This window comes from Amblyomma americanum, chromosome 4 (assembly GCF_052857255.1).
Source record: "Amblyomma americanum isolate KBUSLIRL-KWMA chromosome 4, ASM5285725v1, whole genome shotgun sequence".
Classification (NCBI taxonomy): domain Eukaryota; kingdom Metazoa; phylum Arthropoda; class Arachnida; order Ixodida; family Ixodidae; genus Amblyomma; species Amblyomma americanum.
In genome coordinates, this window is record NC_135500.1 from 193,261,403 (window position 1) to 193,404,876 (window position 143,474).

At 46.6% G+C, this 143,474-nt stretch overlaps 4 protein-coding genes and 1 pseudogene across 7 annotated transcripts in view; 3 read left to right on the forward strand and 2 right to left on the reverse strand.

Moving 5' to 3' along the window:
* The first annotated feature begins 7,796 nt into the window (after positions 1-7,796).
* Positions 7,797-34,837, forward strand: LOC144128924 (lysosome membrane protein 2-like; annotated as a pseudogene). Its single transcript, XR_013313842.1, has 16 exons — positions 7,797-7,901; positions 17,663-17,815; positions 21,791-21,888; positions 22,682-22,839; positions 23,778-23,919; positions 24,509-24,814; positions 26,520-26,537; positions 26,672-26,763; positions 26,868-26,917; positions 28,749-28,815; positions 28,910-29,082; positions 30,721-30,840; positions 30,919-30,993; positions 31,455-31,506; positions 31,575-31,711; positions 33,309-34,837. The product of XR_013313842.1 is annotated as a lysosome membrane protein 2-like (transcript).
* Positions 34,838-44,598: 9,761 nt separating this feature from the next.
* Positions 44,599-81,863, forward strand: LOC144128925 (scavenger receptor class B member 1-like). Of its 2 annotated transcripts, none has more exons than XM_077662728.1 (15): positions 44,599-44,776; positions 59,344-59,425; positions 63,207-63,298; positions 63,874-64,034; positions 66,798-66,939; positions 69,079-69,288; positions 71,235-71,326; positions 71,625-71,671; positions 74,063-74,132; positions 76,067-76,239; positions 78,576-78,694; positions 79,483-79,556; positions 79,678-79,729; positions 80,580-80,750; positions 81,049-81,863. In XM_077662728.1, the coding sequence occupies exons 2-15, from the start codon at positions 59,404-59,406 to the stop codon at positions 81,142-81,144; spliced, it is 1,521 nt and encodes a 506-aa protein (XP_077518854.1). In that variant the 5' UTR covers positions 44,599-44,776; positions 59,344-59,403; the 3' UTR covers positions 81,145-81,863. The 2 variants fall into 2 exon arrangements, with proteins under 2 accessions (XP_077518854.1, XP_077518855.1); XM_077662729.1 differs by lacking the exon at positions 44,599-44,776 and adding an exon at positions 44,899-44,927.
* A 132-nt stretch (positions 81,864-81,995) lies between these two features.
* Tango14 (transport and golgi organization 14) lies at positions 81,996-117,631 on the reverse strand. 2 transcript variants are annotated; one of them, XM_077662730.1, is made up of 6 exons: positions 117,483-117,631; positions 104,823-105,192; positions 98,151-98,258; positions 88,955-89,143; positions 86,096-86,198; positions 81,996-85,253 (listed from the first exon to the last, which is right to left on the reverse strand). In XM_077662730.1, the coding sequence occupies exons 2-6, from the start codon at positions 105,178-105,180 to the stop codon at positions 85,163-85,165; spliced, it is 849 nt and encodes a 282-aa protein (XP_077518856.1). In that variant the 5' UTR covers positions 105,181-105,192; positions 117,483-117,631; the 3' UTR covers positions 81,996-85,162. The 2 variants fall into 2 exon arrangements, with proteins under 2 accessions (XP_077518856.1, XP_077518857.1); XM_077662731.1 differs by having other exon boundaries at positions 104,823-105,236.
* A 5,178-nt stretch (positions 117,632-122,809) lies between these two features.
* LOC144127484 (uncharacterized) lies at positions 122,810-135,835 on the reverse strand. The gene is made up of 7 exons (XM_077660477.1): positions 135,765-135,835; positions 134,255-134,351; positions 132,600-132,702; positions 131,305-131,390; positions 130,058-130,165; positions 128,009-128,062; positions 122,810-122,930 (listed from the first exon to the last, which is right to left on the reverse strand). Exons 1-7 carry the CDS (start codon positions 135,815-135,817, stop codon positions 122,853-122,855), a joined length of 579 nt encoding a protein of 192 aa, XP_077516603.1. The 5' UTR covers positions 135,818-135,835; the 3' UTR covers positions 122,810-122,852.
* A 1,107-nt stretch (positions 135,836-136,942) lies between these two features.
* Positions 136,943-143,474, forward strand: part of LOC144129942 (uncharacterized) — an 11,102-nt gene continuing 4,570 nt past the window's right edge. The window contains exons 1-5 of the mRNA XM_077663998.1: positions 136,943-137,033; positions 138,300-138,402; positions 140,405-140,490; positions 141,760-141,867; positions 142,814-142,867. Of these exons, the coding sequence (XP_077520124.1) occupies positions 136,962-137,033; positions 138,300-138,402; positions 140,405-140,490; positions 141,760-141,867; positions 142,814-142,867 (423 nt within the window). The 5' untranslated portion in view covers positions 136,943-136,961. The remainder of the gene's footprint in view (positions 137,034-138,299; positions 138,403-140,404; positions 140,491-141,759; positions 141,868-142,813; positions 142,868-143,474) is intronic.

Sequence of the window (143,474 nt, forward strand, 5' to 3'; positions counted from 1 at the left end):
AAAAGGTCTGTGTTGAATTTTATGTCGCTTTGCTTTTTTAAAACAAGTAACGCTTCTAAACAAACTCTGACTCCTTAAAGTGAAATGTATAACCTTGTGTTTTTACCCGCCGCGGTGGCTCAGTGGTTAGGGCGCTCGGCTACTGATCCGGAGTTCCCGGGTTCGAACCCGACCGCGGCGGCAGCATTTAGATGGAGGCGAAACGCATAGGCGCCCGTGTGCTGTGCGATGTCAGTGCCCGTTAAAGATCTCCCGCTGGTCTGAATTATTTTGGAGCCCTCCACTAAGGCACCTCTTTCTTCCTTTACTCTTTTACTCCCTTCTTTATCCCTTCCCTTACGGTGCGGTTCAGGTGCCCGCCGATATGTGAGACAGATATTGTGCCATATCCTTTCCCCAAAAACCAATTTTCAATTTTCATAACCCTGTGTTTGGCGTATATGATGACCTCAGTTGGTCATGCGTCATAAAACACAACACAACATAGTATAACTTGAGGTTTCTGTCCACTTAGGGGCGTTTTAAAAGTGGTATGTATTCCCCCTGAGCCAAATAATCCTCCACAGGACATGTGGATACCACTTTAGAGCTTCTTCTTACGATTGTTTTTTGCAAGAGTTTTTGCTTGGGAGGGACTGTCTCCGGGGTCGATGACCTATTAGCACGAAGCCACCGGAAACTACCACTTTCGCCCATTGTCCAAGGACATTGTTGTTTACGTGAACCCGAGCCAGGGACATCGGGGGCGGATATAAACAAGAGTAAACAGTAGATACCTCTTCATTGGTTTTTCATATTCAGTGTTTCCCTTGAGGCATGCATATGCCTTCTTACTTTTTTCTTCTTTATTTCCGCCGCAGTGCTCACTATAGCTGGTTCGTGTGAGCGTCACACTTCGATGGCTCCGTGGAGCTGGCAGGCAAAGAGCTGCCCGTCGCGAGCCGAGAGCGACCGCCGACGCGGGCGAAAAGAATAGGTCTGAATCTCATTACGCGCACGAGTCGCAGTCTCCGAAGTGACGAGTCATCCCACCTTGAGTCAGGCGACGCCGACCCCTGAGCCGTGACCGTGTTTGTACCGCGCGAGATGCATATTAATAGCGACGTCTTGAGCCGAGAGGATGGCGTCGTCTCTGCGGCGACATTTCTACTCTCGGTGATTTACAAGCGCCAGATGGCTAGCCTGAAGGTGTACCTCCTTCAAGGGCAACTGCATGTGTTTGTCTTTTTTTCAACATTTAGTGCTGACAATCGCATTATAATAATTGTAATAAAAAATGTCATGATTATACCGCCGAAGTTTACTCATATACTGCAGGCATCCTGCAATATTATTTGCAACAAAGCATTTTTTTTTTCTAGGAAGGAAGGTACCAGAAGGAAAGTTAGTTACTAACTGAAATAAAAACAAAATAAAATGTCATTCTTCTGCAGAAAAAGCCTTTAACGTGCCGTCGGGAACATCTGCGATTCGGTTACTTTTTTTATATACCGGGTGTCGCACAAAGGACTTTACGCAATTTTTAAAAATAGGCTTTTTGAGTTAAAAGAGTGTTTTTCGGCATAGCATCATCAGCGGTGTAGTACGTCAGAATACGGCAAAGACGTGATAACTAGCAGGCTGGTTAACTAATATTGAATAGTTAATTCTTTAACTGTTACTGTTAGTCCCCTTAATGACGAGGATTGCAGCCCACGGTTAATAATATATCAGTATTTAGAATTTCGAAAATGCGGTTACCCTCGGCGCTGTGACCCAACAAATTTTGGCTACAGCGCACCAAAATACATGCGCTTTCGAGAAGCTTGCAGGCAAAGCAACCCCCCCCCCCCTTTCCCTCAGTGCACGTAACTCGTCGAAATTGCCAAAATTTGTTGGGCCACAGCGCCAAGGGCAACCGCGTTTTAGAAATTCTAAAGAAATTGATACGGGTATACTTACGGTGGACTACACGCATCTCAGTAGTTAAGGAGCCTAGCAGTAACAGTTAAAGAATTAACTATTCAATATTAGTTAAACAGCCTGCTAGTTAGCACGTCTGAGCAGTATTCTGATGTAATACGCCTGTGAAAATGCTATGCCGAAAAAAGCACTCTTCTAAGTCTAAGAACCTATTTTTAAAAATTAAGTAAAGTCTTAGGTGAAACACCCTGCATATCTCAGTGGAGAACAGTGCATGACATGTATACGACATGACTGAAAAGCTGGATGATCGAGTCGCCGCGGCGGCTGCATATCTAGAGAGTCGCAAAAACTAACGGGCACCAATTGGTCGAAGTATAGCATAGCATAGCATAGCATAGCATAGCGTAGCATAGCATAGCATAGCGTGGTGTGTTATGGATGATATGGTGTGGTGCACAAGAATACCTTAATCAAGTATACATGATGCGATTCCTAGGACATATTTATTTATCGCTGCACTCTGGGCAACGGGAAAACTTGTTGCCATTAAATTATACCTGGGTACACGAAAACGAATTCGACCGATAATCTTCGGGTCTTCGAAAAACACCAGGTCACGATATATGTGTCCTCTACTTGGGAGGCTGGATGGAGTAGCGACTTCATTTCCGCTCCACAAATGATTCCTTTTGACCGCACGTTAGTTGGCAGGTCCGCCAATTTTTTTCTCGAATGGTGCCCTCCCTCCAATCGCGTTCGCGCCCCCTTTTTCCTCGAGGAAAGAATATGAAGGCACATTGCGCGAAGAAAGCCGGCTTCTCTTTGACTCCGAGCGGACGATTGTGCCCTGACATTTCCACAATTTCCGAGGCGGAAGTCGCCCTGAGGAAACGATCGTGGTTGTCTGGAATATGGGCTCGCGTGCCCCCGTTATAAGCCTTCCCCTTCCCTCCTCCTTTCCAAAGGAGAGAGGGAAAGAAAAGAATAACAGGTTGTTTCTGGTCTAACCAACCTCCGTGTTTCCTTAGTAACGACTTTTGCCTCGGGTGTTCCTGGAGTGCCCTCTACTCGGCGCCCAGAACTCTAAACAATACGTATAGGGCCTCTTCATGTCTCCAGCACCGCTTGAACGCCAAAACAGTAGATGGTAGTTCGGCGCATGCTGCCTGTCTAGAATGGCATATCTTTACAATCAGAATAACTGTACTGGGCTTTGTTCTTCAGGAGCATGTAATCTTCAAGTGAGACTTATTCGGTTCTCGTTTGGTGCGTATAGCAACATTTAATTTAATAGGTTTTTTCCCCGAAAGGAAATGGCGCAGTATCTGTCTCATATATCGTTGGACACCTGAACCGCACCGTAAGGGAAGGGTTAAGGAGGAAGTGAAAGAAGAAAGGAAGAAAAAGGTGCCGTAGTGAACGGCTCCGGAAAAATTTGAACCACCTGAGGATTTTAACGTGCACTGACATCGCGCAGCACACGGGCGCCTTAGCGTTTTTCCTCCATCGAAACGCAGCCGCCGCGGTCGGGTTCGAACCCGGGAACTCCCGCAAAATGAAAACAAGTTTTTGCTTTGCAGCTATGGCCGGTATTGATTAATTTTAGCGGCTCGTTTCTTCTCATCGTCATCGTCATCATGCAAGCCGAGTTGCGTCCAGTGCGGGACAAAGTTCTGTTCTCTTGTCCCATTGGATTCGCTGAACGAATCAAATTGAGTGGTGCTTTGTGTGTTCCTCGTTGCCTGTGTCCTCGGCTTTTGCGTAGTTTTAACCTTTCCGGAACTATGAACCAACTATCCCGCTAGAATGTCCTACAAAATTATTCGAAAGTTATCCAAGATGTTTTCAAGTTTTCGACTAACCCTCGACCGATTGGCACGTAGAAGTGCTCTAATTTAGTTTTATGCGAGGACTGTTTCGGAAACGGAGCCTACTCAGACGGCGCTCACACTGCTCCTGCGTTCGGTCTTCGGGGGAAAGGTGGTCCAACGCGGCGACGCAATTCATTCATGTAGCAGCATTCGTACTGCTCATATGCATGACCTCCAAGATTGGGCCCGCCGCGGTGGCTGAGTGGTTATGGCGCTCGGCTGCTGGCCCGAAAGACGCGGGTTGGATCCCGTCCGCGGCGGCAGAATTTCGATGGAGGCGAAATTCTAGAGGCCCTGTACTGCGCGATGTCAGTGCACGTTAAAGAACCCCAGGTGGTCGAAATTTCCTGAGCCCTTCACTACGGCGTCCCTCATAGCCTGAGTCGCTCTGGGACGTCAAACCCCACTAAACCACTAAACCAATTGGGCGACGCTGCAGAGTTCAGCCAGGTCAAAATCTGCCGTGATGTAGAGGTGGATTTGTTTGTTTGTTTGTTTGTTTCATTGTATCTGTAGAGGCTCCGTGTATGGGGCATTGCATGAGGAACGGGCGTGACAAGAAAATGGCTTCGATCATTTCCTTGAATCGCACGAAGTTGATAATAAGGCTTACGGTTTCAAATGGTGCATAGTTCCATTCCCGAGATGATTTCACACAAAAAAACTATCGGATATGAGCAGGAGTTCTTGCAGGGGTACACGGTAAACAGAATTGTGATAATATCGGCTGCAGAGACGATGTGCTGGTGATATGATGGACGCTCCCAAAAGTGAATGATAAAACGTATGTAAGATGTTGAATCGAAAAATTTTTCGTCGCGTTTATTTATTTACGGGAGGTGGGGGGGAGCAGTACAAGGGGGAAAATTTCGCGGGAAGATGAGGAAAGGTCGACGACATACATGGTGCAAATGGAACCTCTCTCCTTTAGCTGGCCCCTCCAAAAGTGCACCCACAAAGCCGCCCCTGCCGCAATACCCGATTCCGAAGGTCATGGCTCATAGCTCGCGACCCTGCCATCTACTTAGGTCTGGCATTATTTTGTTCGCTGCCGTCACCAGTAGGAAAAATTAATTTTCCTATGCGTATGGCTTGACGGTCATGAACCATTGTTTTCTTTTGACACCTATAACTTTATGAGTTACAGCGCACTACCATAGCGCCGCCGCTATGTTTGCTTTTTTAGCTTGCAAGCTAGAAGCCGTCAATATTCGTAGGCATATTCGGTTTGTGTTTGGTGCTATTTTTAGCTACACTAATCACATTCAAATTGGCTTTGAAAAATTATTATCCATTTTGTTGCCTTGTATAATGATAACGGCTGCCAATTCAGCACATTCCGTATCCTGTCCATGCAAACCCTTTTCCTGTCCCTCGTTTCATAACAAGGTGATGGTTCGGACTAGTGGGTATGCGTTATGATCCATAGCGCAGCAACAAAACAGGGGACAAACACAAGCGCTAAACTTCCACTAAGGCTTTATTTGGTGCACACAGAATTTACACATGAAGAAAAGAACGATACCTGTCAGATTAGACAAGATAATTTGTGAACAAAAGCTTAAAAAGCACATGCAACACATTTCACCGGTTGGCATACTGCTCATTTCAGTTAAAACGTACCCAACTTGGCTTTGCTGTCTATTCCACTCTACATTCCTTTCTCTCAATGTTGCACCCATCCTTTTTCTTTCCATCGGGTCCCCTAAATATTCTTGCTTCTAACATGCGTACTCAAATACAGTTAAAGCCACTGTTGAAGCGAGGCTGAAGTATGCACACCAATGTGTTTCTGCTCAAGAAAAACCCGGAGGAAATCTCTTATTTGCTCGGAGGTATATAACACACGGAACCGGTTTCTGCGCGTTCAGGCATACGTAGCGTCCAACGTACGATGCGCGTTATTTTTACGCTCACCTTTCCTTGTATAATGACATGCGGCCCTTCACAGCCGTCGCAACTGCCAGCACTTACTCCATCGGAGCTGCGCAGCCCGCGTAACCTTGTGCCAATGAGGCCCGAATGGCTAACTTTCCTTTGGGTCGCGTAGTGTGCATCGCCCTTTTCTGCGAGCCGCGTGTCTGCAGAATAGCGTCGAGGGAAGGTGCGGGCCAAGGTCGCGAGTGCCGCTGCCTGGCTGTCGGCCTTTTGTGTCGCGTCCCGCACGCGACAGGTTGTCTGTCACGCCCAAGCGAAAAACGCAAAGGGAAGCGTAACTTTCTGGAGAATGAGGGCAATGCTTGACGGCTCGGCGCTTTCACTGTATAGACACGAATATGTGGGCATGTCGACGCCGATTTTTTTTTTTGAAGACTAAAAACGGAAAGGAACAGAAGCCACCGTGTCGGAAAACCCTTGTTGGCTGCGTTATGCCTATTAAAACATTGTTTCACGTGCGCAGATGATCAATGAAGTTTTGAGGTCCGCTGACCTCCTCACCTCCGATTATCATCCGAGTGTGTCCTTTTGTCACACACACAGAAAAGATGCATGGTTGAAAGTTTTAACAACGAGTGATCCGCTTCTGCTGGGGGTTATGTGCGCATGCGCAGATGATCCCGAGGTGTGGGCTCGAGGGCACACCTGCCGCTGCGTAGGAGCAGTTGGTTCCCCACTTAAGAGTATCACGGTAGGGGAACGCGGTCCTGCTGTGTTAAAACGAATACAGAGGGATTTGTGACTCACCCCTCCAAATGAATAGGCTGACAGCGTTGTTCTCTATACTCAAGAACGGAGCGGCTTTTGCTGGACAAAGTATCCCCTTCCAGCTAGTGGCGTCGGCCGATTCTCATGAACCCGCTGGTGTGATAATACAAGGAGCGGAGTGGCAATTCAGGGAGGGTACTATCCCCAGTCCATAGAAGAAGGGGTCCATCCATCGGCCACTCTCTGCATTGTCGCGCTAACAGGCTCATGAGAATCGGCCGACGCCATTGACTGGAGGGGGGTCCATCGACGGGGAAAAGCCGCTTCTTTCTTGTTTTGTATCTGACTATAGTAAGTTAGCCGATTAGTAACGTGTAAACGGAGCACAATTTTTTGGGGGTCATCCTAAATACATTGTCTATAGTGGACAATCATTTGAGTGCCCTTTTACAAAAAAAGAAATATTGAAAAAGCAGGAGAAAGAAATTTCCTTCCCCTCGGCCAATTCGGCGCTCCTAGCCATCTTTCTATAACTCCTCTTCCAGCCCATCCATGACGTGCTGGATGACGTGATCCACATAGTGTCTGGAGGTTACTCAGGGCAAATTATTTCTCTCTTCATGTCACGATCACGACCCAGGAGTGGACAGTCTGCTTGAAAACCTCTCGCATGCAGACATGGATGTTAAAGATGGCTGCTATGCTTCTGCTGCTACGGCTCGTCCCATTTTCGCGCGTTCTTCTCCGACCTCGTCTATTTCACGCCGGCCGCTTTAAATAAGCTACAAGCTGGCCGCAACTACCTCACAACCACAAGAAACCAAAATAACAATATCAGGATTGTTGCTGCTCTAAAGAAACCAGGGGCCCGTCTTCTTTGGCGAAGGGAAAGCCGGTGCGCGGGGCGTTTTGTTACCACCAGTGGTGTAGACAGCAAGCACGATGCCCTGGACGCCTGGTCACCAAGGTGGAGGTGAAGAACCCTGCCGCGAGGCACCTTTCACGTTTCCAGAATAGATTGCAGCCCCCTCTCCTCTTGCGCCCTCGTGCCTCTGCCTCGCGTCGTGGCTCCTGGCCTGAGTGGGACTCCCTCCTGCTGCTCCTGCAGCGCTGTCTTCAGTAACCCCTCCCCCTCTGCTCACAGTACGCATCGCGCTGCTCGTGGAGGCAGTCGCATTCACTTCCTCCTCTTGGCATCTGCAAATAACCCCCCCTCCTGTGGCTCGACCCCCCTTGGTCACCGCTCTGCCTTCCGAGAAGGCTTTTCGGGCTGATCCACTCAGCTTCCTCCTCCCCTCCTTGTCGGTGACGTCGGCCCTCCGCCAAGACGGTCTTCCCAGGAGAGGAGGGCAGTGCGTACGCACCGCGCCCTCACCCCCCTTCTGCGCCGCCGGCCCGACCGCTGCCGGCTCCCCGGTTCCTTCGGCAGCGTGGCGGCGGGCGACCCATTTTCCAAACTGCCGCCGCCGCTGCCAAGTGGTACGTTCAGCATCGTGGCCCGCTGAACGAGACAACCCAGTTCCCGAACGCGCCTTCCACCCTCTCCCTCCCACCTCTGCCTTCGCCCTCGTTCCCCTCCTTCGTGGCTGCCGAAAAAGTTAGACCCCCCCCCCCCCCCCCCCCCCGCCGCTTCTCCCACCTCATTCGGTCCCCGGCCGCACCATGGCCGGTGCTGTGCGCTGTTCTTCGCGGTGCCCTGGCGATTCGCGGCCTCCTTGTCCGGCGGCCCCCTAATGGTGGCCCGGGGCTTGCACCGCTTGCGTCGTCTCTGCACCGTTCCGCACATCTCTGCCACCTCTGGATAACCTCCGCCTGCCGTGCCATCGCGGCGTTGGAAGCTGTGCGTGCTTGGTTTCGGCCGAGTGATACAGTGTAGCCTTCGGACGTCGAAAAGTGTCTTCTCCTTGGATTTCCTGTGGCCGGTGCTGACCCGAACGGTGAGGAGGTTTAGCTCGCGTTGCCAGGAATGTCCCTGATGCCACCCAGCACGAATAAGCGTGCCGTTTTTAGTGCGGTGGAATAAACATGCAAGCATCGCTCAAGGTTAACCTCGCTATTTTTTTTTATGCTTTTTATTACAACTCCTGTCTTCTGAGGCTCATTAGGCGGGAGAGATTGACAGCAATTAAGAAACTCCCTTATTAACGTATTTGTTGATTTAAATTTTCGTGCTTAAACCCAGCTCTGTCGCGCCTCTGGCATGATATGTACGCCAAACAGTGGCGCCTTTCGCACCCTCCCAGCACGCTTATCAGAACAGCGAGTAAAGCGTGCTTATCTGTGCTTCCATGTGGACACTGCGTCCAAGCCAGCGCAAACAGAACACAATCGGCACCCGCCGTCTGATAGATAATGACTAGGCCACTGATTGCCGTGAATCGGTGTGCTCTGGCTCTATGAACTGTTTTCCACTACGTGCCTTGACGGTCCCTTTCTATTACCTATTACACGTTCTTCAGCAGTTGCCTAACCTAACCTAACAAACCGAGGGGCGTCGGCGGAGTTAATTGCGTGCTTCCGGCGTTGCATCAACTGGCACTTGCAGTTCGTTGCCGCCTTCGTGTGCTGCGAGTGACACGGCGACCAGCCACAGCAATTCGCTCGTACTTTCCCGTCATTGTGCCCGAAACCCTCGTAGCGTCTCGCGCGAAGAATGTGGCCGCGAGTGCGGAACGCCGCTTCTTTTTCCCACTACCTACGTGCATCGTAGCCGGGACAGTGGAGCGATCGCTATCTGCGGGACGTAGAGCCTCCACCCCCTCCCCCAGTATGTACGCACGGTCGGCGTGGCCTTCTACTGAGATTTACGTAACCACGCGACGCCGGTGTTGACACATTCTCCCTCAGTGTGCCATAGTTCAGAGCCCCTCGTACCGCTATCTGCTAATTGGCTGTGCGTGCCAGGACGGCAGAGTCTTCTGCACTGTATGAAACTGCACGCGTGGTATTTTAATGCAGTCATTAGTGATACGTTGCGTTTTCCTCCTAAGGAGGCCCAATGTGTGGAACACTGGCTGGCAGTCTACGACTGTACGTACATTATATTCTTGTCTTTTTTTGTCTAAGGTATGGCGTATTTTCTGTTGGCTACTTTGTCACCTTTAATAACTCAGACCGCCGGTTCTCCAGAGAAGGCTTTGCTTTTATGTGACCTTTCTTCCATACTTTCAGAGATAAGTTGTATATTGAAGCACTATGGTTGTGCTGATCACTTGCCGTCTTTGTCACGTCCTTGTTGGGCATCTTTTCGTGTTTATCGCTATCAGAACAGAGATTACATGCTTTCTGAACAAATCCAAGGTCGCACAAGACAGTGCAGTTCTAACCACATCGACTACAAAAGCAGATATCGCCCAGGTTCGATACTTTGACGTTTATCGGCACTCACACCGCTACGATGCTGATAACAGGACACAAGGGCTGCCGTTCCGTTTTCTGGTCACATCTCGAAGAGGCGCGTTACTTCGAGTTCGGTAGGCAGGGGCCCCCACTGCCGTTCTGTTCATGCATTCGGATTGCCGGGTCAGCTGCGAATATCGGTCATCGCGTGCCATCTCTTGTCCTCGTTGGCCCCCGTGCGATGCGGCCTTTGTTGCCTCGTGGGCGGGCGTGAATATTTTCGTTTTTCTCGTTTAATTATGCTGCTGTTCTGGTTGATTACATGGCACAATTTCTCATACACTTTATAGAAGCCAGAACGTTATGAAAAAAAACGCAAGCGGAATGATAACAGGAAGTATACGTTACTCCGAAAAATCCGTCATTTGTAAAAAGAAACATGACGGCGTGAATGAACAACCTGTTCGGAATACCTTCAGCTCCAGTGTTGCCGAATCGTGGGAAATTTGCCATATCGTGGGGAAATTTGCCATATCGTGGGAAAATCGAGCCACTGAGGGAAAAAGGAAATTTTAGTTTCGCTAAAGACCGGTGTTCTAAATGTGCTTTCTCAGGAAAATGTGCAGAGATGAAGGCAAAATGCTGCTATCATGGCGGCCTGACTAGTGTCGCGAGAGGAAATTTGGCTTGATGTTTCCCTTTAATTTGCTGTCTAGCCTTGGATATTGAGCCCTGGCCCATTCAGGCTTCGAGTGCTGCGTCCTAGGATTTCTTCCACCTATAGTGGCGGTGACAACAGGGAAAAACCAACTGGCCAGTGCGGCAACACTGTTCAGCCCACCGCCGATTATAGTTATGAGTTTGGTTTGCGCCGATATGTTGAGAATATAGAAATATACTCAAGCGCAAGTTACATTGATGATAATGGCGATTATACATAGGAATGTAAATTTTCAGGCCCACATGCTAGTTTCTCATCGCAAAACCAGAACACGCCTCTGTTAGCAAGACGTGTACCGTGCGTAGCCATTCACCTTTCGTGAGTTCGATCTGACACGACTGCACAAATATTTCTACAGCTTTATCGTGTTCGCAGTCCAATCTCGTCCGGATAAAACTATTACATTCACAGAAAATAACAATAATGAAGTGCTAATATTATCAGAAGTTTTTTTTCATTAGCTATAGCATTAGGTCATCGCAGTGCAAAAAACAAACAGGCAAGTGATAAAAAGGGAAACAGCATTGAGGTATTCAGTACACCTAGTGCCCTTTGAATGCCATGTTTACCATGTCGCGTTCCCTTATAACAAGGTCAGATTAGGAAAGCTTGTGCAGTGATTGCAAATAACAATGCATATGTCTATCTGTAGTTGGAGAAACAAAGCCTCCCGCGCCGACTGGAAAAATAGCACTAGAGGAGGTTTGCAGCCATCATACGCTGTCAGACATCACAAAAGGCTACGCCTTACAAACTAGGCTGGTCATAACGCCTGCTGGTTCGTTAACCTCGCACCACAGGCGCCAGATTAAGCGGATGATTAGAAGGACGGTAAGCTGGGCGAGTTGATTCCTGTTATCCACTGTAAAAACAGCGCGAAAAACACGGATACGGAGCAAAAGAGCTCGTGTTACCTTGCTCTTTCCGTATTCGTGCTTTGCCGCGCTGTTTTCACGACGGATAAGCGGAAGGGTTCACCACATATCAAGCCTGCGCTAGTGTATGGCTCTGTGCACTTCGCTCATTTCCCGCCTGTTATTTCACGAAACCTTCATCTATTCACACGACTCGCTGTCTGTTCAGCAGAGCAATCTCTTGTAGCAACTTAGCATAGTGGGCGAGTTTGGTAGCTTGTACGTGTGTTTCCTAGCCTTGGTCCTTAGTTTTAATTGCGCCGTTTCGTTCTGTCAAGAGTAGTATGGTACCAGCACTCGTGTGGTCTCTGATCTCACGAACACAGCAACCCGACGAGGTCAGCGTGTGTGGGCGAGCCGAATAGAGGTTTTTAGATTCACAAAATTTCTCAAAACCCTCACCTTAAGTTCTTGGCACAGTGCTATTGATAAACCGGATAATCGTCGGCATGATCTGCTTTCCTGGCAAGAAGATCAGGCCCCTTCATTTTGGAAAAGACGTCTTTCAAGGGCGAAGCTCTTGTAAAGAAATTTTTAGACAGTCTATACACTGTCCATAGACTTCTGTCAAAAAGTCTATAGACTCTCTATAGACAAGTCCTTGAGAACAGTCTATAGGCAATACAAATGATATAGATTGTCTATAGAAAATCTATAGATTTATGACCATGCATTATAGTAGAATTTTTGCTATTAGCAGTCTTTAGACTACGAATAGACAAAGAAATCTACAGGAAGGCAACAGAGTCTATAAGAGGTCTATACACTGTCTGCAGACCATTTTGGTAAGGGAGGTCTGTACGCGCCGAGGGAAACCGGGTGGAGGGAACGGACGACGAGCAGATCTTGGCTGCGTCCGGGGTTGCTGTGCGCGAGCAGGGGGCGACCCTGAAGACGGGCAGAGGCTGACGGCACCGGGCAGAAAATGGAAAGGGTGCCTCACGACGCTAGGGGGGGGGGGGGGGGGGGGAGGGGGGGGGGCGTTATTTCGGGGACGCGACTACGACGGACACGCACCACGTGGCACCCCTCGCTCTGCTTATTAGTCACACTGTAGCCACGACGGGGAAACACTTCCGGCAGGGTTATTTAGAGACTTCGGTGCGTTTTATATTCTTTCTCCTCATTCTTTCCTATTATCTCTTAGTTCTTTTTTGTCCAAGCTGTGGCACACTGACCCTGAACGACCGTGTTTTGTTCTTGCGCTTCGCCTTTTCTTTTCCCCCAAAGTATATAGTGCACTAACCCTGAAATGCTGCGGCATATTGTAAAGGTTTCGGGGTTATGTTTGTTATTGTTGTAAGCTTTGTCGCGTTTAAGCACTGAGCCTGCACCTATGTGCCGCATTTGTGGAATGCACGGCCGAAGCCTATCTTGCAAGCATTGCGGCAACGAGTGAAGCTGTTCTGTGTTTGCTTCTCAAGAGCTGTGTTCATCGACAGGCCGCTTTCGCCCGAGCACTGAAGGAGAGATGTGTCTTATCACCCATGACCCGAGACTTATCACTCAGCTTCAGATCAGCTGTTTGGATAAGGCTGTCAAAAGGCGTGTGAAAGCCTTGTCGACGCACGCGCTGTCGTGACCTTGAACGTGAAACCGCTCCCCTGCGACTCCGGCGGATAAAAACGCGAACTAGCGCCGCGTTCTGGAGCCGAAAGCGTTGCCGCGGCATTTTCCTCCTGTTCTAGGTCACCTTCGGGGATGGCCGTAATGTGAGCTTGATAGGGCTTCTTCCCTCTGCATATTTTCGCGATGTACAGCCGTTGGCGGATCCTGTTGCCTGCCACACTTCCGCGTACTGCGGGTTTATTAATGGGATGAAGGTCACAGAACGCACGGGAGCGCTTCTGTACTCGAATGCCTCGGTATTTAAAGTTGCTTCATGTGTCAGTGACATGAGCGAAACGTCTGAGCCACCGTTTATCTCATGAAGGCGCTGTTCAACCACTGCGCTGACTCGGTTGCTCGTTGGTGGTGCCGTGGCATGTGAAGAACATTCAGTAGGGTGTTCTGGTTATCGGTTGCATTTTTTTTAGATAAGCGGATTGATGTAGTCGATGTTTTTTCATCATGTAGGCGGTTCACAAATGCGGCGCACGTTTCACTAATATGACGTCACTGCAGGTGATCAGTAGACAAGAAGCGCGACGACACTATTCACGATGGATGGTCCGAGAAAGCGCGCTGAGTAGCCACCACTGCCAGAAGCGCTTAATTGTTCTTGCAGGATGCGAGAATGAGCACGAATTCATAACATTTGTTCTGCATCATTTCTTCGCTTTACTTAACAATTGTTCTTTACATTCTTTTTCTTCTTTCACTTTGCCTTCTTGGTGGTCATTTCCGCCCTAAGATTTATTCCCTAGCTCAGTGACGCTCCGTAATCATCCGCACCTGATGAAAGGAATCACGCTCTTGTGCCTTCCAGCGCTGGATTTATATTCATGCACAAGTGTGGGTAAACTACGGAAGGAGCACTTCTCAACATTTTAGTCTGAATGCACCCTTTTTCACCTTATCTTACTCCTAAGAGAGAATGCGCTGGTAGATGTTTCATGTGTTTTTACATTTGTGAAAGAAGCAATACAAGTTATAACATTTCAAACATACGTTCGCTCTTGCCCACAACGCGGACAAAATCAACCTTGTGTTTGGTGCTCGGTGGCCTCAGTTTCCTACGCGCCATAAAACCGATCACAACGCAACGCTGGAGGAAAGTGCACACGCGCCTTCCTTCCAGCCACACTGGTCTCCGCCAAGAGGTCGGTACACCATGGTCCGGGCAGAGGTGAACGTGCGGCTGATCCTAAAGCGGCTTCGGGTCCACGTTCTCCGGTCCGCCGCTGTTTCCCTGCCTGGTCGGGCGTCACAGTGGCTGCCCGGATAACCACCGGGCAATGGAGGAAGACAGGGCGATCCCCTTCCGCGTAGCGCATGCATGAGCGCGGCTTCCAGCGTCCCCCGCTTCTTCCGCCCTGCCAGCGTGTCTCACGCATCTCAAGAAAACGTGCCGGCGACTCGCTCGACTTGCGGGCCTCTTCACTTGACGCGTGCGCGCCGTCGGCTATCCGAAAAGAGAGCGCGACCTCGCGTGGTTCGTGCAGGTCAGTCGAGAAACGCCGCAAACGTAGGCGCTGTGTGTGGTGCCGAAATCGCGCCCTACACTCTAAATATGAAAGGAATAAACAAGGAAGTAAACTGTCTTCAAGCGAACTTCCTTTACGACGGCGGGGTGTGCTGTCTAAGCCCTGGGATAGATTTCCACCACTGAAAATACGGAATACTGGCAACGGATATAAATTTCCTCTTCAGAATATGCGAAGTTCTAGCAGTTAGGACGTTCTTTAACCGAGGTTTCAACCTCCTCTGTTTTCTGACCTCAAAAACCTTCGGTGCCGCGTTTAATAGTCTCCTCTCATTGCTACTGCATCAAGCTACTATGCTATGCAGTGCGAATACACCTCTGTTGCCAAGGGTAAGCATTTCGTATGGTTAGTGATCGAAATCTACTCCGGAATCCGATTAGCATACCCTGCCCCTTAATGTGAGTGCGCTAGATGACGGCATACTCTTTTCACTCCCACATAGCTATAATCATGGTTAGAGCGTTAATGTCGGAACCTGGGTTAAGTGTCAAGGAAGCCTTCAAAAGAAGGAACGTTCTCTTGCTTTTAGTCTGAGGTTCGTTACAAGAGAGAAAAGCACAAGCCAAGCGCTCAGTAGATCTGGCGCCTGGTTGACCGGAGCGAGCTGGTCTTCCATCGGCTTTGAGGATAGCGAGGCACTTCGGATGTGGAGTACTTGCGTTGCACGCTTGACTCCTGAAAAAAGGACTCTGCACAGCTTCCGTGTTTCTGTTCTTTCTTGCTTCCAGCCCGTCACCTCGCCATGCAGTGACAGGAACGCCAAGTTTGGCCTTCAGAATGTGGCGCGGATAATTTTCTTGGTTGTCGTTGCAACTCAGTTTAGGCTACTCTTGTGCCAGCATGTTTTGTGAGTTTTTGTTTTGTTTTTTCTGGCATTGCGGGTGCATCTCCACGTGAGGGCGGTCATGAGAAAGGGAGAAGGAGAGGGGGTCATACCCCTGCGGCTTCCAAAACCGGGCTAATGAGCGCAAATTTAGGAAGCACCCGGGCGCTTCGTATACGCGGAAACTGCCCGTTCCTCGCGAAGACAGCCTCTTGCGCGTCCACCGCCTTCTATGTAGTTGCTCTGTCCTTGTTCTGCTCACGCGAACTCGCACTCGGCGCGTAATTGGCTTGCGCCGCGGGATGGGCCCACTGCAATGCGAGGACCTTTCGGCGCTGTGGTTAAACTGCAAGGCATCTCCTTTAAATAATGTAATGGGTGCGTTTTACTTAAACAGAGCAGGCTGATTTGTCGGTAACGAAAAATCCAAACAAACTATCGAGTGCCTATAGTAGCGTTGTCAAGGAAAGAGTCCAATATTAGCGTGCGAAAATCTCTGTACGCGGTTTCCTCGTTGGACCGCATTCACTGGAGTTCTTGAGGAAGGGGCATAGTGAAAAATAAAAAAGCATTGCCCGAGAAAAGAGGAGAAAGGTGACTTACATTGTTATTCCTCTATTTCCACGATAACCTCCAGTTTTGTAGCGAGAGCTACACTACGCCAGCTTTTCGAGCCTTCAGCGTGGCCACCCCTCGAGCTCCGTGGTTGGTCACGTGGTGCGGAGCAGCTGCTGCTGCCGGCGGCGCGGCGCCCCGGCGTAACCGAGCTGCAACCGCTGTGCGCATGCGCCGTGTCAAGTGGGGGGGGGGGGGGGGGGGTTAGAGAGGGGGAGAGAGTGAATCCACGTCTAGGGACGAAGATGAAGAAGGAAGGCCCAGCGAAACGGAGCGGCGAAAGACTAACTTTGCAATTCGACTGAGCGAGTCACGAGTGAGTTGCTATAGTTTTTGAGGCAACAATAACAACAACAACTGAGCGAGTTCCACTTGGCCAGATGTAGCTCTCGCGTCACTCCAGGTTTAGCCAGAGCTAAACCACAGCCAATTTTTCATTTGTGCAAAACACCGAGTACATGTTTTGTTCATATTGTTCATACTGTATCTCGCTTTCTTTGACTGTGACCTGCTTCGTACTAACAGGTACATAATTTCTAATGCACAGTACAGAAAGAAAGAAATGCATAACCAGGGTTCTTTGAATAACGGGGGTCATGGGAATAACTGAAAAACTACTCGGGGTGCATTTTGAACTAAGACGAACAAGGCGGGATTATAGCCTGTCGATAAGCAATCAATATAGCTACACACCTCTGCGGCGAGGACACTGTTATGAGGCTGGAGGAGCCATTGTGCCAGCTACTGAAGAGCTGCAAGGACTGGATTGGACACATCGAGCACCATGCAGCAATGCATTTTGTGCAGCTGGCATGTGCAGGCTAGAAAGCAGTACACGCATGGCTTTCATAAATGTCTTCAGCATTGCAATTACTTGCTAGTATTCGACGTGGACCGGTTCCTGGTCTAGTGTCCGACCAGCAGTAGCCTCAGCACAATGGCGGCGTGGTGCGTGCTCAGTCAACGAAGGTATACGTTGCTTCGGGAGCGATGGTCAAGTCGCTTTCCGGTCTCGCAGTTGGGCCTTGCGCTTGATTATCAATAGGCTCGGGACTTTGGGTGCGCAATACCTGCTCGGTCGCTGTTGGTGTGTGTGAGGGGAACGCGTACCTTTTGGATTCAGTGCTTCTTTTTCCTCTTTATTTAGTCATGCCTGTTTCATTTCAATTTTGACGTAATTACGGCTGGCATGGTATGCAAACGCTTCATGCGCAGGTTTCTTCTAGAAGAGTTCGAACCGTGCGGTCGCTTCCAGTGGGCTATAGTCGGACACTACTCAGGAACGAAGCGACAGATGTCCCTCATTCTAGGCCTTCTAGCAAACAGAGTCAGCCTCTTTCCACCTACAACGCCACGCGGCGTCATGCTTAGAGGCCCTCCTTTGAGGGACATCAGCTGCTTTGTTCCCGAGTTTTTTTTTTTTTCTGGGGTTGGGGGCATGTGGGCCGGAGGTGCGGTGCTAAAATTTGTCCGGTCCTTGACGGAGATGCTATCGTGAGGAGGGCGAGCGGGTATTCAACTCCCAGACTGAACTGGGGCTGGATCCGGCTTAATCCTCAGTCGTTACGCCCTTGGTAGGTCTCGCAGCATCGTTTACCATTGAGCTGCTGGGACGAACCCCGCATCGTTATCGTACCACCACTGTCCATCAGTACGCTCATGTCTTCCCGCGTGCTGTGCAGGTGCCCGAGACGGAGCAACCGTGGCCCCTCGCTGCGAGCAGTTCGAGGTAGAGGCGCCCTCGGAGGAGAGACGTCGCCAGAGAACATGCTCCAGGAGCCCTTCGGCAAACAACAGCAGCGGCAGAAGCGGCATCATGTGTGGCCAGCGCGTGTGTAAGTGCCTGGCTTGCTAATGCTAGTGCTCCAAGGCAGCTCTTTCAGCTCACAGCTCCCAAATCGCACGGTACATCAATGCCTTCCTGCGTCGGCATCTCACAGACCGAGACGAAGCGATCGACGTACGGGACCTGTGTAGTCTTTCCTTCGCTCTGCCTCGGTTTCTGGGATGCTCTTGCAGATGGACCGTTGCCAGCTGAGCCACTTCATCATTACAAATAGCTTGACATTTTAAAGCCTTCGAAGTAACAATTGACAGTCAACTATTGCTTGAGCTGCTGGACTTCAATCCTCCCAGGTAGGCGCGTCTTATACACCTCGTGAATAGCGCTCCCTGACATCAGTCAATTCGGCGCTGATGAGACGTGATAACTTAAGATCGTATGGTCAGGGAAATTCGAGCTAAACAAAGATAAAAGGGCTTATTGACGTTGCACTGGCCGGCAAATTCACCTCAAGCATCTTTTTCAGTAAAACAATTGTTTTTTGGAGACGAGCCAGCGTAAATTCTCAGTACTGCGTAAAGCTCTGTTTCTAACCGCCTTATGCAACAGGCGGAAGCTGAAAAGAAAATAATTATTGTTGGAAACAACCGAACCGGCATGTATGCGGCATTGTCGTCAAAAAACTATAGTTCTGTCCGCTGTGTTCGTATTAAGACACAAAAGCAAGCGCCTGAAATGCGTTCATTTTACCTGCCTGAAATAGCTTGGCGTGCCTTATAGGAGTCGGCATTCGGATTGGCTACGCTCGGCTAAACCGACTGTACGACGACTTGAACGATAACAGGAAGGGACAGACAAAGGCGGAAGCTAGCGTGGGTGGTGTTGTTGCTTGTCTTGGCGGTACAGCAGCTTTTCACTATGCTTATCACATCGCCGGCTTCAGCTTCGCCTGTCTACCCGTGCCGTCTGCCAATGACCTTGTCAAACTCTCGCTGCAGGGTGTTAATTGCTCGCGGCTCCACCATATTGTTGGCACGTGCCTTCGGTATTGACAGGAGATGGCAACCGGCCACTCTCGGGTAGCAGTTGGTCGAGGGATGCCATATACTCTACTAAGAAACGGCATCCATTTTCATTAGCCTCAAGCCTTTCTCTTCCTGAGGTGCAAGTAGCAGGCGAGATGATCCTTCAGGGCGACCTCTCTGCTCTTCTCTGAAATAAATATCTCTCTGTCTCTCAAGTCATTTGCTAGTTTGGCTGCCAGTTATGACATACTGATGTCCCTCTTAAGCACTTAGCATGCTCGACAAAATCAAATATTCTTAGAAAATATTCTTAGAGATTATAGCTAGTCAACCGCAATGCAGCCTATACCCAAAAACCATCAACCACAACCGCACTTAACGTTCGGTACTACTGCAGCCGGATAAAAGTAAAGAAAAAAGAGGCTCTTCCCCTTCAAAGGACCCCCTTCCAGACAATGTAGCCGCCCGATTCTTATAAACCTGCTAACGTGACACTTCAAGCAGTGGCAGATGAAAGGAGGTAGTCCTCTCCCTTCATTTTTCAGGATCGTCCGCTCCCTACATTGTTACGCTAGCATGTTCACGAGAATCAGCCGAAGCCATTGGCTGGAAGCGGCTCCTTTGAAGAGGAAAAGCCGCTTTTAACTTGAGTCGTATCCGACCATAGTGCGAGTTTTCTAAACGTGAGTATTAGTTTCTGTCATTTCGTCTGTTTTCGACTATGTACTTGCCGTACAAAGCATACTCGCCTGCAGAATCTAATCCTTTCACATTGCCTTTAGAAAAAAAGTGGCGAGGTTCCTAAACTAACCCAATTGCTTCATCAAGAAGGAACAGCATGTGACACTTTATCATCCTTGAACCATGTAGATGTTGGTAAAGGGGGCAATAAAATACGGCACGGCGATAGCAATGAAATTGGCGCTCTGCGCCAGATTAGAGCTTTTGAATAGCGTTATTGCTGCTTTTTGTTAAAGTTAACGGCGAAACGTGTGCGCGTGAAAAACTTCATGCTTCATGCGCTAATGCTGATCGTATATTTGCCTTCTTTTTGTGAGCTTTGTCCAGCGTAAAACTTAGCAGCTGTCTAAGATGGGCCACGAGTAGACACCCAAGGACTTAACTCTAGGACGGTTGGTCAAAATGGGGCTTTAATGAGTGCACCCTAGCCAGTCATGAGGTCCAGAAAGTCCGACCGCGCGTGTCCGGGCCCTTCACTACCAGCGGTCTTATTTACTGCAGAGGCTGTGCAGACGGCGTCATAGATTCCAGACTGCAACACTTTGGACGGGGCTAGTTGGTAGTTTTTTGCGCATGCTAAACGCTTTTTCGACGTTGGGACAAGAATCATTACTATGGCAAGAATCATTACTATGGCTAGAACTTCTCACAGAGCTCCCAGCCCCGCACAGCCAATCCTCCACAAGTAACCTTTGAAACGAAGTACCGTCTTCCTTACATATTTTGGAGTATTGCTCAGAATAAAAAAAATTAATTGCCATAAGCAGGATAAGGAAATCTCTCCCTCATTCAAGCATTACAACTAAACCAAGACTAAAGGCAAGAATAAGAACCCGGGCATGAGGTCTCCCATAACTCCACCTACAACAGTTTTCAACGGAAACAGTAAAAAAATACAAAGGACGTGAAGGGAAAGGCACACAGCGAAAATATGTACGAATCGACCCAGATTTGAACTATTCCACACAGTTTTTACAGCGATAGCTGTTAGTCGCCCATCCCTGGCTTTCTCGTGCCGTCGTCGGCGTAACCGGTGGGTGCGCCGGCCAACCTGGGTCGCATAAGCCTACGGGCGGCTCTGTTTGGAACAGCCGCCTACCAGTGCAGGGGTGCATCACGTGACCACTACACCAGTGCGATATGAGCCCCCACCCCCCTTCCGAAAAAAAACTAAACGCCTGAAAGCTATCGCTGAACTTCGCGTGACACAGTCGTCACCGTCCTGTGTTTTTTTTTCTTCTTCTTGGAGTCGCAGAACAACACACAGCCAAAAACAGGAATGCGACATAAGCGCTCAACACACATAGGCAGGCAAAGTGCAATAGTTTTTGCAATAAAGAATTTTTTTTTTTGTGAGTGACCATAAGGGCATTCCAGACCAATCTCTCAGTGGTTTAACTGCGCCAAATTTCACGCAGGAAAGCAAGAGCCAAAGGGCAATACGTGTCTCTCTCTCTCTCTCGAATGTTTTATTCAACTGAATGCTGCAACTTAGTGTCACAACATCTGAATGTGTTCCAGCCGTACACAATGCACCCGTCTAAATAGCTCTAACTCCACTTCCAGTGCACTTTCAGTGCACGTCCACGTTCGATGCAAGTTGTTTGTTGTTTGGTAGAATGTTTAGGGGATCCCCCAAGGTGGAGTACATTTGTAATAAGGGAGTAATTACCCATTGGCATACACCCCAGCGCAGCCATACGGCTACAAAGGATATCTATACAGCTTACTCAGAAGCCTCGCAGTTTGACAAAAATTCGTCCTTGTCCGGGGTTCGAACCATGGACGACCGCTTCACCGGAGCAGTCGCTCTACCAACCGAGCTAACCATAGATAGGCCTTTCTTTCGTAGTCGTATGGCTGTGCATAGGTGGATGCCAATGAGTAATTACTCCCTTATTACAAATCTACTCCACCTTGGGGGATTCGACTAAACATTTGACCAACACTGTTCCCACTTCGAGTTATTGATCAATTCGCTCTCGCCCTACCATAAGCTTGCCGTCCCGGCTAGCTCAGCTGGTAGAGCGACTGCTCGGGTGTAGCGGTGGTCCCGGGTTCGAACCCCGGACCAGGATGAATTTTTCTTAAACTGGTAAGTTTATGAGAAGCTTTTCTTTGCAGTTGAATGTTGTTTACCGCGAGAAGTTCTTGCCTCCAATGCCATCGATCTTATATTACAAAACATGACCAATTTTGTGATGGACATCATGTCAGATGGCTCACTGTGTTCTGGTTGCTTCTGGGCCCTACTCGTGCAGGTATCTCGGCGTGCGTCGTCGTGTGTCTGCTTCTGATGCTCTTGGGCGTGGCCGTCCTCCTTGGCTTCGACCACCTGTTTAGGTTCATTCTCAGCAAGGTGAGCACGCTCTGCGAATGAGTGGGCGAACTGCCACCGGCAGTGTCCGGGTGCCACGCATATAGCGGTCAAGTTTACTGGCACTATTCCCTCTGTTTAGAGGATTCTTAATTGCTAGGAATGGAGTTCCGGCCTGTGCAGAGCATGCGACTCTGGTCTCGTATAGCTCTGTGTTAATTAAAACCCAATAGTACGAGTGACCTGTCCAGAACTCCACCGCGTTGACAGTGTGTGGGGGTCTGACCTAGGTTCGTATTCGGGGAAAGGCTTGGCAAGCAAATAATAATGTCTCCCGGGGACCTGTCTTCTCAAGGGCAAAGGGGCTTCAGCACGCCTCCGACCAATGGCTAGGCTCCCCGGAACGGCATCTTCGCAGCAACTTCAATTAGTCCGTTTCGTAACTTCGTTCGAATACGCCGCTTACAGTATATTTCTCTGTAGTCGTCCACAGCTGCAGGTGTAATCTTCATATTCAAAATCTGCTCCTCGTGAGTTCGAGTTCGTTCAACTTAAGCCTTAGTCCACTGCTCGTATTGGATTCAGGCAAAACACGCTCACGATTGCACTTAACGTCAAGGCAGAAAGCTGGACTAGTTGTCTGTTCATGATTGATTAAAAATACTAGGGCAATAGACTGGGACAAGGGGGTAGAAACAGACAGGACGAGCGCTCGTCCTGTCTGTTTCTACCCCTTTGTTCCGGTCTATCGCACTAGTTTGTTTAATCAGTGCACGTAACGATCGCGCGCGGAGCAGTTCAAGTGTGACCCCGGTTGTTCGACGGTTGATCGCAGGAGGTGTCCCTGACGGAGCACTCCCGGGCTTTTCCCATGTGGAAGGACACCAGCCATGACATCAAGATCCGCTTCTTCTTCTTCAACGTCACCAACCCCAACAACGTGCTAATCGGCGAGAAACCGGCCGTCAAGGAAGTCGGGCCGTACACATATAGGTACACTCACAATGCGCATACACGGATGGTTCCCATCTCTATTGCGTATCCTATTGGTCTATCGGCTGTCTTCTGTTGGTCTATCGCATACCCTATGGGCCTATATGGGATGGTCAAGTTTGTATCTGTACAAGTGCAAAATGTATACACATGGTCAAGTAGCATAAAAGAAGGACTTCCGGAGATGAGTTCCCGAGAGGAGAGTTGCTAAGGAAAAGACGAGGAGTATTGTTTCTCTTGTAGCTGGTATTTGATTTTTGGTTACTAAACGACAATCAGGTGTTCTTCTTTTATATTGTTTGCACCTCCTGCACGCTTCTCAGCTCGATCCATTGTTTTACTTGGACTCAGAACAAAAGGAACTAGCGCTGCTAGAGGTTAGTGTCACCTCTCCCCAGGCTATCGTTACGAGCGAAGGTTTTCCACTCCGTCGCTTTCGAGGAAAATACAACCTTTTCTGATGACACTTATATATTCACTCTCGTTTACTTGAGCAGCGGCAGAGCTGAGTGACGCCTGATCGATGCCGTGGAAGCGAACACGCAGGACTTAGATTACTTGCAAATACGTTAATTTCTTTAACGCAATTAAAGCATAGCTTATATATGGCTGTGGACACCCTAATCCTCCTTGGCGAGGGCGATGCTAAAGCAGACCTGTTTAGCAACTTTGTACATTCTTAAGAATAATTTAAAATGTACATTAAAAGTGCTTTTTAAGGAAGCTGGACATTATGATTTTGGAGCAACTCCCTCCTTTATCCCTTCCCTTACGGCGCGGTTCAGGTGTCCAAAGATATATGAGACAGATACTGCGCCATTTCCTTTCCCCAAAAAACCAATTATTATTATTATTAGCCAAGGGTTTGATGTTCTGAAAGAATCGAATGAGCCGGGTTGATTCTAAAGTTATATATTTCATTTCTGCTTCTACCTCAGGGCTGAGTGGATAAAGCACAACATCACATTCCATGACAACGGCACGATGTCCTACAAAGAGACCAAGCGCTACTACTTTGACCGAGACAGTTCTGTGGGACCAGAGACTGACGAGATCATGACCGTCAACGTGCCTTTTGTGGTGAGTAATGCTCTCATTTAGTGCTTGAATTTCTATCTGATGTAGAGTAAATATTAGTTTTTATTTATTTATTTAAAACACATGTAATACTGCCATCATTGAAGACCGAACAGGAAGGCAACGGGACAGAAGGAATGCGATGCAGCACACTCACCAGTAAGCAGCACTCCATTTGTAAAAACAACGAAAAACGCATCGAAAGCCCATGAAACGACACGAAAAGAGGAAAGGAACATAATACAACTTCAAAAAAGGCCATTCAGTACACGTTCTTTTGAGGAAATTGCTTCCCCTGTGGGAAATACACCTATTGATGCGCAGTACATGCGTGCCCTCGCCGGTGTTGTGTTGCTGCGAGTACTTATTGTTGCCGATGCTTTCTTCTTTTAATAGCGTGCATTGCAGGCAGTGTGTTCTAAAGAAATTGAATGTAACGACCAGCAGAGCTTTACAACAAACTCGTGGCTTGAAGATTTTCTCTGCCTCGTAGTTGCGCTAGTTTACGCGGCAATGTCGAGCCCTCCGAAACGAACACAATCAATCGCTGCACCCCCCCCCCCACCCCCCTCCCCCTTCCTTTCTTCCGCAGACGACGGCGCAGCTCCTGAAGGAGCAGAACTTCATCATCCGCGGCATCGCGTCGTTGTCGCTGTCGGGCCTCGGACAGCGCATCTTCATCTCCCGCTCCGTGGGGCAGCTCACCTTCGGCGGATACCCCGACATCCTGGTGCTTCTGGGCTCGGTCATCGACTCCGGCCGACCGCGGCCGGGCCAGCCGGGCTTCAACATCGGCGACGTCTTCAGCCACGGCTACCGGACGGTCATCGACATGCTCGGCTCGCTCGTCGACCCGGACCGACAGGGCACGAACGGCAAGTTCGGCTACATGATCAACGTGAGTAGTGTGCCCCACGTTCCAGGTCTATGGTTGCGGAGGCGTTGTCAGGCAGCGACAAAGAGCTCGGTGACACCTGAAGCAGCAGAAGCAAGCACGCAGGACTTTAAATTACTTGCAGATATGTCATTCATTTCTTTAACGCGACGTCTAGTAAACATACACTGCGCTATGCTCAGGGGGATGGTGATGGCGCATTAAGAGAGTGGGTTCATCTAGGCTGATTACGGCAGCCCTGACGACTTTCCAAGCCTCTAGAGGGCCGAATTTCGAAACGCAGGCATAATTGAGGACAAAGTGAAACTCGGCGGAGTTCACTCCGACATAGTGTACGAAATCATTCAAATTCGATCTTAAATGCTTAATAGCCCATTCGCGAACGTGAAAGGTCAATTTTGTTGCACTGCTTTTCATGCAGACCAGAAGATGAACGAATGTAACATTCCTTCACATGCCTAGCTGTTTCATTCATACATACGCGACCAACAAAAAAGCAAGAAAATTTTTGTATGAATATGACACGAAACATAACGTACTTTATTTTCTTCTACCATAAACGTTGTGATCGTGATCATAGACCGACCTTGCACGAGACCGAAGATAATGGACGACAATTCCTGGCTGGCATAAGATACTAATGGTGACGGCGATCTTTTGGGCCTGTCATCGATTCCTGTTTTCAGGATTTAAGCAAGGCTGAAGTGATGCGTTGACGAGAAAGTCTAAATAAAGGCAAGGACCGTGCAGGTGAAATTATTGTAATGTGACGCTTGGATTGTATCGTTAATATGAACTCGCTTCTTTGCAAAGCTGTGCTTTCTGCGTGTTTCTGTTACGCCTCAACTTCTGAGCGCTTATTTTCAAGCATGCGCTTCTCTCTCTCTTCCGATTAATTTTATCGCACCTGCTTGTTAAACAAGATGTCGTATAAAAAAAATGCTGTTTGACTATACGCTTAGTGCCTGTAGATTTTATCGAACAAACCTGGATAGAAAGATGTCTACTGCAAGCACCGCTGCCTGGCGAAAATTTTCGAGTTGCATACCTCGCTCAGCAGCACCTCCGTTTGTCTTTGTCAACTTAAGCATCATGGAACTAGCAGCTTTAAACAAATGAGATATTTGTGATACCTGTTGTACATATCCTGCTTGCTCACAGTGGGCAAACGGTTCACTTAAGGTGCGCGTAGCCGTTCGTAAAATACACGTGCACTCCCAGGCGTTACGATGCCGACAGGAGATCAAATTCTAACCAGTAGGGTCATCAGGTGGTCTTGGTGAAGCACCAGAATTCACTAAAAGAGATTTGTTCAGTCTTTTGTACACTATATTTCTCTCTAAGCCAATTCTTCGCAGCACCTCTAATAATTAGTGGGTAAACTAACACATCGAACGGGACAGTAACTGCCCCGTGCCTCCACAACCTGAAAAAATCGAATGCGTTCAGGGACATGCAAAGTTTTTCGTTTAGTGTGAATAGTTGGTGATGTTAAAACGCTGTTTAGGAAGTTGTCTGGTTGAAATCCTTTCTGCTCTTTCCTCATGCCCTTGCAGCTGCTATCTGCGAAAATCTCTATACTTTGAGCAATAATCACTCGCATGCAACCAATGTGCTCCATCGTCTGCATGAAATGAAGCAAATCTGTTTCACGGCTGTCTGGTAACACACTTCTGCTCTTCTCTTTATAACGCCTCGCAAAGGACAGTTTGGATACATGGTCCATGTAAGTTTTTCTGCTCACGTCTTTTCCTTTCTTCCTTCATACGTTAATATCGACATTAACCCTATTTTACGTGTTTTGAACGCATATAGGCAAGCTGCCATGGTTTCGCGGCACTGTTCTGTTTCTGTTTGCAGAAAAACGACACCATTGACGGGGAGTACACGATATTCACTGGCGAAGACGACATCTCCAATGTCAACAAGGTGTACGAATTTAACAAGCACAGGTAACACACTTTCAGTCTGCTTGCAAACCAAGTGGGGTTTGCGGGCTCCGCATTTGCGTGAAGGAAGCGCGAAGTGCTACAGAGGACGTTTTTATTTCTCGCAGGAAACTGGAAGTATGGCCCGGGGACGAGTGCAACACATTGAAGGGAACACGTAGGTGGCCATTTATTTTCTAACCACGTGGCTGGCGCTCACGCTAACTGCTAACGCTACGAGAACTGTTCTGTGCCGGGTTCGTGGCTTGTGGTTTTGGGAATTTAACGTCCCAAAGTGATTCAGGTTATGAGGGACACCGTAGCGGAGGACTCCGGAATAATTTTGACCATCTGGGGTTCTTTAACGTGCACTGACATCGCACTGTACACGGGCCTCTAAAATTTCACTTCCATCGAAATTCGACCGCCACAGCCGGGGTCGAACCCGCGTCTTTCGGGTCAGCAGCCGAGCGCCACAACCACCAAGCCACCGCGGTGGTTGTGCCGGGTTTCCGCAGGTGATAATTGCTTCCTGCCGTAAATGTCTCAAGCCTAAGAGGCAGCTATCAGAAGTGTGGTAGGAACCTGGAAGTGAGCAAGGCAGGCTAAGTGGTGCTTGTTTAGTAGCCAGTATTTGATTTTGATTAAAAGATAGCTGTTACGTGATGTGCTGGATTACTTATAACGCGCGCTTTACAAACTTACCAAAACTATTTTTTTCCGCAATCTTAATTAGTACCACCGAGCTACCAGCACAAAGTGGACATCGTACGGACGATGGTTCACACATCGCTTTTTGTCGAGAGTGCGATGTGATAGGCTTATTTCTTTTTTTTTCAAATTTTCAAACTTCAATTCGTTTTGCATAACTTCCGCGGTCCCTTTCACTTTTTTGCTTCCATAGCTGGATTGTGCCGCACTCACAAAGTCATCTTTCATTTCGCTTCATGATACGGTCCGCAGCTCACGGAGTGAAAACACAGGAAATGTGCGGGAGCGCAGAGACTTCCTTTGTCGCGAACACATCCGCGTAGGGCATATGCGTCATGGTTTGCGTTATTCTTGCGTCTGCGAACACGTGCCCGTGAGATATTCCGCCGATAGCCACTGTTAGATTCAGGCTGCTTTCCTTCCTTCCTTATGCGAATAATAGCTCTTCCTTGGGCAGTGTCTAAAGTGCTTGTGGAGGAAAGCAAGCGATCGCTGTCACAATGCCCTTTATACAGTTCATTCAGTGTAATAGAGGATTTTTATTTAACTGGGGCTTTTAGATTGTCTAATAGTGCCTTGAAAAATCGTGCATTATGTGAATCCCCGTGTAATGCGAGCAAAAAGAGGAAAAGCCGCATACGACGGGCCCAGAAACGCTGCAGTAATCGTTAGCTAATGATTACGTTGGGTACTGCTTCCATGGTGCTGGATATAGTAAAACACAGCCTTGGCCGAGCACTGCTTTTACGACAGCTTGACTGCAAAGTGAGCATAGTCACGTTCTTTTCAGGACACCGGGATTTTCAGCGCGTCCCGCCGCATGGCGGCGCTGAGGTATGAACTCGGGACAGTTACTGCACATTGGACTACAGTAACAGAGTAGCGTATAGAAATTTCAAATCCGTATCGATGCGTACAGCTATTGGCGATTTTCGTTAAATCGACGCCACACTGCGGCGGCGCCGCGAACTAGTCGAAGGAGGATCGGCGCGCGCGGAAACAAGCTGTTTTATCCCATAGGCTACCTTGGTTCTGCGTGCAATAGACGTCACATGAATATATCCTGCAGCATGCGTTTTCTGTCGGGGAGATAGCACTAATTACGACTGCTACGACGCAACGTTGACTGCGTGCGTTACGCCGAGATTGCGGGTGGATGGGAATGCGCCATGTATAGACAGCCCAGAAGACTTTTGAGTCAATGTCGATCACACGTGAAAACATGTTACTGTGAATGACAATTAAGCGTCACGTAAATATGCACTTTCCTCAACCATTTCCTTCTTTCTTCCTTCTAGTTGGCCACATCCGACCGCCCCTGTCCAAGACCGACGATCAAATTGTGTTCATCCCGGATATTTGCAGGTTTCTGCTCTTCTATTTTCATTTCTTTGTAATTACAAAGCGCATCCACCGCCCATGCTCGTGCTTACACGAAATTTACTTTGTGAACCTCCAGGTCCATTCCATTAGAGAACACAGGCGAAGAAACATTCAAAGGCCTGAAGGTGAAGCGCTTTGTTGCTGGACCCACATCTTTCGACAGTGAGGCAACTGCGTAGCGAGAATGACTGCTTCTCTGCGGCAGAAATCTGCCTGAGGGAGGAGCCAACCTTGGCCCTTGCAAGCAAGGCAAGTCCTTTCAACAGGATTTTTTTTTCTGCATTTTTCAAGTGGTTTAATGTTTCGTGCAAGAAATGTGCACTCGCGACCGCGAGCATATAAGTGGGCGTACCTGAGTTTACGTGTACTTAGGCGGGACTCTAGCTAGGAGTCCGAAGCCAAGGGTTCAAAACGAGCTCCCAACAATTAGGGGCCAACTCTACACAACAACAGACATCAAGGGCGCAGACTGAAACTTGTGGAATTATTATTTTTTTTTTACATTTCCTTCGCGTTTTCACCCTCGCCTTGTGATTGTTTTTCGGAGTACACGTGCGTTTGATCTATAAAAGTCACGTTGTTGTTTCAATAAAGGTTCAGTTGCTGGTACCGCCTTGCGCTGCCCACTGCCTTCGTCCGTGGCTTTTTTTTCTGTTTTTCGCCCCTATTGTTCAATAGTACCTCGAACATCCTCACGCAGACCTACACGAAATGTAGCGCTTTCAAATAAAGGTCATCGTTTTTTCGATTACTTTACGCGGTGAGCAAAAAAAAAAAATTCGTACCACTAAAAGACCATGCTTTGCTTGCCTTTTTTTTTTTCATTTTCAAAGAAAATTGTTCCCGTGTAACCGTGCAATTCAATTGGAATTTCGTTTACAGGATAGAGTACCTTGACTTAAGTTTCGCTTTATTTGTTATATTCATTCTTTTTATGGGTTGTTTTCGTTCAGTTTAAGCTTGCAGGTGTCCATAAAACCGTTCCAACACACACCTCGCGATTTCTTTCCGCGTTTGTTTAAACCCTCGTCTCATTAGCACGCTGTTTTGTCACAATCTGAGAAATAGCTATTGTTCCTAACAGAGAGAAGTGGAGACAACGTGCACGCGTGCATCGTAAACCTGTTCTGACGGCGATGTCGTAATGAGCTCAGCGCATTCGTCCATCGATGTGTCGCACTGCGCACATGCGCGCGTAGCTCCAAGCTAGCTCGGGGTGCCTACACTTAGAAAACTGGCCTGCAGCCTTTCTATCGACTTCTTATAGACTGCATTGCCTTACTATAGATATTTCCTTTTACCGCAGCGGTGTCCTAGTCGTTTGAGCATCCGCCTCACATACGGGAGGTGTGGGGTTCGATCCCCAGTGCCGCGGGGTACCCACTGGTGGTACAGTGGGTACAAGCTTTCCCTTGTCTGATGCACGGCTTATTTAGGGTGAAAATGATTGCGAAATGGTCTTTGACCCCACCTTGAGAAGTCCAAAATTCCTTGAGCCATGGCGCTCTTTGGCCATAGATGCCATTGCGCCATAAAAATCCATAATCATGAGATATTTCCTTTTCTCTGTTCTTAGTCTATAGACAAGTATGCTAAGTGTATAGCCATAAATCTATAGATTGTCTATAGACTGTCTAAAGAAATTTATCAGGTTAGATGAAAGAGAAAGCCTTAAGAAAACTACACGAAACTAAACTATACGAAACTAAAGGAAACTATACGAAGTGGTTCAGAGATGCTTATATGAAAAGTTGATGTCGCCATACAATACAGACCTGCGCGAAAAAAAACACTGGTCCAGTCTTCCGCTGCTCAGTTGCCATTTCTAATTAAATGTGTGGTGAGTGCTTGTGTTGGTGACGTTAGCCTATTTCTCCTTTTATGCAGGCGCTCCACTCGTGCTTTCATTTCCCCACTTTTTGTATGCCGACGCATCCTACCGTGGGGACATCGACAGGCATGAAGCCGAATGCCAGCAAGCACGAATTCTTTTTCAACAGTGAGCCTGTGAGTTGTAGCAGTGGTGACAGTGACTTTCATAAAATCGAGGGTCACACTCACGCATGTGCGTCTCTATAATTGCAGACACTCGGGGTGACTGTGAACGTCCGAGGCCGGATACAAATCAGCGTTGGTTCTAGAACGAGTCTTTGGTCTTGGGTATGCCAGCGCTTAATTTCCTTCATTTGCAGTAGTCGAGAGCTTGAGATTGTGCCAGTTCCTATTAGAGGGGGCTGCTTTGTTCTTGTTCTCTGACAGGTGGTTAGGTTTAGAGATTCAAGGAATCGGTTATCGGAAGAAAATTTTGTGATATGACACACGTTGAGAAAGATGGGTCCATGTATTGAAACGTCAGCCAGCATTTCAGAAGCGCTTCTGCCATGTACTGCCTCGCTTCCATAACATGACGCAGGTAATGCGAAGTTAAAGTTTGGAGATGTGAGCTTTACCACAGTGACAAAATGGGCAAAACATCAAAAAAAGTCATGAAAGCTCTGCTTTTATAGTCAAAAGCGATTAAATCGTGGGGGCAAGCTTGAACAGTGGGAGGAGGTGGCATTTAGACAGTGTGGAACAGTGAATGCAAATATAAGTGCATAACTCACTCCTCTACTTTCCAGGCCATTCTCCCGAGTCGCTGAGGGTGTACTGCCACTTTTCTGGCAAGAAACTGTAAGTGTGCCTACTGCGACTTATATGCGGATGAAACTGCAGGTTTCTGAGGGCATATTTTCTTTCAGCGTGTCGAAGCGAGGGATGACACAGTCAAGTTTTTGAAGACCATCGTCCAACTGCCTGAGTACTCTCAGTGGGGCTCCGTTGGGCTCATTGTCATCAGCTCACTACTGCTGGCCGCTTCAACCTTCTTGCTGTTCAGGTATGAAAGTCATCTGCGGCTAAAGAGCAACTCTAATAGTATTTCGCTTCTCACAAGTGTGTGCTACTCCCACAGCACACTCCTCTGTTAATCGTGCTATGAGGTTTCTACACGGCAAAACGTCTTGAAACACCCTACAGCGCTCGCGGCGTGAAGAGAACATGACGTTAACATCTCAGGGAATGTTTGTAGTCCTGAGCATTTTTGTTGTTTTTTTAGCTCATTTTTGTTTTTTACAGCGCTTTTTCTATCTGATTTGTGCTCCTCGTAAAAGCAGTCGGAATGCGAAGTCAGAGGCGCCGGCACCGCTCCTCAAGGTAGCGGCGAGAGCGGGGTTGCCATGGGCAGCGCCCATGCTTCCGTAGGCGCGAGTCAAGGTTGAGCGGAAGAGGAAATAGGAGTTGAGGGAAAGCGCAAAAGCTCTGCTTCTGGAGATAGCCAAGAAGCAGAGACGACGGATGAAGGCGCTTCACTCGTCGTCTTTCCCTGCGCTGGTTTGAGAATTACGGATAATCAATTACCCCAGCATCAAGCGCTGTGCGAAAGCTAAATGTTGCTCACTTTATGTCGCCACAACCGCTGCGCGTCCGGACAGAATTTTTTGAACGATTACGTCGCTCGTAAGGCGTCCTACTGATTTCAGTGCCTTTTTCGTGACCGATAAAGAAGTGATTCAGGACCAATTATACTGTGCTGTGAAGGCTGCCACTGCGTTAGCCAATCAGAACATCGTGCGCTGCAAAATGTGTTCCTCTGATCCCCTCACCCCATGACTGGTGGCTACGCCACCGGGTAGGAAAGAGCACCAGTACCCGGCGGCTGTGCGCAGGAGACTAGGTCGACTCGGCGGACGCCATGTTCATGAATGGCGGCGCACCACTGCACAGCCGGCCTCCGGAGTGCTGCATTCGTGCGGTCTTTCTCTGCTAATTTAACCAGTAAATGAAACGTTCGCTGTACTTTCAAAGCACCGTCCTGAACTACCTCTTCAATTACTGCAATATATGCTTGAAAAATAGTCGCAGCACTGCTCATATATTTGAAGGACTATTTGAAGGACTTTTTGAAGGACTATTTAAGGAAAATATATTTGCAGTATTCCTAGGCCATGACTGGATGATGATAATGCTCTACCTTTCACAGCGCCACATACAACTTGTCAGATAAAGGTTTTCGCTAATCTCGCACAGCTCGCGGAAAATATATCCCGGGAATAACCGTGGAAAGCGCGGAGGCAACTCCGCACACCGAGTTATCTTCCCGAAGGTAATGCGTCGACGCTTCTCTCCGCACCTGATGGCTGGATGATAAAAAATCTCATTTTTTTTATTTACAGCTAAGTTACTTCAAAGTTCTGTTCCGGAAGTGTGGGGGACAATGTAGCATGATCCACACCTGCGTTTGCAGCGTCAGAAAGCTTGCAGACCTCGAGAAAATGCGACAAGCTACGCCTGCCACGTTTTTTTTCGGGAATTTTAGTGCTCGAAAAATATCCTGAAATGCAATCTTGGGGAAATAAGTGAAATACTGAGCTCGAAGAAAACAAATTTACAGTAAGTGCGTGCAATGCTTGAACTGATTTACCGACTTATCGCAGACCGAGAATTACAAGGAGGGAGATCACCAAGGTGCAGCCTGTAGACGAAGACCCAAAGAGGCCTACAGATGCCACTTGTGCTGACATGCTTCCAAGCAAGGTGGAGCGCATTCTACAGAATGGGCTTGACCGCCTTCCCAACTCGTTCGGCATCACGGCAGTGCGCAATAACTTCATCAACGAGCTCAAGAACACCAGGAGGAGTTCTGAGCCATCTGCGCCAGCTGACATTGACATCTACAAGTCATGATTGTATGCTGTTCTTAGACTGCAAGATGTTTCTTGTACATAATACTCTTGCTCTTCGACGAGTGCAGAGGTACCGCATCCTAATTGATTTCACAGTGAATGACTTTGCAAACTGTGACCAATGATGTACATAGTCCCCCATTTTATACACCTCGTATGAAGAAGTGTGCCGCGCTGTGCCTTGAACAGGACTGCTGCCAAAGCAAACAGTAAAGAGTTCAGGCAAGACGTGAGGCTGATGCAAGCAGTGTGTTAGGAAAATGCCATATTTGTATACTCTACTTGCGCAGCAAGCAAAGCGCTCCTGGGTAACCAAATGGAACTGCCATTTTTACATCTGCATTTCTATGCGGTCCATTTTGATGTTCACGGGCATGTTAGATATCTTGCAATGAAAGCGAATGACTGTTTAGGTTTTCTATCATGCACTTTTTAGTGCATATTAACATGGCACAGGTTTCACCTTTCCAAGTGGTTTTGTCTTCAAATTGTAATGAATGTGATGATGCAGATATAAGCAACGCTGAAGAATGAGGATTGCTCCATGCTGCGGAATGTGCAACTACACAGCCCACTGTGCCTTGCTTTAAGTACAAATTGAAATCTGCAGACTATACCTACAACCAATCCTTCAATATATTCAGAATGATGTTGTGCATAGTCACTTTAAGATGTTTAAATGGCGTGTGATACGGTATTTGGAAAACTTCAATGTTTGGGAGCCATGCAGCTAGAGATTGTTCAAAGAAGGTGTATTCACATGGTACAGGAGCACTTTTTGAGATCGAAAGGCTTAGAGGATTGTTTGTAGCTATCTATTTTTTCATCTGATCAACTCAGGCTTGTTTATAAATGAGCAAATATTTCACCTCAGACAAAATATTTGTGCATTTCAAATGCAAGTGTACAGCAACATCAGAAATAGGGCACATCTCAATATGTTTATCTGTCTGTCTGTATGACAAATTCTTTGTGCTTTAAGCAGGCCAAAGGCTACGTGCACTTCAAGTGTGACAGGCTTCTTGGGTATTTAAGTTGAAGCAGTCTGTATTCTCATGTACATACATTTTCCATCTTTTTTTCACTAAGACAAGCAGCCATACAGCAGTGCTCATAATCTGGATCTGTTTTTTATTCCAAGAGTTGTTTCTGTCGATACTTCAGCCACATTCCAGAAGCAACCTCCAGGCTTTCCTGTTTTTACAACTGTGATAGTGCACAAGGCCTTCAGAGCATGAAATGTGAAACAGGAAAAATAAAATTCTGCGCCACATCAAAAAGTTTCAGCGCTGCTATGTCGGAGACACTTTTCTTACGGCAGTGAATTCGCAGCAGAGATGATGTTTGTGTCAATGACAATCGTTGAGTTGGGCTTCAGTTGACCCACTAAAACAATGGCGTGTCCCTCCTGTCATGCCACGGTTAACACGAGAACAGGTGAGTAGTCAGTTTTGCGAGCAATGGGCTACAAAAAGCCTTACAAGCTACAAACCAACTGCTCGCGCAACGCTTCCTGGCAAGTGCTCAGGGCCAGTATACCAGTTCCATGCTATATCTTGCCAAGCATATTGACGCCATCTGCCTGTTCACTAATGCATACTGGGTACTGCCGTCAGGAACGGAGTTCGACAGGGCCAAGAAAAAGGTATTTTGCAAATTGTCTTCCTCCCTGGGAGCAAAGAAGCGATAACCGTACTACTTTCCAGAGTTCCCGTTCCAGGACCGCAAACTGTGTTCACAAGACCGCGGATAGCGCATTATAATTGCACAGCCCGTATAAATAAAATTATTGATCAGAACATAGTCTTAACTGAACACTAGAGGCGGCATTGTCTTTTCTGTAGCGATTTGCATCACGATGTATAGCGTTTGCGAAAATCTTCCTGCCACAGCGGTCGCTCTATAAACAACCTAGGCCGGCACTTCTATGTCGTACAACATTTGAAACAAACTATGTTCGCACATGCCATGTTTACTCAATTCTAAACACGCTATGCACCACCTTACTGCCTCTCAAAAAAATTTGATAATGCGAAAGCTAGCGGTGGAATCACGAAGTCTGGGGCGTGAAGTTTTGAAACTCTTCGCCTGCAACAGCGGTTAGTGATGTGTACCGCCGACTTTGCACTGCACAACCACGACAGCCAGCCAGGAAATCCAACCCGCAGTCTGAAACTACGCAGTAAATTCAGACTACTGGCAATAAAAGTTATAAACAAACCTGGCTGTTCAACCCCGCTGACTTAACACATGGGCAAAACGCAGCAAAGCGTGAGGAAGTTCGAGTGGAATTAGCGGTTTTTTTCCGCCACATGCCAGCTATGGACGATGTGACCCTTCGCGTACATGACCTTCACCCGACGCTATTAAATAAAATTCCCCGTCGTGTGTTAAAAAAAAATCTTTACGCTTGAAGGGGGTGCCTTCAGAAAAAAAAAAAAACGACAGGACAAGACAGGAGAGCCTGCTCTAGAGTGGTTAAATGCTTAGAAATTTTGTTTTTGTACAGATTTCCTATTTTTAGAATAACTTTCAATATTCTTAGTAAAGAAACTGTAGAAGGAGCCACGAACCGAACGAGCGTTAACGTTTATAATATTATTTTATAAGCTAGCGCTCGTTCTGTTCGTGCCTCGCTCTGCAGTTTCTTTACTAAGAATATTGAAAGGTATCAGCACGTTTACACGCCATGGCTTTTGGGTTCGGCTGCTATTCCAAGGTCGCAGATTTGAGCCCCGATGCGGCGGCCGTGTTTCGATGGAGGAGAAATACATAAACGCCCGTGAGTTGTACGATGTCAGCGAACATTAAAGAATCACAGCCCAGTACGGCGACCGACACAGCCCACGTGTCGCTTCGTGACGTTAAACCCTACGATTTACAACTCGTATTTATACGCCAGAACATGACCACATATATCACATGCTTGATCAGTATCAATATCGTAGAAACACGAGCCATAGCCTATCACATATATAGAAATACGCATGGGGTGCGAACACGTGTGTCTTAATCTACAACTATGTATGTTTTCAGCTTCAATTATTTCTCCAATTATCGTTGCGGAATTATTGAAGTTGGAAAGATGCGTAGATTACGCTTCGACGGCCAAAGTATTTTGACGCTTTATACCAGTCGAAAAGAAATGGATGTTAGATGCAAATGTGATATTTACTTTTGCTCTTGCACACAAATGCAGCAAACATTTCTATTTCTCGTTTCGCAGCGCGACAGGAGAGTTTTAACTTGGAAGCGTGGCCCATATTCTGTCCGCGACTGTACATGTGTTAGCCCCCCATCCATATTTTACGTGAAAAAAGCTCTCGTTTCTACGATATTCATCCTTATCGAGCCCGCGATAGCATGTACAGCCATGTTTTGTGGTATAAACTGTGGGGACACGCCAGGCGATCGTCCCCTGGAGACGGGCTTCTCCGCGCAACCATCCGACCCGCCGCGGTGGCTCAGTGGTTAGGGCGCTCGACTACTGATCCGGAGTTCCCGGGTTCGAACCCGACCGCGGCGGTTGCGTTTTTATGGAGGAAAAACGCTAAGGCGCCCGTGTGCTGTGCGATGTGAGTGCACTTTAAAGATCCCCAGGTGGTCGAAATTATTCCGGAGCCCTCCACTACGGCACCTCTTCTTCCTTTCTTCTTTCACTCCCTCCTTTATCCCTTCCCTTACTGTGCGGTTCAGGTGTCCAACGATATATGAGACAGATACTGCGCCATTTCCTTTCCCCCAAAACCAATTATTATTATTATTATTATTATTATTATTATTATTATTATTATTATTATTATTATTATTATTATTATTATTATTATTATTATTATTATTATTATTATTATTATTATTATTATTATTATTATTATCACAACCATCCCGCAACACCCTCCCCCTTTTCTCTGCCAGCGGAATGCAGCCTGGCGGGAACGGATCTCATGAGCCCGCCCTGTCCCGCCTCGGAGCATCGGCGTCGCCCAGCACAGGTGCGTGCGAACATACGCCCGCAATTGAACTGGTGATTCGGACGTGCACGAGAGAAAGGAGTCTGTGGGGAAGGAGCTAGAGCAAGACAGAAATAGCGTCTGTCCTTGACTCTCTGGCGTAGCCCTTCCAATTAATATCTTCTCGTTCATCGCTAGCCGGTGTTTACTGTTGTTTCCGTAGAAATAAACGCCGCTTGTGTCAGCACTTCGCCGTATATCCTTTTGTTCCCAGGGCACGGCCTGCCATGGTAAGCCTGGGCGCTGTTGCGCTTGCGATCACGGGGTGAGGTGGCGGCTTGATTGTCACCCGCGGACGGCCTGAGAATATACGTATACGTATTTCTTCTCCACCAAACCTTAAAACCTAGTAAAATACACTGATTCGCAAATGTGTCGGAAGTTAGCGCTCGTGCTGCTCGTGTCTGTTTCTCTGTAATGAGGGAGTAATTACTAATTAGCGTCCATCCAAGCGCAGCCATACGGCTGCAGACGAAAGCTATACAGCTTCCACGGAAATCTCGTAGTTGAAGATAAATTCTTCCTGGTTCGAGATTCAAACCTGAGATTAATGTTTCTCCGTCTTTCGCCCTCTGCGGGGCTACAGTTTCTTTATCAACCATATACCAATGAGCCCTGCTCCTGATAATATTTTTGTCGTCCAAGGGTTATCGCTGAGGTGTATTTATTTTAGCTCACTACTTTTCTACAGTTGCAATTAAAAGTGTTATCTCAAACAAAAAGGCAGAAAATGCTTGTTCAGGATGATTTGCCATTTTTTAGTAGAGCTGAAATCTGGGTACGTTGGTACATTTTCAGGAAAAAAAAAACAGCCAAAGACGGAACACAGTGAAGAGACGAGGCACACACAGTCGTCGTGTGTGTGCCTCGTCTCTTCACTGTGTTCCGTCTTTGGCTGTTTTTTTTTCCTGAACCTTGGCATTTTTACCGCTGACCAGCCCGCATCAGCCGCTACCTTTAGGACGGCCTCCTTATGCAGCATAAACTTTGTGTAAGCAGTACGATCTCAGCTTATTATTGAGCTGTAAAGCAATAGTAATGGACAGTGGTCTGTATAATGTCGGTGGCGAGAATGCCCGCATTTGCGAGCAGCTTCACGACCTATGACAAGAGGTGACCGAGACCTTAGAACGGACCAGGGAAGCCCCGCAGGTGGATAGACACCTTATGCACTCTGGGAAGCGCGTCGGGAGTTAATACCTAGATGGAAAAGACAAAAACTAAATAGAAAACCAAAGGTCAGAATTGCACTGCTCACGGCGGAGGTGGAGAAATACGCCGACCAACTGGCACAGCAAACCTGGCGGCCATTCTACGATTCATTGAGGCACATGGAGCACGGCCATGACATGGGCGATCCTACGCAGCTCATGTACACGAGCAAAATCTTGAATGCAAACAAAAAAAGGCTTCGAAGAACTGCCGACCAATTTGACGGGGGAGACCAAGGTTTTCTCACGTCATTACAGGAAAGATACATCGGCCGACAAAAGCTACCTCCCTTACAAGGGGCAGTACACAGGTCGGGAAAACCCACGATTAGACGCCCCTCTAACGACGGATGAAGTCAATGCGGGAGCCAGCGGCTGCTGGAGCGGACCGCATCACAAACGTCATGAATGAGAAATTCGTTGGTAAGTGAATCTCGGCTCTGAAAAGCTGCATAAATGAACATCTGTGATCCAGGGGGGTGCATCCCGCAGCGTGGAAACACGCCGAGATAGTAACAATTCCCAAGGCGGGAAAGAAGCCAAGCCTGGAAACCCTGAGGCCAGTTTCCCTCACATCATGCCTGGGCATACTCTACGAGAAGGTGGTCCTACATCTGTTACAGAACTGCATAGATGATAACCTCAATTTGACGCCGCCCGCCATGTACGGCTTTTGAGTGGTGCTTTCTACACAGGACATATTCCTTCTCCTGAAAGAAGTAGCCCTAACGGGTATACAAAAAGGAGAAGAGCACATCACAATGGCACTACAGACCTTAAAGGGACTTTCGACAACGTGTCCCATGACGCCATTATTTGACAGGGCTGAATGAGATTAACTGCAGGGAACGCATTTTAAATTATGTCCGGGATTTCCTGGCTGCAGGACGGCTACCATCGCCATTGGTGATCTGCGCTCAAGCTCCATACAAAAGCCTAACAAGGGGACATCACAAGGGTCAATTATCTCGCCCTTTTACTCTTTAACATTGCAACGCGAAACCTCAGAAGACACCTAGACGAGATCTGCGACATGGTATTTACCCTATACGCCGATGACGTAACATTTGGGCAATGCGGAACTCCCGCGCAGAAGGAAGAAAAACTACACAAGGAAGCGTCACGCGTTGAGCTCTGTACGCAGTGGTGCGCGGCCTCAGCTGTTCACCGGAAAAATCTGAACTGCTGCGAGCGCACAGACTTCGTTACAGCAACGACGCCAATATATATGCGTAATACTAGGATGAGTAAAGATTCTAATGATGTCAAAAGATACCCTGCAGGTCTACATACTCTCGGTACATACTCTGGATCTATACATACCCTGGGTATGTAGATCCAGAGCGACCTAAGGGGAGATCAGACAATGTGGCTGCTGACCACGATCACGGCACATTAGCTGACAAGACTGATACACCGCGTCCCGAACAGACTGATGGACATGCGAGAAGAGGACATGTGCACCCTCATTGTGGTGAAAGCGCTCGTGATTAGCCCTGCCACCCACCGTCTTCATTACCATTCTCCAAACAAGCGAGAAGAAAAACAAGTAAACGTAGCGCTGCGTAAGGCATACAAAGCGGCGCTAGGCCTCTCTCAAATAACAGCTATCGAGAAACTCGGAAAACTATGAGTCACGAACATATACGACGAGTATCAAGTGGCGCTCCTGATATCCAAACGCAAAAGCATCCAGCTAACCAGCGCGGGCAGGGCCCTTCTCACCCGTGTTGGAAGCGCGGCAGACCTCGAAGAACTCAGCTCAGGCAACCCCTGGAACGTTCCTCGGTCCCCGTGCACATGCAATGGAAGATACACCAAAGATGGAGAACGGCATCGGGTACACATCACATCGACTCGCGATACGGAGGCAAAGCCAACACGGATTACGTGGATGCTGCCTTCTACAAAAACGGCAAAGATGCCGCAATAGTGTCCATCAATCACAGACACGAGGAATTCGTGAAGCTGAGACCGCTGGGATCGCCCTGGCAGTGGCAGAAGGTAACCGAAGAAAGACCGGTTACCTTCTGGACAGGGGACATCATCTCGGACTCACAGGAAGCATGCAGGGACTTCACGCGCACCAGGATCAACCAGCTGGCCGGTAAATTTCTGTCATGCAATCTGCCGAATGAAGAAAGTTGACACACCATCATATGGGTCCCTGGTGTTACGTCTCGCCTACGACGCGCGGTATAGCCGGCGCGGATGCAACGGACGCCGCGGCTTCGTTCATCGCGGCCGCAACGCCTCCCGCCAAGCGCGTCCAGGCAGGTTTCAGTGCCACGTGTCGTCGTGCGTGCGTGTGTGTGTGTGTGCATGTTGGTGCCCACGCTTGTCAAAGCGCGGCAGCCGGGGAGAGGAGCTCCCCAACTGGGAGGCGAGGAGGTCTGACCGGCGCCGGCCCGGCGGACGCGCCCGTCACGTCTGGACATGTCCGTGCGTCGCCGTCTTGTGCGACTCATCCCAAGCCGTTCCTTCTTGCCCTCGACTCCGAGGGTATAAAAAGACAGCTGCGCCGGACGCCAAGAGAGGGGTTGTTGGACGCCGCGCGCCCCTGCGCGCGCGTTCTTCCTTCTTCCTCTGAAACCCTACCTATCCTTCTCTCTATCTGCACGCCGGCAGTGGTGGTGGTGTTTTAACACCAGTCACAGGCCCGTGCATTTTCCTTTCCTCTTCCCTTTACATCCACTTACTACTACTACTACGCCAAGAGAGACTTCGATTTCTTCCTTCGAGTAACGTGGTCGCCCTGACCGGCTGCTCTTTTGCGATGCCAGAATAAACAAGTTGTTCTGTTGCCAGTCGACTCATCCTTTGCCGGGACCTTCGGATGTTTCCAGCTTTGCCCCAGGCCGCCAGGCCAACGTTACCCTTGGGGCTTGCAACCCAAATGCAACAACTGGACATGAGGGTCTAGCAGTTAACGAGAAGGCAGAAAAAAATGCTCGAGATTACACCGACCCAGCCAGTTCGCCCATGCTCGCACCAACTCACCTGGGTCTTCAAGGACAGATTGGAATTCACACGAAAAAGTAGGGGAACATACCCCCCCCCCCACCCCCACCCCACGCACACACAGCCTAAGTAACTAAGGAGGAGTCCGTTGCCTGGAGAAAATTGCAAACACCTTTCCGAACTTGTTTACGTACGCCAAAATTTAGCCGAACAAGTACTCGGACTTGAATGCTCAGCGCTAGCTGGTCACCCGAGCCCAGGTTATGAAACCCTGAATGAAAAAAAATCCTTACTTTCACATTATACTAGCTGACGTAAGTACCCACATTCAAAAGCCAATATCGAACTTTCGTTAACGCCGTTAAATGTTGAGAAATTGGTGTGTCGCCAGTTTGCAATCAGCCCCTATCAGGACAATAAAGTTTTCTATCTTCAGTGTTAGTACAGCGAGTTGGCGGGGTTATTAAACATTCATAATCAAGGTTACTGGAGCAATTTGAATAGTTCATTTAAGAGGACACTTATTATCAGTGAAATTAAGCTAAAAACCAATATTATGGCATTTTTATTTTTTCCAAGCGGTATCTTCTGTATTGCGACTTTTCTTGAAAGCTCTAAATTGGCCAGTCGTCCCTCCAAGAAGGGTACATCGCCGGCTCTCTCGGCTGGTCGAATGGAGGCGTGTAAGCTGGGTAGAAGGCCAGGCTGTAGGCGGGCAATCTGGCTCACAAAAGAGCATCGACCCGGCAACCGATAACTCCTTGTGCGATAAAGCCGGTTCCTGTCGGTCCAACACAAAGAAGCCTGCGAAGGTTGTAGCCCTCCATGGACACGCACGGCACGCAGGGCACTGTCGCAGAGGTTGTTCAAGCTCCACTGATTAACCCTTTAATGTTCAGGTTATTAAACACTCAATGAAAAAAAATATCCTTACTTTCACATTATACTAGCTGATGTAAGTACTCGCATTCAAAAACCAGTATCGAACTTTCGTTAGAGCCGTTAAATGTTGAGAAATCGATGTGTCGCCAATTAGCAACAATTAACATTTAGCCCGCTTAGTGTAGCTATAACCCGGCTTGCGTGAAGGACCATATCGAAGGCCTCGAACCAACTCGATGGCTCATTTTCGCCAGGCATACCTGGCGGAAATGGTGAATAGGCTCGCTGCACCTATAGACTATAGGCGCATGCGCGGGACGTTACTAAGAAAAAATTCCATTCCACGCCAAATGGGCCGGAGTTTGCGCTGGACCATCTCATCATGGTCTATCGTGTCACAGAGGTAAGTAATCTCCTGTTTCTGACGAAGAACATTTTTGTTCTCCGTGGACACCATCTTAAGTTCGCAAATGATAGCAAGACATAGGGCAACAAAAAAGAATTGCGGGAAATCTCGTTTTAAAGTTTGACATGGAATTTTTTTCCCGCATAATTGAAACACACTTCGCATCCACACATAACTATAATAGAAATTTCATTTATATGTACATTAATGAAAAATTTATAATTCACAGGATACTGAATGTTTGCAAAAAATATTTGTTGTCACAACAGCCATTAAATCTACTCTTCGAGATTGTCCAGCCGGTGAAGAAACCGATAAAAATGTGTTGGACCGGTAGAGACAGAAATCGTGTCACAAGTAATATTCTGAACACTGAAAAAGAGTACTTTTTGCCGAATATTTATCCATGAATTGTATATTGAAGTGTTCCCAGTAAAAATGTAAAAGACAATACGTCGCATAGTATCATTCAACGGGATTCATTTAAGTAAGTTTAATCTTAACATTTTTTTTCTTCTAAGCGAGAAAATAATTTCTAAAGTTGACTATTTGCGCCCTACTCCGTCGCGGCTCTGCGCTCGCTCTTCACTGCAATGCACGTTGCCGTCAGCTGCAAGGAGACACGTAACGCGCTCAGCCGTGTTTTAAGTGGATGTTTAGCGTGTTCAAAAAGATTGCTTGGCGTATTCATTCATATTTAGACTTTCAAACCCTCGTGTGGCCGTGTGTATACAAATGTCCAGCATATAGACTTGAAAGTGGAAAAGGCTTATGTTTTAATAACTTTGTTGCACATATTTTTCCCCGACCACGTTAATAGGATATTACGGGTCGTATCTGACCACAGTGCGGCCTCTGAACACAGAGCCCTTGATTCCGAGCGCTTCACGTTGGAACCAACGCCGTCGCGAGCACTTCTAGGCAAAATAAAGTGGCAATAAATTTATATTCTGCAAACAAATTAAAATCGTTTTGTTATGTTAGAATTTCAAGAAATTCATTTATCCGTATATTGATAGGACATATGACAGGAAGCGAAATAAATTGAGAACACTATTGGTCACCATTTCCAACTTTATTACTGTGTTATGGAATCTACACAAAGCCAATGTGCTATTTGTGTCTTAGGCGGTAGAAAAAGTAAACAAGTGACTTTACTGAAATGTGTGCACTTTGGTATCGTGTACGCAAATATACGACTATTGGGTGGCAACTTGACCTACGCGTATACTAGCCCAGTGGTACGACTGCATTGCGGGGTGCCTTGAACAATAAAATTGCAATGCTATAGAAAGTCCACTAGTGTGATTGAATCGTCAAAATGTTCTTTCAGCTCTCGCAAGTACACCGCTTGTTCATTGCTCATAAAAGCATGAGTCTTCGGCTGCGTGAGAAGCCATACTGTTATGGCACCACAAGAACAGAGACGCAGACCAAGGACAGAACAAGCGCTCCCTATCAACTATCGCTATCAAGTGCTCACTATCAGCTGATAGTGAGCAATTGTTCTGTCCTTTCGTCGTCCGCGTCTCCGTTCTTGTGGTGCCCCAACAGTTTGGATCAGTACCAACTCGCCCAAAATTTCACTTTTTCGTGAGAATATTTACGGGATTTTACAGAACTGTGTTTGCTTTCAAACAGTTGTCTCTAGTCGATAACGTACCACGTTGATACCGACTCTACTTGCAGTGACATTTGGTTCGATGTCAACAACCATGTGTGTTTCGTAGCAGAACAGCGAACGACACAGTAAGTACCTAGGCGAATGCCACTTCTCGTACACATGTACTCTTACCTAACATTCGTACTGCGGCCGCCAGAAGCGCTTAAGTGTTTTTTTTTCTTTTTAGGCCAGCAGCATATAGGCTCTGATGCTCTATAGGAATACAGAAGCAGTATGGTTAGTACTTCCTCCTGCTTAAACACAGTTTGTCGGGCAAATGTTAGCAAACGATTAAGATTCATATTTATTACTTAAATTTTTCACTAATTTCTGTTATAGTCCCCGTAAGTTCAGACGACGGACACGTACAACGAACCTTGACGTATTTCCTCCATACACACTGCCAAATTCAGTAAATAGCAGACTGTTTCCCTCGCGGAATACGACCACCTTTGCTCGAACTTTGAGCCACACATTATCTTCGAGATATACCGTATAGGCACAAGTCGCCGCGACCCCTTCTGCCAGCTTACCGCGCCCATTTTATAGCGCGGACACCGTAATACCGTCATGTGAGTCGGTTTTAATCGTGTTGCTTAGCCAAAATAAGTAATAGTAAGCAACTTTATTTAAGACGCAAATTAAGCGCCCAGTGGGTCGGCGGCCTGTTATATCAAAGCTAGTTGGTCTTAATACCTCACTTCCGAAAACAAGCCCTGGAACAGTTTTCACCCTGCTTGTAACTTACCGCTAAGGGCGATTCCTGCCGTGTGAGAAGCTCTGATGTTTACATTACGACCTGCATACTGTATATGTGAAGGAACACTGGTCTTCATGCTGAAAGCGGCACAGGTATTTAGCAGAGCTGCACGCAACTGCCGGGCGAGTCTGCCACGACGAGGAGCCAGTCTGAAGCGAACTTCGGTCTGCATCTCTGTAGTCGGATACAACTCAAGAACGAAGCGGTTTTTCCCCGTCAAAAGACTCCCTTCCAGCCAATGGCTTCGGCTGATTATCATGACACTGCTAGCGTGACAATGCAGGAAGCGGTGCGACAATGCAGGAAGGGAACGAACATGCAAATGGAATCTCTAGTTCGAGGTAACGAGAGTAAAAAATGCGTTAGCGATCTTGTGCGGCGGCCCTTGCAGTCGACATGTGGCGCAGACCTGCATGTCGATGGTCGGCCATGTCTGCTAAGGTATTAAAGAAGGAACCACAGGTAAGATTTATGGTTTATGGGGGTTTAACGTCCCAAAGCAACTCAGGCTATGAGAGACGCCGTAGTGAAGGGCTCCGGGAATTTCGACCACCTGGGGTTCTTTAACGTGCACTGACATCGCACAGTACACGGGCCTCTAGAATTTCGCCTCCATTTAAATTCGACCGCCGCGCGGCCGGGATCAAACCCGCGTCTTTCGGGTCGGCAGCCGAGCGCCATATATCCACTGAGCCACCGCGGCGGCTTTAGGAACCACAGGTAACTAACGGTATTTTTTAGCTGTGGTTGAGAAGTAACTGCTGTTTTTTTTTCCTTATTGATAAGATAGAAGCGTGCAAAGAGAAATAAAGATTCCTGCAGTGCCGGAGACATGCAGGTAACTTGGCGCGGAGAACTTCTGTTGTCATCGAGGCTAACCGAGAGGTAGACTTCCTACGTATAATAAGCTTGAAGTTTGGTACTCAGGAATCGTCCGTGAGGAATCTTAAGCTACAGACAACTATTTTGTTTTTACTTCTTATTCTTAATTCATAAAATTCAGTATTCAATGATGATTTTACCAAAACTGCCAGGTGCACAGGATTCGCAGCAAAAGTATAGCAAACCGGGGACTCCGGAACAGAACGGGCAATGTACGGTATTCTTCTCTTGTGCAATGAGGCATTCCTTTAAAACCGGTTTACGGACACGCGATTCGCTGGCTCTATTAAGCACGAACATCAGTCATGCTAGTCCTGTACTGTAGCTGAAAGAGGAAGACAAAATATTGTGTTTTGTTCATAGGCGCTGCTCGCGTTTCATTGCGGCCTGATAGTAACATGCAGGAGTAACTAGAACTTCATTAAATAAATGTTGCCGCATGCGAAGAGCACGACACTTCAATGGCTTGGAGTTCGCGTGATTGTAGAATTATGCTGAGGTCGCTCAGCTGAAGCCCGATGGGCTTTGCCATCATTGGCGTGCAAACGAGCACCGATGCATGATGGGACGCGCATGATGGCCAGCCTCACCATCACGCCGCATAGCCGCTCGAGCGGGAAAGCTGGTGACCAGTGTGGCGCGTGCTGCATGGCTACCAGCTTTCCAAAGCAAAAAAAATATTCTGAGGGCACTTGAGACTGCTTACGTGCAGGAATGCGAAAGCATGGAACTTTCTAGAACGCGGGCTTTTTCCAGGACGGCAGTACGCGTCGTATTTTTAAAACGTTTGTATTTTTATTTTGATTTATTTGATTATTTGATTTTTTTTATTTTCGCTTTTAAATTTATTTCTTGTTTTATTTTAATTCATTTTTATGATTGTTTTGTTTTTACACTGTTTCATTTTTATAACATTTTGAATACAGTCAGTCAGTCAATGAACTTTATTTAGCCAAATGTTGCTAGCTTGCTCCCCCGTGGGCCTCAGCCTAAGCCGAGGGTTGGGCTACCGGGCCGGGGACGGGGCCGTTGGTCGGTCACAGCCTCGGCCGCCAGGCTGATGAGTTTTTTCTGCGTAGCGGGATCCTCGGTTCGCAGCAAATCGGCCCAGGCTGTTTCATGATTGAACTCCGCAGCCCCTGGGGAGCTGTTCATAACATTTTTATTTTAGTTTTGAGGACGTCATTTGATTGACAGGTGGAGCGGCCACTTTCTGAGCCCGCAGAAATCCTATCCACAACGATGAGCCTATAAGAACTTTACCCTTAAAAAAGAAAAAATGGGGGGGGGGGGGGGGGGGCACCCGCGCGATTCTGGCACAGAACGGCACGCGTGCGTGTTCGTTTCCCCCTTTATATTTGTGTGTGTGCTTGGGGGGGGGGGGGGGGGGGGGGAGTTCCCAACATTCCGACAGTAATTAATTTCCCTACGCTGGCGAAAAGTCTGTACATAACCATAAGCGTGCGTATTGTATCCCCGCGTGTATGCTCAATTGTGCCGTGAGTAGCAGCGCAAAGGCTTATTTTCTCAAGCTGGAACGGTCTAAGTGCACTCTGAACACGAATACACCTATACGGGAGTAAAAAGTGAGTAAGTTGTCCTCTACAAGGGGCACAACAAGGGAGTGCGCTAGAGAACAGATTACTCCATTTTACGCCTTCTTGTTCAGAGTTTAGTTAGCGTCATACGGCCTCCAAATGAGCGTTTCAATCGTCTGTGTACAGATGTTTTTTTTTTTTAATATGAGAGGCTTTCGCAGGCTACTGAATATCACACAGTGATTATTCACGACCGCGTATTTCCAAACTTTACCAGCGTACCGCACCGTAGCGGTGGCCTATAGTCGTTTGAGCACCCGCCTGGCATGCAAGAGGTATGCGGGTGTTCGATCCCTAGTGCCTCCGAGCTTCCCACCGGTGGTATACAGTAGGTACAAGCTTTCCCCTGTCCTGGTGCTCGGATTCTTTGCGCTGAAATGTTGAGAAATGGGTCTTTGACCTCACCTTGCGCAGACGAAGAAACCTTGTGTCATGGCGCTCCTTGTCCGCAGTACCTTGCGCCATAAATTATTCATCATTAGCATCAAACTTTAGAAGCTCAGACCTAGCCGCCACAGCGCTCCTCGAGACCCCATTCTGCAGTTTTGAGAAAGCCCGCTTCCCTTACGGCGCGGTTCAGGTGTCCAACGATGTATGAGACAGATACTGCGCCATTTCCTTTCCACCAAAAACCAATTATTATTATTATTATTATTAAGCCCGCTGTAGAAGGCGTTGAAATTTAAAAAAAAAGGCGGAGGGAAACGGCCGCCGAACGCCAGGAGGGTACATTTTGTACAATCCATGTAACGATAGATTCCCGTCAAACAGGTTCATAACAGCGCCATCCAACAGCCGAAATGGAATATAAGGGTCAACTATATAAGTTTCAGTGTGAAATCACTATTTCACAACAAGGTATAACCTGTTACCAGGGTGTGTGAAGCTTGACCTTGAAGGTGACCTTGCCAAAACCTAGCATAGCTACAGCCCATGAAGAAAAAATAAATATTGCCACGGCTGGGTTTTGAACCCGCGGCGGCGCGAACAGATGTAAGCTTCGCCGGCCACTGCACGAGGGCAATACGCAGCCGATCACGTCTCGTGTTAAACTACAACGCGCTCTCGCACCGTGCAATGTACATCGTCGTGTCCATCAACTTCAAATCTGCGGCACAAACAGATCTGACCAACTTAACCTCGATCAGAGCCTAATCTGAGACTAATACGTCGCCAGACGTGCCGATGACTCAACAAAGCAAATCACGAGCGAACTGCAGGCTAAACACATGCTTTCGCACGTCTCCTTGGTTAGGATATATGTTGAAACGCTGCCACTTTTTTTCCTTTTCTATCAGCGTGGTAGAGTGAGAGCTATGGTGAAAGCACAATGCCCAGAAACTCACTTCACTTCCAGGAGCAAAACAAGAAAATAAAGTAAGAAATATAAAAAACTAAATAAAGTGCGCGACGAGACTGCGAAAGAGACTGCTGGAGATTTACGCGCTTCGTCGGGGCCGAAGGAACTTTCTGTAGTACGACTCGCCGAGCAGGATATCTTGTTTTAATGCGAACACAACTAGGAAAATTGGCTCTGAAAACAAGCTGCAGGCCTCTTATGTGACGTGTGGTTTCGGTGACTGCATGAATAAACCAGCATTAAATGCGCAGTGCGTTAAGGAAATTCAGTCTTCAAGGCCGCAAAAGCTGCAAAAATTCTCGACTGCGTCCAAATAAGTCTTTACGTTTATTGCAAAATGACCAGACGGATGCAAGTTTATACGTGCTTGAAGGAAGAAAAAGAAATGTAGCGGTTGTAAGGATGAATCTGCGAAGTTTTCAACGCATATGGAAGCGGCGCGGTCACTTTATCGCCGATGCCGCGCTAGAAACAATAGCAGTGCTCAACGCTGGAAGATTATGTGTTGCACCGCATTTTACTTAATTCAATTTTTTTCCTAGGTTCTCTCAGTCCTAGTAAAGCATCATTAAAAACAAAGTTGGGAGGTGATGTACTGCTCCCCTGACCGTGTACTGATCTTCTTCGAATGCTGCAAGCTCAGCGTCTTTCGGGTCAAGAAACATCTTACCCTGGATCCACTTTTTCTCTTCCAGGAAGAAAAGAAATTATCACTCGAAACTAGGCCAGGAGTGCAAGAACTGTTAACCTATGAGGGCGCATTTAGATGGTGACGTTGACGGTGCGTCCCGGACGCACGCGTTCCCGGGTAGCATCGAAATTTAATAACAATGTTGCATTGTTGTTTTGTTCAAACATTATTCGAACGTTCTTATTGCTCTTGTGACGTTTTTGTAATGTTGCTAATAAATGTTCTAATAAGCTCTTCATAACATTAATTACACATACAAACAATATAAGTGTAACATTCTTGAAAATGCGGAGACAACCCTGCTCGAGCATGCAGACCTGCCAGTGTGACGGCGCACAATTTAATCAACGCTTTGCAATGGCCAACAACGGGTGCGGCACTGCAGCTCCAGAATACAGCACAACATGAAACGCTTATACACTCACCTCCGGAAAGGATGCAGTGGAGTCAAGCTTATATACCCATTGCTGAGGGGTGTAACATGAGTGACAGTGGCGAAGGGGCGGTAATAAGCAAAGTTCTTAACAAAAGAATGGGGCTTTGCATGCAATCTATGGATGGCATTAAGAGACTTAGTTGCAAAGTTCTTCTAGTGAAAAAACATATTCATTGTAAGAACAATGGGAAAAGTCCTGGGACACAGTGCTTGAAATATATTTGTAATGTTGTTTTATAGTTTTATTCAAACATTTAACAATTTTTACAAAACTGTATTAAAACTACGTTTACTTGGAGAGTGAAAAAATGTTTGATACAACATACAACATTATTTGTTAGTTCTAACATTCAAAATAACCTTTACAAGTCAGCATTAGAGTAATGTTTACTTTCGATGTTAAAAAAGTAGTGTTTTGGATACAACATGTAACGTTATCGTAATTTTCAACGTTACTGTAACGTTGCAATGTAATAAATAACGTTGCTGCAACTTACAAAACCATTTTATAACAAAATGGCGAGAACTGGGCCTTGTAGGTTGTTCATGGTGGTTCAACGCGCTTAACCTTTTACAGAACGAGAAGAAGACACAACATAGAACGCGAATTTACAACTCAGTTGTAAGTTCGCGCTCTGTGTTGTGCCTTCTTCTCGTTCTGTAAAAGTTTAAGCGCGTTGAAGCACCACTTTTATAACATTATAATGTTCGGTGTTACTAAGGTCGTCATCTGGCGCAAAGCGACCTCTTCTAAATTATTTAAACATAGAAGAAAAGCTGTCTCGGGAAAGAGCAAGGTCCCTGGAAGCCAATTCGCACAGGGTATTCAGGTCGGTTTAAGCCAATTTTGAAACAACGCAGCATCATCATACGAAGGAGCCTGTTTTGTTTTTGCAGCTCCACTGCCTAGGGTCCATTACGTAGGACTACACTACATGTACTAGCTCCTGCCAGCAAGGGCATTGAACCGCGCAAGCTGAAAAATGACAGCGAATTGTGACACCGCCTGCCTGGTAACTTTCTAACAGAGCTCGTAAATCCGTTTCCTTTGACTGTTTTTGAGTTCATCCTATACACCTTATCCGTTTTTACAGCTAAGTGAGCTCATGTGTGTTTTGGATTGTACAGTGCACGCGCAGTAGGCTTCCTGCGTGACGTCTGCCATTTGAAACGCTGCTCTCACAACCGAGTTGAAATATGCTATGTTCAGAGGGATAAACCGGCTACGGGAGCATGCCAAAAACACAGAAAACAAAGACACTAGTGCTAATCTCGTGCGTCACATTGCTTCTTGCACGTGTAGGGCAAGATTGGAGAAAACCACGGTTCTAGGCAAGAGCGGCAGTGATAAGGCTAGGCTCGTTCTATAGGCTTATTATATCCGAAAGCTGTCCGATCGTTGTGTCAGTGACACGTCTGTACACGTTTATTCATCGGAATGTGCCTTTTTAGATTCTTTTTTTTATTAACTTGTGCGCATGTCTCATGTGGGGTTTCTGTGCCTTTTCCACGCGCATGCTCGACATTCTGTTCCTATATAACCCCTGTACCACAGCATGAATAAACAGTTGGTAGTAGCGCTCGTGAACCTGTTTTTAGTGTCCCTTACTCTGTCCGTCGTCCGGTATTTTGCGCTTCCTAGTTTACAACATGCATCACCAACTAGCCCGGCAGCTTGCTCTCCTAAACCTGAAAAGGCGCATACATTTTGATATCTTAGCCGGACGTCGAAGTTCGATATGCCAGGAGATTTCACTCTCGTTCAGGTCAAGTGCTGCAATTGCGGCGTGAGCAAAAGCCTCCCCATAGTCCTTCAAAAGCATTGAAGGACTATGGCCTCACCAAACACGGCCGCAAAATTTTAAGCGGAAACACCGTGCCAGCGTTGCATGCATGCGACGCGATTGGACATGCATGGGCGGCGCTATTTCAGAGCGACAGCTTTTAGAGGGACACCGGAGGCATTGCGTGTCGTCCTACGGTGTCCTAAAAAAATGCGGTCACAACCCCCTCCCGCTTACTAGGCTGCTGACAACGCGGTGCAGCAGATGCGGCACGTGCTATGGCAGGTATGACCGCGAGCGGAAAGGTGAAAGAGACACACCCGAGGGGACCAATGTGGAGGTTTTTGCCTGCACGTGCAGACCACGCCCGCTGTATAACGCCACGTTATTTGAAAAGAGGCAGATCCCTGTTGTAATTCTATGGGTATATGCTATACGGATAGTTCGCTTCTGTACAACGCGGGAGCACAAAGCGAGAACAAGATATATTTCAACACATGTGACGGAGCAAGAAACAGCATATAAGTCAGTATCGCCAACAAGCGCTGTGTAGGTCATCGACCATATAACGCATTCATCATTGCCACGAAATTGGCGAGCTGCGTTGTGCTTCGGGGGTGCTTGCCTGACCCATTTTCGGCTCACCGCTTAACGATTATTTTACACCGATGAATGTGCGACGATACTCACAGCTGCCGCTGTCATGTACTACATGCAAGTTATGCGATAGCGTAAATGCCCTGTAAATTGCTATATCCTCCTTCCGAAGGCCGTGATATTCAGTCCAATCTAAGAAACGCTGTGTAATCAATGCTTCTACTGCGCGGATGCTTCTTATTTTTTTTCTGATTGAGGCGTAGGCACGAACTCGCTTCCTGGAAAGCCAGCGTCAAGGTTCATTTTGACGATCGCTTTGTCAACGTAATACATTCTGCATCAGAGAGGTATTTCTGCAATCTCAGAGGGAATGTTAGTGCCAAGCACTCCCATCATTGGCTCTTTCTAGATTTAGGCCTCCCACAAAGCCTTAATTGAGCTTGATATGCACCGATAAGTTAAGATTGGTGTCAATCGTTTCTTCTTGTCCAGTCCGGTGCTGCAATAGAACAATCAATCGCATTAAATAAAACAAAATAATAAACAAGGAAAGCGAGGACACGAAAAAAATGACAAAAGAGAAAAGGACATGAATACAATTCAATGGAATAGCGCTTTATTTTTGACATTAAAACCGTATTTCTAGATTTTTTGCTTAAGTCACTGACTCCTTCTCTTCTTCAGACACAAAAATTGTAGACAGTCAGTATTGCATGGCGGGAAAATGTCATATTTAGTGGCCACAATTTATGCGCGATACGCCGAATTCGCTGAAAATGTTAGTCACAAACTACAGGAATTTTTCAGCCTATTTGTGACAGTTTTACGTTGATACCTTAGCAGTAAAGTATTCTGCAGTGCTGAAGTACAGCATTTTACGGTTACAAACGTGTAACATAGCGCAGAGCAGATTCGCTGTATGACGCAACACACAACGTCACTCCATTATTATGAGAATGTAAAGCTGTCAATGCAATTTCCGACTTTTTACGCTATCGGGTATATAGTCTAGGAAGTCATCTTCCAGTTTTGAAGTATTTTATAATACGAAGAGGTGAATTTTGGTGCGTGACTGCAAAGTACGGCCGTTGCGAAGTTTTTCATAACAAGTACGGCGGACGTCCTGATGGTCGAGCCCTCTTGCTGACGATAGCAGCGTCGTGGTTTCAGTGCACCTCGAGATATATTTTTTTAATGCTAGCCGTAGCAGCTGAGCCTCAAGACGATGTCAGATAATCCGGGTTTAGTTTGGACGATGAAGACCTCGAAAAACCGTGCAGCCAAGAACGTCAACTGCTGAAAAAGAGAGAAGCATTGTTTGCTGCCTGCTGCCCGCTTACTGCTTTTCAGTGCCGCCCGACTTGTAACAGGGATGTTTGCAGTATCATGGTCGTTATTTGACGCGTGTTTACATAATGTGGCCATGATTTACTGCCGTCATCATTTAAATGACAAGGCCGCCACGGTGGCTCAGCGGTTATGGCGCTCGGCTGCTGACCCGAAAGACGCGGGTTCGATCCCGGCCGCAGCGGTCGAATTTAGGTGGAGGCGAAATTCTAGAGGCCCGTGTACTGTGCGATATCAGTGGATGTCAAAGAGGCCCAGGAGGTCGAAATTTCCGGAACCCTTCACTACGGCTTTCCTCGTAGCCTGAGTCCCTTTGGCACGTTAAACCCCCATAACCTTTTTTTAAAGGCAGCTGTTTTGCCCGAGAAAAGATCGTACCCCCTTCCCCAATGGATGGCCCTGTGCAGTGAAGCCAAACTGATAGCTATAGATTGATGGATTTTCATGTACGGATGACTATGCAGTCGACCGATGGCGTCGACCAATTTTCTTGACGCCGCGGTTAATCCGATTGAGCCATGGTTAGCCACCTTTTATCTGCAACCACATGAGATGTCACGATGTCACGTTAGCAGATCCAATGAGGTTAACCACGATGTCATGAAAATCGGCCGAGGAGCATGAAGGCCCAGTTTAAGGGGCATCTTCCGCTTCGTTCTCGGGATGTATCCGGCTGTTTAAATTGGTGCGTTTATTTAGCCTTATATCTAAGTGCTGCATGGTTATGTAACTAACCTATCATTCTTAGTCAGCAATAATAAAATGAACAAGGTGGTGGTAGTGGTTTTATTAAAATAATAGTAAAAAGGAAGGAAAAGATTTTTGCTAGCCCCGGCATCTGCTATCGATACTGAAGCACCTGAGGTAAAATGAACAAAAACTGCATTTTTCCCACGGCAAAGGAAGAGTTGAAAAGACGGCGCATGGAAAGAGTGTCAATATAAGCAAAAAATAAATAAAGAAAAGAGTTTATTACGTAAAGCCTTCATTTGTTCCCCGGTCTCCATGCGAGGAATTACATTTCACATAATGTAATAAAAATCGATTACTCCGCACCGTTGTCTGCCCGAAGTGAGTCGCACCAAACAAGCCACCAGAAGCGGTCGGTTCGACCCCGGCAGCAGCGGCCCTATTTCGATGGAGGCGAAATAACAAAAAAGTGTCCTTGCGTTGTGCGATGTCGCTGCACGTTCAGAACCCCTGGTGGTATAAATGATTCCGGAGCCCTCCACTACGGTGTCCCTCCTAGCTCACGTGTTGCTTCGGAACTTAGAACTTCAAATCATTGATGAGCTCAACAAGGTCAGTTACAACTTGGCTCTCTCTTGGTGTAACCAGGGTTGGGTGGCTAGAAGGGCACGTGTGAAAACCGGCCGGGAAGACCGGGCCCCATTTGCGTGAATGCCGCGCGGCGGCGCTGTTGTCAGGGGCGCCGTCTGGGCGCGCGGCGCGTCTGCTTGCGCCCGGAGGGACTACTCTGCAGTGGAAACGCGCTTTACCTAACGTTCGAAGTTTTTTCAGCCAGCACAGCTCTTAACATCGCGAAGCTTATATTACGCGACTGCTGTCATGTGGTTTGCGAGCATGGGGTAACACAACAACATCTTCGGGGACCTGTGCGAACTTTAAGCAATTTTTTAGGTGGCCTAAAGCAAGCACGCATTTTATGCACGTTATTTAAAGCCAGTGCGCTTTCGTGCAACTTTCCTAGGGCAGAATGTGTTTTGCACCATTATATACGCAATATTTTCTTTCTCCTATGTGCTGTGCGCGTGTGTGATTTAATTCCTCTAAAATGAACTAATCACGCGCACAACCTGTACACATTTCTTATTGTGTAAATAGTTTATGTATATTGCCTCTCCCGCTATCCTCTCTTCCTGTCCCCTCACCTCTTTCATTCAATTTCTCCATTCTGCCTGCTATCCTTTATTTCCGCTGCCCCAGCTCAGGTGCTTCAGTATCGATGGCAGATGCCGGGGCTAGCCAAAATGTTCTCCTTTCTTTTTATTATTATTTTATGGAGGAAAAACGCAAAGGCGCCCGTTTGCTGTGCGATGTCAGTGCCCGCTAAAGATCCTCAGGTGGTCGAAATTTTTCCGGAGCCCTCCACTACGGCACCTCTTCTTCCTTTCTTTTTTCACTCCCTCTTTTCTCCCTTCCCTTACGGCGCGGTTCAGGTGTCCAACGATATATGAGACAGATACTGTGCCATTTCCTTTCCCCAAAAACCAATTCTTTTTATTATTATTTTAATAAAACCACTCACTACTACTCCTAGGTGAATGCGATAGTTACAAAGCAAGGATCATCCGGGAAGTTTATTCTGGCATCTCTTTTTTTGCGTTTCTACCTGGAAAAGCATCATTAGACCATCACAAAGGTCACGGTGAGAGATTTCAGAGTCTCTCCAAGCACTTGTTCCCCGTAAGTCCGCTGGCCCTGCTGTGGGGTGCCTCGTGCAGCTGACGTAAATAAAATTAAGTTTGTCTAACTTCCTGTTCTTTTTTCGACCGAATGTCACGTCGAAAATGAAAGAGGCCTGATGGAAATACGCTGCACTTAGGCTTTTTCTTCTTGCTGATCGAACAAAACGATCTTCCGGGAAAAAAAAAGAAAGGTGGAATATCTCGGTGCCGACATACTCTGCAGTTTAGTGTGAAACTGCGTTGTTGTTCTTGTATGTACCCGCCGCGGTGGCTCAGTGGTTAGGGCGCTCGGCTACTGATCCGGAGTTCCCGAGTTCGAACCCGACCGCGGCAGCTGCGTCTTTATGGAGGCAAAACGCTAAGGCGCCCGTGTGCTGTGCGATGTCAGTGCCCGCTAAAGATCCTCAGGTGGTCGAAATTTTTCCGGAGCCCTCCACTACGGCACCCCTTTCTTCCTTTCCTCTTTCACTCGCTCCTTTATCCCTTCCCTTACGGCGCGGTTCAGGTGTCCAACGATATATGAGACAGATACCACGCCATTTTCTTTCCCCAAAAACGAATTAAAATAATTGTTGTATGTCTGGATAGACCAGCGTTGCAATGGACGCGGCAGGTTGCATATGAAGTGCTCAGCTGAATCGCCGCCAACCGTTTTCTCAACATCTATTGCCTCTGCACAATTCCTGCGAACATGCTGATCCTGCTGGTTCTGTGCGCTTCGTCTTCGATGGAACAGTTCTGCGAGTTGCTTGTCCGCCTCTTCCGTCCATCGGCAATGTTTTAGAAGTGTACTTGGGCAGGTTCTTAGAGAGGGTAGGCACTGAATCCCGTCTTAAAACTGGAACGTCGCGCGGGATCACTAGCTCAGTGCCGTTCATAATGTGCAGGAATTTCCACCGGATATACCTGTTGACAGACAAGAAAAGCGAGAAAAGACTGCAGCCGTCAAACCATGAACACAAAGTGGAGAGATGTGCAGCACGCCATTATAACTTCAGCTTTAGAGAGCTTCAGAACTCTGTTTTTTGTTACACCAGTTTTCTCAAAGCATCAACATGCGTAGAAATGCTAAAAGTTCGTAACTTGCGTCAAACCGTCTTTCACAGACAAGTTAATTCTCCTGCAGCGAATTGTCGGCTCTGGGAATAGCGACGCCCACTTCGAGAAGAGATTAGGGCAATTAGCCAGCGGACGGAAAATCGGCACTTTTTCTGAGCACGATTTATAACCGGAATCGCACCCGGGAACAAAGCGCCATCTCTGAACCTTTTTTCTTAGACGGAGATGTCATTCTGCCAGTATGCAGCGAGCATAAAGAAGCACGACACGCAGCAAACCGCACTGAAACACACAACGACGAACCACGCCGAACCACGCACAAAAAATGCAAATGAGCATGCCCTATCTCCTTCATGCCTATCGTCTATGCTTGAATCTGCTTGTTTCAACTTATGTACACGAACTTGAGAGGGCTCTTTGGGAACTTAAAGCGGGCTTTCGTTGATGTTAATAACAGCTCATGCAGTATGTGCTTAACCTAAAGAATGAAAAGAATGAAAAAAATTTATAGCCAGGGCTGCATGGAAGTAGTTACGATTTGCCCACTTTATTCCTAAGAATAATCATGTGTATAATCATGGGCGTGCAGGCTGATCCGGCTACTCCATGTCGCCGCCCAACGCGTAGCAGACGACGCACACGGTGGTCGATAAGACGACCGCAGCGCCGTTAGTTCCTTCGACTTCCACTGCTGACATGTTTTTTGGCGGAGCTCTAAAATACCTGCGTCAGAGTTACTAAACAAGCCTAATTGTTCCGCTAGCGTCGACTCAATTTTATTTGAATTAGTAACTCTGTAACTGATTGGTACAGCCACCTGACCATCCACACGAAAATGTATCCAACGTCCAAAGGCATAGAGCTACTACTTCCAAAGGAATCTACGCTGCGCGCTACTAGAGTGTCACATGTTCTCCTAGGGACAAAGCGGGCTGAACGCCTAGGTACTGTTGCGTCTAGGTACCAGAAAACCGGCGCACCTCGCCAACCCCGCATGCGAATGCGATGTGTGCCGCGATAAGCAGCCAACGACGCGCCGAAGCTGGCGCTAAAGCGTGCAGTGTCGTTTGTGCTGTGGAAGCGTGTGCATGCCGCTAGGGCCATAGTTTGGCGCGGACGGCAAGGACGGCCGGACGGAACGCTGAAAGCGGGAGGAGGTGGATAGTGGCCGCAACGCTGGCACGCGCTTGAGTTGTCAAGCGAGCGCTGTGTATGGCATTGGGTGGTGCAGCGCTTGGCGTGTTTAGTAACGGCAGAGTGGCTTGGAGGGGCTGTATGATTGGGGAGTGCTGCGCTGTTTTGACACTTCGACGGATGCACTGACGGAGACGGTTCATCGTGCGCTGCTGCATCAACAGTGAGTTTCGTTCGTGCACGTTTGAAGGCTAGAAGTTAGATGTTAAGGCTGAAAAAGGATCATGCTGTTTGCAGTTTGAGCGGCTTCTCGTAGCTTTCTTAAGGTGACGTTTGTTTTCGGGCGGCGTTTACACCAAGGCCTTTGTGTATGTGTACTACATACACATACTCAACGGCACGTGAAGTCGCGATTGCCTTCGCATCGTGAACAAGGACGTGACAAATGCGATAACAACTCATATACCTCTTGCAGGCTGCCTTGGTTTCGAGCTTACCGTCAGATCTAGGCCACACTTTTTGCTCCTTTCTTGTGGAGACCGCGCGAAAACGTTGGTTTGTCGCTGTGAATTTCAGGATCTTGGAAGACGGGCTAACTGGGACGTCATGTGGGTGTGACGGCTTCGAGAAGAAAGTATGGCTTTGAGTCGCGTTCTAGGTGAGTCACTTTCATGCGATACGCATGTGTACTGCATATTTTTCTTATTCTGCATTTATGTGGCGAAAGTGGTTTCGAATGTCGAACGCGCGTAAATGTATGCGCTCAGGGCAGCACCATTTGGCCCTCTCGATCGCATTGACAGGCGCTCCCGATGTCGTGCGCGTTGTGGATAGTATAGGCGCCAAAGTAATTAGTATCACGCATGTGCACGGCAGAACCTCCAACGCGGTGGGTGCTGTTACGTAAATTTGTTCTGCGGCGAGAGACGGCGATACTGAAATGGCCAAGTGCGCTTATCGATTAGGAATATGCCCCGTAGGTTTGTCGCTATTGTGGGCTCTGTTTAACAGCTATTCGTCAAATGCCGAAGGCTTTTTAAAAAAGGGCGCGGATAACATAGTGTCGGCAGATAGCATATTGTTCAAGTTATGGCCCAAGAGCGGTGACCCTGATCAATAACTTTTCTTACCAGCTAACATATGTCCTCCTTATTGGCCATGAGGAAGCGCCTGTTATGTGCTCTATTGTTTTGCTGAAAATGCAGTCTTCGACGGTTTTTCAATAGCTCTACAATTATTGACTGGCGTCCTTGTGAACAAATGCAAACCAGGAAATGGGCGATATGTAAAACGCTGTTTTTGGACGTTGTCCACAAATCGGTCTTATGTGTTCCTTGTTTTCCTTCTGCATTAGTATGTCTGACGACGTAGTGCGTAGCTGATTGGGTTTCAATCTTTACCACCTCCCCTTCTCTTGTGGTTTAGGAGTCTGTAACCTTACTCATACTCACTCATGTTTTATTGCAGTTTCCTTCGCAAATTGTTTGTCCAATACAAATGCAATCTTTCCGTTGACAAATATTTTATTTCTATGCTTATAATGCTTATAACTACTTTTTTTTATGCTGTTGCTGCTGCTTATATGACTTCACAGTTCTATTCCTTCCTTCCCTTGCTTTCTTTACTTTCTGTTTTAATATATCCTGTTATCTTTAGTATTTGGCCACTATGAGGCATGTGAGAAACCTCATTGCTAATCCCTTTAATGCAACTGTAGGCTTGAATATTTTTCATCTTAGTCAGCAACTGCTTACATTCACTTCAGTGATGTCATCCTATGGCTTATGTAATGGTCCTTCATTGTTAGGGGCAACACACATGCGTGGGCCCGCCTTGTGTTGACGTTACCTGGCCTCATTGTTCAATGTCAGGAGGCAGTCGCGTGCACTCTGGGCCTCTCTTTGGGTGCATTTACATTCCCGGCGTTGTCTGACTTCACTGCGGTCTGCATGGGCAGTGGTGCGGAAGCCTGTTCTCCTTTTCGAGGATTGCACTCCTTCATAGCATTTCTGCTTGGTTGCACAACCACCAATTCGCTCTTCCGTTGTGTGTTTTTGTGCCGAGATTGCCTACTCCTGAGGTGGTTGTAATCAGGGCTGCATAGTGAATGCTATGAAATGGTGATTTTCCTATGTTGAATTTGTTTCTAGGTTGTTTAGTTTTAGGAGCCTTTTTTTTGTGAGTTTATAGGAAAGTCTCATGTTCCCCGGGTTGTTTTCTAGCTGCATCTCAAATTTCGTGCAGTGTTATAATCTTGTGCTGATGCCTAGTAAAGGTAGAGAATTTTCTTTTCGGAGCCATGAAGAATCACTTCTGGTCGCTCGCCATTTTTATCTTATTCCTCTTTGGTTTCCGTTCTCATATGCTGATTGGTAGTTGGACGCATGCAATGAGGTGTGGCAGTATTGGCATAAGCGTGTTACAGCCATACATACGAGTTGGTATCACATTGGCAGTTGCCTCAACTTTGTCCACCCAGTGCAGTGGCTCGGTGGCTTTGATTTTCAATTGCTGAGCCCAAGGTCATGGGATTGATCCATGACGATGGCAAGATGCAATGATATTCATGGGCTATGTGATGTTAATGTGCGTTGAAATAACCCAGGTGGTTAAAATTAATTCAGAGCCATCCACTATGGTGGCTTTGGATTAATAGGATCTCCATGCCGCACCCTATCGTACCAGTCATCTATATGCTCAAGCACTCCAGGATTCGCACGGGTCCTTGAAATTCTTGAGTTCAAGAAAATTGTATAAGGGCCCTTGAAACTTCTTAAATTTTTACTCAGTCCTTCAGTTCCTTGAAAACCTCGGGTCAGTCTGACCTAGCTCTTAGAGTTAAAGCTATGCAGTGACTAACATCTGAGAAACAAGTCCATGAGGTGCCAGTTTTGTGAAAATGTGTTCTCTTCAGTGCGAATTTGGCTGTCGATTGGTTTTTCAGCTTTGCATCATCCTGACTCCTAAATCCACTTGGCATCATGTCCCAACATATGCAAGACAGATTTACTCCAGTCCAGTGATGCATTTGTAATAAGTGGGCTTTGAACTGCCCTTTCTCCTTGGGCTTCACACCGTACACTGCTTGTTGTAGTGTTATACCTTTTGCAAAGCACAAGGACTAGACTGTTTGGTCTGAGTGACCCGCTTTGAAGAAAGTGCGCATTGTGCCTGAAAGAACATCGATATTGCTACAAAAAGGTACACTGACCCAGAAGGGTCATCTGAGAAGCTTGTGCACACTACTAGGTAATATACATGTAGAAGCAGCAACACTGTGAATTTTCATCTGAACTGAAATATAATTAATCACAGTGCTTACAGAGGAGTGTGGACATGGGATGACTTCGTGTCGGTGTAATACAAAGGTTTCAGTATTAGCAATTTCATAGGGAACACGCGGCAAAACTATATTATATTTCTCGGTGAACGGCGACTCTAGCTGGAGGTTGAGAACTTGCACAGCTCGAAGAAAAAGCTACAGAAAATATTAGTCTTAGTGGGAGTCTGCAGATGGTCTCTCTGGGGATAATGTGGTTAAATATGACCTAACCCTCGTTGCTAATGGGTCAGGGGGCAGAAATGCAAAGATTGTGCACATGAAGGGGGTGGTTTGGGGCAAACTTCTCAATATTTGAACATTCCTAGCCTGTGTGATCAAGGAAGCATTTTTTGCCCTTGAATACTGCCTTATTATATCCTTGAAGTTCTGGTGTTTTTGAATGTTAGTTAAAATATTCTGTACAAACCCTGGAGCACTTGTGAAGTGAGCTCTTCTGTAAGGCGGTGAAATTTTCTCCTATGAAGTGGCATGGTTTCGTATTCTGCGGCATGAAAGAAAATTAGTCGCATGTATGTAAGTTGGCAACGGAATGGTTAGGAAACAACATAGCAGCTCATAACTTTACAGCTGTACAAGTTGGGAGTATCATGCCTCCCACAAGTCTTTCTGTTAGCACACAGAAGTGTGCTGTATGCATCTTTTTTAGCATTTTTTTTTTAGTTGTGCTGCGAAAGGAACATACCATCATGCTGTCATTGTAGATTATACTCGGAGCATAAAATTTACTTGATAAGATTCAAAACCATTCAAAACCCAAGTGGGCCATAAAGCCAAGTAGTTGTCTCCATGTTGAGTACGAATGGCTTGCATGTGCTGTTACAGAAACTGGTGCTGGGGGAGTGCCATTCATGGCTTGCAAAGCACTGGTAATAATCAGGGGGAGAATCAACCGACAGCATTTGCTATGCATTTGTTACTCAGTTGTGAAAGTGGCGATGCCATTTCAAATTACATGTTGACAAAGAAGCAGTGTTTTTATTGGTGGAACTCCCAGAGTTGCTTAGTTTTATATGTTGAGTATATAGGGCACTAAATGTCAGTTTGCTCTCTGGCTAATGTGCTGCTCCGCGTAATTACTTTTTATTCTCTCTCGCAGTGGTGCTTGGTGCCATTGGGTTTTTCTTGGCTCTTCTCGGTGGTGCTGGTGTCATCTTTCTACCTAGGTTATTCACAAGCCTTCTGGACAAGGTAGTACATGTGGTTCCTTCAGGTTTGCCCGTTGCTGCTTATTCTCGCACAGATTGTTGAGGTACACTGTTGAGAAGAGATAAAAATGCTATGAGGTGTGTGAAGTGTTCAAGAGCGGTAGGCAGCGTCGCCATTTAAGTTTGCTTTTATCGTGCTGCTTTCAAACAGTTTCCTCTCCTTTTGTTCTGGGACGTGTAATATGTGGACTGTGTGATTGAGACTTATATTCTTTTCCTTGCTGAGAATTGAAATCAACGCTTTGTTATTGCTGTAACAGAGCAGTACAGGAACCTAAAGAACAATGTATTCTCACTTTTATGTGCAAGCAGCAGTGCATTCCAGATTTATGTCGGTGTCTGTAAGCTCTGCGGTTCACTCTCGTTCACACCAATCTTTGCATGGCATGCAAATAGGTAGCGTGTCCAAGCATATAGTTTGTCAGTTCATTTTTGCCTATATCCCTTGCAATATCCTATTGCATATATCCAATTTTACATATATTATTGTGGCATTGCCGGGTAAGCCATGGTATATGTATTTAACGCTTTGCTGTGGCCTCATTTCTCACTTTCTAGAAACTCCCACTGGTGAACAACTCGGTCGCATTTAACCTTTGGCAGGACATTCCACTTCCTATATACAGAAAATTTTATTTCTTTAACTTGACCAACCCAACTGAGTTCGTTGTCAATAAAGCGAAGCCAAAGCTTGTGGAGGTCGGACCTTATTCCTACAGGTAACTATTCTTCATATATATCTCTCTCTGTGTGCAATTTAATGTTGTTATATACTATAGACTGTGAATAAAATGTCCTATGAATTTTGCTTCGTGTTAAAAATTAAAGCACCGTGAGCCAATGTCTATGGCTTTACATATTACTTTTCAACTTAGTCTCCATGCTTGTTTCAGTGTTCCTTCCAATGGTATGCCTCGGTATCGATACTGGCATAGAAGAAATTTGCATCAGGTTCCACCTGCAAGCTGTCTTGGTGAACAGCACAAATGCTTTTGAAATCCTAATTGCTCATTAATGATATTGTTTACACGGCCCATTGAGATGGGTCACTTGGTAAAATTGCCAAGTCGAATGCAACTATACCTTTTAAATCAAGCGTTCACTATGACAGATTGTCATCTTTGGTGTGGACTGGCTTGGCCGACCAGGTTGATGCACATTTTTTACATCTGTCCCGCTAGGATATAGCTTAGTGGCATATCAAGTCTACATGTTTTCCTGACATGACATTAGTTCCATGCCTGAATAAGTTGACGAATTTTTGCTGGTGAGGTGCTGGTAGTAGCCAAAAACTTGACAACACTACACACTTCCTTATTTGACAATGTTTTCTTGAGGGCAGCCATACTGTAGCTAACATTGTGAGGGCTTGACGCAGCATATGGAGTATCTAACATTGTGGTTGCCTGCTGTGACCCAGGTGGGGAATTGGAACAGGAGGAGCAATATTTCTTTCAGGTGCTATGTGACATCTGTACTAGTGAAATCTGTCAAATCCTGGTAAACAAGGTGCAATGGGCAGAATTGGGGACACTTTAAAGAAAGTGCTAAAATGTGAAACATTTTCTGTAGAACTATTTCAAGCCAGGCATGCAAAATTAGCACAAAAGATCACTTTTATGATCAATGCTTCCATGTTTACCTCTGGTACAGCGTCTCTCTGTTTGCATTTTCTTGTTGGACTAATGCTGCATGCTTAGAATGGGCTGCTTTGTTACATAAAAAATTTTTGTGACAGAAATGAGTCAAAAGCAGTTTTAACTAAGACTTTGAAACCTGTGTTGAGCCACGATATGGAGATACAAGATCTCTGTAGAAATTTCATGATGAAGCATCTGGGATGATGTGAATTTTCTTCAGCGCAGTCTTGGCATGCTCCTTAATAAAATCTGCAAAATTGTGACATTTTTTCGCCTTTGGGTGATAAGTTGTGTCTGTAGGGGTTATGACACGTGCGAAAGCTCTCCTTGCTTACCATATCATCTGGTGCATGAGACATACTTTTGTATAAGATGCAACCCCTACCTATATATGTAGGCTTGCAACAAGGAAGTTAATATATAAGGCGTAGTGTTGTTTAGGACTCGCCTCAATTTGCCCAGTTACGGCGATGATCTCGACTTGACTATACATGCTTGCGCGACAGTCTCGAAGTACTCTGCGCCTGTGAGAGCAGTCCTTAAGTGGCGCGAAATGACCAAAACGAAGAGGCAACACTCGCACCCCAAAAAAAAACTCTCATAGGCACAACAACACTTTTCTACTTAAAGGCTCCAGACGTGCTATCAAAAAGTTCGCCAATTTCTGGTGGCGGTCCTGCTAAGGCATCCTCTTAGCACTCAGAATCGCTGCTCTGATCGTCGTCGTGATTGGGCGCCAATGAAGCTGCCAGGCCGGCCTTGCGAAAGGCGTGAATCATTTTCTTGGTGATTTCCTGTTCCTGTGTATTCCGGTTCCTGTGTTCAATAGCATACTCGACAGCAGATAACTTGAACTTTGCTGCATAGCTCTTGCGCAGCTTCGATGGCATACTGTAGGACAATATGCGCATTAAAAGCAGGGAATGGAAAGCACGCTCAGTAGCCACCATATACAGAGCAAACAACATTGCAAATGGGTGCTGGAAAACTGAGTCTGCTTGTCCTGGCTTGTCTTGGCAGTGTGGACGGGCAAGAAGCGTGGATGTCTCCATATTTTAGCATTTCATGTTACTAATACTGGGACGCTGAGATGGCCATAGGTTTCATAATTGTGGAAATTGTTACCACCGCCTTTTTATGATAAATTTCACCTAGGAATGTTGCGCACGGAGGTCCCTGTATTGTAATAACCCCATGTTACAACCGCGTGATCAATAGACTTGTTTTTTGTGTATGGTCCATTTTATCACGGCTATAGTGCGATACTCCTGGCTGCCCATTATAAACGGTGAAACTAGCCTTAACATTAGCTCACATTATTTCTGCACTGACAAAAAGAACGAAAAAAAAATCATTTAAGAGACACCTTTGTATAGGACGCACTAGCAAAATTTTTGAAAAGAAAAGCCAACTCTTATACACCGGAAAATACAGTACTCTTTGAAACACCCTTGTAGTATGTGGTGTGGAATGGCCACTGCAAACTTAATCAACATTTTAAAATTTTGTAATCCTGGTTTTAGTCGTGATTGTAGGGATAACGAAAGGTGTGAAAGTTTGAGGTCTTCATACATTTTTGAAGCAGTGAAGCATTGCTATTGAACCTGGTTTGAGTGATAACTGCAGTGGTAGTTGAGGGTCCCTAAGCCAAAGGGCTTCATATTATGATATGCAATGAAGCTTTTTTGCTGGAATGTTGCTGTTGCTTTGGTGCATTTGATATGTGTAGGAAGAACCAGGCACAGTTAATTTTCATATTTTAAATATACTTTGTCTTATTCCTCCGTCCCCTTTGTTTCTTTTGCTTTCTTTTTTCAAATTGTGAGACGTTTGTCTTCCCAGGGTAACATGGATCAAGAAAAATATCACGTGGAACTCCAATGGCACAATTTCCTACAGAGAAGTCAAGACATATTTCTTTGACAGAAATTCGTCTATTGGTGCTGAAAACGACACTATTACATCCATCAATATCCCTCTTGTGGTAGGTTGCGTTTGCATTTAAGACTTTTTGTGCAGATACATATGCCCAAGGCGTAGCTTTATCTATTGTAGTTAGTGAGCATGTCAAAGAGCACTGTGAAGGAACAATTGGCAGTGGCTTAGCTCGGCTATGCCAGGATATACGTAGCGAATGCTAAGGCATAGCTTGGTTAGCCTTGGTTAATCTTGATTACAAGTCCAGGTTAGTCTGGTTGTCTAGTCACGTGGTTCGTCACGTGGTTGGTCACGTGATGCGGTGCGACCACGGTGGGAATACGAGCACTGCGAAACCGCGAGTTCGCGTCCATGTAGCTTTCACTACAAAATGTTAAGCCTATGCTTGTACATATGGCACCATCGTAGCTTTACCCGTATTTTAGTCTATAAGTTGCACCCCCTCTAAAAACAGCAGTTTTCAGACATAAGTTGCGCCAGTATATAGGACGCACCTGCTCATTTGGTCAGTCATCTAAAGATATGTTGATGATACCTTCGTTAGAAAGTGCGACGAAAATACACGCTTGCAGCTGCTGCATATATTCTTCTCAAACTCTGGCAAGCGTGCCTTCTTCCCATGGTCTGCCTTTTCTGTTGTCTTCATTGACCGGAATGCCCTTTGGTTTTACACAAATTCCAGATAATTTTTTTTCGCTTGTGTTAAACTGTTTACCAGCCGCATGGTTCCCATTCTCCAGTGCTTATTCAACAACATGAAACTTGAATTTTGCCATAAATTTTGTGAATTTTGAGAATATGGTTGGACTGGATGTGGCAGCTGCCACAATTCTGGTCACTTATGACAGGATTGTGATTCCTCTCATAATTAATAAAAAATACCTTTCAAATCAATATTTCATATGAATCAAATAATTTTAAAATACAATTTTAGAGTAAATAAAAATACATTTTTCCCCTCTTGCATGCCGATTTTATTTTCAAACATGATTAATTAAAACCTCGTTACAAGAGACACTCAAGAGACCCGAGAAAGATGTCTCTTCTGACCAAGGTCTCTTGTAACCAAAAATTTTAAAAACACTGAGGCGTCTGTCTAGATCAGTTTATTGCTTATCAGGATATAAATGCGTTTTAACACATCCACACACATTAACAGGAAATTGTTAATGTGACTTCACATGACTTCACTTCAACATGACTTTTAGACATTTGAGTTTGTGTCTGATGCGAAACTTTAGCGGATAAACCGTTGAACAGAACTGTCCCATCTAAGTAAAACACGTCTTCTGTGTATTCGTCCTAAATGTTAGCGCTGCTTAAATTTTAACGAAAGAATATGTCCCATCTAAGCATAGTGACAGCTCCAAAGTCAGACTGGCCTGACTACCGGTGCGCAAAGCAACCAGCACCGTGGAAGCTGGGACTGAAATCTAACTCAACATGAATTCAACTCAATAGTTGGTGCAGGAGCGCAACTGCAATTTTAGAAGCAGAATGATGGAAATTTTGGTGCAGTGAGACAGTTAATCTCAGCCATGTGATTTGTGACATCCAGCTGAGGAATGGAGCAGAATCAAGCCAAGGGAATGAAAAGTGCAGCGCATACGAGTTGGTACGACGTCGGCCACATTTCGCGAGCGTATATGGGTTGTGCCTCTTCCAAATATGAAGCATTTACTCTAGGGACCTAAAAAATTGTCCTTGGCAACCGAGTGTCTCTTGTAACCGTGTCTCTTGTGTGCGAGTTGTTAACATGGTAAACATAGTAAAACCCACTAAGCCACTTTCAAATGTCTCTTGTAACCAATTGTCTCTTGTAACCATGTTTTTTGTAATGAGATTTTATACTAGGCACATCAAAAAATGACACGCTGCTGCACATAATCTTTCACTGTGTACAAGTCGCACCATTGTATAAAACGCAGAGACGATAAATGCGGGGAAAAAAAGTGGCTTATGCGCTGGAAAATATGGTAATTTTTGTTCTTCTAGTTGCTGTTTGCAAGCCCTGCTGTAACATCCTCACAGTAAAGTAATAAGTGGAAACAGAAGCATGCAAGCGTGAAATGTAGCCTGCAAACGCAGGTGCTGAAAAATACACAGGTTTGGGGGTTTTTTTCTTTGCTTAATGATAGTGGGCTGTCTTAAGTGTTGTTGATTATTGCAATTTTTTTCCTTTCAGTCATCAGGTGCCCTTGTTGATAAAATTAAAAACCCCTTGGAACGAAGAATAGTTGCATATTTTATCAACCGGCTTCATGAGAAACTGGTTGTGCAGCATAAAGTGAGCGAGCTCCTCTTTGACGGCTACGTCGACGAGCTTATCAAGGAAAGCCGTGTGATTGATCCAACCATACCGGACACGAAGGGAAAGTTTGGCTTGATGGTCCAGGTAGGCCCATTTAGCCAACTGTACTAACTGCCATTCAGCCATCCGTAACTGTGACCTGCTAATTCATCTTCTGTGCTTCATTAGTTTCACCTGTTTCATGGAACATTGCTGCGCTGCATGCTTTTTGGCACTTAAGGAATAGACATTATTTTAGCAGCCCCACGAATGGTGCTTTTCGCTTCCTTAGATTTGCCTAGGTTAAGGGAATATTTCAAGGCATCCTACGGCTTTCGGAGTTCAGCTGAAGCCCATTGCTACAGCGTTGCCAGGTGCGTGAAAATATGTTAATTTAACCTTGACAGGTGTGACCAAATATGTCTGAGCACAAACAGCAGGTTAACCTAGATTTATTGGCAAGTGCCTAAGAATATAGGATCTACTACATTTCTGCCCTTGAGAAGTCTTGCAGTGAGCAAAAAAAAAAGTGCACGTAGTGAAAAATGCACATTGGTTTTTGGGGAAAGGAAATGGCGCAGGATCTGTCTGGCATCTCGGCAGACACCTGAACCATGCCAGGGACTGAGAGAAGAAAGGAAGAAAGAGGTGCCGTAGTGGAGGGCATTTCAACCACATGGGGATCTTTAATGTGCACTCACATCGCACAGCACAGGGGCGCCTTTGCGTTTCGCCTCCAGCTGCACTTTTCAGCGTAATGCAAGACTGAGTTGTAGCTGAATTTTGTGAAGTATTCATGAGACAAAAACTTTGCTCATTTGAAAACAACCTACTTCGCATGCTTTAATGTTATTTGGAGGTGCCCTGCTAAAATGGGAGGAGTATTTTTTCGTGCCAAATAAAGTGGTAACGGCATGAAACGATGTTCCTTGCGATGCAATGTACGATGGTGTAGTCAGTTGCCTACCACTGCCACTGGTAAACCCACGCAAAGCAAAGATACTTGGTGGCAAAGCAGCGTGTTTCAGAAGTGTTGCTCGGTTGTGACCGCTTCAGTGCTTAGTCATTTCATGTTACCAGATGTGTAGACTTACACTAGCACAATAGAGGGATGCCCTACAAAGCTCTTTTCTGTTCCACAGCTCCTACCAAGCTTTCACGACAGCCACTGTACTTTCACTGCACTGTTTAGACGCATGGATATTGACTAAGCGAGTGTTGGCAGCATCTTCACTGAAATCATGGTGGAAAAATTATGGTAGTTCCATTCGCAAAACAGATCGAAAGTCTATTTGACCCCAACCCCTTCTGTTCTTGGCTAGTCTCGCGAGCCACTTTCAGGCGATGGGCAAAATATTTGCAAACCCAGGCCTTCAGCGACAGTAGTTCAGTGGCGCTCAGCTCATTGCACGGCATGCCACCGTGAACTATCACTACATGTGGTTAGCTCTTAAGCATTGAATAAGTTGCAAAATGCCCAGCTGTTCGCCTGAACTGAAGATATGAAGCGCTAAGGAGTTGTTTATTCTCTTGAATCCTTGTAGCATGTGTAAAACTTGTTTAGAGCAAACAAATTTTGAGGTACTTGGTTTTGTTAGCTTACCAGCAGCCTTTGGATGTTTGTGTGCAACACGCAATGAAACATACTTCCTATATCTTATAGCTAGCAGTTAATCATGTTGCTGACCACACTGCCTAATAATGACATGTGACTTAGTAAAATGCTTCTTTACCAACATCTTGAGTCTAGTTTCTTTATTGCAATAGTTGCCATACAGTTTCTAGATGCGGCACTCCAGTTTTAATTGCATGCTTTATTTTTTTATGGTGCACCTTCTAACAGAGATGTGTGTAGTACATGTGGTTTATCCTATTTAGGGTTTGCAGAAGGTGTGCTGTTAAATTCTCTGGTCCTTACGAGCTCCTGTACATTTGTGAATATTCGGGGGGAAGAGACCTCCACACTAGCACTCAGTAACTATGGTTAATAGTGTGAATGCAATCTTTGTGTTGTGTAATATTTATTCTTACTGGTTGAATTTTATTTTCAGCGTAATGGCTCCAATGATGGACTTTTCACTGTCTACACAGGCAAAGGTGAAATGGACAAGTACAATGTAATCACTCGTTGGAATGGCCTCCAGTGAGTTTTTTTTTTTTACTGAACAATGTACTTTCTTTTTAGTGCTACTATTGTGATGGTTGCTGCTGTTAAGATGCTGCTTTATTTCACTTGTTTCTTGTGTCTGGTCTTCAGTCAATACAAAAAGAATGTTGTGCAAGTACAGGAGAATAAGGGTTGATAACGATTCTTTAGGTCTGTGCCTCGTGGCATATTTGGACTGTGTTAGGGCACGAGGTTGTTTAGGCACATTGATCTGTAGCACCTGCTTCACCTGTGTGTTGCGATTCATGCTTTTGTGTCCGTCTTTGTGCCACAGAAATTTGACTTGGTGGAATGGGGCTTGCGGCATGATAAACGGCACAAGTGAGTACTGCTAAGTGGCTATTTTATTCTTGTGTGTGCTCATGTGCCAGTCAGGTCGACAGCTTGAACGAGCTTGAGTCCTGTTGCTATCTGGAAAAGAAAACATTGGCCTTTAAGAGATTTTTGCTTTCAACATTGGGTGCTTGTCATATAGATTTTCTGGGGTTCCCACGTGCAAATGTGCCAGTAAAGGTGATCCTGCATTGGTCAGAACACTCCTTACGGGCATGCTGGTACTGAATGGAGATTTAAATGAAAGCCATTAAGGTTGCGAACAATTATTGAGAGCTGCAAAGAGAACAGTTTTGGAAACAGGCGGTGGCTGATGAAGCTCACTTGAAATGGAATGCACCGCTGCACTGTTCACTTTTTTAGTATTTACTTTTTTATGCAAGCTTAGCCACGTAGTAAAGTCAACTATTTCTAGTGGTTCTTATTTTGTTACACCTTTAGGCCCTCTAACCGTAATGACACTGTCATCTGTGCTTGCCAAAATGTAAGCCTGGTCATATATTTGAATTCATTGCTTCAATTCATTTTTTTGTAGTAAACAAAAGTTTACTGTAGGTTGGGAATTATCTCTTATGTGCTATACTGTATACACTCTACTAATGGCTGCACTTGTTTTACATGAATTTGGGAGCTGTGGCCCTTACACAAAAGTGGCATTGTGCAGTTTACTTTTCGAGCTGTATACCCCGGGAAAGCCTTTTTATTGTACATAGTCGGATGCTATCTGACACCTAGTTGCAAACCCTTTCCATATTTCTTCATCGCCATCGCTGCTGCTCGGGCCCTTGGCTCCTCATCAACCTCTTAAAAGAAATCATCTTCGGTTCATGCAACTTTAAAACTATTTACAGTGTCGAGGAACACGACACACTACGAACTCAAAATTCACAAGCAGATGAGCTTCAGCAATCCTGTTCTTAGCAGTCCATTCAGCGCTACTTCGTGATTGGCTGTTGCCGTCCACTCCAAGTACTGTCTTCTGAATTCTGCTTTAAATGGTACACAGCTGGACAGTGGCGCATGCCAAGAGATTAGAATAACAGCTGCCGGCTGTCATCTGGCCGTTCCCAGGGTAGCATGGCATGCTAGGAGATTTACAATCATGTCATACATGCTTGCTCTTTGCTGATAATTTTTTTTGCAATTTCTTGGCTCGCAAGTTGGGGAGAGTGGCCCACAATGCATGTTAAGCAGCTTCATCCTGTCTTTTATTTTAGTAAAATTTAATTAGTTAGGTTTGGGCAGCTGTGTTGACGCCTGTTAAAAGTAAAATATTTTTTTGCCCACCATTGGATTGAAAGTAGTGATATTCAAGATGTCGTTGAGAGCATTATGGACTCTGTGGTTGCTATTTGAACATGTAAATGGCAGGATTGTCTAGCCTCGGACATCCACATACAAAACTTAAAGCACTTGACGTTGTAGCATTTCGCTTGTAAGAACGGCGTGTAGCAGCATTTCCGCAATTAAAATTTTTATAGAGGCTCTGTTAGCTATGAAAGCAACGTCTTTGTCATTATAGCTGGTAATAAATTGGTATAGACTAGTTAAGCATCTAAGGTTAAGGTTCTGGGTGGATAGACTAGCCTCTGTTTGTCCTCCGCATTCCTTTAAAAAGATTTCTATGCCACCTGGCGTGCACAACACGAACTTCTTTGTGACCATGGCAACTAATTCTGTAGCAGCACATTTAGCTCATATTTTAGTGACACGTGATAGGTTAGTTCTCATTGCTCTCAGCAAGCGTTGCTAGGCTTGTCGCAACTGCACCTGCGCTTCTGCAGAAGCGGTGCCTAGTAGTGATATTTAAGTTAAGAAAATAAGTTCTACTTTTTCTATGCTTTGTGATTAGCTTGTTTTATTTGACTTTCTACGGGTGCTCATTCATGGTGCATAATTTTGAAAACAGCAGAGTCAAAAATGTGATATTTCATCGCGGGAGGCCTCATCGGCTTTTGGCTGTTCCGTGCTCCTCTACCTTTTGTGCTAACACTTGACTGGATAACAAATAAAGTTGCCTGTGTGGCGGCAGCAGGCTGACAGTTAAGTCAGTATGCAGGTTCTTGGAGGCCTTCCAAATGACCTTGTGACAGGCAGCAACTTGTATCATAGGCAGCTGTGGATTCTTATTGTAGTATGTTTATTTTGTGTAGCATTTACTTCACAAACTTTGCATCGAAGAGGCCACATTTGTAAAGATGGAGAAAGCTTGTTAGCAGGCATAACTGGCCAGAGTGCAAGCAGTATCGGGTAACAGAAAAGCACAACGACTTGTAGTTCGAAGAGTGATTGATGTCATGCGTTGCACCTTAACAGAATCATTGAGCTTTCAAATGCAGCAAGCCATATTGTGCACACTGTTTTGTATGCATTGTTCAGATGGGGAGCTCGTGCCTCCACTTGGCCCAGGTCAAAACTCCATCTACGTTTTCAACCCAGACTTCTGCAGGTATGAAGTGTTTAACAACATTGCTGCGCAGAAAACTGTGATAGTTGTCCTCACACAAAGAGCTGAAGTCAGTTCAGTGATTCGGGTTTTGACACTGTGTCTTTGCTTTAAATAAAAAGATAAACACATTGATTGGCCTTTTTTGGCTTCATCATGTTTTAAGTCACCTTGTCACCTTGTGCTTGCAGCTTGTCCAAGTTTCAAGTCTTTTCAGTACTTCTGTGGTAAATGAGCTTCCTTAACCAGAAGTGCCTGGACATACACGATCAAAGCGCACTTGGTAAATGTATTAGTGTTTTCGGTAGATTTTACCTGCCTTTAGTATTTTTCATAGCTCTTCATTTAAATGACCTATACTTGGTTATATGCCTGTGACATAGTGCTCACCGATATTTTGGATGTAGTTGATTGTACGATGGTCTCTCAAGAGTTCGAAATCGAAAGCAACCAAGAAATTGTTTAAATTGTGCAGAATTTAATTTAAGAGACACTTTTTAATGCACTTGATCATTGCAGGACCATAAATTTGATTCAAATAAGCCAGTCGTTCAAATTAAGTTAGTTCGTATTAACTCCTGACATTGATGATGTCTGCTGCAGTAGAACTTGCTTGTGCAAAAGCATGGTGTGTACTCTTTTAGTTTTCGGTATTTACTAAATACCAGTTTTTGTTTGCACATTGTTTGATTATATGTCTAGTGCTTTGAAACTTAAGGTCTAGTGCTTTGAAACTTAAGGTCGTTTCATAAAAAAATTTCTGGCCACAAGAACTTCCAAGTCGAGACGTTCACTCGATTTGTTATTTCAGTGCTAACTGTGGTCATTTCGCTCTAGCATACATTTAATATCTGAACATTTTCAATTGTGAGAAGGATTGCGCAGCTGTAAATAGATAGCCAACACTAAATTTCCATCCCTTTCTGGCATACTAGTTTATTCACTTCAGCTATCTGAGATGTAGCCGCATCTTTGTTAGGAGACCGTCAAAATAATTCTAGACAAAAAGCTAAATTCATAAGCATAGTTTTTTTAAAATTAGCTAGAGGGGAAAAGGCTGTTGACATGCTTTCATCCACTATGGGTAGGTGCATAATAGCTGAGAAGTGCACAATTTGCATTTGGCTTGCCCATTGTTGGGCAGATAACGTGGGTTCACTCGTAATGACTCGACTTTTCTTAAAGCAAAGCCTTCAAGAAATGCTTTGCTAATTTCCTTAGGGGCCTAATATGCTTAACATTCACTTGTATTAGCTGCCGCGGTGGCTCAATGGTTATAGCACCCGGCTGCTGACCCGAAGGACGCAGCCCGGCCGCGGCGGTCGAATTTTGGTGGAGGTGAAACTCTAGAGGCCGTGTACTGTGCGATGCAAGTGCACGTTAAAGAAGCCCAGGTGGTCGAAATTTCCAGAGATCATTCCCTGAGTCGCTTTGAGATGTTAAACCCCCATAAACCATAACCAAACCATTCACTTGTGTTAATTTATTAGAGGTGTGAAAACTACATTGTTGAAGGAATTTAATCTGCTCAGTGGAAAGCATTATGGTGCAACTGTGATTCTACAGCACAGTCTACGTTTTCGACCTAGTGCTAGCCAAGCCAGATAAGAAGTTTGCACTTCTTCATATTCCTACGGTCATTAAAGTGGTAATTAGAAAAACTTGTGTAGGTAGTGAGTGGTGCCTCTCTTCTCTCTAGTTAATTGTCAAAAATTCAGTTTGCAGTCATGAGGAGTTGGCACACACCACAATTTTCTTGTCGTTACCATATGCTGGTATTCGTAAAGTGCAAACACAAGCAGTACTGCCTTTGAAAACTGCTTGACACGCTTTGAATACTTTCAGAGACAAGTGACATCATGTTTTTCCTTTTTGTTTTTTTAAAGAGGGAGGCAGAGTTCTTTTTGTTGTGCTGCGGCTGTCTTGCCTGCTTTCAGATCATTCAAGATGATCTCTAACGGACCTGTCTCAAAGATGGGAATAAAACTAGAACAGTTTGTGGCTCCTAAGACCACGTTCCTGAATGGCGACAACTATTCCTCAAATGCCTGTTTCGACACTAAGCACCACCTTCGTTCCGGAGTGATGGATCTGGGCCCCTGCCAGCACGGTATGCATCTCTCACTGCTTGCACCAGTGCTGAGTTACCTCATCCACGAGTGCAGGATTGAAGTACAGCTCTTGCCAGCATATTTGGCCCCGAAATATTTTGAGGGCTGCGTAAGAACGAGGTCGGTTTGTTGCAACAGTTAGATCAGCAGTTCCTCTTGCAGATGTGAGCAGTAATGACAAACTACAGCAGTATGAAATGTGCATTTTCAGTGGTTAGGCAAATGTTGTAGACAACAAACCCTAGTCACATTGCTTGTTCATAATAAACTCCCCTAAAACATCCGTGAAACATGGTCGTGTACATATACCCTTCTGCCAGCTTTCAGTTTCAGCAGCTTTTGTTTGTTCCCTTTTGGGGTGACATTTCCATTCTTTTGGAATATACGAGGATAATGCGGTGTCTTGAAATACTTTAAGCTTCAGTATTTGTATAGTATGTGCCAAGTTTACTTACCTTTACGGCATCCCTCATAGCCCAGGTTGCTTCGAGGTGTTAAATTCCTATAAAACCATTAAAAATGATATCTTTTGTTTTCTTCTTCTTCCAAGGAAGAGTAGCTTACTAACAGTTCCAAGTAAAGTTGGCCAGCAAGGAAACTCTCATTTTCAAACATATTTACAATCGCAGGCAACAATGACCGTGCAGCTGAGGAGTAACATGTGGCCTACATGATTTTCATAATATGGCCGAAAATGATGTGCAAGCAATTCAAATTAATGCATTGTTGTAATCAGATTTGAGTTCATACAACGGGAGCTACTTGTATGTCTCAACAGCAGTATCCTCCTCAGTGGAGTTATGGGTTCATAATCTCGTGGTGATCCCTGTGACATGTGCTTGTAACAGTGTCACATTTCCACTTCAGGGCCATCGAGTTGTCCTGACAGGTGACATTTTGGTTTTTGACTGATAATTGGAAACAATCCATGTGTAGCAGCGTTCCTGAGACTAGCAGTGATACATTGCTTCACAATTTCAATGTGCCCATATTGATAGTAAAAAGGTGGTGCTTGAATTTGAAGGTGGTGCTTGAATTTGACTGGCATGTGTGGACCCACAACTCGTTAAGGTTCCCTGGCTTCAACCCATGAGTGCCAGTGCGTATTGGCTACAGCCTTGGAAATTGTAGAGTTATGGTCATAGATACCATTTTATCTCTTGGGTTCTGTTATAATTGGAAAAGGCATTTTCAGCTGCTTTGTACTCTGCTGGCATTATGGTGTCCCCTTGCAATTTTGGGGTTCATGATTTTATCACTTCTGGCTTCCTCAGCCTCGCATTTCTAGGCCTCCACTTAACATCTCTGGCACATTTAACATGCTTGTACTCAACGTCACTATTTCACTGTTCAATGTCTGACTGCAATCGTGAAAGTAGCAGGTATTACACTTCTACCTGGCTTTGCAGCCTATGCAGCCCTTTGGCACTGACCAGCATGTACCATGGTCCAAACAATTTTCTATAGTCACATGTTCTATGGCATGTTACAAACCATACATTCACTTGGAGTCTTGCAGCTCATTCTGGACCCTCGCTCAAATGGTACCAGTGGTGTCTGTGACTGGTCATTTTCAAACACTTCCACTTTCCATTCCTCACTTGCACTTCAGCATGTCAGCTGTATTAGTGCAGAAAATGTCTGCATTTTTCTGCACTCGTTTTTCGCCTCACTGCACCCCCATCCTTACTCTAAAAACGTCCTGTAATCACTCGTCTGCTGAAGCTGAGAAGAGTCAGTTGCTGCTGTCCATCTTGGGAGACCTGGTCACATTTACCTGGCGGAGTTTTTGCCTTCCTTGCATGTAGTGATCAGGTGCTGTTCTATTTTCTTGCATGGCATATGCAAAGGTGCAGAAATATCCCCAGAAGGGCTGTCATTTTTAAAGTGTTGCCTTTGCCGTGCTTAGTTCGTACTACACCTCGAAGTTCTTTTTGTATTCAAACACTTAGGTCACCGCCGAAATAATAAGCAGAGCTGGGCTCGCCCACAGAGGCTCTCAAACGAAATTAAGGCTCGAATCAGATTGAAGTAGATTTACCAGATGTCCCACTTCAAGTTAGTCTAAGGTGTCCCTCCTCAGAAAGGGCACAAAAAAAAGGTATCCATGGACCGGCGCATTGACATGTGTCGGGTTGAAATTAGCAATCAATGACTCTGAAGTTCTTCGCTACTGTCATTATCAATGCACATTTTAAATCGGAATGTGGAACTTTCATGCAGTGCTTGTGTACCAAGCGGAGTTTATTTGAATTGCACTTGGCAGTGGATAATCTTATTTTATAGCTCCAGTGTGCTTTGTGGATTTGTTTTTCTGTTCTTTTGCCATGTCTAGGCGCACCTGCAGCACTGTCATTCCCACACTTTTATATGGCTGATCCCTACTATCTGGAACAAGTGGAGGGACTTCAGCCAAACAGCACTCTCCATCGCTTCCTGCTGGACCTGGAACCTGTAAGTTTCGGAGCATCAGTATCTGCTGTCTAAAGGCATGAAGCCATCTTCTAGCATTTTCCCTGTACATTCACCAGTTTTTTTTTTAATGCTCGGTGGATTGCGCAAAAGTCTAAACAGTTGCACAGCCCAAAAGTTTTCAGGCAGAGCCACCCATTTACCAAGTTGTTGAAGAAATTGTATTGGTGTTGGCTTTTTGACTGCTGTAAGCTGTCAGGGTACACTCAGTGTCTCTCGTCTCCTTGCCTGAGGGCTGCCCTGTCTAAGCTCTCAAAATACCGTGGTAGTACGATCATTAGTCTCTCATAGGTACATTAGGTGTTGCATAAGTTATGACATTGTCTTCCTGTCATAAGCAGACTTGAAGACTGCTGTTGCCAATGTTTCGGTAGGCATGCATGAAATCTGCAGTTCTGATGAACATGTAGGAGTTAGGTTTTCTTGGATAATTTAACCACTGTTGCACATTTCTTCTGCCAACCCTGTGGATGCCTTGTGCCATTAATGTTGTCCTGAGTTCAAATTAGGGCTTGCCTGAGATTATACTAACTTAGGCATGATGCTGAAGCGCTCCAGGATTGCAGCAGTGCATCGGGAACATTTTGTTTGTCCCTATGAAACCTTTGCTGGCATCAGTGAATAGGACAGAACACGGGGTATTTAACCGTGCTGTTGTGAAATTCTTCTGTTGTGTTTACATTATTAGTGCCTGAAAGCTTGTTGAACCTACTCAACTCCTACCTGTTGCATTCATATGCTGCTTCTTTTTATGATTTCTTTTTCTGCAGAAGCTAGGCCTCACACTCGGTCTGAGGGGTCGCATACAGCTGAATATTGTCGTCAAAAAGAATAGGTTGATCAAGTAAGCCTTAATATCCATTACAGTGCTATGGTTGTTTTCACAGCTTAAACAGAAGACGTATTAAGACTCTGCTGCCTTCTTTTTGTGCCTCTGATAGTGGTCTTGACCTTTTTCTTTGAAGGAGTCTGGCTGATATACCGGAGCTGGTTTATCCATTCCTATGGGAGGAAATCGTAAGCACACAAATTATTCTCATTGTCTTGTGTTATTTCAGTCCTTGATTTTATCTTTAAGAATTCTAGTTGAGAGTGCTGCACATAACAATGTGAAATACGGCAGGACACTTAACTGGTCATGCAATAAGTTGGTATTTTAGGCAGAAACCTCCTTGGCTGTTCACTAATCGAACAACTGTGACGTGGAAGAAAAACATTATACTTATGTGCTTATTCTGGGTTGACTTCTGTCCTTATTCTGGTTTGTGTGAATCGGCTGAAGACTGCATAACACGCATAAAAATAAAACTTGTTTTTGAGGCTGTTCAAATTTGTGTCGGGCTGATAAGGGTCTCAATGCATGAAATTTTCACTGCATTCGAATGTTTAGAGGCGGCCTAAGAGTATTTCGTGCATCACAAAAGTTTCTAACAAAGGAAAGTTGCCTTGCAGCATAAAGGTTGCTCTGATGTGAGCAAGAACCATTCCTCAACACTGTTTTTAAGTTATGCTACAGTTTTGCACTTTGAAGCTTCGCAGGACTCATAATTACATCTAATTTGCCACTAATTGCTTGGAGCTGGCATATAGTTTTGTGAAAAATCATTGTGTAATGGTGTATTCGTGGTGATTTCAATGCCCTTGATGGCAGTTGATATTGCATTGTTAGAATAATTTTTTTTTAGCATGCTCAGTAAAAAAGTGATGTCTTTTCTATCCGTTCTAAGATACTACACATTTTATAACATCTGCGAGATAATAAACTGTCAGTTTATTTGCACACATTTTCAGAATGCACATCACTTTAGTCTTGCCTCGGGCAAAGGAGTAATGGTGGAAATCTTCATGTTTTTTAACTGCCTTGCAGCATGTAGAGATGGATGATGCTTTAGCCAACTACTTGAAAACGACGATGGAAGACCCAATCTTCTACAGCATGCTTTTTGCTTATCTCCTGCTGTCCTTGGGTGGCCTTCTCTTTTTGACTGCTGTGGCCTGCATTCTTGGCAAGGCTCTTGCAGGATTGTTTAATCCACAGGTAACTTACCGAAGATATTTGAAGTTCCCTGATGTTTAAGGAATCTCTGTGCTCTGCTAATGCCTGTATAGAAGGCCAATCTAGGGTGAAAATGCGCACTTGATGTAGTTGTCATGATTGATCAGTTTTCCATGAGCAGGAGATGCCTCTCCTCACACTGTGCATGTTTTAATGCCATACCATTGTCACTTTGCTTTCTATTTTCACTATTAAACTAAAGATTCACTTTATTATGCTACCTTTTTAGTCTCTGTTTTTCATGCGTATTAACATTATTGGTTGTGTGTTTTTATTTCAGGATGCGGAAAACAAGTCTCTAATTGTTGATGATGATGAAGGGGTGGAGGATGCTGCCACAAAAGACCTCCAGAACCATGAAGAAGTTATCACATGATCCAAGTATTGAAGCATGCATGTTCAAGTGTTGGTTATTGTTGGAGAGAATGTTGCCAAGAATTGCTAGTTCTCCACATGCAGGATTCATGCAGGTTTTACGCAATTGCCTTTTATCACTCTTTTGGCTTCAGTGCATCCTGGCTTAAAGGTCACTTTGAGAAAGCCTTTCATTTTTATACAGTTCAGCTCAACAGAGTTGTGGTGATATCAGTGGTAGCATAATCACAACGGAAGAGCTGAAAACTTCTTATTCCTGCCTTTTTCAGTCAAGCTAGCTTGACTACAGTGCGCTAGTTCTTGTCGGCTGGAAAGGATTTGTGGTGATGTCACTTAAAGGTACAGAGTCTCGCAACACATTTCATTGCATAGCGGCAGGTCCGCCTGTGCCAAGTGCATCTTTTATGTAAACTGGCATAGTTATTTACTCAAGGCATAGTGCTACCGAGATGAAGCTCACTGTTTGGATAGCCTTCTTTGCCTCTGCAGGATAGTATGTATTACATTTTAATGACTGCTATGAAGCATCCGGATGTTGACTAGTCTAGCCTGCGGTATTGACTAGTCTAGCCTCGGATGTTTATCTGCCTCAAGAGTCTCAAGGTACCTGTATTTGTGAATCCGACACTGCAGAGTTATTGCCGAGATATGGAGGAGTTCCATTGTGCTGCCACACTTACAGTGTTTTTTAAGATGAATATTAAAGTTTGTGTTTTTTAACATGTCTCCTCTTTGGTTTGTATAACAAGAGCAGGGGCTCATGCATAAGGTGTTCCATATACCATATTAATTGTCTAAAAATTTTTGAAATTTAAAGCTGCACTGCATTCATGCATCAGGTAAAATTAGCAAAAATTTGCTTTTTGACAATAGCAGGCATGTTATAACTATGGAAGCAAATTGGTACAACTCAACATAAATTTAAAATTTAGACATTCTAAAGGAATCTAAAAAAAATCGCATGACACAGTTCGTGAAAGTTCTGTTTTGATAAATGGAGTATGCATGCAAATCCTAAAGCTATACCCTGGTTCCAGCCACTTGCACTAATGGTGACTGCGACGACACAAAACTTGGACATTCCATTGGAGACAACCTGTAGCATCAAGCACAGGGCGCTCGTAACTCGTCGTCATGCAACAGACATCTAATGGTTCAAACAGCTGTTCGAAGCAGCGAATGGACCATGACCTGGTGGCCACAGTGTGTCCTTTGACTCTGCCAACCAACTGCAGCAGTAAATGAAAGAAAAATGTTGAAATGAAGGTGACCATATGCTGTGTGGTGTCAGTGAATGTTGAAGATCCCCAGGTTGTGGAAATTATTCCGCAGCTGTGGAGCCCTCCACTATGGCACCTCCTTGTGGCTCTCATCGGATGGGAGACAATCACTGTGCCATTTCCTTTTCTCAAAAACAAATTTTCAATTTCCGAGCAGTGCTAATCCAGTGCGGCTGCCCTTCTGGAGTGGCGTTCGCATAGGACGTACTTTCGTGCGGCTATCACAACCGACGGAAAGCAGCTGAATCTTCGGTGCACACGGATTCCAAGCGGCAATTTGAAGAAAGCATGCTTGGAGCAGGAGTTCTGCCATGTGCACCCCGAGCAAGGCGGCCGGTGGTGTCTCATTGCAGCGAAACCGAAACTGTGCGACCAGGAAGAGCGCTAGCCACACCTACAAGTGCGCATCACACATCGACGCGCTATGTCACATGCTCGCAGTCCAGCTCTGCGAAAGGAGTATGTTGCACTCGCACCGCTATGCGACATGCGCTAATAGGCATAGCAAACGCTCTTTCTGGCCACACTGTTTCGGTTTTGCTCATCTGTGGCCCCAAATTGCTTCCGCTGCAGCGCCGACGAGAATGGAAATTTCGGTGGCTCGGTGGTTAAAGCACGCGACTACTGATCCGGAGTACCAGGGTTCGAACCCGACCTCAGCGGCCACGTTGCGACGGAGGTGAAACGCTAAGGCGCCCGTCTGCTGTGCGATGTCAGTGCACATTAAAGATCTCCAGGCGGTTTAAATTATTTTGGAGCCCTCCACTACGCTTAGTCCCTCCTGTATCCCTTCCCTTACGGCGCAGTACAGGTGTCCACCGATATGCGAGACAAACACTGTGCCATTTCCATTCCCCAAGAACCAATTTTCAATTTCAAAACATGAAAAACTGATACAGATATTACTTGCGGTAGGCTTCAAGCCTCAATATATACAAGGAGCCTAACAGTAATAGTTAAAAAGTTAAACACTCAACATTAATTAATCAGCTTGCTACTTAGCAGATCTTAGCTATATGTTATGCCGAGAAAAAAAAAGTGCTCTTCGAACACAAAAAGCATTTTTTTTTTTAATTGCCGACAGTGAAATGCCCTGTTCAGTCGTAGCGGGCACTTGGCTTTGCACGCATCAGAGAATGTTCGCAGACATCACGACTACATCCCTTTGTACAGAATTTCATTGCACACATGCATTTAGGTGTCCTTTATAGAGACGGTACGTGAAGTTCCATGGAGAACTGATGCCTACTTATGGGCACTTTTTTACGAGCCCGGAGCATAATTCTTTCAATAGCAGGCTAACAAGCGCGGCTTAATCGCAAAGAATATGATCACGGCGATAACTGCTAAGAATACGATAATGGTCACTTGGAATTGTTCTGGGACTGTACGCATTTCTTCTTTAGTAAGAAAGAGATGACACGTGTAACATTAATTAAAACAGGAACATACGTGCCGTGTGTGTTTTAAACTATCCAGACAAAGGAGAAGCGAAGACCTCAGAAGGCGGCGAATTGGGCGACAGCAAAGGCAGACTGCGGCCACTGTCTGATAAAGCATGAAGAAAGCTGTCCAGTTAGCCCCCTTGGTTTCCTCGTTGGGTTGAGGGCAAGGGAAGTTTCCGAATTTGAACCCGGCGTCCGCCGAGATATGTGAGACAGTTACTGCGCCGTTTCTTTTCCTCAAAAACCAATTCTGAATAGCTAGCGCTGTAACAAAATGTGAATTAGTTCTGAAATAGCGAACACAAAATTTTCAAAAACTTTGCACGGAATTAACAACGGGACCTCCCATTAGCAACGATAAAATTGTGGAGATACCCGCATGTCGGTTTTATAGTGCTCGCACGGAAGGACTGGAGAACCAAGAGCACTGTCTTACGCATGGCTGGGGAAGAACACACACCTTTTGAATGTTTTACCAAGATAGTTTTGTAGCCACCAAGATAGTTTTATAGCCGCCATGGTGGCTGAGTGGTTATGGCGCTCGGCTGCCGGCCCGAAAGACGCGGGTTCGATCCCAGCCGCGGCGGTCGAATTTCGATGGAGGCAAAATTCTAGAGGCCCGTGTGCTGTGCGATGTCAGTGCACGTAAAAGAACCCCAGGTGGTCGAAATTTCCGGAGCCCTTCACTACGGCGTCCCTCATAGCCTGAGTCGCTTTGGGACGTTAAATCCCCCATAAACCAAGATAGTTTTGTGTTACCATGACGGATTCAAGTGCGGTTTGTGTAACGATCCGCACAGAATTTCAAACGCTCCCCGCTGGTCTGTTTTGCTATCGCTTATACAAAAGCGGAGAGCGGTCGGCTTGCATTCCGTGCCGCTGGCCTCTCCTTGTGCCGCCTCCTTCAGCGTATTTTAGAGCTTATCTACTAACGCTCGCGCCTGCTGAGAGTTGACGTTTTTGTGTGTTATGATTAGTGGCCGTCATTATTATTATTATTACAGAATAAAATAATACACCTGTATTTTCCTGTTTTTTGGCTATGGCCCACACCGTCTGGTCCAAGGTCTTCTGTTGCAATTGGAACACCCCCCCTTTCCCTACTTCTCATCACGCACATGCTTGCCTGTGTTTGTTTACTGAACACTCCCTTGTCCCACACCTCGCAGCATGCCGCTCCTGCACGATCGCTGTCTTGTTCTGTGTCACAGCCGCATGACGCTTGATGGGTGTACACTCCGGTTCGACATTTCTGCTGCAACTGTCCTTCACTGGCAGAGGCGGCCGCAAATGGTCACTTGCCGAAGCGTTTCTCTATTTTGTTGTACTTCTCCAGAACCTCGACGAATTCAGACAGGAGCACATTCCTGTGACTTCCCAGGTCCCTGTAGTGGTGAGAAACAGAGAAGAGAATAAGTTGTCATCTGAGGAACCACAGGGTTGCTCCGTAAAAAAAATGACGTGGCAGCAGGAAAGCGGCCGAGGAAGGGGACCACAAGGTCTGCAGACCTTGTGGTCTCCTTCCTCAGGCGCTCTCCTGTTACTGTCATTTTTAACGCTACCACCAATAAACACTTGACACCCTGTCGTCTTATGACCTTCGGTTGCTCAGCTTAGTCCGAAAATTGGGACAGTGCGTGAAGTTGAATTTCCTGCAACGCCACAAACATGCAGTGGTTTGAAATCAAACCTTGTGGCTTGCTGCAACTCAGCAGCGAGCTTTTTTTTTTTGTCCATAAGTGCTGGCTGGGCTGGCTAACTCATCAACGAAAATAAAAGGGATCGCCGGATTTCGGTTAACCGGTAAGTTAGCGTGCATGAAATGTTGCAATCGACGCGTGCGTGTTCGTGTAAAGTGAGACACTGCTGAGGGGAAAATATATTTTCCTGGTAAAAGTGCATCTACACCAAGCCTGCTTTATGCCGATGAATTGTTAACTAGTACGTGCGCTTTTATAAAGCAACATGAGAGTTTCACGTAGGAACAGGGAAACTGTCTACACAAATTGTAATTCCTCTTTGAGCAATGCAGCATACATTCACTCCTGTCTGTGCACACTGATGCAGAAAGCCACTTGTTCTGACCGGTCCTCTGTTTTGAGCAAAGGAGCTGTGGGGATCTAGCAGATCCAAATTGTGCTCTTTTCAATTGATCAATTGCCCTCTTTCGTGGGTTTCGAAGTACGAACGACATATTGGCATGCGAGCAGGATCTGCGAACACTCACAGTATCTCGCTGTAGTTTATGTGCCACGGCGGATAACCCAGGACAGAGCCCCATCCACCGAAGCGCAGGGCGAGGTGTGGTTCCGGCATCCCTCGGTACTCAGCTGCACAACAAAAATAGAACGGGCATGGTAGAGAGTGGAACACGTGATCAACTAACTCTCTCGCTCATGTTCAGCAGTACACCGAAGCAAATGACAGAAATGGAACACTATTTTCTGCTTCCACTACTGCCCAGGCAGTGAAAATATGGGGTTAAAACATAATGCACAAAAGTAAAAAAAGTTGCCGGACGTCTACCCTTGTGGTAATGCGCATTTCAGCAACGGCTAGGGTTGAGCGAAATGCTGATACCAGTCGGACTGTTCAGTATGGAGTTTTGGATCCCCTTATCGATTAAGGCAATAGGAAAACCCTCTAATCCACATTATAAAACTCCCTATCACGCAGTTTTAAAACTCCTCTTTAGGGATTTAGCCCCTGTTCTAAAACTAAAATCTCCTATGCTAAGGAGATTTAGCTACAGGGACCCTATCGATTAGGGAGATAAGAGAATGCTGGGGCATCAGTGCGCATGCGCAGGACAATAACCCGAGGGCCGTTCTTGTCCTGGTTAGCTCAGTTCGTAGAGCGACTGCCCCGTCCCGTCTAGGCGGTGGTTCCGGGTTCGAACCTCGGAGCAGGACTAATTTTCCTTCAACTCCAGAGGTTCCCAGAAAATGTACAGCTTTCCATTGTAGCTGTATGGCGGCGCCCAGGTGAGCGTTATTGAGTAATTACTCAATTATATATGTTGTGTGACTTGTGTCATTAAAAGCGTTATCTAATTCAAGCTTATTTTTTTTGCCTCGTAAGGCGCATGGAGTCCCAGACGATGTCAGACACCCGACAGATATCCAGAATATGTGCGGATATACCATGTGCTGAAACGGCCGTCTGGCCGACATTATTTTAGGCATAAAATCCGCGCTGATGTTCACCGACTCCATCCCGAAAAGATGTGAAACCGGGGATGAGGGCGTGAGAACTCGTTTATTTCATACTTTGGGCATTGTAATAGGTTCAGGCGCGCCGCGTATCAGATAACGTGCCTCATGCCATGTAAAAAGTTGTGCACTGTAACTACCTTCGTCCCTTCTATCTGCGTATATATGTTTGAAATATAGGTATCATGCCTGTAGCGTAAAGTACATCCCGGATGTATCGAACTCAAGAGGATCATGAAATAGTTCGATATATCGATACTTCGATATGTAAAAAATGGCAGTGGCAGCTTATCTGCAACCTAGAAGTGAAAATGCGTTGCATCCACGCTAGTGACACGCCGCCCGCCTGCGTGCTGGCAGCGCACCGCTCGATAAGCGTAGCAGGCAAACCTGCTTCGGCTCAAAACCGTTGCGGACAGTGCATTCGAACTAAGCACGGCCTATCATAAGATGCCTAATCCGGTTACCAGTACACAGTAAATGGAATAGTCGATCATTAAAGTTAAGCTACAATACGTTTCCGCAATGCCTTCGGCATCTAAGCACGCCAAGCAGGGGAGCTCAAGTTGCGTTGGCTTCACCGCATGACAACGATGTGATGTGCAAACTGAGTTCGAGTGACTGAAGGTCACCCTCGTGTACTCTCCACGTTCACCTCGTCACGCGGTGTCACAGCGCGAGCGCTGCCAGCCAACGCCCAAGGCCGCGCAGCTGTATACGTCCCCGTGCGCGGAATATGACTGCAGAGAGTCGTTAGGAGAAGTGCCACTTGCAGGGACGCGGCGCACTGTTCGATATATCGAACAACCGGCTAAATTTCAATTCAATATACAGCACGACTCTCCTATGCTTTCACATCAGATTTTCAAGGGGATAATCTCTGTGTTCGATATAGCCAATAATTCGAAATATCCAAGCGCGACTGCATTTATTAATTCCTTAGAGAATATTCTACCCTTCCGGCTACTTCATTTTGCATGTTCTAACCGTGTCAGCCGTATCTACTTGACCTTGCTGTTAGTGTAGACTCGATTCTCCTCACGTGACCACCTCAGCAGGTTTATAGTCTAGAGCAGTGATCAAACATTAAAGCAACATCTTGTAGAATGTGAATACTGCTCTGTCTAGTAATGTGGTTTTTTCTCTCAGAAGCCTGATGAGGTGGAGACTCAGAAAGCGGCCTCTCTTTGTTCTTTCGCTAGCCGATGTTTGCGCTATGTCGAGGGGGAAGAACGTGCCTACTTGCGAATTCGAGCCGAGGCAAATTCATCTCAGGAGGAAGTGAGGGTCTATACCACCCGCGGTCTTTGCTCGTTGCAACCTTCCTTGAGCGCTACGGCATTTGCATGCTTGTCCCGTACGTCATGCTCGTAACCATAAATTCATTGCGTCGATCGATATGCGTTCAGTTTACTACGCGAAAAGTTCCTGTGAAGATTAGAAGCATTCAACAACGATCGCAGTTGCCTATGGCTCTTTTCACGAAGAGCTCGAAGCCATGGCTCCATGCTGAACTTTGCACTGATTGCCGCCTTCCAGCAGTCAGGTGCGTGTCAAGGCTTGAAATAGTCTGTAGTCAAAATTTTACTCTACGTGGCAGCATTGACACTGGCAGACTTGACACTTGGAATATGGCGGTGTCCGCAGCCGGACATGACTTCTGTCTCCGAAACGATAGCAAATTGTAATGAACGCGAGGAACTCACCGTACCGGCAAATACAGACGAGAATTTTAAGATCTAAATATAATAAAGCTGTCGACTATAGTGTAGTGTATCTAGGCACCGATCATATATTGCTGCCGGAGACAGCGATTTGTGGGAGACAGGAGGAGAGGATGAATAGGAGGCGGAAAAAGACTGAAGTAGGCTTGCCCTTTATGTATTTGTCGAGCGTCTCTTGGGTGACGTCGTGGTCGTCGATGGTTCCGAACTTGTAGTCGTCGCAAAGCTTCCTGAACGCCGCGACGAGGCCGCCTTTTCCGTCCACAGGCGTCACCACGTAGACGGGCAGGCCTGTCAACTGCTCCGCGCCGTCTTTATTCCACTCGTGCTCCTCCTCTCCTGGATAAGAAACAACAACGCGTCAGTGGAGCGGCGCTAGTGTCTACAGCGCACACGTATACTGTAATAAGCGAGTAATTACTCATTGACATCCACCCGAGCGCAGCCATACGGCTACAAAGTAGAGCTATACCGCTTTCTCTGAAACTTCGTAGTTAAATGAAAATTCGACGTCCTGGCCCGGGGTTCGAACCCGGGACCACTGCTACACCGGAGCAGTCGCTCTACCAACTGAGCTAATCGGGACTGCAAGCTTATGGTACGGCGTGAGCGAATTGTTCAATAACTCGAAGTGGGAACAGTGTTGGTCAAATGTTTAGGGGAATCCCCCAAGGTGAAGATTTGTAATAAGAGAGTAATTACTCATTAATGAGTAATTACTCTCTTATTACAAATCTACTCCACATTGGGGGGTTTCGCTGAACATCTGACCAACGCACACACTGAAAATTTCACAGGCCACAAGCTGACGCCAGATAGTGTCAGGTGAGGCCCCTGTGAGTGAGCCCACACATTAACTCTATAGTGTAGTCCCTGGCGCTTCAAGCAGTGCTGCACAGACCAAGAGAAATTATGGACCAAGAAAAATTAGTGCTCAGCCTTACCTCCCGCCTACAATGTTCTGTTGCTCCGTCTTTTGAGGTGCCTTTCGAGGCATTTTCCGAAAGCTTTGTAAATGGTTAATGGAAACAGAATATAATTGCAATGTAATAAATATGTTAAAAAAACGGTTTTTTGGCCTATGGGCTCGACTCCTAATCTGAAGGTCCCTGGTTCAATTCCCTGCACCGTCGAAAGAAATTCTACTTTTTCTTCTTTGCTGTAGACGTCACTATTTTATGGCCTACTGCTTACGTAATGAGAGAGCATGGTGACATCACTGAGGAATTTCGTGCCATGGAGGGATTCCTCCGCCGGCTGTTGAGGTGAGCGGACGTGCGTCCGCTGAGCTCCGTCGACTACGGGGGCTGCGCCGCACCCAGGGCCCTGTATGCGCACAAAACAAGCTGGAATCATCGACAAGAGTCTACCGAGCGCCGGCCTGGCCGAAATTATCAAGGTGGGAGCGGAATTTTTCCATCTTAAGAGCCGCACAAGTGCCGGGAGCCGCTAAGCCTAACGAGGCCTAGGAGCGAGAACAAAGACCGGACCCCCTCGACGGCCCTCCGGGGTGACTCCAACAGACATGGAGGTCGTAGAGGGGATTGAAATTGATCCTGAGGAGATGAAGATACCTGGACAATGGTTCAAAGCCAAGAAAAACGGAAAGATAATACCGGAAGAGACTGAAGCCGGCGGCCACATGGCAGCGACGCAAGGAGGAGACGCGTGCGGGAAAGAAGCTCGCCGAAAAATCGGTGGAGAGGCAACGAATGAAGATTCTAACCGACTACGAGAAAGTTATTATGAGACCGCAAGGAGGCCTGGAAAGACTGATGAAGTTCGGCGGCACCTACCTGGCTGATGCAATCAGCAGGGCGGCAGGCATAGGCGACGAAGGAGCTGGAGACATTATCACCTTCAACTTAAAACAACAGTCCGTGCTCATCGCAACGGGAGACGAAGGGAAAAGAAACCGCTACATGGCGGTGCGTGAAATCATCATGGGGAAAGAAGCTATAAGCGTCAACGCATATATGGCGGTACCAGAAGACTGCGGGAGGGGTGTTATATACGACGCCCCCACTTTCTGGTCGGAAGAGGAGATTATGAGGAGACTAAAACTCTTTGGAAATATGAACCCCCCGGTTCTAGGGGTGAGAAGATTGGGAAAGGACTCAAAAGCGGTCCTCATCCTGTTCGAAAGCAAGGAGGTTCCGTGGCGGGTATTCCTCTCAGCGGCGCCAACCAGATGCATACTTTACAAAAAAAAGTACGAGGTCTGCTATGCATGCGTCCGCATGGGACACAGGCAAGACGTCTGCCCGGCCCCCGAGAACAAGAGATGTAGAGGCTGCGGGGAAGAAAACCCTCAGGATGGACATCAGTGCCAGATAAAATGTCAGCTCTGCGGCAAGGAGCACCTACTCGGAGACAAGAGATGCAAAGAAATATATAGAACTCCGTTCATAGTCAAGGAAAGAACGTGGGAAAACAAGAAAATCAAGGAGCAGCGAAAGCAGCAGCAGAAGCAAGAGGCAACAAAGAGCAAGGACCGCCGCAGGGACGACAGTTTCCAAAGGCTGGGCGAGAAGCAAGTGGATTCCGGAGAGGCTCCCTCGAAGGAACCCAGGAGATCGAGATCCAGGGACCCAAAGAACCCCTGGGGCAAAAAGAGAGACCAGAGCAGAGATCCGAGCAAGGACTCGAAACAAGTAAGCTTTGCAGAGGGGCAGTCCCAGGCCAAAGATGATAAAGATAAGGAGATAGAGCAACTTAAAAAGAGAATAGACGAGCTACAAAAACTCGTAACAATCTTACACAGATGTTGCATGAGACAAAAGGGAAGCAGAGCGTTGCTCCCCCTCCCCTCACACAACCTGAGCAAGTGAAACAAGTGGTCCAACAGGGTGTCCCATCGGCACCCAGAGCGCAAAAAGATACGAGTGAGGCTATAGAAGTAACAGACCCACCTAGGAGGCCCCCGCTTAAACGTAAAGGGGGGGATGAAGAAACGGACATATGGGTGGTACTAAAGAAGGAAGGGGAAGCCCATAGAGCCGAGATGGCGGCAATTCGAACAGAACTACGCGAATTCATGACGCAGGTGTCGCTGCAATTCCAGAACATGAACCAGAGATTCGAGAGTATGATGGCAGAACTTACGGCCCAGAGAGCCGATATAACAACTCTGGTGGAAAGACAGAGGACCTATGAAGAGCGCCAGGCCACATGTGAGGAAGCATTAACTCAATTACAACATGGCCAGACGCACTAAACAGAAATCCATAATCTGGCAATGGAATTGCCGCGGGTTCCAAAGCAAGCCAGCTCTGGTGCAACAGTACATAGAAACCCTGCAGGAGAAGCCGATAGCAATAGCGTTGCAAGAAACTGGCAAAAAGATAACACTCCCGGGCTATCAAGCCTTTCACAGCGATCGGGGGGAAAAATCGCATGTAACAACGTTGGTTAAAAGAAACATTGCGACAATAGAACACGAAATTCACTCGAAAACGATAGAAGGAGTCTTAGTGGAGATGATTACGGGTAGGAAACAGGAGCCCAGCCTCTTCCTACTAAACATCTACTCGAGGCCAAGACAACAAAAAGTAAGGTTCAGGGCCCTCTTTCGTGCAGCTTTGAAGGCTGCAGGTAGGAATCCCCTTGTTATAGTTGGAGATTTTAATGCGCACCATGAAGAATGGGGCTACAAGAAAAAGGATAGCAAAGGCAGACAGCTGTGGGAGGACATCCAAGAGCTAGGCCTCACGCTGCACACAGACTCTGGCTGCCCGACAAGGAAAGGAAATAGCGTAATGGCAGACACATCTCCTGATCTGACGCTCTCCAAAAATGCACCTGCGATTAGGTGGGAGAATACAGAGCAGGACTTAGGAAGCGACCATTACATAATAGCAACTACCCTGGAAACAGGACTTTCGGAAGATCGCTCTCAGCAAGCGAAGATCACGAAATGGGAAAGGTTTAGGGAAATGCGGGAAGGTATCCCGGCGGTAGACATTACTGACATAGAAAGCTGGACGAGCGAGCTTAAAAAGCATGTAGCTAAGGCAACAGTAACTTTAGAAGGACAGGACGCCCCAGCGATAGCCGACAGCAAGCTACTCCACATGTGGGAGGCAAAACGCGGGTTAGAACGCAGGCTTAAAAAACAAAGGTGGAACCGGTACCTGAAAAGGAGGATAGCTAGACACAATAAAGAAATCGAGAGGTACGCCATGCAGCTATGTGAACATAATTGGTGCGGCGTATGCGATGATATGGAGAAAGGAATGAGTCTAGCCAAGACGTGGAATATCCTACGCCACCTGTTAGACCCAACTCAATCGAAAACTCAAACGAACATTAAGCTAAAGAAAACTAGACATGCCTACCAGGGGGAAGACAAGGATTTCATAAAGGAAATAGAACAGACCTATATAGGAAATATAACTTGCTCTGACTTGCCGGCTTATAAAGGTGTAGTAAGAGAGGAGCTCGACGCACCCATAACGGAGGCGGAGGTTAGAGCGGAGTTAATCAGACTTAAAACAAAGTCCGCCCCAGGGCTGGATGGTATAACAAATAAGATACTTAGAAATTTAGATGACGAGTCCATCATTGCTCTCACAAAATACATGCAACAAGTATGGGAAAAAGGAAAGTTACCCAAACAATGGAAAGAGGCCAGCATAATTTTAATCCCCAAGCCGGGCAAGCCACCCAAGCTGGAGAACCTCCGGCCAATATCCCTCACCTCATGCGTAGGAAAGTTGATGGAACATGTAGTTCAAACGAGATTAACTCGCTACATGGAGGATAACAGCTTATGGCCTGATGAGATGGTCGGATTTAGACCAAAGCTAAGCACTCAGGATGTAATGTTACGACTGAATCATGACATCATAGACTCCAGTTCTAGGGATGCAAAAGTAATTCTTGGGCTGGACCTCAAAAAAGCTTTCGACAATGTAAAGCACGAGGCGATCCTAGAGGAACTCCAAGTGATAGGAGCAGGACAAAAAACCTATGACTATATAAAGGACTTTCTGACAAATAGAACAGCAAAAATCAGATATCAAGACATAGAGTCGGGGGTAATTACGCTAGGGAGTAGGGGCACCCCGCAAGGATCGGTCTTATCCCCGCTTCTGTTTAACCTTGCTATGAGAGGTCTCCCGGAAAAGCTCAAAAAGATTGGCAACATACACTTTAGTATGTATGCTGATGACGTAAACATCTGGATCAATCAGGGCAGCGATGCCGAAATAGAGCATAAACTACAGGAGGCAGCGGACGTAGTGGTAAATAAACTACGCAGCGAATAGAGGGCTAGCGTGCTCACCAGAGAAATCCGCGCTTCTGGTGTATAATCCTAGGCACTTGAGACTCAAACAGAGTAACAACTTCAACATCACGGTCGGAGGACAACCCGTGCCGATGGTGGATAGGATTAGTATATTAGGACTGCATGTTCAGAGCGACGGATACAACGAGGAAACCCTGAAGAAGCTCGAGGGATATGCGGCGCAAGCCATAGGGATATTTAGAAGAATAGCACTCAAAGGACGAGGGCTCAGAGAGAAAATCTTGATCAAGTTGGTGCAAGCATACGTTATCAGCCGGATAAGCTATGCTACACCCTACTTGAAGATCCGCGCCTCAGAACGGGATAAACTAGACACGATCATAAGGGGATGCTACAAACGGGCCCTAGGCCTGCCCATAAGCACCTCCACTGAAAGACTCCTAGACATGGGTATTCACAATACATGGAGAGAGATTGCTGAAGCCACGAGAACGGCGCAGCAAGACAGATTAAGCCAATCAAACACAGGAAGGGCGATTCTAAGCATGGTAGGACTCCAGACGGACAGGGGTATTCTAGTAAAGCGGAACATCCCAAGGGACATCAGAGAAAAGATCAGGGTAGATCCTTTACCCAGAAACATGCACCCTACATTTAACAAAGCAAGGAGGGGAAATAGAGCTGAGGCGCTCACCAAACGCTTCGGCGAAATGAATGAGAAAGCAGTGGCCTACACGGATGCGGCTAGCGGGAAACTGGGAGCAGCGGTGGCAACGGTCGTTAGTGGCCGGGGTACAGCTGTCTCTTCCGCAACCATACGCAGTCGAAATCCAGAGTCGGCTGAAGAAGTTGCAATAGCGCTCGCTTGCGTGGGAACGGAGGCACAATACATAATTAGCGATAGCAAGACTGCTATCCCTGGCTCGAGATCTCTACTTCCGAGCCGCGGCAGGACCGCCCGATAGCAAGGAACTGGACGAGAGACTGATAAATTACACAGAAATAGTGGAAAATTACAAACTAAACAGGAGACTCTTTCCTCCCCCGGACAAAGAGCTCACTAACACAGAGGCTACGGCTTGGAGGAGACTACAGGCAAAAAATTTCATACACCCAGTGTGGGCATCACATGTCTTAAAAGATGAGGATATTGATGATAAGTGTAGGAAGTGTGGGGAGAGGGGGACCCTCGACCATGTGATTTGGGAATGTGCGGATTCTCCAGGGTTCCGAGAGAACATAGACAGTAGAGAGGCCTGGGAAACCCTTCTGCAAAGCACGGACCCCGTCGTGCAGAAGAAAGCGGTCCATCTGGCGATAGCTGCCGCGAGGAGTCAGAAGCTCCTTGCCTGTCTCTAGTCGCGGAGGTCCCGGCCCCTGCCCCTCGGCCTGCGTGCCGGAGGTAGGGAGTAGGGGGCCTCCATTCTGATGGCAAATAAAGGTTTATCATCATCATCATCATCATCGTGCCATGGACGAGGGCGGACGGCGGCTTTTTGTGTTGACGGGACATACAATGCTTTCGCCTTAATAACTGTCCCATTTGCTGCCAGTTTAATCTAAGGGCATAGAATCACCACCAAGAGCTCCACCGAACGATCATTCAGGTTGTGTTTTGGTGAAGCTTTGGCCGCTGGCTGCATTGGCCTGCGACAACTCGGGTAATGCATGCAGGCGCACTCACGCGCGCCTGCGAGCTGTTGATAAAGGAGTTGGGTGCAGCCGTAAGCATCTCTGGCACTGTACTAATGCGGCTTCGCTGCAGTGAAATACACTGCAGGCTAGAACATGCGGTGTTAATCGCGGAACGGCACCAAGAATTAGGCGTGAAATCCGCGCATGATCAGATCCCGGAAAAAAAAAAGCGCGACGAATCATAAATGGACCAAAAAGGCACCGGGTAGGGAAGGATGGAGACGGTGCGGGAACCTATTAACGAATTAAGTAACTCAGCACTCTAAAAATAGTTCTATTTTTTTTGCGAGAAAGTTGTCTTTGTATGAGAACACGTGAAATTGTAAGTTTAAATTGTCGGCGAAATTCTTGCTACCAATATTTGATGCGGGTATTACCTATAAGGAACGTTCACAAATGACTCATCCGCGGTGAAAAAAAAAGAAAAGGGCTTTTCTGCTGACAGCATTTTTAACTTAATCTGTGATCGGCCCTTGGTGAGTTTGCATTAGTAGTTAAATCTCTTTACTTTCTGTTTAAAGTTCAAGGATAAGAGAAGTATCAGTTAACGATGCGCTGAGTGCTTTGAGAAAATGAGCAGTTATCGGTCTTCTCTGCAGCAAGTGAGCAACATTTTCGAGCCATCGTGTACTATGCTGCTAGTTTTATAATAAACTCTAACACATCTCCAACCAAAACCCAACCAGACAGGTAAATCTGTCAAAATGTTTAGTTTTCAGTCTGCTGCAAGTGAACATCCGTTATAAGTTAACGTCAAGGTTCAGGTTGGCTTGCCCGTTCTTGAGTGCTAGTTTTATAATAAGCCCTAACACATCTCCAACTAAAACCCAACCAGACAGGTAAATCTGTCAAAATGTTTAGTTTTCAGTCTGCTGCAAGTGAACATCCGTTATAAGTTAACGTCAAGGTTCAGGTTGGCTTGCCCGTTCTTGAGTGCATAGACAGATTGCATTTGGAAAAAAATGCACTTTACCTAACTGCGGTGTTAATAAGCACCTTTCGACGAGATTGTAAGTTTTTCGTGCTGTCCCTGCGGCGCATACCCAGTCAGTTCTGCCCCATGCTCTTGCCATTATTACAAAAGAGCAGCAGCTTCTTCTGTAGGTCTGTGGTTGGCAGAACTGGGAAAGCGATCACGGAAAGAACGCAAGGTTTTTTCTGTCTTCAGTTACATAGTGATTAGGGCTTCACTGTGATCCGAACTTAGCCGGAACCGTTCAGGGTCACGTCGCAAGGAAGCTGCTCTCGCTTGAACAGGCGCCCACATGTTGCCTGACTGGCGTGCTATAGCAACGCGGTCGGTCGGCCGAGAATAGCACCTAAAAACGACTGCCCTCGTGTGATATGTGACATAATACAATAGCTGTCTTTTCATGTGAAAGGCTGGAGACCGTTGCCGGCTGTGCAGCGTGCCCAGTTGTCCGCTGCAGCACTCATGTAGCTACAACGACGCATTCCTTGCGCAGACGAAGCACACACTGATTCGTCTGCGCAAAGCCGGTACATACGACCTGTAATAAGCAAGGCTTCGAAAACGCACATCATGCGCAAATAGCACTGGAGCATCGCGCGCTATGTGTTTCGCTAAGGCCAGTTTCGGGCGTATCGGTACAAAATCATAAAAGGCGTGGGCAGCAAATCTGGTTGGCTTTTGACTGTCCATCAGCCTAACTCTCCAAAGAGGGGAAGCCGGCAGGTGCTCGCGTGACCACTGTCAACCAGGTGGAGCTGAAGCGGCTCCTCGGGCTGCAATGGCCAGAAGCTTTGCCTGGTACGCGGGTGTGGGCCAAAAGAATGATTTCTTGTAGGACATGATCGTTAAGGAAATAGCGCTACGTAACGTCCTTGCGTTACTGCACTATTGTAGCGAAAGCTACATTACGGTAGCATTTCGAGCCCTCAATGTGGCGGCGCCGCCGCGCTGTCACGTGGTTGGTCACGTGGTGCGGAGCAGCTGCCGGCAGAGCGGCGCCGTGGCTGATCACGTGACCAAGTTCCACTCGGCCAGCTGTAGCTGTCGCGTCACTCCAGGTTTAACCAGAGCTACACCACTGCCAATTTAGTCCCGTGATTTTTCTGTTAGGGGGTGTAGGTCATCTTCTGGGCACCCCACTCTGCTGAACGGACTATGCAATGTTCCTCGCGAGAGGACGACGAGCTGTGCAATCTGAGTCATCCGCGTGCCGGCGGTAATGCCGGTGGCGAAGCCCGATACGTATCTGATGACGCTGGAATTGGCGGTGCTTGTTGGCGGCACTTTAATTCAATTTTGCGATTTAGAACCGCTACCTTGTCCCGCAACGCCTGACCAAAGCTGTGTAGCCCTGCTAGCCACCGGCCCATTGTATCAGCATCGTGGATGAAAATACAATAGTTGAGGCGTTACGAACGGATACCGACCTTCGGGCCTTGCCACGACGAACTCGACGGCACTCTTCTTGAAGCGTGCGTCCACCAGGGTGTTCTTCATGATCTCCTTGAGGTTCTCCAGTTCATGCACCAAGGTTCCTGAAATGTAAATGAGAGATTTCGTTGAAGTGACACACCTTCCGTGCAGCAGAGTGTACCGGCTAAAAAAAAAAAAGAGGGTTTAAAAGAGGGCTAGAGTATAGTTTTTTTTTTGTTTTTTTGGAGGGGAACTGGCTTGCCACAGCCTTTCGTCATTTTCGGAACTAACTGCGAATGGTTCAACTGTTCGTCCCCTAGCAAAGGGGCAGAAAAGTTAGTTCCCAGAAGCAGCCGCACACGAATCGTGTGTTTCTTACAGCACTGATCACACATATGATAGTAAAGGAAAGGTAAATAAACACACGATTATACTAGGATCCGAACTCGGTACCTTTGGATTGGGAACCGAGGCCGGATATGACTACGCGACCACTGCAGGCAGCTGAGGACAGCAAAAGATTGCTCGGATGCACCACTCGTTTTTTGATCAAATGTATTGCTGCCTAGAGCAAAGCATAGTGATATTGTTGCCATGCTTTTCCAACAAGCTTCAGTAAGCCATAAAGCATAAGAACAGCGGTTTAAACCACGTTTTTAACCCCCCCCCCCCCCCCCCAAAAAAAAGAGTGCCGAATTGTGTGCATACTTGGCGCCCGATACTTTGCAACCGCGTATAATTGTTCATCGTGTGCTTCTTTTTTTTTTTTTGCGCATTAGGTGGTCCTACTTGCAGTAACTGCGCATTACGACCTGTTGAAAACAGAAGATAGCAGCTCGTGTTTTGCCTAATTTTTAGTTACTGGCGACCAGCGGGAGAGAGAAATTGATTGCTGCTATCACCGTTTCGCTAAGTCTCGCGGATGGTTGTACATCACATTAGCTCTAAAACTACTGGCAAAGAAAGGAAATTACGTATACTTTCTTAACGCCGACACTTACTACTCACATTCAACACGTCTTGAAGCGCGTCGCACATGTTTATGTACGTTCTGAGCTTCCTAGCACTCTGATCCCGCTGTGCCTTTTTTTTTTTTCCTGTCGAAGAGTCTATCCGCTTCGACATCGGCGGTGCTCTCACCGCACTTAGATGACATTCATCGCTTCCAAAAAAAAAAATGGCGGTGGTTTAGCTGTGGTTAAACCTGGAGTGACGCGATAGCTACAGCCGGCCGAGTGGAACTTGGTCACGTGACCAACCACGTGATCAGACACGGCGCCGCGCCGCCGGCAGCTGCTCCGCACCACGTGGCCAACCACGTGACAGCGTGGCGGCGGCCGCCACGCTGAAGGCTCGAAGTGCTACCGTAATGTAGCTATCGCTACAAAAACGAGGCCTATTGCGGTAGATGTTCTTTTGCACGATCTGCGGTTCGTCGTTTGCGCACGCTACGCATTTGGGGCAAGAGGCTCACCATGTGAATGCAAATTTAGGGACTAACGGCGAGTCTTGAGGACTTATGTTGACTTCGCTCCCCCACTGAGCCGGTTTTTTTTTTTTTTTGTAGCGATAGCTACATTACGGTAGCATTTCGAGCCTTCAGCGGGGCGGCGCCGCCACGCTGTCACGTGGTTGGTCACGTGGTGCGGAGCAGCTGCCGGCGGCGCGGCGCCGTGTCTGATCACGTGGTTCGTCACGTGACCAAGTTCCACTCGGCCAGCTGTAGCTATCGCGCCACTCCAGGTTTAACCAGAGCTAGGCCACCGGCAATTTTTTTTTTCTTTCTTAGAATGCAGGCTTGCTGCGTGGCATTGGTTCTGGTTGCCTTCGACCTCTGACGAAGCTTTTCGCAATAAAACATACCATACACGCTAACACGAAGTTACTGGGAAACATCCGGCTTTTGCGCGTAGCGATGGAGCTCTGATTTTTCTTTAGGATTATAGGATGGCAGCTCCGTATACATTTAGTGCCAAATGGAGGCGGTATTATGATGTCTTTCTTTAACGCTATGCGTCGCTGATGAGCACATAAACGCGGCGCTGAAGCCATTGCTATACCTCGTCCGCGAAAACGCTTGTTTCGTTTGCCAGACCATATTTATTACCCTGCAGCATTCATAAAGACTGGCGGAGAGCCCCAATCAGAGCTTTGGCATTTGTCTTTTTTTTTGTACGCACCCTTACTTTGTCGTACGGCATATGAGTTCTCTGAGGCGGAGTATTTGCATTTTGACTCGATGCGTGCGGGAAGGAAACGCACATTCTCATAGGCTAAGGCGCACTGTATTGGCTGTTGCGCAGAACAGAAGAGAAAGACTGTGCGCTTTCTTTGCGCATTTACTTGCGCTGGAACCGTGCGAGAATGGCTATGTCCATACGTTCTGCCATGCTGCCCACACATCTCGTCTGGGCTGTCAGTCTCTTCGGCGACTGAACAAGTGAAGGCTTTTAGGAAACCGCTTCGATGTTTTCGAAACGGGTACGAAAGGTTGGTTCAAACCAGCAATTTGCACCGTTCTTGTTACTGTGACCCTGTTGGAGGGCCATTGATCACACAGCCAGATATTCAGCGACTCGCTCATGCAAAAATAAAAATGAATAGACACATAACAACGGTTATAGGTGGGGAGTGTCTTCAAAACCCAAGTCGGCTGGGTGAACACCGCCCTGACTACTACTAGCCTAGGCTTTTGATGGCTTAGCCCACTTGGATGACGTAAACGCATTCTTGAGTGCGCACGTTACTCGCCCCGAGAGGATACCCTATTCTCGCGAACCAACAGCTGAACGCGGGAGTTTTCGACTGCGACACGCTGCGCCGACCTTGTTACTTCTGAAGCACTTCCCCGAGACAGCGGCACCACGTGACATCGCAAAGTGCTCGAGCGCATAGTGATAACAGCAGAGCACCTCAAATACGGTCCGGTGAAAAGAGGCCGGCCTGCTTCGATTTATATGCGCCCCCTGGCCTCAAACGCTTCAAGGCCCGCACACGCGACGGACGTAGTAGTAGTAGTAGTAAGTGTTTAATCAAAAATATAATAAAAAGGAAGTTAAAAGATTTTTGCTCACCCCGTCATCTGCCATCACTGTATCGGCGGCACCTGAGCTGGGGCAGCGGAAACAAAGGATAGAAGGCAGTATGAAGAAGGGAAATGAAAGAGGTGAGGGGACAGCAAGAAAGGACATAGGGAGAGGTCATATATACACTATTTACAAAGAGTCAAAATAAAGTCCAGGTCGTGGGCGCGTACAGAAATGACAAAAAAAAAACACGCGCACAACACTTTGCACACAAAGACGGACGAAATCGCAAATTCCGCCAGCGGACGGGGCGCCACGCGACCCGACGTCACTGGCTTCGCCTCGTCCGCAGACGGCAGAGAGCAATTATTCATGGACAGGGGGAGAGAAAGCGCGGGAGGGCGAACAGGGCTACGAGAATCGCACCCTTTTCCCCCTTACCCCCAGCGCCGCGCAATGGCGGTGATTCGCTCAACGGAGGAGACAGTTGAACGCTCCGCGTCCTCCACCTTCCAAACATAATCAACAAGCATCTCTCTCCCTTCCTTCCTTCTTGAGTTTTCCTGTTTTTCCGCACCAACCCGAAGCTCTCTCCCTCTCCGGCACACCGCAGGCGACCCTAGAGTCCCCTCCACCGTATCACTGACAAGAACGCCATAATGGCTTGTCTGACATTGCATTTCTAATTCTAAGCGGGATTTCTCGGTCAATTCTCGACGCGTCCCTGTACAATCCATTTTATACAAATCGCGATGGCAAGAAACCACATTGCTACTTCATACCGCCTCTTTTTACGCAATGTGTACCACAGCGGCGGTACTCAGATGCTATAGCGTATCTCGGCCGGATCACCAATCACGTGACCACAACCAGGAATTCATTGCTGTTCTTGCGCTCCACTCGATTTCGCAGCTCATCAGCTGTGGTGCAACGCCGACAAATGGTGTTCAAAGTATGAGGCCACACATGGAACTCCTCTTTGGGGGGCGGGGGGGGGGGGGGGGGGGCGGTCTGACAGCGTCATGCGGTGCAGAATCCTCATGGGCGCTGAGAACCATGCTTGACCGTAACGCGTTACAAGTAATTGATTAGTTGTAATAAACCACATTTTCTTCGAATTTTGTAAACGCATTGGCTGCTTTCTGTACCGTACAACCTTATCGATAATCTTATTATTATTTTTTAGCTATCGATCATTGTAATCTATTTCTTTTTTACAAAAACAAATTGTAACCACTGGTATAACTTCGAGAACCTCAACTCGGTGGCAAACACTGGTGTAGCGCTGAATTCCTTCGCGTTACAACGCCGACGATCGAGCTGCGAATCAGTCGCGCGCGCGAGGGTGTCCTTATACACGCAAGCTTGCAGGTATTTGACAAGCCTCGTGTTCCACGTCACGTTTCACCGCGACGGCGAAACGGAATTATCCTGCTACGTGGGCTTGGGCTTTGTCCCCGCCGAGCGTGTACTACAACGATGCGCGGCGCTTTGCGCAACTTCGAGGTGATGCGCAAGGTCTTCGTACGTTGCGCGTGCATTGAGATGCTTTTCTGTGTCGCTACTGATGTGTTCGCAAGAAAGCGTGGAAAAATTGCCGAAGAAAGCTTCGCAAGACGAGTGCGGATGATAATGCCAACGTATGGATTGCAACTGAGCATAGATCAAGCAAGCCGCACCAGCTCATTCTCGTCTGCTTATATCTGCTAATAAAATATATAGGTGAAAAATAAAATAACAGTGAGCGATTACTTCTCCATAGTTGTCAAGTTACTTTTTATGGGCTGTAATTAACTTTTCAAATTATTTGCATTTCAGATAAAGTCATTGTAATTGTAATCGGTTACTTGATTTCTGTGACGTGCCACTGGCCAGAAAAACGTGTTCTTAAGGTTAGTGTTTCGAACCCGATCGCGGCGGCTGCGTTTTCATGGAGGAAAAACGCTAAGGCGCCCGTGTGCTGTGCGATGTCAGTGCACGTTAAAGATCCCCAGGTGGTCGAAATTATTTTGGAGCCCTCCACTACGGCATCTATTTCTTCCTTTCTTCTTTCACTCCCTCCTTTATCCCTTCGCATACGGCGCTGTTCAGGTGTCCAACGATATATGAGACAGATACTGCACCATTTCCTTTCCCCCAAAACCAATTATTATTATTATTATTATTATTATTATTATTATTATTATTATTATTATTATTATTATTATTATTATTAAACGTGTTCTTAAGGTTAGTGTTTCGAACCCGACCGCGGAGGCTGCGTTTTTATGGAGGAAAAACGCTAAGGCGCCCGTGTGCTGTGCGATGTCAGTGCACGTTAAAGATCCCCTGGTGTTTAAAATTATTCCGGAGCCCTCCACTACGGCACCTCTTTCTTCCTTTCTTCTTTCACTCCCTCATTTATCCCTTCCCTTACGGCGCGGTTCAGGTGTCCAACGATATATGAGACAGATACTGCGCCATTTCCTTTCCCCAAAAAAACAATTATTATTATTGAAGTGGAAAACTTACTTAACCAAGTGACGACCTTATGCCAGTGATAAGTCTGAAAAGGCGGCGCTACGTTAGTAACAGCGCTTAGAGCAGGCGGAGCCTCCTGGCCAGCAACGGCGTATCCGAGTACGCGATTCAGAGTCTCACACCACGGTACTCAGTTCCAAAGATACCGTCTCACCGCGTTCCTGGTTCCATCACTTTCTTAATTTTCACCTCTGACCTACTGTAACCGGTAGTGAATAGCCAGCTAGTTTTGACATGCATGCCACAAGTACTGACCTTTCTCGGTTGAAACGATTTTAAAAATAACACCGGGGCACCTAATTCAATATGCGTTAGCACTGCGATAGCAACAGCTGCTGCATTTACCAGAAGTGACGTCACTTCCGTTCTGGTGACGTCACTTCCCCTCCAGCCAATGGGAATGCTTCTGTCTGGTAACGTCACTTGCCTCCAGCCAATGGAAATGCTCCTGTCTGGTAACGTCACTCCCCTCCAGCCAATCAGTGAATTTATCTTCCGACAACACATTTTCTTTCCAATGGGGACTCGCATTACATTATCTCGCATTACAAACGAATCCGGCGTACAGTCGGGGACAGAAGTCTCTGGACCACGCGTTCCTAAAACTAAGCCGCGAGCTCTGCTATTAGCCGGCGGCTAGAGTCCACACTTGTGGAGATGAAAGAACAAAATTCTGATTTTCACCTCCACAAGTGTTGCTTCCAGCCTCCGGCTAATAGCAGAGCTCTCAGCTTAGTTTTAGGAATGCGTGGTCCAGAGACTTTTGTCCCCGACTCTACTTTTATGGGTGTTTTTCGGTTTAACTTTAACACCGCAGTTCACAATTCATTATTTTAGGTAGCCAGGTCCCGAGAAAGCAGAAAGAAGAGGTGAAGCCGTCTCAGAGCAGACGCTTTTGACAAATAATCGATTTTATTCACACTTAGAGACTACGCGGTTAACTAATTATTCAATGCTACACCGATTCCTTTATGCACCATCCATGGTCATGACGTCAGGGGTGCTTACATGCGAGCTTGCTACTGCAGTCATGTGTAAGTTGCAGCCTTTTCTCTGTAGCCGTATGCCAGCGATAAGAAGGACGCCACCAGCGGAAGTCCTTCCAACAGCAATTCCTCACTAGAAGCGAACGTGACGCACCATTAATGTCGTAGGCGGAGATGGACTGGGCGCCGGCCGCCAGGCACCAGAGAATGACCTTGGCCACCGCTTCGAGGTCGACCTTCTCCTCGAGCACGAGCAGCCCCACGTGCCGGGGCTTGTCGGCCAGCTTCTCGGTGCTCTCCCGGATGGCCACCACGGCGGCGTAGCCCGTGGCAGAGTTGAGCGCCACGTGCTCCAGCCGGTGGCGCCACTTACGCACCGTGCTCTTCACGGTCATGGAGGCCAGCACGCAGTATTGGATCAGCAGCAGCAGCGCGTAGCCGAACACGCCGGCCACGGCCAGGGCCAGATTCCGCAGTGGTCGGCCCGCACTGTGGTCTCCCGCGGTGGCCATGCTTTCCTCCGCCTGTGTGGGTCAGAATGCGAACTCGAGCTGATGGTATACTCTCCCTGCAATAAAGAGGGGAACACGGACTTGGACGGGACATGATGCAAATGTACAGAATCGCTCAAAAGTCTCTGGGCTACACGGTCTGGCTTTGAGCCTCATAATTGGTGGAGCTCGTGAGGTTCAAAATCTCTGAAAGGGACGAGAAGTCTCTTCTGCACCCGTGGAGACCTCGGTAGCCTTGTAAACGCTGTAAGTGCCCGACTATAATCCTCAAAATCAGATCTTGTGGCCTGCGAACTTTTGACCAATTCTGCACATGTGGAACGCGCAGGGAAGAGGATACAAGTTAACACAGGGCAGGGCTGAGTGTAGCCCCAATAAGAAAGGATTCTGTTTTGCGGTGACGTCATCGGAGTGATGATGACTGTGTAGGCGTAAAGGAGGGCATTGCACCGTATACGTATATGTGGGACCGTTGATTTTCGGGGTTTCATTTTTTCCAGAATTCGGGGGGGGGGGGGGGGGGTAGAAATCTGGCGATGTTTCTTTAGTTCAAATTCGGGTACAAAGCGGGTTAATTAGCAACATTTTTCATAGCTCGGGCTTTTCCAGCCCCCCCCCCCCCTTTTTTTTTTTTTTCATCCAAAGACAGTTTACTGCAAACGCTCGTTTTCGTGCGGGACACAAAACGGCATATTTTTTGCTGAATATTTCACAAACACCATGAAAATGACAGGGCTGCGCACAGAAGAAAAACCGTTCACCGGATTAGATTTTTTCTGAACTTTTACAGTTATTTCGTCGTGTAAAATGTAAATATCCTACTGATCACTCCGCGTGCATGCAAGACCTGCCTGGCTTGTACACTGCGAAAACATTCGTTATACATCACAGAGGCATTTTTAAAAGAGTAAGAGCTGTGGAGCAGGACGTCGTTATAGCGGGGAGAGTGCTTGATACATTATACGGCGACTAAATGCCTGGTCAATAGCCGTACTTACGCGTCTCGCTTCTAAAAGCCACTTTTCGAACATATCCTCAAATTAAGGCGTTTAAGATAATCAGTCGAACGATTCGCTAATTACCGTGTGGTGCCTTCAGCTTTGTCCAGGTAAACGTACGTTGTTTATGTCCTTTTATATACAGTCGGGCCCCTTTAATACGACCTCATTTAATATGGAGAACTTGAACTACATGGACAGTTTTTGTGTGGACGAAATATTTTCAATGTATTTACGCCTCGTTAACATAAAAATTCGCTGCCTTAACAATGGACAGGATGGAGAGGCCATTGGAACCCCTTTGTTTTTGTCCCGTTTATATAAATATCGATCAGAAGAAAACCTCGACTACCCCAATCAGATCTTTCTCTTGCTATATGTTGAGGGTAAGGGCAAGCAGCAACAGGCAGGGCGAAAGTGGAAGTGCCTCAGTGATGTCCTTTTTCTTTCTCTTGTCTTCATGCTTTACAGTGCTAAGGGACCCTATCGAAGCGCCTTATGGTTTGCTGCGCCGCATAAACAGCTGTGAAAAAGAAAAAAGAAAAAACTTCTGCAGCTTGCGCTACGTTAAAAGTCGCATTCAGCAGCTGTCAGCCAACTGAGAACAGCAATGTAATATCAATTTTGGAGATATCAACAATAGTAGGTCTTCCCGCCTCGAAGCGCAATCATGTGTTTCATGGGCCGGCACTAGGGTAGTGCAGTTTTAAGTCACAAGAATTATACCTATTTTCAACTACACTTCACAGAAGCAGATCTTAAACATAAAGTGTTTCGGGCCCCGGCGGCATTCTCATACGCGATGTGTCGACCATGCAGTTTTGGCGACTCGAGCCAATCGTGATTTTTGGACTGACAGCATACAGTTGACGAAATTGCATTCTTCGTCTGAGTTCACCTGACTTGTTTGACTCTCCTAAAACCTGGAGTACTGACCACAACAGTTCCAACCGCTTCTCCATACCTTGATGCTTTATCCTGGGATTAATTTCATGGACTACGGAATCATTTTCATTCAGTATTCTCAGTGTGCATTAACTTTTTCCTTGCAGTGGGAAAAAGGGGGCTTATTTTGTAGGTTTAATTTTGTTTTTGGCTGAAAATATTGTGCTAGTTACATTAACATGCAGCATGTACAAATGAAGCTAAATCAATGCACTATTTGATGGCATGCATTTAAAACAGAAATATGTGGTAACTTCGTAATTGTATTTGTTTCATACAAACTATGATCAAAACTGTGGCTAATATTTATGCCGAAGAGGGTGGGACTGTTTTGCCTGAGAAAAAGGCTTCGTAGAATCGAAGCGACTGGTACATGGGGAAGTGCATAAACAAGTACTACGAGCTTCAATACGTGCCGAATGTGAGTTGAAAGGCTTTGCGTTAAGCGAGCATAAGTAGTTTTCATTTCGTTGCCGGTTGTTGACGAGCTTATCTGATGCTGCGTAAGTACCGGCGACCCTTAGCGAAACGATGAGCAGCAAATATTCTATTCCCCAACGCCGCTGCCCGCCAGTAAAAAAGCGAAGTGAACGACAGCATCCTGTATTAGTTTTCAGCGGACCGCAATGTGCAGCTGCCTGTTGCTACAAATAAGACCATCTTATCCGCAAAAAGAAAGAAAAGAAAACAAGGATTTGTGGTTGTCAAGTAACGGCTGGTACGTATGCACGGTCCGACACTTCTTTTTTGGCCAAAAACGCGATTTAAACCAATGTGCGTATACAAGTAATAAAAAAAACCTTACCTTTAGCTTGCCTCCAAAATCATATGACACCAATATGACCATTACTTTGTTCTGAACAGCAATATGTTCCATTAAACTTCGAGCGTTAAACCGAAACAATGTGTGTGCTCCGTAAACATGGCGTTTATTTTCAACCACGGAGCGTCTGCTGTGGCGGCATGATTATATCCGTGCTTGGTTCACTATAGAAATCGTATCGCCTGCTGATTCCAGAAATTGTTACAGGACCTCTGCCCCGTCACCGCAGTATGCCGGTCTGCTACGCCCACTGACTGGCTCCCGGAAACCTCGGGTCGTTACGTCACCGAAAGGCAGCTACAAAAGGGACCCACCAGCGTCGACTACCGCATTCACTCTGCAGCGGTGGCAGCATAGAAATCGTATCGCCTGCTGATTCCAGAAAATTGTTACAGGACCACTGCCCCGTCACCGCAGTATGCCGGTCTGCTACGCCCACTGACTGGCTCCCGGAAACCTCGGGTCGTTACGTCACCGAAAGGCAGCTACAAAAGGGACCCACCAGCGTCGACTACCGCATTCACTCTGCAGCGGTGGCAGCATAGAAATCGTATCGCCTGCTGATTCCAGAAATTGTTACAGGACCACTGCCCCGTCACCGCAGTATGCCGGTCTGCTACGCCCACTGACTGGCTCCCGGAAACCTCGGGTCGTTACGTCACCGAAAGGCAGCTACAAAAGGGACCCACCAGCGTCGACTACCGCATTCACTCTGCAGCGGTGGCAGCATAGAAATCGTATCGCCTGCTGATTCCAGAAATTGTTACAGGACCTCTGCCCCGTCACCGCAGTATGCCGGTCTGCTACGCCCACTGACTGGCTCCCGGAAACCTCGGGTCGTTACGTCACCGAAAGGCAGCTACAAAAGGGACCCACCAGCGTCGACTACCGCATTCACTCTGCAGCGGTGGCAGCATAGAAATCGTATCGCCTGCTGATTCCAGAAATTGTTACAGGTTAGTTTTCATTTTCATTCAGTTTTTTTTAAATGGCTGCCACTGCTGCTGAGTGAAGGGTGTTTTTGTTTTGTTTTGCACGATGGATACTTGTTTCTCATGTAAAGTTTCACTGACTGATGACAAGGTTTTCCTAACATGTGCTGAATGTAAATCTTGTTACCACATTGGCACCTGCTCTGGTGTTGCCGAAAATGCCTATAAGAAAATGTCGCAGGCCACGAAGAAAGCTTGGAAATGTCCAACCTGTAAAGCGACAAAAGCTCGTTGCAGCAGCTTAACATCAGATAACACTGAGGCAACAGTAGACCTTGCTCAAGAAATTGCAGAGATTCGCCGCATGCTTGCAGAAGTTCTCACAATCAAAGAGAAACTAGAAACGCTCGAGACTATAAAAATAACTGTGGATGACATTGAGAAATCCGTAGAATTGATGTCAACAAAATATGATGAAGTCATAGCACGTATGGAAAAACAAAGTGCAGACATATCCGATCTTGGAAAGCGTGTGGAAAAGCTCGAGACAAAGCTAAAAGAAGGAGAAATCAAACAGCTAAAAAGGGAAGTCAACAACCTTGAACAATATTCAAGGCGACAAAAACCTTGAAATCCACGGTTTACAGAAGCATAACAGCGAAAACCTTCTAGAAAAACTGAACCTTTTGGCTAATGATCTCGACCTTCCGCCGCTTTCCGAGTCCGATGTAGAAGCAATACACCGCCTCCCTACAAGAAAGGATGAAAATAATGTTGACAAGGTAGCTCCAGTGCTTGTACGTTTTGCTTCACGCGTTGTCAGGGACAAATGGCTTGCAAAAAAGAAAGAACTAAGGGATGCAGATTCGAAAATCTTTTTGAATGAAAACCTGACAACCCATAACAAAAAGCTACTGTGGCTCATGAAAACTAAAGCTACCGAAAAGGAATACAAGTTTGCCTGGGTGAAAAATGGAAAACTGTTCGTGCGGCGCAACGCGCGCGATAAGATTATCAACATTACAACCATTGAAGACTTGGAACTGATACGATAACCCATGACCAAAATGCACTCTAACAGATGGCCATTTAGAAATGATGGCTTGCTTTTCAGATCTGGATCATCCTCCAACTTTAGGCTATCACAGCATAGATTCTTTCAGGCGTGGCAAAGCTCAGAATATCTCTAGTTTTTCCTTGTTTCATTTAAACGCTCGAAGTCTAAGAAATAAGAAAGAACCTGTTGATTTACTTTTAGAAACTTTGCGTCATGAATTTGATATCTTGGCATTTACCGAAACCTGGTTCTCAAATGAACAGGACGTCATTAATTTTGAAGGTTACAAATCTACATCAGTATTTCGAACAAAGAAACGTGGCGGAGGCGTTACGATATACATAAAAAACAATCTTAACTTTAATGTTATCACAGAATATACTGCTATAAATTCTAGTTATGAAACGATCGTGATAGGATGTGTCAACACAATTTTTGTTATCATGTACCGGCCTCCTAATGGAACCGTAGATGTGTTTTTGGATTTTCTTGAAAATGTGCTAGAATACTGTGCAGACATTGGCAAGCATGTTGTTTTATGTGGAGACTTAAATATTGATTTTGCCTCTCCTCAGCCTAACAAACAAAGGCTTGAGGATATCCTCCTTTGCTTCGGATGTGAAAATCTGATTCATGTACCGACTAGAGTAACAGAAATATCTGCGTCCTCACTGGACCTGTGTTTTACAAATTATGATATGAATGACCTAGAAGCTGGAGTATTATCATATGAAATAAGTGATCACCTACCAATATTTTTATTTCTGAACCACATTAAAACTAGGGAACCTCAAAATACCACCTCTAAAACCATAAAATATAGAAATTTTTGTGCAGAAAAGGTAACACTTTTTCAGAACTTACTAGCAGAAACAAGCTGGGAACAAGTATATTCTTCAGCCGATCCTGTTCTAGCGTATGATATCTTTGTCAGCGAAGTTAAAAAGCAATACGAACTTGCATTTCCTGTCGATGAATTTCGAAAAATAAAAAAGGCAAGGAAACCCTGGATAAACGCTGCCCTTGTTAGAAGAATAAAGAAACGTGACAAGATGTTCGCACTATTTATCAAAACCAGGGATCCAAACACTCTTACTCAGTTCAAAAAATTCAGAAATAAACTTAATTCTGATATCAAACGTTCGCGAGCCATGTATTACGAAAACAAATTCACTGAGATTTATAACAATCCCAAAAAAGTTTGGACCACCGTAAATAATTTGATGTCTAAGGGTGAGAGAAGGGACCTTACCGAATTGACAATTGAAGGTGTGTCCTACACAGGGACCCCGCTGGCAAACAAACTTAATGATCACTTTTTAGCTGCTGGGGCTCCCAATCCCAACATAGACAACAATAATCAGCATAAAACATACATGAAATCAATATTCAGGGACTCGATTTTCCTGGTTCCTACAACTTCAGAAGAAATTTGTGCCATTATACGACAGCTAAGTAATAATAAATCTTCTGGAATAGATGATCTCAGGGTCCAACCCATAAAATCAGTAGCACAGCATATCAGCAGTCCACTTTCTCACATATGTAATTTAATCCTTTCTACTGGGGTGTTCCCTCATGAGCTAAAGATTGCGAAAGTGTCAGTAATTTTTAAAGGGGGAAACGAAAACGACTTACATAATTACCGACCAATATCGGTTTTGCCAGTCTTTTCAAAAATTATGGAGCAGATTATTTACATTCGCTTATTAAATTTTTGTAAACAAGAAAGTATAATTGTAGAACAACAATATGGCTTTCAGAAAGACAAGTCCACTGAAAAAGCGTTACTTAGTACTAAAGATAAAATAATAAGAAACTTTGAGCAAAAATATCATACAATAGGACTTTTCCTTGACTTCAAGAAAGCGTTTGATTCCATCAAACACAATATATTGTTGCAAAAGTTATACAACTATGGAATCAGAGGAATTGCATTTGACTTAATAAAAAGCTACTTAGATAGTCGACAACAATACGTGCAGTTAAACCAGGCAAAATCAAGTCTAGGAACAATAAAATACGGGGTCCCACAAGGCTCCATCTTAGGGCCCTTACTGTTTTTGTTTTATATTAATGACATTATCGATATTCCACTCACGCCAGATATAATCCTGTATGCAGACGATACTAATGTATTTTTTTCTGGAACAGACTTAGAAATGCTTGAAAGGCAAACAAACAGCTGGCTAAACAACCTATCACAATGGCTTAACATTAATCAATTATCCTTGAACACTAATAAAACAAAGTACATTATTTTCCGTCCCAGAAATAAAGCCATCAATAGAGAACCTATTATACAATTTCGTGGGGAACACCTAGAACGAGTAAACTCTCACAAATTTCTGGGGGTTATTTTTCAAGAAAATTTGAGCTGGTCTCTGCACATAGAAAAAATACGAACAGTTATTTCCAGATCAATCGGAATTATCTTCAAAGTAAAGAACTTACTACCAATGTGGTTAAAAAAGCAGTTGTATTATAGTCTAGTTTTTTCTCGTTTGCAATATTGTATTCTTGTATGGGGAACTACGACAAAATCAAACATGGAAAACCTGCTTATATTACAAAAACGAGTCATACGATTAATAGAAAACTCTCCATATAGAGCCCCCTCAGCCCCACTTTTCGAAAAACATCAGATATTAACTATCACGAATATCATGAACAAAAGAGTAGCTTTGAAAATATATGATCAAATAAAAATGGACCCGGCTGGGTTCTCGCAAACTTTCTTCTTTAGAGACCACGACCATAACCTTCGGCATATGACCTGTAGAAAAGAACTAGTGCGTACGAACTACGGTACACAAACGCTAAAATATCGAATCGCTGATCTTCTAAATAAGTACCCGGGTATTATAGAAACCATTCACAACAGTCGTTCCACGAAAGCATTTAGCAAAAAGTTAACCCATTTCTTTTTGTGACATAGCAATGGCTTACTTTTTCTGCACATATCTGCCCTATATTAAAAAAAAAGAAAAATCCATGTTTTTATTAGAAAAGAAAACCTTACTTTGGCCGGCATAGTTAAGCTCTTTTTTCCTTTTGTTATATTCAGTCACACCGATATTTGTATTTTATGTGAAATTTTGTGTAACAATGTTGACTCGCGAATATACTTTTTACAGTATTTCTTAATTGTGTACCTTTAATGAATATGTGCTGTTTTTTTATGTTTTCGTGTATAATGTTATATGCAATGTCTCTTTGGTGTTATGATCTGTTTTTCTTTGTTTAAACCTGTCCACTGCTCAGTTGTAGAGTGTAAAGGGGGCGGACGCTTCGTCAGGCAACTTTTGATTGCCTTTTTGTTCGCCTCCTCGGCAACCAAGTGTTGTTGAAATAAATCTGAATCTGAATCTGAATCTGGTGAGTTCGTATCCCGGTATTTTCAAGTGTGTTGATTTCTGTTTCCTTTCTAGTTGTAATAAGGGTTCGTGTAAGTATTATATGTAATAAGTGCTTCCGCCCAGACTTTCCCTCTTTGATTTGCACTGGAAATGGCGCTTCATTTGCATTTTTTCTCGAAAAGGCTGCTCCCGGGAAATAACTGTTGCACCCCTTTCCTAGGGGACCAACAGTTGCACCCTTTGCAGTTGATCCCGAAAAGGACTAATGGTTGTGGCAAATCAGTTGGACCCCAAAGAGACTAACCTCTCGCCCCATTTTAGTCCTTTTTGGCTTAGAGGGAATTAACCCTGTCCATTGCCAGCAGCGCCCACCCTATGCCCGCAAACTTCCTAATCTCATCCGCCCACCTAACCTTCTGCCGCCCTTTGCTACGCTTGCCTTCTCTTGGAATCCACTCCGTTACGCTTCGTGTTACCGTCCGTCTATGCGCGAGCATGGACGGCAGCAGACGGCTGGCCGCCGTGTGTCATCGCGAAGTCTCGCAAGGCGCAGTGCTTTGGAAGCTATATCCTCGTCTTCCACAGGCACGGCACAATGGCTTGGAATATGAGCACCTTTTTTTTTGACGAATCTGCCACTAGGCATAAACTAGGAGGGGTACGGGGATGAGAGGCGACTTGTTCGCCGAGTGGCGTCAGAAAATTACCAAGGTCCTTTTCGTGCACCACAACCATGTGGCGCAACACGTGCTGTCTTCGCTGACTGCGGTGACTGCTGTGAGCGAACGCGACGAGCCAGACCTACCTCTTGACATGGGCATAATTACGTGCTCGAGGTGTCCTGTTGTCGCCATGGCACCAGTGCATACAGATTGCAACTGACTGACCAGGTGCTGACGTCCGAGTTCGAGTAAATGGAATAAACTCGCATGGATGACACTGACTGCAAAGTACATCAAGAATTGATTCCGTAAGGCTGAGTTTATGATCCCAGGAGTGATGGAGGATGCTTTTGACACCAACGTTATCGGAAACATGTGGATGTATGGCTATGGACGCTTTACAGCGCGGGAGCATGGGCGCCGCCATATTTGGTCACGTGACCACCTCGCCATCGCCGGCCTTCGGGCCTTCTCGTTCCGACGGCTGCCGGCGCGCTGGTGCCCGACAGCAAGACGCTTCTCCGGCTCTCGCTGTAAATAACGAGCTGTCGGACGGCACAAAAACTTAGTGTGAGTGCTCATAGAACGTATTGGTACTGGAAAATGTTTGGTTCAGCCAACTCATTTACTCGTCTCCTTCAGACCGCCCGCATCGGCTCGAATGTGTCAACAAACGGCGATTAGCTACCTGCGCGTCCATATTTATTCAGTCTCAGTTCACCGTATAACGCAATTTGTGGACCGCATAACTTGCTGTCGAACTGCAGATTAAAAGCGGGACAATGCCTGAAAGCTTGCTTTTTAGAGCTGGATGTTTTTGCCGAGTGAAGGAATATGGGTTCACAGCTACCAAGAACGTTCACTGCTCAGCACTGTGCACACGACTTACAACCGAACGTGCGAGTGATCGCCGGCCGATCGCCCAGGTATTTACTTTATCCTCCGTTAACATTCCCGCTTCCAGAAGAAGAATATGCGTGTTTTTCAAGGGCCCGTTCAGAAGCTCGGCGACGTTCGACCGTGCGCTGTTGTTAATTACGTAAAACTGAAAACTGCTCCAGAGTTCATTACCCGCAGATGTAGCCTGCCGGAGTAAGCGGAAATATACATGTCTTGATAAATTTCACCTCTCTCCGGCGCATCACAGTACTTCTGTAGAGCTTTGCACTGGGAGAGAGAATTGCATGTCGAAGCGCCTCCTCTGAGGACTTTTGAAAAGCTCCGTTGCCGCTTCCACCGTGCTAGCGCAAGTGCGCACGACAGTTAAGTGAGCACTGCGTCGATGCCCAGGAAGCACTTATTGCAATGGTCTAAAACAGCACCGATTATATATCGAAAGAAACCCTTTAATGGAAAAACAGAATTTAGCCAGTGCTTGAAAATCTCTGGCATGCTACGCTGCGCGGGGAAGGGAATTTGGAGGTAAAGGCGGAAAGAGAGCGGTGCGGAAAAGATAAAATAAAACATATAAAAGGGGAGAAGATAAAATGCGGCCATTAAATGCGTAATAAGCTGCATTGGCAAATAATACTGTAACGTGTTCAATGTATTGGATCATTGTCGAAAATGAGAAATGTTACAGGCATGTACGATTCCCCCAGCTATACTGCTGGCCTGGCTCTGAAATAAACTGGCGCATTGCATTTGTGAGATGTTTAACATCAATGTTCTGTTCTCCCTGAAAGCGTCATGAAGTCGCAAGACAGCTTTTCGAAAGACGGTGGCAGTTATGTCGCGAAGTTTACCATACGTAACAAGTGCGACTATTTTTTCGACACTAGACCATAGGGACATCAGCTCTAGATACTAATTCACCAATACGCATGACATCCGTATCACAGCTAGATTGTTTGAGTCGCTTGACGTTCATATACAAGAAGCGCAGCAGCGTTCCGCACGGCGCGCCGATGCTGCTAACGACGGCTCCGAAGGCCAGAAGTGGCGGCCGTCCTAGTGGCGCCGCCTGCCGTGGAGAGAGCGAACTGCTCTCTGTAAGCGGTCTATAGCCGTCGATGGGCATGCAGCTATAACCCGACCTGATGCCTGGGATAACTTCGTTGGTGCGGATGATGACGTTAACATTGGAGAGCCATACACTGAGGAAAGTATTAGTGCGCGAAGTACAAACACTCTCCAGTTGCCAGGAACCTGATGCAGACGATGAGGAGGGGGCCGACTACCACCGACTGCCATGTAGATTTGTATCGCGATTCTACCCGCAGCTTGAGGGTAGCAACGCTACCAGTGAGAGCCATGTTACTGCTGTGGGGAGCTTTGAAAGGACCGTAAAAGAGTCTAGATTTAATAAATAAGCGCGCTTAACAAACCTACACTGTCTCATTTTCTATTTTTGTCTCTAACATATACAGACATCGGATACAACGAACGCCATCCGCGCGACCGTTAGGTTCGTTGTAAGTAGGCTCGACCTACACCCTAGACCTGCCGACGTATAGGCCAAGCTGCCTGAATTCAGGGTAGCAGAGACGCGATGTAAGCATGCAACGCGTAGTTTTTGTCTCAGAAATTAAGCGAACGGAAATGTCTCCCCTTTTACAGGCAGGTGAGGCGCCTTACGGTCCTCCGCTGTGAGGACGATTGTGCATAATTTACGCTAAAACACTGCGAATCGATAACCGGCTCTTCGAAAGATCCAGCATTGCGACCTTACTCTTCATCACCTCAGCCGGATTGCTGAATGAAATTAGGGTGAATTCGTACCGAGAATCGCGTAAGAACAGACGCGATTAAGCGAACCTCCTGCCCAACAGTTAACTGCTTACTTGTTGCGTTACGAACGTTTACGAACAACATTTAAGAATACCAGAAAGTGTATTGTGACTTCTCTACACTTTGTTTTGAAGTCTGTGCAACAATTCATTTGCTGACCACTTTAGCGGGCGTGTTTGAACGAGGCTCTCAGTCTGAAAAGCCGCTTACTTGAAGTTGTGTTGTTGCCAATTAACAGTATCTATTTGTATCTTGTCGTCCTCATTTGAAGTACCAGGCAAAGGCAAGCAGCCGTGGTGGCGCAGTGGTTATGGTGGTCGGCTGCCGACCCAAAAGACACGGGTTCGACTCCTGCCGCGGCGGTCGAAATTTCCATGGAGGCGAAATGCTAGAGGCCAGTGTACTGTGTGATGTCAGTCCATGTTAAAGAATCCCAGGTGGTCGAAATTGTCCAGAGCCCCTCCACTATGGCGCCTCTAATAGTCTGAGTCGCTTTAAGACGCTAAACCTCACAAAAACAAAACCAAAGACCTCCATCCGACAGTAAAGAGAACAGTACCTATTAACAGTAAACTGATACCTAGAAAGTATAGCTGCAACGCATGTTTATGAACTCCGCATAGTTAGGAGAGGCTTACAATTCCCTTCGGCGTCTAGGAGGAAAAGCAATTGAATATGTACGGCGGCCATAGAGTTAGGTGGAACGTTGGAGTGTTGCGGAGTTTTCTTTGAAAATGACAATAACAAAGAAAGGAATGGTGCCGTCCTTCAATGTGCTGAAACCTTGCTCGCTCACCTACGCTGGGCTCCGAACTTTTGGCGGTCTCGGTTCGTGCGGCAGCCTTCCGCGTCGTCGCGCGACGCTCACCGCTTCACAGACGCAGACGCACGGACCAACCGACGCAAGTGAGCGTCGGCGCGGCGGCGTTGACCCACCTCCCCTCGCTGCTGTTCTCAGTGGCGTCACTCCCCGCCGCTACGCTACGTCACCGCGTGTCTCCCTTTCCCGCCGACCACGGTCGGAGGGAAGAGAAAAAAGCTTGCTCCCTTTCCCTGACGGCTTCACGTGTGCGCAGGGTGCGCGGCTGGCTGTGCGACACGCTTTCTTTATGGCGCGAAAGCGCTAATCCGGACGTCCAGGGCCTAGCAAAATCGTCTGCTGCGTGTATGCGCAGAATATGTGCCTAGCGCGAGCGCTCCGTTCCACGGCACTGGCCGCTCATCGTCGTCTTCTACGTAGCACTAATCCGGAGACTGTGACCCGAGCATAATAATAATTGGTTTTGGGGGAAAGGAAATGGCGCAGTATCTGTCTCATATATCGTTGGACACCTGAACCGCGCCGCAATGGAATGGATAAAGGAGGGAGTGAAAGAAGAAAGGGGGAAAGAGGTGCCGTAGTGGAGGACTCCGGAATAATTTCGACCACCTGGCGATCTTTAACGTGCACTGACATCGCACAGCACACGGGCGCCTTAGCGTTTCGCCTCCATAAAAACGCAGCCGCCGCGGTCGCGTTCGAACCCGGGAACTGAGCAAAATCGCCTTTTGTGTGTCCGCTAATCCCGACCGCGGCGGCTGCGTTTCGATGGAGGCGAAACGGTAAAGCGTCCGTGTGCTGTGCGATGTCAGTGCACGTTAAAGATCCCCAGGTGATCGAAATTATTCCGGAGCCCTCCACTACGGCACCTCTTTTTTTCCTTTCTTCTTTCACTCCCTCCTTTATCCCTTCCCTTACGGCGCGGTTCAGGTGTGCGCCGATTTATGAGACAGATACTGCGCCATTTTCTTTCCACCAAAACCAATGTCCGCTAAAGAAGGACACAGAATTGAATCAGACATCATGTGATCATGTATGCGCTCACATTTTTTTTATTGAGGCACACTGTCGCAATAAAAAAAAATGTGCACCATAGTTCAGTCGTTCATGCTGTAAAACTAGAAGTCTTTGCCCGTGCCTGTGCTTTCGCACTGAATCGAGTGTTGCAAACATTCTCTGTCATTTTAGACTTTAAGATGTCTAGTCTGACAATCCTACCAAACAATCAATCAGTCATTGCTTCCAACAAGTTCCAAACCTTTCATCTAGGAACGCCACTAATCGGCGCCTTTTGTACCGCATCGATCCACCATTCGCTGTTATGGGCTCGGTACGAAATGGCAGTAATAAGTTATCCGTCATTGTCATTTAGTGGTAACAATTTATATTCACTATCCTGTGAGCCTTTTTTTTTTTTCGTGTGGTTGGGAAGGCTACTCCGTACCCTGCGGTCTACGCTGGCGGTAGTCAACGCACATGGTCGACACGTCGTATCGGGCGTCTACTTCAGTAATATTTTGGTTTGGGCTAACTTGTTCGCAGTTAAACAGCACCTAACTGGGCGCAAGGTGATTGAAAAACGCATGAAACCTAGTGAGAGCGCCATTTACAACTGATTTATTCTTAGCACGTATCAGGCATTATGCAATTACACCCACAGCCGTATCAGAAATGCAGAGCGGCAGAACTCATATATAAAATCCTCGTCTTAGCAACATTCCAAACCGGTCAAGAGGCTCAGCACTTGTTTGAATTTTCCTTTCTTGCTCGATGTTTCTTTTTTTTTTTGGGGGGGGGGGGGGGGGCTACACGTTGCAGGCGGTAAGTGTAGAGGAGAGGGGAAGAGGAGAGTGTTGGTTACGAAGAAAAGGAAGGTTGTAAATCTTTGTGTAAATCTGGGTGTAAACGTGAACTGCATCGCAACGGATATGGGGAAAGTGGTAGAAACAAAGAAAGGCTTGCTAGAGAAATTTATGGGTTCCAACGCCCATGATTGCTCTATCGGGCGCTGATTAGTAAGCGCTAAGCGACCGCACATGCACATGTCCAAATAGAGATGCTGCGTGCAATGTCGCTAGGCGCTTTATAAATGATCTTTGACTAGTGTATTTACTTACCGGAATCATATTAACTCGTATAAATAAATTCATGACGTTTGCAGTTTGTTGAGAGAATATCCGCATCGTCATGCATAATATGTTCACACCTTTTTCCGAACTGTTAAGTCCCATCTTAGGAGTCAGCAACGAACGTAGTGATGTGACGTCACCAAGTGACGGAACTTCCCCCTGCGGTTCCTTGGCGTTTTCCGTGTGTCTTGGATGTCCTCGCGTCCATTGGTCTTTGAGAAACGTCGGCCTAGACGTGCCGCTAAGATTGCTTGACAAACACACTCGCTCAAGGAAGTCGACGAAAAAAAGACTCCGTTTCCGAGCACGCCTCTCCCGTGGTGGTGGGGAGAGTGAGAAGACACGTGCCCCGCAGGGAGGCTCATACAGGGTGGTCGAAAGATGAGCGCAAAGATCGAAGCTATAGAAGTGGGCCGCATTTTAATGAACGAAATGCAGGCCACGTGTTCTATCGGCGACTGCTGAGAGACGCACCGAGTAAGCCACTCTGAATAACGAAAAAATAAGAGCTGACGGTTCGATTTGCGTACGCTGGCCAAATGCGAATTAGGTGTGCTATAGCACTTAGGTTTTTACTTCGGTTCCGGTGTTCGGGTCCACTGTTCACTGATCGAAATTGTTCGGATAGCGATGATGGGTTAATGCCCAGATATGCGGAATTGGTCATTCTCTACTTAACATTCACAGATCGCGGGGAGTCCTCACACCACTTCTTTTTTTTTTTATTGTGACAGTGTGCCTGCTGGCATAAAGTATTATCTGGAAATACAGATGCGCACTGGACTCTCGGAGGAAGTCCAGCAACGTCCGGTGGTGTGGACCAAAAATCCTACATCCGGTGGTCGGCTTGGGGGAGGTCAGCACCGAATCAGGTGTTTGTGCCGGATGGCACGCTAAGAGGGCTAGATCCAAAGTAAGGAGCTGGAGAGAAGGGGCAGGAGTCACTGAAAGGGCCATGATACTACTGTGCCGGCCACGGACAGATTACCGCTGGGGTGTCCTGGCACAGTTCTGCAGCGGATAAGCGATGCTCCACTGCTCTGCGATGACAGGCGCTGCCATCGGTAGGACTCTCGAGACCCAGCTGCTCTGACGCCGGTGGGATCCGAACCCATGACCTCGAATTACGCGTCTGGATGCTCTACCAACTGAGCTACGGTGACGGCTGTCCAATCTTCTGCTCTCATGCATGGTATTTATGTTTATTACGTGTAACCTAACCTTGAGAGTGTTCACCAGCGGCACCCTTGTCCAGGAGTCGCACGATGACAGAGCGGGCTTGTGTATTGTTTGCACCTCTTCTTTTCTGAGGACTTGGTAGGTGTTCCTGTCCTCCTTATGTTCTCGCTTGTTTACCTGCAACCTGGCCAGCAACGCTTTCCGCGTTGGTTCCCGCTCAGTCCACCTTACAGTTGTAGCTTCATTCCATAATGTAGGCGGACTGTCTCCTGATCGGGTATGTACAGAAAACGTTACGATTATTCTTTTAGACATCAGGTCTGTTGGGAGATTATCATGTGTGAAAACGGTTTACGCTACGTATAGCGCTTCCGGTTTTGAAGGGCAATGTGGTCAACGGTCAATCTTTATTAAGGAGAGTGGCAGATCGGGCTGATTGGTAATTCGTGACAGCTAGGAATACAACACATAGCAATTTTTAAACAAGGACGAAGGAAAGACGGGACACCCTCGCGCTGATTTCAGCGGGTTCTTTATTTCGGGAAGGAAAAGTGTATAGAGACAGAATGGGTGGCGATGCACTAGGACAATTGCCGAGTTTGCTATGCAGCACAAGATAAAAAAAAAAAGGCGACAATGTGAGAACTTTGCACAAAGGAAATGTAATGACGGAGCCATTAGGCGAGTTTAAAATGGCACCTAGTCGGGCCGGCCAAAGCAGACGCAGACGGGGTTATAGAGAGAATTAGGCGAACGACATTATTACAATAACCGCACAGAGGCAAGCGAGTGCTAGAATAATACTGAATCTACTATCAAGTTTTGCTCTCGAAACTGACATATCGTCATCTTAGTGTGTAGGTTTACATTTTAAAGCGATATAGTTAAAGGCCCGTTAACCGAAAAATCCGGCATCGGCGTTGTTGGCGTAAGCGTTGTGGGCGAAAAAAATCACAGGCATGCATGGCTCTGTCAGGTGGTCCCCAGAGAGCAATCCAGGAGGCAGGTGGGCCACCTAGGTCACGTGACCTTGCGGCGTCATCACAACTTGTCCACCATGCCAGGTGGCAGTTAAATTAGTGACTGGTCGCTCAGGAAGAGCAACCTGTGTCGCACAAGGCCCACCGATAGCAGCACCTGCTACCGCAGCGCAGTGGCACATCGATTAACCGGTCGGTGCACCACTAAGCCAGGAGGGATATAAGGACTCCCAGGGATCAATGAATATAAAGTAGAGAATGACCTTCTGTATAAATGGCTATTAACCCACTACGCTATTGCTTCATACCCTTAATGCGGTGCTTAAGTGTCCCCTCCCTACCATGCACCGAAATAGGCGAGCATGCTATCCTGGCTTTAGCTGTTGAATGTTGTGTCATTGTAAGGGCTGTGCAAAGCACCTTCAATAAATAAGGCAAAGGCTACGCACTCATTAAACAAAAAATAACAGGAACCGGAAAACGAGAGGGTACGTACCGTTGCTGCTGCTTTTCTTGATGTTAGAGTGCGGGCATTGCACTGAAGCGGAATCATTAGCTTCTCCCAAAAAATCACAGAAAAACATGACGCAGCTTTTTTTTCAGCCCTGAGAGACTAGAGATAGACGCACAGACTTGACTACAATAATTTCGCAGAGCATTTGAGTGACTTGTGACACTCACTGGACTTAAATCGGAGGCTTTCAATTAAGGGCGCATATGTTTCCGTGGATGCTGTCGTTTTTTTTCTCTTTTTGATGCCGTTTCTCAAGTAATTACTACTATATAGGCAGAGCTGGAACGAGAAAATTAAATCGCGGATGACCTGAACCACTCAAAACCCACAGTCTACACGTGACCGCCGCCAATTGCAAACACCTTCCTGCCAAAAACCGGAGTGAGGTCCTTGAACTTTATATATAAGCACCCTCACCATCGGCGTAAAGCGATATTACAGGGATGTCCACACCGAAGGATGAGACAGCTCGAGTAGTGACAGGCGTCACGTTGTGAGCTCCTCATGGCTTTATTTGTCTTGTTTTTTTTTCTTCTGGTCCCGGCTAGCTGGGAGCCCGTGTGATGGGCTGGGCGTCCTTAAGCACCTTGAGGTAGTCTCGCAGGTGCCGCACTGTGTACACCTGCACCAGGTCGCCGACCGACGAAGAAAAAGGACCCGTCGGTCCCCGTCGAGAGACACCGAGAAGCCAAGACGATAGTTGGGGTAGTTTGTGTGCGTTCTTCATGGTCAAGAAGCGCTAAAAAGACGAAGGAACCGAAGAGACTGGTTCCCTCGCCTTCTTGGTGCCTCTCGACCATGAAGAACGCAGCCTCTTTTCTTCGGTGCACGTCTTCGCACTGAGACCGCAGCTCGTATTTGCAAGAACACCACAAAAAGCATACATAACTGGCTCTCCTGTTCCTCTATCGTTTCGCCGTCACTTATTTCTGAAGGCAAGTAACCGTGACACCGGGGAGGATTAATTGGGCTTACACAACATACACTCTAAACAGGAGGGAGTAAAAAGGGGAGTAATCTGTCCTCTAGCGCATTCCGTTTTATGAAAGGATGTATACGCTATAGAGGACAGCTTACTCCCCTGTTTACTCCTATATAGGCGTATTTACGTTTGGCGTGTAGCGCACGAAAACAAGGACAACGGAGTAGAAGACGAAACAAGCAATAAATTTCAACTTAAGATTATTTCAAATAGAAACGGTATATGTACACATTGATATGATGATGTTATCTGGCCATGCTTACAAAATGCTGTAAAATAGCGGAATCTCACGCTCCTGTAGTGCGATAGAAGGTGTAATAACGCACCTGGTGGCAGCCCTATGAGCGTGAAAAGCTACTACTCTCTCCCTAACAATTCGATTACTGTGTAGGAAGATAGCTTCACTGTCTCCTAATATTGGTTCACACTCGTGTTCCTTACAATGCAAGCTCATCAGTCGTGTTCGGACGAATAAAAGCGATCGCCGTCACGCATATTGATGTGGCACGCGTGGCCCGTGTAGCAAGAGTAGAGGCCAACGCACCCGCGGTCGGAGCGAGAACACCTCGCCTGGCGAAACGGCTGGTTTAGATGGCGCGATACGGGGAGTGAGAGCGGAGTTCCATCGCCGCCGACTTTAATCTCCAAATCGACGAGTGGCGACGAACGCTGCATCGCGCCTGCCGTATTCTATATATAAAGGCCTGCACTTGCACCGGGTGTGGGGACGTTAGGCCGGGAAGATTTGCAGCCAATGTTCATGCTAAAAAATGAAAGCAAATGAAGAAGGTTGACAGAAAAAAAAAATGGAAGTGGTTTAACTTGGCTAACCTTGGAATTCAGGCAAAACCAAGGACGCTTGCTAAGCGTCTGAGGCTCGTCCATGGCAGCTCCACTACACGCTCGCTACAGCCGTTCTATGCATAGCAACACGACCACGTGGCTATGGCGTGGTCTCACATCGTCTTACGACACTCCCATCGGATGTCATCACGTGGCTTCACATGTTCTTAAGGTCAAAAGTCAACCCGAAGGTCACCTAATGTCAAAGGTCAACTAAAGGTCAGGGGTCAAGGCCAGGGTTCAAGGTCAGGGGTCAAGGGTTCGACACCATAACTGCACCACATATGGTCATAAGCGGCTAACGTGGTTGCGCGGAAGGTCGTTCAAGGTCATTCTCCGACCTACGCGACGACTGCTTTACCCAGCGTAGTGAAGCTTTTAGCTTCAAAAATGAATACAGATTTCAGCAGCCAGTCGCAAGGATTTCCAAATTCCTGTGGCGTACACAGAATCCACCTGCATCGTGTCTGGCATCCGGTGGAGCGGTGTTTTTTTTTCTTCCGTCATATGATTAATTCACGTAGTTCGTGCCCTTTAAACCCAGAAGAATTATGTCCCTGTGTGCGTATTAGTCGCCATAGGTATATGACAGCGACGCCCTAGCGGACTGTGAGGATCAAAGTTAAAGGACTAAAATCTGCCGCATCCGCAGGTGCTGTCTTTCCAAAAATGAAACAAAATTGTAAGCCTGAACAGTGCCGCGAGACGAACTAAGCGAGGTACTTATTTTGAAGAAAATATCCGCATAAAATGTGCACTTTTCACGCTGTCTGAAAACTATAATAAATAAATAACCTAAAATTGTGCGCACGTCTACGATGCTGCACGAAGCGTTGGTAAACACGTTTTGAAGGTATACATACGTCATTGGTTGATACACAGCGGAAATGTACAGTCGCGTGTCATATACAGCGTGTGGAAAATGCCCCACGTGTTTATGTGACGAAGGCCCTGTAGGGTCAATGACTAACCCCAAGGAGTGAATGCAGCCGCTGCACACATATACACACACCCTCTTCACATACTTACTGTGACGGCAGTCGTTATGGTGACGCCTTTTGATATCCAGCCGCTATGCCAAGCTTTTCTTATATATTTTCTTTAAAGAACCGTTAGAGGTACGTGATTGTGGTTTGTGCAGGTGGATTGTGTAGCACGGCGGACATTATGTCTGCGGTACTGGATTTTTAAAGTAAGATTAGTTTACTATTAGTTATTAGTTAACTTGCGGCGAGACAGAGGAGGAGCGGGGGGACACGAAGTGCCGTTAACTATTAACTAGAGGGAAAGCTGGCGGCGCTGCACCTGAACCTCCATGGGCGCGCAAAGCATCATGGGGCGATGAGCTACTTGGTGCAGGACAGTTGGTTTTTTTTCAGGAACACAGAGTGGCGTTACTGAGATGTCCCATTGCGTACCCACGGCGCGCTGCACGCGCAGACGACTTCGGCATAAAAGTAGTGCGCAAAAGCCATAGTAGCGAAAACGCAACAGCACACGACGCCAATAAAAGGTTTTTGTTTTTCTGAATGGTGTGGAAAAACCTTACAAAATGTTGAATCGGCAACATTTTTTTTCAGAAACATATTTCTTTCTAAAAGTGCGCCTATTAAGCACGGAATATATGCTTTTGTGATCTGCAACGCTTGGCCAATAGGAGAGCAAGCCATTGCTTATTTTGAGCAAAATTTGCATTTACATGCTTTTCTGCTCGTTTGTTACGATTTATAGACTGGATATTGAATGGTAGGGCATTCTTAATTATCGAACAACGTTTGTTCTTTCATTATTTTTTGGCCAAAAGTTGTAGTTCTGCAGTCGGTAGCTCTCCGCCCATGATGCTTAGAGCGCCCATGGTGGTACAGGTGGTCTCGAGGAAGCTCCATTCCATGCAAACTCCCATAGGCGGAGCGCCAGCTTTCCCTCTAGTTAATAGCTAAAAAAAAAAAAACTCTACGATCTGTGCAAAAATGAGCCTTACCGGAGCTCGGGAAGAGAAATCTGAGAAGTCTCACAAGCCCCACTGGTGAATACTTGCGCGGGAGGGGTATCTATTCTTCGCGATAGGTGAAGCGTCGTTCACGTTTTTTGCTCAGCAGTTATTACCCACATGCTACTTTAAATATGAATATAAATTTCTAATCATATACAAGTGGAAAGCCTTTTTCAGCGCATTCTTTCCACGGAGCAATTGACAGCGCCTTGTGCTCTCAGTTTGCTGGTAAGCAGTGGACGGAAGGCACTTGTTGAATGTAGGAACGCTATATATTACAATTCTATTCGCCCGATTCCATTCGATTCCTACCATCCGCTTGTGTGACTGACTGATTTCAGCGAGAGCTAGCGAGTGCATCCCGCAGAAGGGAAGTTAAAAAAGAAATCAGAATAAAATGAAATTCGAATGAAATCATATCTCCTTTCGCTCTCCCTGGATTACGAAGCACCATATCCCCCCGCACGCAGGCCATAGTAAGGCCTGCCACTGTAGACACATTTAGGAACAAGTCTCTTCGAGTTTGGAATGTGACAGCAGCATAATCGTGTGCGCTCAGTGTGGCGCCTCTTATTTGCATAGCTCATCTATATGGTCGGATACAACATAAGTCTGTAGTGAAGCTCCGCCCACATTCGTGACCGCCGCACTGAATTCCTTCATGACAAAAAAAAAAGTAGTGCGATAAAGTTTTTGTCGTGACCTGAATAGGGAGCATATCATAAGACGAAATTATAAGCACAAAAATATTTTACACCTCTGTCTTATTTGATACAGACAAACATAAGAAAAGCTGATTTCGTTTCCTGTCGTGATTGCTAAGCGGAATGATACAGGACTCGGCGGACCATGACCAAGTGTTAACAAATGTTCTTTTTGAAAGTTGTATCCTACTAAAGTCCGAGGAAATCACCTTTCACAGTTTTGGTACTTCATGCCTTACGCACCACCGTAGTCCTGCAAGCGCCCCACAACAGCGTGGAAAATTACTATTCCCATTTGACTGTATATTGCTGTCACCAGAAAAATCACGCAACGACCCTTAGCGGCTTATGTATCTTATTATATAATAAGTTGAATCAAGTATGTAACAGCCCTCCTAAGATACAGTTCTTGCAGCATAACGCTGACAAGGATCTCTGAACGTGCCAACGAACCGCGCTTACGCAGCGGAGCAAATGACGTGGTTACGCGCACGCCGGTCCTTCTTATCCTAGTTCACGGCGCCGCCGCAGCGTGGCGTCGCTTTCGTAAAAATAATCAATACACATTTCTGTGGCATTTTATTAAGCTCAGGGTACTCAGAATTAAGAACGAAAATATTCTTATGAAGAGATTTAAAATCTTGTTGGAGCAGTGCGTCTGACTTTTTAAGCAAGCATTCTCTCCAGCATCATGAAGGCGTTGCAGACGGCTACCACTACCTCATCTTTACTCTTTACACCCGTGGCGCACGCAGAAGTAATTATCAGACTCGACCACGGAGGAAGACTATAAGGAGTGGAAACTCCGCCGTCTGCGGCGACCAGAAAAGGTCACAAGCCCGCGGCGCCACTATCCTGCTGGCGACGCCTGGCGGCCTGGAAAGAAACTACTGAAATGCAACGTCACGGCGTGCCCGCTTAAGCAAACACCCGTGTCGTCTGCTTGTCGTCTGCTTTGAGCGCGCGCCGCCGCAGAGCGCGCCTGAGCCGCCTTCCCAGGCGCTGCATTTTTATTTATTTTTTCCTGCTGCTTCTGGTCGCCTGCGCACGCTCGCGCAGACGGGAGTTTCACCTCCTGTATAGTCTTGCTCCGTAGACTCGACAGTGTGCAATGCGCTGCTCGCATACACTGCAGCGAGGCTGTTACCGTCAGCCGCTCTCGCCCCAAAGGAACTCACCTTGAAGGCTACCACGATGACAAGAATGATCGAGGGCAGCTTGAAGAACCCGAGCTGAAAAACAACAGCACAAACACAAAACAAAAAAGGAGTGTTCGGAAGATCGCGAAACCGATAGAGTGATCCAATGAGTGCATATCGAACTGCTCGATTGTTGAATGTACGGGAGCGCTTGTTTGTTTTAAAAAAAGCCATGAAACGCTTCTTCTTTACTGAGTGCATTGCGCTTTTCTGGCAGCGGGTGGTTTATCCAGCAGCAGTAAAAGCTGGCCCGTAGTCTCCACGGCCATGTTCGAGCAGCGAAATCTCCGATTTGCAATTCAAAAAGAAAACGCACCACTTGGTGTCCTTGGTAAATTATCGAGGAAAAGTGGCGCGAAGATGCGAGTTAATATAACAGTAAACACGTTCACTTGCCAGACCAGGGGGAAAAAAACTGTTTAGCTGAGCTCTTCTAACGACTAACAACTTTTGAAAAAAACAAAGCAAACACAGCTGCAGGAAAAGCTCCCTTGGCCAATAGGCATAGTTCCCGCTTTATCTAGAGGTGACTATACGAGTGATCAGTTTTTCACTGTCGCGACCTCGGTACAGACGGCATTCGCTCTTTTTTTAAAAAGAATCACGTGTTTTCTACTCAAAAGGTCGCTCACTCGTTCAAATCAGACTTGTTTTTGAGAAGTAACAATCTGCGGAGGCCAAAAAAAACAAAAACAAATATCGAGAAATCACTATGACAGTACAGCTGTAAAGAACTCGTCTGGCACCAAAATTTTCGCAAAAAAAAAAACTCCGGGAAGCGCGGCAGGAAAATTAGCTTCGCTGCCCTTGTTTTCTCAGGAAACGGATAGACGGCGTCAGGTGCGACAGGTAATTTCGCTCTGCTGACTGCGCAAGCCTTTTGCCACGAACGCAATTGTCCTTTATCGGAGCGCCCGGAGCGATTAACTCTCGACTAAGTTTGCTAACTAATCATATTCTATACAAAGAAGAGAAGGAGAAAAATGAACTGGGAAGAGAAAGGGAGGTAGATGCAGAAATAAACAATATAGGACAGCTGATCACAAGAAGTAACCATCGTGCACATCTCCGCTGCCAATATTTAAAAAAGAGAAATTAAAATAAGGACCTTTAATATATTAAGAGCTTAATAAAAGTAAGATTTTCCTATGGAGCAAAGATCTGCAGAGGCAAAGGAATTGACAAGAAACACGCGACAATATTTGGTTTACGGTGCTTTCGGTTGGCAAGTTTATTGCAGGGTTGCTTGAAGCTTAAATTTTTCGAGTGCGTTTTGAGGTGCCCTGCTCTAATGACTTCTAGCGTTAGTTATTTCATGAACTGCCTGCGATCGATAAAAGAAAGCAAAATGAAGCCGATGTTGAAAAAAAGAAAGGTAACCTTTTGGATCTAGTACTCACGTGAGCTCGAGTACTAAAGAATGCGACTTCGTTACCTAATGTTAATCGAATATGCATTTTTCTCCTAATATCAGTACGGGCATTATCCGCACAGTAGGCGGGTCCTGGCAACTCCTTTTGCACAAAATTTATGCGGCAGGAAGCTGGGAACAGGTTAAGCACGACAGACTGTCATAATGAAATGCACAGGTTTCTGCCGAACCCGCTAAGAAACCGATGATATACTAAATGATGAATTATGCAAACCAACGGCAGCGAGGGAAGAATATAGATTGAATATGAACAGATTATGTGGTGACGCTACTTATGGACTGGTATACATCGTGCTATAGCTGCCTATGTAACAACATCTGTCCATCGTCTCTCCCACGTCACCACGGCCTCGACCAATCGGCAAATTTTATGGCTAACCACGCCTTTTTTTTTGTGATGAGGCTCCTGATACTTTCGCATTCATATTTACGACAGGAATTGCTCCGCCTGTTCCTCATAGTAAAAAAAAAAAAAAACTGCTGGTTTAACACGAAAACTATGTTCAAATAATACGGCAATAACTCAGTATACATGCACAGTCGAGTGTACACATGCATGGTGTGCACATTGAAGCCCCCCCCCCCACAGCACTCACATTCTCTCCGTTCGCCTTCCAGGCCATGAAACCGACCCACGAGACGGCCTCGAACAACGTGCACGCCGAACTCCAGCCGATGTACACCTGCAGCACTTCTCGGCAGTTCTGCGAAGGCCATATGTGAATCAATGAAAGAGAGCACAGCCTATGATGAAGGTTTAACCCAACCTAACCTAAGCTAACCGACCTAGGTAACCACGGCGTTCGAAAACATCAAGGCGAAAACAGCAATCGCATGACCATCGTCTCGTAAGACTGCACGATATATCCATGTGTAAAATATACAAATATTTCCGACCTTTGTATATTTTACACGTGGATATATCGTGCAGTCTTACGCCGCGGTGGCTCAGTGGTTAGGGCGCTCGACTACTGATCCGGAGTTCCCGGGTTCGAACCCGACCGCGGCGGCTGCGTTTTTATGGAGGAAAAACGCTAAGGCGCTCGTGTGCTGTGCGATGTCAGTGCACGTTAAAGATCCCCAGGTGGTCGAAATTATTCCGGAGCCCTCCACTACGGCACCTCTCTTTTCCTTTCTTCTTTCACTCCCTCCTTTATCCCTTCCCTTACGGCGCGGTTCAGGTGTCCAACGATATATGAGACAGATACTGCGCCATTTCCTTTCCCCCCAAGACCAATTATTATTATTATTATTTCCGACCTGCGGTTAGCTTTGGCTTAAGCTTATGGGGATTAGCGTCCCAAAGCGATTAAGACTGTGCGGGACGCCGTAGGGTAGGATTCCGGAATATTTCGACCACCTGGGGTCCTTCAACGTGCGTTGACATCGTACAGTACACCGGCCTCTAGCATTTCGCCTCCATCGAAATGCAACCGGCGCGGCCCCGGTATCGAACCCGCGTCTTTCGGGTCGGCAGCCGAGCACCATAAGCACTGAGCTACCGCGGCGGTTAGCTTTCGTCCAGGCCTGTAAAACAGGCTAGTTCCGCAAGTGCCGAGCATTTGCGGTACGCTTTGTAACCTTTACAAAACGCGTTCCACTGTCCCTCCGGCTAGAAACTATCAGTATTGCACATTTAGTGTAGCTATCTGATAAACGCAATGGACCTATGAACTACGAGTCGCAGTTTCCGACAGTCTTCTGTCAATTACGCAACCACCGACGCTGGCATCAACGTGGTTGGTCATTTGGAAAGCTCCGCTATTAGCAGTTTCAAAAATCTCTTAAATAGCTTCTGAATTCACTAGATTTAGGCACTTCGGGTGCTCCGCATCACACTTACGTCTTCGATGCCGATGAGAAGCAGCAGGTCTACCATGATGCTCAGAGTTGTCGTGATGACGTAAGGTATGGGCAGGAGCGTTACCTCTGCGCACGGAACAAGGAGAAAACCCTGTGCGTAATACGGCAGACTGTCTAGGTTGAAAACAGTAAAGGAATCAGTGGAGTGAGCTGGGAACTTGGTCCTGTGATTCTGGAGGGGGAGGGGGGAGGGGATTGTTGTTAATTTCTATGTCAGCGAACTCCATGGCTTTCGTGTCCTATATTCCCTTGCACTGTTCGATCTAGTCTATTCGCATTTTACAGCTTCCGGGGACTTATGCCCATACCGGCAGTCAAAGTGCACGAATCAAACCTAGCCATACTAAAAGAAATTTGAACTGGCTAGGCTAAGCCGGACAGATACAAGCCGACTTGGCATGACATGGCAATGACATAATCCCGAATCGCTCAGATAAATTGGGAACTTTCCCTCGACATGCAAACAAGCGAACAATTAAAGTAAGCAGGTTGCAGATGCTCTTCAGCTGCCGATTAACATTTGCAACTTGAAAAAAAAAAGTCACAAAAGACAAGGGACAAGAGAAGGAGTGCTCACGCCACAACGACTGGACTATCAACTGTCCCTTGTCTTTTGTGACTGTTTTTTTTCTCAAGTTGCTATGAACCAACTGACCCGCATTTCAACCCTTCTGCATAACATTTGCAGCAAGAAAACAAATTGCTACGAGAACACTTTAACCGCACTCACTGCTAAGCGTCGTGCTCTCGTTTTAGTATGCGGTGCCGCGATGACGCCCAATGCTTTCAGCGTGTCGCGCACAAGGATCTTCGTCTTCTTTTCGGCTGCCGAAGCGCCGGCGCTGAAAGTATGTACCATCTAAAGTGACTTTAGCACCATCGGGGGCGAAAGTAACAGACCTCCCCTCCTATTTCCAGCCCGCGCCGCTCTGCGGGGTGGCGCCACTAAACACTTCTGGTGTCGGGACCGGCGCAGTGGGCCCGTTTCGACACCAGAAGGGCTTTGTCAGGTGGCGCCCCCACGCAGAGCGGCACGGGTCGGAACCTGCAGGGGAGGTCTGTTACTTTTGCCGCCGATGGTACATGCTTTGTACAGGGGAATGAAACCCGGCACTGCTTGATGGCAAGTTTGCAATAAATTATCTCGAAAAGGGCTTAGCAGAGAAGCTGCTACAAACATAAAACTGTCCCCGTTCAGGTGAAGTACGCATTTTATTTTTTGTTCTGTTTTCACGCAAGGGCAACACAGAATGAGGGGTGAGAACGTTCACTTACCCTTCAAGGTGGTGTGGACGATGCTGAGTTTAATGTAGACGGTCGCTTCTTCGGGGTTGACGACGATAAAAAACAGGATCAGCAGCAGCAGGGCATTGGAGATCTGCGCCATTCGCAGAGGAAAGACGATGATAATCAGGAACTAAAGGAAGCGCATTTAAAAGTAAAAAAAAAAGTGTTGTCTCAGGAAAAATGGTGGTGACGGCATTACGCTGTACAAAATGCGAGGCGCATAATGGTGCTTTAGATTCGTAAGCGCGTAAAGCGAACCTCGCGCAATGCGGCCGAACGAGGTATCAGTTCTGACCGGAGCGACACGCGATAGCCCTCAGCTGTTTTCAGTGCCCTGCCAGGAAGTAGATAAATGATTAAGACCATTATCGTTCTTATGTCTTGCGGAACACCCTTAATGAATGACCCCATAGTTTAAGCACGCGCCAATATGATGCAATCTGTTCTTGCCAATCATTGCACAATAATCTCCTCTGGCAAGAGGTAAATTATGCTGCCATGGTGGCACGTAATTTGCAGTGTATATTATGAGAATCGAAATAACGAAAGAAAGCACAGGGCTATACAGAGGAGGTCTCGTGTTGTGCTTTCGCGTCCGCTCGTCTTCCTGGGGTTACTTTGTCCCTACAACAGGTTGTAGAGAATTCGAGAATTAGCGCTTGTAGGCCACCCGCCGCGGTGGCTTAGTGGTTAGGGCGCTCGACTACAGATCCGGAGCTCCCGGGCTCGAACCCGACCGCGGCGGCTGCGTTTTTATGGAGGAAAAACGCTAAGGCGCCCGTGTGCTGTGCGATGTCAGTGCACGTTAAAGATCCCCAGGTGGTAGAAATTATCACGGAGCCCTCCACTACGGCAACTCTTTCTTCCTTTCTTCTTTCACTCCCTCCTTTCCCCTTCCTTTAGGGCGCGGTTCAGGTGTCCAACGATATATGAGACAGATACTGCGCCATTTCATTTCACCAAAAAGCAATTATTATTATTATTATTATTATTATTATTATTATTATTATTATTATTATTATTATTATTATTATTATTGTAGGCCCAAAGTGAGCGGAATGAGCGGCCCTGTCCTGATACCGGTTCAATAATTTAATGGTTACCGTATCACAGGTGACCTGCATGACTTAACTTTGTAACATTCTGCTGGAAGGTTGGAGCAAGCAAGAAAACAAAGCACAGTAACATACGATTCATACGAGAGTGGACTGATCCACACACACCTGCCCGGTACGTGACGGCAATGATGACGCATCAGATCAAACATGGCCGTAATAACCATGCAGATCTTCTGTATCGTACACCCACTTAGTGCAAAAAAATTTAGGCACTCACACCGTTTTTAACGACCACTGGAGTCATCGCTGTAGTAGCGTTGTTGTTCTATTTTGTATATATCCAAGCCATCCTCCTATGCATCTAATAGGTCCCTCTTTTCCCTTTCTATAAGAACCCAGTTTCCCAACAAACGGCCTCGAGCCTCCCTTGCTAAAAAAACAGTTCATTAATTTATTTTGTATAGCGCTTCGTACTGACGTTTCTCGCACACAGTCCAGGTAGGCAGGATAATTTACGCAGCTTCCAGCACCTGAATGCAATCTCACTAAGCAGGCAGAGTGCAATTATAGACATGGCGTCCTTACGAAGCACAGCGCTGCGAAGCTCTGGATGCTGGAGCGGCTGCGCAGGTGAAAGCAGAAGTAACAGCCCGCCGGACAGCAGCCTCGGGCAGGGGGCGGCCTGCGCCGTAGCGACAGAGACGGAGAAACCGATTTTAGTGTTTGCCAGGAGCGGCTGCCTGTGGGCTGGTCCAGTAGTGTGTTGTGTAGTAGTGTAGTGTAGTGTAGTGTAGTGTAGTGTAGTGTAGTGTAGTGTAGTGTAGTGTAGTGTAGTGTAGTGTAGTGTAAATTGTAGTGCAAAGTGTAAGTATGAAGTATCTGTAAAGTGATACGCACGCATGACACTCTTCCTCCACTCACTCACTCACTCACTCACTCGCAATAGATAAATCAATTGATCAGTTAGTCAGTCAGTCAGTGCATCAATCAATCAATCAATCAATCAATCAATCAATCAATCAATCAATCAATCAATCAATCAATCAATCAAATGTTGCTCACAGGGCGCTAATAATTCTGGTGTCCAGAAAAAATGCATAACGGTCTTTGTCACGAGCGAAATTAGTGAAATATAACTGTGTACGTAGCGCGTGACGCAATCAGACTTGTGTCTAAGAATTCGAGAAGGAGCACGTGGTTTCGTTTCGCTTCTCGCCGTAGATGCCAAAGCCACGAGACTTGTAGTGCGGGAAAGAACGAAGCACTTAGCAGTGGTACAACATCTGAAAGCAACACATTCTGCTGCAGGCTGGTAAGTGAAACATAATTCTCCAAAGCATGAGAGCGCGAATACCGCAACAGAACGAAGCGGAAGGAGCGCTTTTCCCTTCGTCTATCTGTCGTTTTTGTTCTCGTGGGTATATTCGAGCTCCGACATTTTGCGGAAGCCTGAAAGCATGGTATATGGAATGTCATCTTCCTCCACTTTGTGATGAACGCCGTGGAAATTTCAGTGGTGCCCTCTGGCGGTGTTTTTTTATCTCTGATTTAATTCTCACTTGCGTGCCACGCAAGACACGGTTTTACGCCAGCAGTGAATCAAGTGCTTGGTAGCGAGCCCACGATTCATTCTGCAACCAAAAGGGACGGTATACCATATGTGCGTATATTTGCTTTCCTGCTACTACATATACATGCACTAGCTTTTTACCTATTCTTCTTCCTTTCTGCATCTGAGTTGGCATATTATGACGATTGATTTGCTTTGCTTTTGTTCAGTTCTCCCCCCCCCCCCCCCACACACACACACACACCCCCGCCTAGAGTTCTTATCGATTGGCAGATCCCGCTATTATCGGGGAAGTGGTGTCATTCGAGACAATTACAAACATCGAAAACAGCCGAAAAGAAATGTAAATGGAAAAGTTCGGATCCAATTATCCCGGCATTGGAAGTCCAAACGCACAGCCTCACGAGCACTTCGAGACACCGACATACAGATGGGAATGAGCCGGCGGTCCCGAATGGTACACCAGGCAATACATACTTGCACTTAGAGCAGTGCCGTTGGGCGATGAGTGGAATTCCGTATTACCTTTGAGCAGGGGGTGGCGATGCTGCCACTGACGCAGACGCCGGTTCCGCCATTCGTGCCTGTTGAGACGGAGGCGCTGTGTTTCTTCTTCTTTTTCGTCCTTTCCTTCTTGTTTCAATCGCGAGCTAGCCTGAATCGGCTTCTCGATTCACTCAGTGTCCTGTCGTTAACCCCGTTCTTCGCTATTTGAATGCAACAAGAAACACAACGGAAGCTTCGACTTGGACCTCTGCTGCAATAGTCATACGTGCAGCGTGTGTGACTTCATAAAACGCCAGGCGGAACCAAACATCATGCGACCCACTGTGTCGGACGTGAACCAAAAGAAGAGAAGAAGAAGGCCCTGAAATCTATAGGTAAGGCCGCATGCATCTTTTCCAATATTTTATTAATTGTCTGGCCTATTTTCTGACCCGACCACCGGCTATCAATGGGCCCCTAGGCTCAAGACAGAGGGAAGATTTAGGCTCATCCTGTTTCCATCTTTATCGACAGTTTTATTATCTTTTTCTTCTTACCCATCCCAAGCTTATGTAGTAGCAGGCCAGAGCAGACAACGTCGGGCTTGATTTTCTTTCTTTTAATTAATTGCTGCTGTTGTTATTTGAATTCGACAAATGTCAGAAAGAGCGTCGCACCCTAACAACGCCACAGCACTTCAACTTGGCCCTGAGCTCCTTGCTCGCTACCCAAGCAATGTTTCTGAGGTGTCTTTCACCGCTGACGGCGAAAGACGAACACTGAAACGACAAGGCAACGTTGAGTTCCCTTGTTTTGTTGCTACCCCCCCCCCCCCCCCCCCCCCTCAGTTCCTGTGTTCGTCCTTCGTCTTTCCGTGCTGTCGCAATTCGCAAGTGTGTGATACCAGCTATAGTTCATAGTTCCATTCTATTTTCCGGGTGGATTCGACGTGATAACATATGTTGTTCGAAGTTATATCTGTAGGATGCCGTACGCATTTTTCACCTCGAATTGTGGCTGTCCTTGTACTCGACAGAATTTATTTTATGCAACGTTGCGAGCGATTATCTCTGCTAAACATCAAATTCTGCTAAAATATTCTGCCTTTGCAAACATTTTTGGGAAGGAGTCCTAAGGCATTGGTTCGGGCGCACGAAGAGGTAATAATAATAAAAAAATATGTCCCGTTGGCAAAATGTCCTTCCCTGCAGCGGACGTCGCCTTGAGCATCGCGCGATGGACGACTGCATCGACCGGCTGATGTTCAAGAACCGGCCCGGGATACAGACGATAAGCAGCATTTTCTTCGTGAGTTACCGCAGTTTTTCCGATTTGCTTCCGTTCTGCCAGATTTTCGCCCTCATATAACCACAGCATCGAAGTGTGGCACACATCTGCTTTGTTAAAAGGGCGGTTAGCTGAGCTAGCTGGTACTGCATGGTGTTTTTAGCAGATTTGCTAGAACGAGAACAAAGAAAGGAACCGACAGATAGACGTGGACCTTGTGTCTGTTCCTGCCACCTGCTACGATTTTCTCACAATCCGGTGGGCAGGTGCCACCTGCTACGGCTGTCAGGTTGTGCTGCCGTCACAAGGTCACGTGACGTAGGTGGCAGGTGGGCCGCTTGCTTTTCTGCTCACAACGCTGCCGCCGCCTCCGACAACGACGCCGCCGCCGTATTTTCGGCAGAACGGTAGGCTTAACGCTAACGCGTTAAAAGATACGTCGTCGGTCGTAAAAATTCGCTCATTGGCTGGAGGGTAGTGATGTCACCAGACCGGAAATGACGTCACCATCAGGAGCGCTATCGCATAGCTAATACATAAGGTAATTCGGTGTCCCTGTAATTTTCTTTTATTCCGCTTACTGGCGAGCTCTGTGACTCTGTGGGACCGCTTTTTCTATTGTTAAAACGCAAAGCTACTTCAACTTCGTATATGGCTTGCAAATTCATCGTTTATTTTGCATGGTGATCCCATTTTGCACTGGGCAGTGGTGAAGACTCCATAGTTGCAGTAGTGCTTCAAATGCGATTATTTAAGGTTTCACTGCTATTAAGCATTGGTTGTGTCTTCCAGATTTCGCTCTTTGCTTTTCCACACGAAGAGCTTCAGGTAAAGAAGTGCACTTCGCTATGCGCGATACGTCGCGGGGAATTTTAATTTCCAAAGCCACGCGGCATACGGGGGGAGGACTTGGATGAATTGCACGTCTATACAGTCGCTGCACATATATGCTGCAGGAACAGGGCTACAAAACAGAACTTAATGTCCAGCAGGGCTACGGATGTCGTTTTTAACTCCATGTATACGAATCCTGGTGAACGATGTTCACACAGCTGCTAACCGGAGGCATCCTTTCTACGCAATATATCACCACGAGGAACTTACTCTATAGAGTAAACGGATTTCACATCGCTGTCGCCTTGCTATGTCGTAGCTGGAAACTTTATGGCTGTGGTTAGTATATAGGCTGCGTGGCGGGGTCTCTCCTTCGCCTTCAATGATGACAAAAGCCTGCAAAGTCTTTTCTTAAGGACTCTCACTCTGTTTTGTTGCGGTCCTCTTGCGCAGACCTTGAACAGCGTGCTGATGATGCTCTTCCTGTACTGCGTCCTGTCGGCCGAAGAAGTCGCCGTTCAACTCAAGCTCAGCTCGGTCGACAGCAACCCAGCAGGTGCGATCATCTCGAAGCCACGGCGAGTCCTCATGACTCAGGCTTATACACCTTTGCACTCGTTATACTGGAATGGGAGATTCGAAGCGCTTGTAGGTCTGGATGAGTATCGTACACTACTACTTGTGTAGCGTACGGCAGGGATGAGGTAATAATAGAGAAGCATTGGTAAGATGTATGGGGTCACTCTGCGTCCAGCCGGCCGGGAAGGCGAGCTTCCGTGCCAGCTACACGCAGGCGTTATTCAAGTACGCAACACGTTTCCCCAACCCGTGGCGCAGAGTCGCAGCCACGGCAGGTACGGACGAAATAGGCAACGGCAGGACACGCTAGGAAATAGTTTATTATCCTAACGCGGGGCGTTGGGTTCGGGGTCCGGCGGGCAGCGAAAGGGTTCCTCGGGGCACTCAGGTCAGGTCCGGCAGCGAGAGTCCGTTTCCCGCCGCGAGATCCCCCTTTTATCCCCTCGGACATTGCCCCCCTAGCAGCAAATCGTTGCCGTCAAGCTTAGGCATACAACGCTCTCCGCAGAAGGCAGCGCGCTGTCGTAACGTCACGTCAGTGCTGGGGCGGAAATGGGCAGAGTCGCAGAGGTGCCTTCTCTCCACATTCCTGGTGGCCAGCGCGCACGTGGAAGTCACGGTCGCCGCTGGCGTTGGGGACGAGGGGGGATGACCAGTGTATCCCACAGATGGTATAAAAAAAACAAGTCTCATTTTGCGCAACATAAAGAGAACGTGCAGCAGGCTTTGAAAGAACAATGATCTACGCACGAAATACAGCCACGCCCACTTAAAGAAATTGTTTTAGACAGTCTGTAAACTGCAGTCTTTGCATGACATGCAAAGTACACGGCCTCAAGGCTTTACGACGATAGTGGGCCTTCTCTGTCTATATACCCACCTGGAATATATCGATGTGCAGACGCCCGCACAGTCGTCTGAAAGCTCTAGCAGCCTGCTCAGTCAGTCTATAATCAGTGCCTGCAGTTGTATACTCGGGGTTCGTAACACCCCTGCCCGTGGGCTGAGTGCGTTGGGTTATTAAACAACGTAATCCATAGTACAACTTTTTTCTTGTAATCCAATAGTAACGCAGCCCACGGGCATTCTGCCTAAGTAACTGGCATGAACTACAACCGTGAGGCACCCCATGTTAGTTGAGCTACAGCGGCGAGGGTAATCGCGTTTTAGAAATTCTATAAACATGGCTACAGCCGCCGCGGTGGCTGAGTGGTTATGGAGCCCGGCTGCTGGCCCGAAAGACGCGGGTTCGATCCCGGCCGTGGCGATTGAATTTCGATGGAGGCGAAATTCTAGAGGACCGTGTACTGCGCGATGTCAGTGCACGTTAAAGAGCCCCAGGTGGTCGAAATTTCTGGAGCCCTTCACTACGGCGTCCCTCATAGCCTGAGTTGCTTTTTGACGTTAAAACCCCATAAACCAAACCATAAATATGGCTATAACTGACTGCCAGCTTCATATCTCTTAATTGCAAGCGGTCGCCTATAAGGTAATATTATAGGTATAGGTAATTTAGCTATTGTAATTCAGTTCATTATTTTACTGGTTAACATGATTCACCTGCTTTTGGAAGTCCGCCAACACTGGTATTACGATGTCGCAAAAAGCTTCTGTCTACCTCAAAAGCCCTATTTTTAAAAATTAGTGGCGGGCTTCACTGAAACACCTGGTATATGACTGGTATGTCAGTTTACGGAATTCATCGCTGTGTGACCGGTATATGGAGTATAGCAATAAGCTGCAAGGATCTTGGTGGCAGGCACATGTCATCATGCCAAGTTGTGTATCATACAAAACCAACTTAACGCCTTCTGGAAGGTGCATACCAACCGCAGAAGTCGCAACCACTAAGCGAGTGTCTCCACTCGCCTGACAGCATGATGCCAGCTTGAATTTTGACTGGATCGATGGGCGTTGCGTATACCCACATCTACTCACCATGTGATGCAATTATCTCCCACTGGTGTCTTTCTTGCCAGAGATAAGGCTCGCCAGTTCCCTGGTGGTGGGCTCATTCTACATCAACAGCCTAGTGGATCTGTACCTCGTCATCGGCATTGAAGATGTGAGTTGTTCACTAAGTTTTCCTTGCCACCAGTGCGACGTTTTTCCTGCACGTTGGATTTCTTTTATCATTGAGGACGCAGAAGGGATGCGCACCCTTGTAGCTTACCGAAAGTGCGGTAATGACACGTGCAGCTTGGTGCACATTGTCCGCTCTTTGATGCGTTCGACGAGCTCGCCTGAAAAGAAAAAAGAAAGCGGTGGAAAAAGGAAAGAAAATTTGGTGAAGGCGGCAGCTGTATACAGTGCAGGTGACAACGAATTCAACCTGTAGACCGCATGTTCGGACGAAGGTGTGTTCCAGGAGCTCTGAGCATTGGCAGCCATGTGCCTTGGACACTGTTCTCAATACTGCGTGGCACCTCATTTAAGCATATGTCCCATGAAAGAGCCTAAGACAAGGTCGGGAGACGCACTTCTCCATCAGAAATGCTAGTTCATAGACAGCGCTCCCAGGATTGTGCCTCCCGCATAGGAAGCAGGCTCTCTGCCGATAGAGACAGCACTGCGGTTCCCGATTCGGTAATGTCTTTCTCGTTGGCTGTGATGAGTGTGCTATCGTCTCTCTCAGTAATTAAGTGAAATAATAATTGGATTTCACGCACCAAAGTTACACTGTGCGCTATAAGGCTTGCCTTACGCAGTGGCGGGCCTCGAATAAATTTTGTCCACCGGATCCTTTAGCGTGCACTGCAATCTCAGTATACGCGCTTCCTTGCATTTCGCCTTCGTCCAGTCACAAGCCAGTCACAAAACCAATCACGAGGTGCCCTCACGCAAGCGGATGATGACGATGATGATGATTGTGAATTTTTATGGCGCAAGGGCAGCTTTGGCCAAAGAGCGCCATGGCACAAGGTAGTTTTCATTGCTCAAGGTGGGAATCAAAAACCCATTTCCCAAGCAAATCACCCTAAATAAGCTGAGAACCAGACCAGGGAAAAGCTTGTGCCCATTGTGTCGCCGGTGGGTACCCGGCGGCACTGGGGATCGAACCCCGCATCTCCCGCATGCGAGGCGGATTCACGCAAGTGTAGTTTTGCGAGTATTGCCCGTGATAGACAGCGCTCCTTGTCTTGTCGTGCCTGTGCGTTGTAAGGTACGCATAGTTGTGGCACCGAAGAATGCGAGCGTTCGAGCCATTTTCCATGGAAGCTAGAACAGCTGCGCTGCCAACACAAAAAGATTCGCCGCAGTTTCTACATCCTCTTCTAAATCGGCTGCTCGCTCCTTCTGTTTTTCTCCCTGAACTGTGTTGCGGCGACGGCAGAACTCCCGGGTGCCGATGCTGGCGTACATGTGGTGGTCCTCGTTCACGGCCGTGGCTCACGCTCTCGGTCTCCTCGCCGTCGCCATCTGGCGGGGAAACAAGGAGAACGTGAGTGGCAGCATCCCTTCGTCCATGGTTGCAGCGTTGCTGCTGCTGTCGCTCCCATGGAACGCCCTCCCGTTCGTGCTGCCCTCACTGCACCATGCAGATGTAGAGCGTGCTTGCGAGTCACTTGTTCGCTGTCTTTGCAAGTCCTGAATAGTCGATAATCCCTTCAACTAAAAAAAAAGACCAGTTTGCGAAGAATACGCGGCGAGGCCATTGCTGAGGTATCCTTTCATGTCATTGATTTGGTCAGCTTTGTATGCCTTGGTATTGTAATATTCAGCTTTGTTTCACAGGCCAAGTTGTCTATAGGAGAGCCAAGCACTGCTGACCAATGCATTAGAAACAAGTGTGTTAGTGTGTTATACTTGATCTGCTGACTGCTGAAATCATAGCTTTGGTCACTGAGCAAGGCCTGAGGCTAGATATAGTGCTTCATATTTGAAACATCAGTGGCTGTGTATAAAATTGACTGAACCAGGGAAAACGGTAGAGTGTTGCGAAGCAGCCGAGCATGTTAGTGAGGCTAATGACGCCGATGAGCGCAACGGCATGAACTGCTCAGCCGATCGGGTTGTCCAGTCCGACCTTTTGTTGCCAACGGAAGCAACAGCAGTACTAATGGGGACAAATGTTTCCGGGACGCGAGTTCTAGGAAAAACGTTTATTGTAGCCACACCTCGCTACCCAGTCGCCTGATATTGTGACGAGAGGAAGGAGCATTAGGCCTTTAATGCCTTCATACGATATCAGGCGAGTAGGTAGCGAGGTGGAGATACAATAAACGTTTTTCCTAGAACTCGCGTCCCGCAAACGTTTGACCCCTGTCCACGTATACGGGTTACTAGGGGTTGTGCTACGTCTTGTGCATGCAAGTTGTCCTTTCCTCCGTTGCTGCCCTGAAGTGTTTACACATTGCAATGCATGATCGATCTTTGCTTTTGTGCAGATGCCAGTTATCGGGCCGTTTGTCGCCAGCGCCGGGATATTCACTTTGGTGAAGGTAATGTTACAGCGCGTAGTAACCACCTCTGTCCAGCATCGCACAAAACACGCGGAAACCTTTTCCTTTTACTTGCGAGGGCCGCATGGTGCGTTTCTCCAGGCGATCCATCAACGTCAGCTTTGGTGCGACAACATTTTGACGCTGGTGCACCCAACTTAAACGAAACCCGGAGCACAGGCCCTCTGCACTACATGCTGCCCCTCGAGGGTTGTCGAGATCATTGGAGTTCTCCCATTCCCGACCTCCTCGTCGCTACACCATCGGTTGCACCGGGCCGGCTGCGAGCGCACTGTGATTTTCAGGTGCCATGCACGGTTGAGTTCAGTTTTGGTGGCACAGTATCATGGTTCGACCGTTTGTTAGTACGCTTGGTGTGGCTGATGCCACCGACCAGGGCAACGTTAGTGACAGCATTAGTGGAAAACAACAGCGCAAGACAATTTCTGGTGATCTTTTCAAATGGTTTTTCGTTACGCTTTGGTATGACATGTGCGCAACGAAAAGCCACTTGAAATTATCACCAGATATTGCCTTGCGCAGTTGTTTTCCACTAATGCTGTCGCTAGCGTTGCCCTTGTCGGTGGCATCAAGCACTCCAAGCGTA

What these genes read in the sequence shown, in the direction of transcription:
- Tango14 (XM_077662730.1), bottom strand. Translation starts at nt 105,180, where the DNA reads ATGGCCACCGCGGGAGACCACAGTGCGGGCCGACCACTGCGGAATCTG. An exon ending in CTCCGCCTACGACATTAATG is followed by an intron (nt 98,259 to 104,822) that starts GTGCGTCACGTT and finishes TTTACATTTCAG; the next exon opens with GAACCTTGGTGCATGAACTG. An exon ending in GCTCGACAAATACATAAAGG is followed by an intron (nt 86,199 to 88,954) that starts GCAAGCCTACTT and finishes TTTGTTGTGCAG; the next exon opens with CTGAGTACCGAGGGATGCCG.
- LOC144127484 (XM_077660477.1), bottom strand. Translation starts at nt 135,817, where the DNA reads ATGGCGGAACCGGCGTCTGCGTCAGTGGCAGCATCGCCACCCCCTGCT. An exon ending in CGTCCACACCACCTTGAAGG is followed by an intron (nt 131,391 to 132,599) that starts GTAAGTGAACGT and finishes TTCCGTGCGCAG; the next exon opens with AGGTAACGCTCCTGCCCATA. An exon ending in TTCTCATCGGCATCGAAGAC is followed by an intron (nt 130,166 to 131,304) that starts GTAAGTGTGATG and finishes TGGCCTTCGCAG; the next exon opens with AACTGCCGAGAAGTGCTGCA.
- LOC144128925 (XM_077662728.1), top strand. Translation starts at nt 59,404, where the DNA reads ATGGCTTTGAGTCGCGTTCTAG. An exon ending in GGCTTTGAGTCGCGTTCTAG is followed by an intron (nt 59,426 to 63,206) that starts GTGAGTCACTTT and finishes TCTCTCTCGCAG; the next exon opens with TGGTGCTTGGTGCCATTGGG. An exon ending in TCCTGCTGGACCTGGAACCT is followed by an intron (nt 78,695 to 79,482) that starts GTAAGTTTCGGA and finishes CTTTTTCTGCAG; the next exon opens with AAGCTAGGCCTCACACTCGG.